The sequence below is a fragment of the Mus musculus genome, chromosome 5, assembly GCF_000001635.26.
Source record: "Mus musculus strain C57BL/6J chromosome 5, GRCm38.p6 C57BL/6J".
Taxonomy (NCBI): Eukaryota; Metazoa; Chordata; class Mammalia; order Rodentia; family Muridae; genus Mus; species Mus musculus.
Window position 1 is genome coordinate 146,371,472 of NC_000071.6, and position 142,550 is coordinate 146,514,021.

Sequence of the window (142,550 nt, forward strand, 5' to 3'; positions counted from 1 at the left end):
AAACCCACCCCCGGAGCAACATACTTCCTCTAGCAAGGCCACACCCACTCAAACAAGGCCACACCTGCTAATAGTGCCACTCCCTGTGACCAAGCATTCAAACACAGGAGTCTATGGGGCCATTGCTATTCAAACCACCACAGTGCCCTTTTGGAACATGCAGAAATCATGTCTTCACACAAGGGGCCTACAGTACTAACAGAGCAAAGGCCTTAGACACATGGGCTGATGCACATAAAGTAATAAGAGAATATTAGAATCTGGCTGCCAGGGTAGGGCTTTGGGACACTGTGTCCTAGCAATGTTCTCCATGAAAAGACAGAGATGAGGCAATACTCTTTAGTGTATGTCAGAGCGCTAGGACTTGGGGGTGATGTGGGTGGGGTGGGAGTGTTAATTCTCTGATTCTGAACCCAGGGTCTTTGCGCATCCTGAAGCATCCATTATTCCTAATTTGCTTGGGCGCTGGCAGCTTCCTCTGCACGTATTGAGGGGAGTCAAATACAGATTCCTGGCTGCTTGATAAGGTGGAAAGCAGATCCCTAAACAGGGAGGTTTGAGGGTTTAAGTGGGCAAAGGTTTTAGGAGTGAAAACTGTATGGTATGTTGATTATAGAAGGCTTTTAGTCTTCATGGTAATGGCTGAAATGTAATAGGGATAATCTGTCTTAATGACTTCGTGTAGTCTGACGAGGGAAAAAAAAACCACATTACTTGGTTGACTGTAGAGATGAGTTAGGGAGAATAACAATAATCCCTGATGAAATTCCAAACCTGAATTCTACGGAGACGAAGGGTGGATTAACGGAAAAATGGGGCAACGAGTAAGAAGGATCGCAACTGCGGTCTCTCTGACGTGCCAAGGATGTGAAGATTATATGGCTCAAGTCTGCCTCTCAGAAGTCTGGAATTTCAGAAAGATTGCGTAGGGTTTTTTTTTTTTTTTTTTTTTTTTTTTGACAGTGTCCCCAGCCCTGGCTGCGCTTGACCTCCTCTGTCTTCCCTGAGTCACTGAGGGAAGCTGCTGTTAGCTCAGCTTCTCTGCAGTCGTGGATAGATGGTTAGCCGTAGCTGTATTTAGCTCAACAAGGACTGATCACTAAGCTCTCAGCAGCTGATATCGACACAGAGATTCTTCCTCCAAAAAAAAAAAAAAAAAAAAAAAAAAGGTGTTAAAGACTGTGATTTTTGCATTTCAGTAGACAGATAGGAGATAGGTGGATGGACAGATAGGTGGATGGACAGATGGATGATTGGCAGGTCAGTGGGTGATCTTTTGCATCTAAGCATGTCGCATGTCTGTATGTAACGGTCCACGTCCTAGAGAGGAATGGGAGGAATGTGTAAGGATCCTAAGCTGGGTTTGAGAATGAAGGCAGCTAGGATATTTTGCCAGTCTCAGCAGGGTGTTGTGTTGTGGTAGACGCCTTTAATCCCATCGTGTGGGAGCTAGAAGCAGGTGGATCTCTGTGTTTTAGGCCAGCCTAGTCTACCTAGTGACTTCCAAGCTAGCTGAAAGAAAACCGTACCAGTTGGCATATAAATAATACGCTTACATCTTTCCCAATTCTTGATGTAAAACTGATTTGAGACAAGGTCTCATTACACAAGAGTTGCAGGACAGCAGGGGGCTACATGGTGAGACCTTGTCTCAAATGGGTTTTACATGGAGAGCTGGGAAAGGCGTTCGAGGGTGTCGATGATAAGCCAGGAGGTAGTCTGTGGGCCCATGCCTGTCACAGAGAACAGGAATCCACAAGAACACACCAATTCCTTATCTGGCATTAGAGTCCAGTCTCGTCAAAACTATCAAAATGTAACTAAGAATAGAGCCGCGGCTAATTAGTTTGAAGTTGTCAAAGCGATGTCACAACACAAGATGTTTTCACACCATCTAGAGAAGAATCAACAAGACGAGTCCAGCATTGCGGTGCCTGTATGCTGCTCCAAGAACAGGAGTATCCCTAGTGTCTCCGGTAAAGCCTGCTACCATGGAGACTGAAGGACCACCCGCGGTCAGAGGAACTGATGCACACGGCCTCTTAGCTGTCAGAGGAAAACCCAGACTGTGGACTGGAGCCTCCCATAACACTGTAGGTCCAACACACGCTGAGCCTAGGCTTCTTATCTGGTTTCATTTCTCTGGGGCTGTGTGTACCTCTCACCCAGCCCATGTCAAGCAGTATGAGCTAGATGTTTTCCTAGATGTTTGACTGAAAGAGACCGCGGACCCCGAGCTCATGCACGAGCTGAGAAGATCTGTGTCTCGGGACCGGGGATGCTGGGTCAGCGGCAAAGGATGGTGTAGTGTTGCTTCTGCGTCCAGTCGCTTTTCCCTCTGTCCCTATGCTTCCCACCCCCCCCCCCACCTTGATTAATAATTATGGCAATACCAGTTTAAGGTTCCTTTTTTTTATTAGGGATCCTAATGACAACAGAAAGCAATTTCACTTGGTGTGGCATTCTACAGAGTGTCTCCCAGCTTGCCTCTCAAAAATGCATACTGAATACAGTTAGTGTTTCATAGAAACCAACAAACTTGATAATCTCACAGGGGGGTGGGAGGCTAGTGGACCTGTCACAAGGATTACAAAATTGACTAAAACAGCCCTTCCTTGGCAGCTGGGACCTGTTACCTCAAGCAAGTCACTTAATTTCCATACATCGTAGGTACCTGATCAGATGGTGCATATCTTCTTTTCAAGGGTTTCTCTACGGAAAAATAAAATTTAACAAACATTCAAAATCTGTGAGAAATATTTGTTTTGCAAGCAAAGTTGTTACATGATAACTCATGTATATGGGCTTAGGTGGTTAAATAGTTAGCCCCCCTCCCCCAGGCCTAATGTCAAGGGGATCTGATAATGAAGGCAACTTATTCACGTATCATCTGTCTGGGATTTATTTTTTTTCCACCTAAGGCCTGGGCAGCCTCTATCTCCCTGCCTCACTGCAGCAATCCTCCATGACTGCCACAGGTAATCTTGCACAGGATGCTCTGGAAGAGTGCGTGGGGATATTTATTTTAGAAGCAAACTGGGTATAGTAATAACACAACCAATAAAATGAAGACTCTATAGTTGAATAGCCAAATTTAGGGCCATCAGAGGGCCATTGTCTTCTGCTATACCAGCCTGCAGGGTATATTTTAAAAATAGAATTCTTTATTGGAAACTATAGGCATATCCCGTGACCTATTTTTTATTTGTTTAAAATATGTACAGTGAGCCCTATGTTGCACTACAAATGTGGATTTAGTCATTTGCAGGGCACCCCTTTGTTTGCTCAGTAGAACACCGACTGGAAACACATTTTCTCCAGGTAATTTTTTATGGGGAGGGTCAAATTTTCAACACTATAGTAATATGCACCTGGAATGATTCATTTGTAAATAAAAAGGTTAATTGGGATGACAGTATTGAATGCTTAAGTCCATGATGGCTTGATCTTATTGCTTTGAGCTTGTGGTGTGGCAGAACTTAATGGTGGGAGCTAAAAAGAGCCAGGGAAAGGGCAGGGTTCCACAACTACCTTTGAGGAAGTGGCATGACCCCAATAACCTAAAAGCCTCTCATTAGGCTCCACCTCATCTTGCGTGTGCCCAACTGGCCAGGAAGAACGACGCTGCAACAGGATCCTTCTGCACACGTTTATTGAGAGAGCTTGATTGCAGAGGCGAAGTGACCCCAAGCCCAGAACTGGTGCTGCTTATATAGGCCTAGGAGAGGCGTGTCTCACACCCGGATTGGTTGTGCTTGGGTTATGCTTACCACATCATTTGCATGCCTACATCTGATTGGTTAACTTCTCTCTCATCTGATTGGTTAACTTGTCTCTCATCTGATTGGTTAACTTGTCTCTCATCTGATTGGTTAATTTTGGTTAATTCTCAAAGCCTCATCTTGGCAAAAGAATCTTTACTGCCTATGTATGTGTGGTGGCCAGCAGTAGCCAACTGCCACTCTGCAACTGCCACTCTGTAACTGCCACTCTGCAACTGCCACTCTGTAACTGCCACTCTGCAACGGCTTCCCACAACCTCACATGACTCTTCCATTCCATCTTTAATCATTGGATATTTGGGGGTAAGGGGAACATTCAAGATCCTAACTGCATCAGTTATGAAGGGAATTGATCCTACCAGTCACAAAACAGGAAGAGGAGGGGATGATAAGAAAGACATTATCAGTGTTTATTGGTCACCGCATAGCACCTTCTTAAATTTTGTTTTATGTGTATGGACCTGAGTGTATGTATGTGCACCCAGAGGCTAGAAGAAGGCATTGGATCTACTGGAATGGGAGGTGTGACCCATCATGTGGGTTCTGGGAACAAAACTGGCTGCTTCTGCCAGGGCACCAAGTGTTCTTACTGCTGAGCCATCTCTCCAACCTCTGCCTAGCTACTTATATATAGGGACTTGGAAACACCAAGTCACTTTCCCAAATAAACAGTGGATTTGGAATTTAATCCACATGTGCTTGTATGGTAGTTTGCATAGGTATGCCTCTCATAGACTCATGTATTTGACTGCTTGGCCCATGGGGAGTGGCACTATTAGGAGTGGTGGCCTTGCTGGAGTGAATATGGTCCTGTTGGAGGTAGTGTGTCACCATGGAGGTGGGTTTTGAGGTCTCAATTGCTCAAGCCAGGACTATTGGGGCATTCATTTACTTTGGAGGCCCTAAGATCAAGATGTAGAACTCTCAACCTCTTCTCCAGCACCGTGTCTGCCTGTAAACTGCCATGATGATAATGGACTAAACCTCTGAAATTGTAAGCTGGCCCCAATTATAAGAGTCGCCGTGGTCATGTTGTCTCTTCACAGCAACAAACCCCTAAGGCAGCTGGATTCAAGAGGTCATGTTCTTTGCATCCCATCCTCTGCTCCTGAAGGTTCTAGAATCCAGAAGAGCTAGCTGACCAAGGAGTTGTATCTAACTGTATCCTGTGCTTACCTTGTGTCTAATTGCATCCTGCGTTTACCTTGGGGTACTTGCTGTTTTAGCAACCAGATGACTTTAAATCCTGATTTTTTTCCATGTCTCTTCCCTCAGCAAATTCTGTGCTACGTATCTGCCTCATGAGTGTAAGAAGGAACTGTGTTATGGCCGACAGGACTGAGTAGTGTAGGGACAGGTAACATGCATTTCCAGACCAAATGGAGCATCATGTTCTGCCAGCCAATAGTCACATGGGATACCAGCATCTTCCTGGGAAAAAATGTAATTTATTTATTTGAATTGTATGTGTATGGGTGTTTTGCTTGCATGTATATCTGTGCATCAGGTGTATGCAGTACCCAGAGAGACCAGTAGAGGGCACCAGATCCCTACCTGGAGTTAGAGATGGCTGCGTGCCACCATGTGAGTGCTGGGAATTGAACCCAGCTAGGTCTTCTGGAAAAGCTCAGTGCTCTTAACTGCTGAGCCATCTCTACAGCGTCCTCCCGGAATATGGAAGTCTATTCTCCACATGTACACCATGGCTGTCTGCAAGTCTGCTGCCTTGGAGGCCTCGAATCTATTCACTCCTCTCTCCTCTCCAGTGTCCTCCTTCCCCTCCCTTCAGCCCCCTTCCTCCCCAGTACTCACTTGCGCGCACGCGCGCGCGCACACACACACACACACACACACACACACAGACACACACATACACACACACACACATATATATATGTATATATATGTATATATGCTTCACACATAAGAAGACACATGAGCTATTTCTTTCCTCTTCTCACTAGGCTCTCTTATCATTTAGTCCCCTTTCTTCCCTCAAAGAGTCTGCATTATACATTCATTTTATATGTGTTTGTGTGCCTCTTTTCATATTTCAAAATCCATATTTTACACATGAAAGTAAACATGATATTTATCAATCTGTGTCTGGCTCACTTCAGTAGCATGAAAAAATGTCTCCAACTCCATCTGGTTTTGTGTAGGTGACATATCATTCATCTTTTATTTCATGTGCACGTATGTGCATGTGTATGTGTGTGTGTGCATATGTGTGTGTGCATGTGTGTATGCATGTGTGTGTGTGCATGTATGCATGTGTGTGTAAGTATGTGTGTGTGTGTGCATATGTGTGTGCATGTATGCGTGTGTGTGTGTGTGTGTGTGTGTGTGTGTGCGCTTGCATGTGCGCGCCACATGTTTGCATATAGAGGTCAATCTTGAATTCTATTCCCCAGGACCCACTCACCTTTTATTGTTTTATGAAACACAGTATCTTCCTGGGATCTGGGATTTCCAATTAGTCCAGCCTAGTAGGTCAATGAGTCCCAGTGACTCACCTGCCCCTGCCTCTCCGTGTTGGGATTACAAGTGTGTGATGTCACACCTGGCTACTTTTATCCACATGGATGCTGGGTATCAGATTCAGGTCCTCATGCCTATAGATCAGCAATCTGCCAGTTGAACCATCTCCCCAGGCCCCAGTTTCACGCCTCTTTATGAACCCACTAAGTTCTATCTCGATTGCCTGGACATTAGTTATTGTTAGAATATCATGAATATTCATTGAACAACCACAAGCTAGCTGCTTAGCATGTGATTGCAGTTGAACATTCAGGATGAATAAGAAATGTTCTCCTCCAAGGAGAAATTTCCAATGTTATAGGGAACAACATTAAAAAAAAAAAAAAAAAGGCCCTAATGTTAATGCCATGGAAAGCCCAGAGGAATGGCAGATGTAGTCAGGGTCAACTCCCCAGGAACACTTCAAGGAAAAGTGATTTTTTTTTTTTGAGCTACACAGAGATGGTCGAGCCCTCCCAGATAAAGATGGGCAGCGGGGATATTCAGATTGAAAATGTTGAGCATTTGTGAGGAGAGCAGAATTCACCTTGCAGGAGTGGGAACTTCCACCAAGGACTTTTGAACAGGAGACAGATGTGACACTCCTGTCCTCCTGTGTGAAGACAGGCCAAAGGAGTATGAAGGAAAGGCAAATAGGTCAGAGGAATTGGTTATGCTGACCTCAGCTTGAGTAGTGGAAAACCCTGAGAGGTGTGTGTAAGCATGTGTTTTTTACAACCTACTTTAATAAGGGTTCAACCTCCCCTCTAGCCCACCACCCACCAGAGGCAGAGGTAGTGGAAAATGAAAGGTTATTAGGATATGGAGGAAGTGGACCTGTTTAGAAAGTATTCTGGGCAATTCTAATCTTTGTTCTTCTCAGTCCAGTCCACTAGCAAACACCAAACAGTAATCAGCAGCTGCAGACCAGTCCACTTAGCAGACACCACACTCGAACCCCTGCAAGGCTCGCCAATCAGCCTGAGTCCAAGGAAGCAGCAAGAAAGCTGCAGGAATTTCTTGAGTTCTTTGATGAGTTTCTCTCTTTGTAGTCACCACAAGCCAAGCTCAGCAACACAATGAAAGACGAACCGATACGTGCCTGTCATTAGGTTAGTGAAGACTAAAGAGACAGAGCAACCTGAACCAATTCTCAAGCTCCCACTGTACCTGGGTTCCCGTTTATATCCTTTCTAAACATCATGTGTCCTTTCACATGTTTGCTCTAGCAAAACATCCTTTCACCTGTGGGTATTTTCGTCTTCTCTAACATTGCTTCCCTCGTGATAAGATTATCAATATGTTGCCTCGCTGCTGTGAAGATTTAAAAAATGGATCTTTACATAACTGGAGATTATATCCCTATGAGAAATATAGATACAGATTTAGATGACCCTTGGGCCAGGGTACGTATAGATACAATTTTCTTAATTTTAAAAATGATTTGCTTTTTACTTTTGCATATGAATGTCTGCGTAAACATACTTGCAGAAAGGAGGAGAGGGCACCATTTGTCCTGGAACTGCTATGTTTGGTGCTGGGAATTAAATCTGGGTCCTCTGCAAGACCAGCAAATGTGTTTAATTGATGAGCCACCTCTCACTCCCAATGATGATGATGATGATTTTGAGATTGGGCCTCACTATGTTGGCTGACCTGGGCTGTGTACGGACACCATATTGGACAGATTGCCTTGAACTCATAGTGATCTACCTGCCTCTGACCCCCAGGTCCCCCCCCCTTTTTTTTTTTTTTTTTTTTTTTTTTTTTTGGTTTTTTGAGACAGGGTTTCTCTGTATAGCTCTGGCTGTCCTGGAACTCACTTCATAGACCAGGCTGGCCTCGAACTCAGAAATTCGCCTGCCTCTGCCTCCCAAGTGCTGGGATTAAAGGTGTGCGCCACCACCGCCAGGCCCCTTTTTAAATTTTTTTTTTCTTAATTTTAAGGAAGGAATGGTGAGTAGGTGAAGATTTATTCATGGAACTAAATTAATTCTACAGCACCAAAGGATCTGTAGTCATGATTTCACTTCATTCTGAGAGCAAATACAAGTGAATGTGTCAAAAGCACTGACAATTAGTATGTCTTTATAATTTGATTTCTTACATATTTTAATTATATCCTCTTAATTAGTGGCATCTCTTTGTTCTTCAGCTTTCCCCAAAGTGAGACTGAATTCAGCTCCTGATGCAAAACAGCGTGTAATTTGTACGAAAGATGACATGCTACTAAGTTCAGGAGAATGACAATTGTTTTTCTACTAACAAGTAGCAATGACAAAAGGGAACCTAAACCAATTACTGAGCAAATATCTAATTTATAAAGTGTCTCAAAAAAAGCCCCGGACCCACTGTCAGACTGCAAGTGAGGACAGCTCTAAAACTTCCCTGGGAACCCACCCGAGAGTGTGGTCAGCCAAGGAGCAACGATGGAGTGTCCCAAGAGGGTTAAGACACGTCACTGTGAGATCTTAATAGGATTATGACAGAAAGCTGCTCAGTTATCACAGTAATGCCGGACAGCTTACTGTCCATGGAGGGCAGCGGGCTCCAGCCCGGCCACACCTTTAACTGCTCACTCAAGATTTCATGGGACACTAACAGCCATTCACATCACCAGAATTCTCTAGACACTCCAACACGTTGGAAGCTCCATATGTCCTTTCTTATATGTTAGGAAATGAAGGAGGAAGTTCTGGATTTTAGATTATGTTGAAGTATTTAGAGCTGTGGTTTGGATTTTAAATGTCTCCCCAAAGCCCACATGTGAAGGAGCTGTTGGAAGGCTGTGGGCCCTTTAAGAATTGAGACCTGGCTTTGGATCCCTGTCCTCTGACTGGGCTGCCTAGGCCTGCTGCAACTTGGTATGCTAACTAAGGTTGGTGGATATCCATGGGAAGCCTCTGGGTTTTTGAGGAGAAAGGAAGGAGGGGTGGGTGGAGACAGGGATGGGGTGGTGAGAGGGAGGGACTGGGAGGGGAAGCTATAATTGGGATGTGAACTAAATAAATAACTCAATTAACAATAATTTTTAAAAAGAGCTGGGATCTTGTGTGAGGAGGTGGGTTACTGGGGACATACCTTTGAACAGAACGGGATAGTGGGGTCTCCACCTCTTCTGTTTCTTTTCTGCCCACTATAAAGCAATCTGTGTGGTTCCTATCATGATGTTCTGTCTCACCATGAGTGCTAAGCCACAGAGCTAAGCAAACACAGGTTTCAGGTTCTGAAACAATAGTCAAAATATAGCCTTCCATTTTTTTACAGTTAATTTTCCCAGGTAATTTTATTTTCTTCTGTGACAGAAAGCCAACACACTTAGGGTCAAATGTCTTGGTGTTTGCAATTCTTTTTCGATTAGCTTAGTTAAATAACCTATGTGTCAGAAGGAAGAGAGGGGGTAGAGAGGAGAGAGGGGGAAGGGGATTGGAAGGGGGAGGGAGGGAGGGAGGGAGGGAGGGAGGGAGGGAGAGGGGGAGGGGGAAGGGGAGAGGAAGAGGGAGAGAATGGGGATGGAATGGAGGGAGAGCAAGGTGTGGGGGAAGAGGTGGGGGAAGGAGGGGGAGAGAGGTGGGGGAAGGAGTGTGTGGGCTAAGGGACTAAGTAAGGCACTTACAGGGGGACAAGCCGTATGTGGCATAAGGCAGTATGTGGACAGCAGACAGGGACAGAATAAAATGGGCCTTCACTTTATAAGTCCTTGAATTTTCCTTTACATTTGGGAAATTTTTCAATATAAAGCTGTATAAGAACTTAATTATCGTGTGTAGAAGGACTCTAAAGAGTTACCAGTAACGCAAGGGGAATGTAATTTGTGACTTCAACAAGGCAAAAGATGACCTTTTAAAAAGATGAAATGTCGTCTCCATTGTCTTCACTACCATGTCTACGAGTTTGCCATTGTCAGTGATGAACTCATTTTTAAAAGGACGTCTGGATTTACAAAATAACAGAGGCAGGTGCAGATTTCCAGGCACTCATGCTCTCCTTCCAGTTTCTAGGGATAAATGTGTTAGTGAGGCGTGAGGCTACCATTTGCACGCGCACGGTGATGTGTTTTTATTAAAGAGACCCCACAGTTTACACTAGAACTCTTCATTCTCTGGATTTGGACAAATGTGGGCCATATACACACACACCATACATGCCATACACGCCATACATGCCATGCATGTGCGCGTACACACACACACACACACACACACACACACACACACACACACACAGTAATGTCTTCTCCACAGTAACTTCATTGTCCTAAAAGTTTGCCCTCCACCTATCCAATCTTTGCTTTTCTCCTTCCCTGACCCCTGACGACCACTGATATTATGCTTTCCATATTTTTTACTTTTCCAGAATATCACATTTTCAGGATCGTGTAACACATAGCTTTTCCCGATTGTCTTCTTTTACTCAGCTATGAGTGGTTCTCCCATCTTTTTGTGGCCCCATTGTTCATTTCTTCTTCTTGCACTATATGGATACATCACCCACTACTTACTGAGGACATCTTAGTTTCTTCTAGTGTTTGGTGATTATAGGCAAACATTGAAGCAGAAGTTTTAAGATAAAAAATTATTTATTTTTATTTTATGTGTATTTGTGTGTGCCTGAGTATGTGTGTGTGTGTGTGTGTGTGTGTGTGTGTGTGCGCACATACACCATGTACATGCAGTTCCCATAGATGCCAGCAGATGGCGTCTGGTCTCCTAGAACTGGAGTTCAGATGGTTGTGAACTGCCTTCTAAGGGTGCCGGAAACTAAACCCCTGTCTTCTGCAAGAGCAGCAAGTGCTTTTAACCACTGAGCCATCTCTCCAGTCCAAGGTGTAAGCTTTTGTATGCACAAAAGTTTTCAACTCCATTGGATACATTTCTAAAACTGTGTTTGCTGGGCCCTATGAAAAAAAATGAGTCTTTTTTTTTTTTTTGGTATGAAACTGCCAAATTGTCCTCCAGAGTAGGTGTACCCTTTTGCATCCTCAGCAGCAGTGCACAAGCAGTCCCGTGGACCTGCATCCTTGCCAGCGGCTGGCATTGCTGCATTTTTTGGATTCCAGCCTACCCAGTATATATGCTATGCTATTTAGGTTTTGTTTTAATTTATAACTCCCTATTGGTATATGCGGTGGTACATATGCCTATTCAGTTCTTGTATTTGTTTTTCCACGTTCATTTTGACAAAGGATCTGCTCATTTTTAAAACTGTATGTGTCATTTTCTTCCTGAGATTCCAGTAGCTTCTTATGAGTGAGTCAAATGGGAGACTCAGCCAATGAATTTATTCATTTAGCAACTTTGACAGGTACTGGCCATACATAGGCTCTGCACATTTGTTCCCTCTTATTAACATAAACTGAATGTCTTTCTGTCTTAAAATACATAATACTTTTTGGCTCCTTTGAAGTCACTTGACATGGGTCTGACTAGCAAACAGAAGGTGCTCACTGGGGCTTCACAGAGTGTTAAAAGGGTGTGGAAATTGCTGGTCTTTTGTCCATTGTCTATCTACTGTTTTCCTGAATGGGATGCAATGTCTAGAGGAGCCATCTTGTAAAGATGATTGATGGTAAGCGTCACATGATAAGGGATATATTACCGTGACTCTAAAAAGTCTGCGACATGTGACAACATGGTGATGTTGTTGCGGAAGCCCGTGTGTTTGCTCCAGACTTTTTGTGTAGATATGTAGTGCATCTGAAGCAATTCCAGTGTGTTGAGGACACAATGCTAACTGTGGTGGTTTGAATATGCTTGGCCATGGGAAATGGCACTGTTAGGAGGTGTGGCCTTGTTAGAGGAGGTGCATCTCCTCGCTGTGGGGGTGGGTTTGAGGTCCTATGCTTAAGCTCCACCCAGGGCTGAAGAGAGCTCCTCCTGGCTGCCTGCAGAAGACAGAGTCTCATCCTGGCTGCCTTCAGATCAAGATGTAGAACTCTCAGCTTCCTTTCTAGCACCACGTCTGCCGGGATGCTGCCATGCTTCCTGCCATGATGATAACGGACTAGACCTCTGACACAGCCATCCAGCCCCAGTTAAACATTTGCTTTTATAAGAGTTGCCTTGGTCGTGGCGTCTCTTCACAGCGATGACACCCTAACAAAGACACCAACAGTAAGTTATATGTACTACATACTCTGTTTGACACAGTACAAGGTATCTCACTGGACATAAGCAGAGAATAAACTGAGTTTGTCAGGGAACTGGGATCTAAAAGGAAGTGACCCGATGCAGCAAGTGTCAACACTCCAGAGCCGCACCATTAAGGGTCACGGCATGTTCAGAGTTAAGTAAGTCTAGAGGCAGCTCAGGTAAGGCAAGGGGGACTGAAGTGAGAGGACTCAGTAAATGTGACTAGCAACCACAAGAAAGGCAGTCTGGATACTCCTGTATCTTCAGATTTTTGTGTCCTCCATCAATGACCTGAATGTACGTAAATACGTATGGTAGCTGCTTCCCTGGGTAAGAGCAGACGAAAAGGAGGAGAGGCAGTTGTAATTTGAATGTCAAGTTGTCTTTGGGCTGGGCATAAATATATCCCCGTGTCAGTGTTTATAATACTGGAGAGCTGACGTCTTGTTTACCTGTATATTCCAAATTGCTATGATATGGAAAGCGAGGATAGAGCTCTAAAAATCCCTTGAAAGCAGTGCAGATTTTGTGAACGGTGCGTGTTTTTTTCTGCTATCTTTGTGTCAGTGTGAACTCTGCTAAAATGTCTACCAACTGTTAGGCATTTACTACTGGCTTGTTTATCACGTCTTAAAGACCACCCGAATCAGTTTTCTTGAGCTTTTTAAATATAGCTTTCTATTTTGTGATTCGATTTGTAAATAAAGACAGAGGACATGTGTAACATTCGTGTTTTGATGCAGTAAAGCTCATTTCCTTTGGAACTTAGGAGAACACGCTATCTTCTCCCCCCCCCCCCCCGCAACCCCCACTTTCTCCTGGTCTTGTTTATTTTTGCCTCAGTTATCCCGCACTACCGGAGACCAGGATAAGTTGGTGGTTCAAGACTACCCTATTTAATAGGCTGTGTGTCTCGTAGGTGGGGAGAATAGGATTTGGAGACGGTGAAGACCAAGGGAAGAGGAATCTGAACATGAAAAAGATGGAGGGTTTTTGAACCTCCAGGGGTTAATGCCAACTGATGACAGGGCTATAATCCTATCAGGCTTGGGTGAATCCCCAGCCCTGCACCGTGTCCGAGGACATACAGGTAGGTAGACAGCCCTGTGTTACCAGGGGCCTCAAGATCCAGGTGAAGGGTAAGCTACAGGTGGGGATCCGAGGGGTCTGCAGATAGAGGAGGTACCCAGGCCCCTTGGTTACCCACCTTGGAGGAGGAGGCCTGAGGATGCGCCGCCTTCTCCGCAACGCCCCGCCCCCGCAGCGCCTACGCTGCCCTCTCCCGTTGGCTCTCCATTGGCCGCAGAGCTCGCCAATCCAGCCCCCTGGCCGTGAAGGGGGCGTGGCCGCGCGGTGCCGGGCCGGGGGCCGCGTCTGTCGCCGCTGCGCGCTGCGGTGCGGGCGGCAGGACGATGAAGCCGGGAGCGCGGCGCGGTGAGTGCGGCTGTGGTCCTTCCCAGGCTCCGGGCCGACCTCCGGGGGACGCGGGGCGGGATTCCGGGGGTGCCGCGCTCGGGCTGCCGACCTGCCCTGGTCCCTCCCGGCCGCAGGTGGCGCCGCATCCTCCTTGCGCATCCTTCATCCCGATTGCTCCCGTCCCGCGTGCGGCCTGGCCTGCGCTGGGGTCCTGCGGGCCGCGTGCACCGAGGCTCCGGCTGCTCCCGGCCTGGTCCATGGCGCAGCCTCCCGGACAGCTCATCTTTCCCCCCTCTGGCTTTGGTACTTCCCAGCAAATGCCGGTTTTCCCTCTTGGTTTGGCCTCTCTGCAGTGGAGAGCAGAGTTCTTAATTATTGAGAAACTATGGGATAGGCCTGGGGTTAAAGGTAGCCGGTCATCTTCTTGGCTGATGTTTAGAGGAATAGGAATTTTTAAAAATCATTTAGGGACTGGTTTTGATATGGTGATTATCTCCTAGCAGTAATTTTTTTTTTTTTTGAGTTTTCAAAAGCCGAAGGTTAGAAAGGGTCCTTTTTATTTCGCATCGAAGCTCTTAAATTCAAATGCCTAATGGGGTATGACATTTTGACTTTTAAGATTCTGAACGCACGTTTTTGTAAGGGAGGGAGGCCGACTATTTGAAATGTTTTCCATTTTGAAAGTTTGGCTTGTCTAAAACTGCGAAAATACCTGCGACTCTACAGCAAACCGAGTTCAGAGTACTTGACTTGTTTCGCTGTCTCGTCTAGGGCAAATTCTCCTGGGCACGGACTGTTTTTGTGTATGCTTTACCAAACTTTCCTATTCAAGCAGCGAGACAATGCAGGCAGTGGCTCTTTTCAGTCCGTCCTTTCATCTGCTTGAGAGGTTAAACCGGAGCGAGCTGGTTTGACCTTTCCCAAAGGCAGTTAAAGATCATGTCTTCTCTGCTTCCTTCTCCCAGGGTTCGGATAGCTGTCTTGTAGCGCTCAGTTTCCTGAATTTAAAAGCTCCGCTGAGTTGATTTTAAGAAAGTTGTGCTGTTTTAGATGTTCAAAGCTCACTGGATTGCAAAGGCGACTTACCGCTTGGACCCGTATACCAAACAGAACCTTGCTCTAGATCTGCCTGTAAATGTTACATCTGCACAGTGACACTGCTTTCTTGCATTGCTGGATCTGTTTGCTTATATTTTATAGTCTTATTGCCATTGATGGATGCTAGTAATTTCAAAAATTGAAAATAAAGCTGGAACACACTTTGCTAGGTGATTGTGCCAGTTGACCTCCCACCCCTATCCATCATCAGTGTGTCTGTGTAGACATATTTTAGAGTTTTCACAGACACTTCTATGTTGACAAGCCACAAGCATTTTTTTTAATTATTTATTTATTTTTTTTGGCTATTAAGATGCTTGGATGAAAACTTCATGAAATATGAAAAAAAAAAAACTTGTCTGTACTGTGTTCTACTGGCTTTCTGATTCCAGAAATTTCCTTTGAAGAATGTAGGTTGTGGTTTTCCCTTGGGACTGTCTCTAAATTGCTGTGCAGGCTTCAAATTGCTCACCTTCTCAGTTTTTAAAAAGTTAATTAACTTATTTTAAGCGCTTCTTCAAATTCAGTTTTTGTGTGTCCAGGGCACATGTGTGTGTCTATGTGTGCATGTGGGTCCTCTGTTGATCTATGACTTTCTCAGGTCTCAAGCTTCATCCCACTAAACTCGCTGGTGGTCGTCAGCTCCAGCACCACATGCATACAGTGCCCATGGAGGCCAGAAGAGGGCACCAGATCCTCTGGGACTGGAGTTACAGATGGTTTTGAGCCCACAAGTGGGTGCTGGGAACTGAACCTGACACTCAGGAAGAGCAGCAAGTGCTCTTATCCACTGAGCCATCTCTCCAGCCCCCAGATTTTCTTTTAAAGTGGCTTTTTCTTGTTTAAAAAGTACTAGGTAAGTTCCTACTCCGTACAAAACACTACCTATGCACTGGGATGGCAGAAGTGAGAGATAGGAGACTTTAAGACTTCCATAATCTATGCTCACAGACATTGGGGTGTGGTCAGGATTCTGATAGGCAACCTTCATAAATGACCTAATTGTGTTCATTTTCTTCTCTTTAACCTTCAAGGATACTTTAGAGTTTGTCATACATGGTCAGAATATGCTGGCAAGCAGGGCAGATCTCTCTTGCCTGCCAGTGAGCTTACTGTGTACATATTGGTTACAGTTTCTATCCTGCAGGGACCATAAGACTTCAGAGGAGGACCACCAACTAGAACTAAGGGGCTGTTCTGAGATGAGAGAAGCCCCCAGAGTCAGTGAATGAAAAGTGTCAGCTGGTTCTAGTCTCAGCGGAGGGAGAACTGGATGAAGAGCTGGGAAGGGCAGTGCCCTAAAACTCCAGATGGGTGCTCTGATACAAGAGAATTGTTTTTCTTCCTTTTTCAAGACATGGAGTTTTTAGGACAGGGTAGTCCTTATCAGGATGGGTTCCAGGTTGGGCTAGTCTGTCTCTGGGCTCCTCTCTGAGTTATGTCTTTGTGCTCTCTCAAGGCTAGCTCTGTTTGAGTCAGAGCCCATCTTCCTTGGTTGGAGATGTCCCTAGACAGAATGCCGCTTTGCTCACATTTCAATCACTCCATCATTTTCTCTGGACCTGACCTGCGCACACACTCTTGGAGGGTAGCCTCTTTTCTCTTCTTTCCTTCCCTTCCCTTCCCTTCCCTTCCCTTCCCTTCCCTTCCCTTCCCTTCCCTTCCCTTCCCTTTTCTTTCTTTCTTTCTTTCTTTCTTTCTTTCTTTCTTTCTTTCTTTCTTTCTATCTTTTTAGTCTACTGGGGATTCTTTTAAATTATTTTACTATTAATCTTATTTAATATTTTTATTTTATTGAATTTTCATTTAATTTTAATTTTAGATGCTCCAAATATCCCAGGGTACATTCTCATCTTTCAGGTTGGGCTTCTGTTCTCGGATCAGTTTTCAGCTTTGTGCCTTACCTTTACTGGGTGGTACAAACAATTAAATCTAGGGCCCTGTCTGTGCTAGGTATGCCTTCCACCACTGAGTCTTCTTAACCTAACCAGGCTGCTCAAGTAAAACCTAGGATCCTCTCGTCTCTTCAATGGCTGGGATTATAGGCCTACATCACCAGGCCTAGTGACCCATTTTATACTTCTTTGAAGTTTTTCTTGGGGTGTGTTCTTAGGGTCCCCTCTACCACCAGCCCAGTAGAGAAGTGATGTTGAAATTGGTCTAAAGTCTCTTCTGTCATATTACATATTTAAATATAAATATATATGTGAGCAAATATGTATGTGTGTGTGTATATATATACATATATATATATATTTACCATTTAATTTTGTTTTTCCTCCCTTTTCAGTGTGCTAATCATTTTTAATTTGTTACTGTAAAAATGCCTGAGCTAAGCAGCTTATAAAGTGAAAAAAAGCTTATTTTATTTTGATTCACTGTTTTCAGTCTGTGACCAGTGTCTCTCTCCTCCCCCCTGCCTTTTGCCCTCTGCCAAAGTTGTCACATCATGATAGGAGTGACCTGTTGCTTCAAGGCCAGAGAAAGTGTAGGAAGAAGAGACCAGGGTCCTACCATACCACACCTCCAATGTTTGGAGAAATTTTCCACCAGGCCCCAACCTCTTCATCTTTTCCTCCCTGTCACACCTCTCTGGCATCAAAACTTTAACACTAGACTTTGGAGTGTTTGAATCTCATCTATAGCAGCAGTCAGTCCTTGCCTGTTTGAACCCGTGTTTTAGGTACCGTCGTCATTACCTGATGGCTTATTTAGATCAAGCATCTATAGATTAACCTTGTCTGGAGTGCTCGATCAAGCATCTATAGATTAACCTTGTCTGGAGTGCTCAGGATCAGAGGTGCTTTGGATGCTGGAAGCATGGGCTACCATGGGCATGGGACCCAAGTACCAACCCAGAATCCATGAATGTTGCATAAATATCATATGCATTGCCTCAGGTTAATCTTACATAATGCTTATAATAATTTTTTTGCATGAAACTAAGTTTCATGGTGGGGAATTTTCTGTCATATGTCAGAGCTTACACAGTTTTGATTTTTGAATGTTTTATTTTGTTATGTGTGTGGTTGGCTGTTTCTGTGGGTCTGTTTGTGTGTATGTGTGTGACTTGGTGTGTGCATGTGTGTGTGTGGTCAGAGGTCAAATGTCAGAAGTCTGTCCTTTCCTCCAGTATGGAGTCAGATGGGAAGACCTTTCATCCCCCAAGCTTTCTTGTTAGCCCAGAGTTTTGGTCTTTAAATTAGACGTTACTCTGGTTAGTGTATGCCAGCTTGACCCAGGTGTCACTTGGGAAAAGAGAACCTTAGTTGGAGAATTACCTCCATCAGATTGGCCTATGGGAGTGTCTCTGGGACATTTTTTCTTGATAAATGATTGATGGGGGAGGACCAAACCCACTGTGGGTGCTTTACCCATGGGCTTGTGGTCCTGGGTTCTATAAGAAAACAAGATAGCAAGCCATGGGGAGCAAGCCAGTGAGCAGTGTTCCTCTGTGGTCTCTGCCTGTGTGCATGCCTCAGGTTCCTGCCCTGACTTCCCGCCACAATAGGCTGTGATCAGGTTCATAAGGCAAACAAACTCCCTTCTCCCCGAGTTGCTTTGGCTGATGGTGCTTGTCACAGCAATGGAAAGCAAACTAGGACAGCAGTGTTCAGCCCACTAGGAGAAACTGATAAATCATGACTATTTATAGATTGTATTTCTCATTTATTTATTTTTTAGTTGTTTGAAATCTGCTGTTACATGAGTTTTAGTCAAAAGAGCAGGCTCTGAGTTGTAGCTCTGGCTCTGGCCCTGTACGTGATGGAGATTTATAATAGTCTCAATTGTCCCAAAGAAGAGATTACAAAGACACATCCTACCTTACGAGTTAATATAAATGAGTTGCTCAGGGGTGGTGCATACCTTTAATTCCAGCACTCAGGAGGGAGAGGCAGGCAGATCTCGGAGTTTGAGGCAAACCTGGTCTACAGAGTGAGTTCTGGAACAGCCCCAGCTATACAAAGAAACCGTGTCTCAGAGAGAGAGAGAGACAGAGAGAGAGAGAGAGAGAGAGAGAGAGAGAGAGAGAGAGAGAGAGAGAGAATGAGAATGAGAATAGAGAGATTATATATGAGATATGAGACCACTTGGACAGAAAAAGCTCTCAGGCAAGTTGTCTGTTATACCTAAAAGACTTGTTAATTAACTATCCCTTTAATAAGAGATGCCCTTAAGATGTTTTCATTATTATATTTACTCTCTGTCACTCTCTGTGTGTCTGTGCATGTGTGTGTAGATCAGAGGACAACTTACAGGAGTTCTTTCCACCGTGTGGGTCCTGGGATTGAAAGCAGTTTGTCAGGCTTGGTAGTACAACTAAGGCCTTTACCTACTGCCCCTGCAGTGCCGACTTTTATACCCAGAAGCCCTTTCCTACTGCAGTTGTTTAAAGATCCCCACTGCTAAGCCCTCCTGTTTTTCTGAACTAGAACTCACAATGTTTCTTTTTCCCCCTCTTTATATACCGTTTCCTTCTGCTTCTCTGACCTTTATTTAAAAAAAAATACAAACAACAAACGAACAAAAAATCCAAAACAACATCAACAACAAACCTGGCACTCTCTCTAACCCAGTTCTCATAAGACTGACTTCCAGCCTCCTCCTGTGTTGTTGTTAAATTCTCTCATCTCTGACACTGAGACACTGCATAAGGGACCCTGAGTTCCCCACGGCCGTGGAGGTCTGGACATGGCTGCTGGGGTTTCCAAGTTTTGTGTCTCTGAACAGGGAAGGGAACCGGGCAGAGGTGTGTGTCTGATAGTAATAAAGCTAGAGACGTCTTAGGAAAGGAGGCAGTAGGATGCAGGTGGTGCTGTCGCACTTGGTGGCTTTATGGCTGCTTTGTGGAGCCCATGTCATGCATGCAGAGCCTGTTCCTGGCATTGCTGGGTCAAGTGTCTATCTAATTCTTTGCCAGCGCATTTTTCTTGAATGTTAATTTTGCAGTCTTTGTGTGAGGCAGGGACTTCACTCTTGGCCCTACCTTTCTGCCTCAATAGCACCACCAACTAGAGGTGGCAGCTCCCCCCACCCCCAGCCCCCAGTTCCCTATCGCTGGGCATCTGGTGTTAATTATACAGTGCAACATCGTTTCTCTGGACTTCACTCCAGTTGAACCATTCTTTGAAGTATTCTGATTACTAAAATACTACTTTTGTTTCAAAGTTGAAATTGCCGTTTATAGCAATTTCAAGGTGTGTCAGTGATAATGATAAATCTATACTTGAGCTGTACTTAAAATTTTTATGACTTCTCTGCCGTCTGCGTCTTATATAAGCTTAATAAAAACATGTCCAATTTTGACATGTCCAGTTCTTTTGATAATTCCTCAAAACAAAGCAAACACATACACACAATGAACAATGAAAGCTTTCCATGCCCTATGAGGCAAGAATAAAACGTGGAAGGATTGGATAGGGCTCACACATTGTCATAGTTAGCTTCAGCTCTCAACTTCACACAACCCAGCAGGGAAAACCTCAGCCGAGGAATCATCAGATTGGGGCCATTTTTTTTTTTTTTTTTTTTGATTACTAATTGACATAGGAGGGCCCAGCCCACTGTGGGCGGTGCCATCCTTTGACAGGAGGGCCTCAACTGTGTAAGAAAGGTAGCTGAACACGAGTCTGGGAGCAAACCTGAGAGCAGCGTAGCGTTCTAATTTGGTTTTTGCTTTAGTTCCTGCCTCCCTCAAAGATAGACGGTAACTTGTAAGTCAAATGAACTTGTTCCTCACCAAGTTGCTTTTGGTCGTGCATTTGTCCCAGCAGCAGAAACCTCCCTTTAGGACAGGCAGTATGTGTTAAGGACAGCCAGGTGGCTGCCACACTCTGTCTATTTATTGCTAACTTTGTTCCTCCAGTAGGCATTCATAAGTTTATGGTTTTACTCTTTGGCTCTTTGGTGTCTAACGATCGTTGTCAGACTTCATTCAGACAAACCGTCTTACTCTGTTTTAATATACTCAGAATGTGCTCTCTCTTTGGACAGGGAACTTAGGTCTGCTTGCAGGCAAGTGTAAGTTACAAGTTGTGTTTAAGTGGGTTGTCTGAGATGCTTTTGGTTTTATCGGCTGCAACCGGTGGAGGCTTCTCGCTTGTCTTCCTTTAAATGAAGAGCTGAGTTAGCTAATAGGAAGTACCCATAACAATAAAGAGCTAAAATGTGAACTCTGAGAATCATTACTCTTTGGGGACTGAGAGTGAAGCACTAAGACCTGTCCCTCTGGTACCGTTAAGTCTCCATGGTCAGTATTTTAGATGGTAGAGCTAACAGCTTCAGTAACTGCAGGATATCAGTGACTTGGTGGGAGAAATCTGTGTGTGGAGGCTTGTGTGGCCGGCACTGCTGGCATCTCTAGTGGACTTCTGTGTGGATACCCTGGTAGTCGGCCTCTTTACACCTTACATCCAGCTCTCCCCAGGAACCAGGATCCTGGGTGGTTTAGCTGGTGGCTGGGGAAAGTGAGAGCCTACAGAGAGCTTTAAGAGCATAGCACATAGCACCTCTCACATTGACATTGCTGGCCGTGCTGGCATGCGGCTTCATTCAGCCTGCAGCAGGCGAGAAGATGCAGTATAGCTAGGAACCCCCAGCGAGGAGGCAGCATCACCAGCTGTTGCCAGGGGCTGACTGAGAGTGGCAGTTTGCATCCTGGTGACTTTAGTGAAGGAGACAAGCTCAGCTTTATGCTGTAGCTTGCATTGTTTGTAAAGATCATACCAGTTTCCTTAAAAAAAAATCCTTGATTTCACATTGCATACCCTTCAAGCTGCCTCAAGTATGTGTGCAAGAAGTTTATAGGACTTGCGTTACTGTTTCTCAGCTTCAGGGCAGGGGCACATGACTTCGAGCCGTTCATTAAAGGCAGCTTTAGAGACCAAGGAGCGATGTGTCATTCATTCTGAGCGTGCCTTTCACTGTGTATTACAGCAGAGGTTGGAGTATCCATTATTATTTTTTGGTTGTTTTATATCAACTTGACAAAAGCTAAAGTTATGTGGAAAGAGGGAATGCCAACTGAAAACTCACCTCTTCTAGGTTGTGGGGCATTTTCTTGATGAATGACTGACACGGGAGGCCCAGTCTACTATGGGAGGGGCCACCCCTGAGCGGGTGGTCCTGGGCGCTACAGGAAAGCAGGCTGAGCAAGCCATGGGAGCAAGCCAGTAAGCAGTGTTCCTCTAAGGCTCCTGCCTCAGTTCCTGCCTCCAGGTTTCTACCCTGACTTCCTCCATGGTGGGCTGTGGTAGAGAGTGTAAGGGGATTAAAAGAAACCACTTCCTCTCCACGTTGCTTTTGGTTGGAATGTTTCATTACAGCAACAAAAAGCAAATCAGGAGAGTTGGCGAGCTGCATCCTGGGCGCCAAACCCGAACTGCTAAGAAGGTGTGGTGTTGGTGCGCGGACAGACATTATCTGTTCGTGTCAGCGTGGCGTGGGGCTGCCTTAGGACAGCTAGGTAGAAATCAGTGGTGGCAAAGTGGAATGTTCACTGTCTGGTGCTTTACAGCCAAACCGCTTGTACCGTGACCCCCAATTTCAGAGGACTAGCTCTGTACCATTCTTAGGAATCTGCGCTCTCTCACTGGGGAGGGAGATAGTAGGCAACCTGTAGATTTTGGATAGTAGGGATGCAGTGAGAAGAAAGTGAGAAAAGGGCATCAGATCTCATTACGGATGGTTGTGAGCCACCATGTGACTGCTGGGATTTGAACTCTGGACCTTCAGAAGAGCAGTCGGTGCTCTTAACCACTGAGCCATCTCTCCAGCCCGTGGCTCCTGGTTTTCATGCAGTGGTAGTCCTCTGTGAGGCCAAGGGGTGAATGAAAGGGAAGTAGGGAGAGCCAGCCAACCACTTAAGGGAAAGAGCTAAGATAAATGTGGACTAGAACTGTTCCGGAGATGCCTGGAGGTAAGTGTGCCCAATGGTGTGAATTAATTGCAACTGCAGGGAGGGTGGTCCAGGACCCAGTGAGCGGAAGTGGGAGGTTTTTGTTTTTGTTTGTTTGTTTTAACAAGGTTTTGAGCAGGGAAGGAATTGGTGTCCTTTGTGATAGACTCCTGCAATTCAGGGGACAGATTGTAGGGGGAGAATAGAGGCAGGTGCTTGCATGCCAGGAATCACTAGGTGCTGCGGCTGTCTGGATGACTTTCCTTGATCTGATGGTGTGATAGCAACGTGCTGCCCTAGGTGGAGAAGCAAAATGGCCGTAGAGGGTGCCAGTCAAGGATACTTCTGTACCCACAGCCTGCAGTTCTTAGAAGGACTGGTTGTGTACAAGTGTTTCTCCCGACTGTGAAAACAGGCTGGCTTTTGAGAGGTTCTGCCAGACCACAGGTGGTTTGGTTTTTAGATCAGTGTCTGTGTCAGTGGTGGCTGTTGGGACCATGTGCGGGAGCGAGTCTGAGCCCTGTCTCAGCCCAGTAGGATGACGATGCCCTGGATCCTGAACCAGGGAGTGACATTTGCTTTCCCTGCAAAGAACGGGGGCCAAGATAATTTTGACTTGGGAAAAACAGTATCCCAGAGCTATAAAAATTCAGTAATTTGTTGAGAGCATATTGTGGAGAACTGCTATTTTCATATGTTCCCAGCAGTATGAATTAGTTGCAAAATGCACCTCTGTGTAATTAAACAAATTGCCATGCTCCCTGGAGTTATGGATATGACCCAATTAAACTTGGGAAGATGCCTAAAGAAATTATTTCTTTTCCCAGGTAGGTGACATTAAGCCATTTGGATAATGATTAGTTGGAAAAAAATGTGAATTTCAAAATAATTGTGGAAGAGATTTTTTACTTTCTATTTTCCTGTATCAGGGTATCTATATCATTAGAAACATTTTTTTTAAAAAAAGTTTTTATAGTTTAGGTTTAAAATGAAATGAAGAAACTAAACCCACAGATTGTAGGATTTTTTTTTTTTAATAAATACATTCTCTACAATGGCTGGAATTACGTTTAGTAAGAGTTTGAATGCCACAATTAATATATTTCTCTGACACGTCCAGATGTTGCTCGGATTGGCTGTGAATACACAGGAACAGTCACACAAGCTCCCAGCTCGTTGGGACAACAGAAAATCTCAACAGATGCTGGGAGATTCAAATAAAACAGAAGGCTGTTCTTTAAATTAAACAAAAATCAGTAGCCAACTGTATCCAGAAAATTATTCCCTAAGTAACCCATGGTCAGAGAAAATATTATGATAGGAATTACCAAGTTTTAGAAATAGTTTGATTAGATTTAATATAAAAATACTATATGTAAGGAATTGGAGTGCAGCTAAAACTGTACCCAGAGGAACATTCTTAGCCATAAACACCTACATTAGGAAAGAGGAAACCCCAGAAAATGCTTAGTGCTCTGAGCACTCATTTAGGGCATTAAGTGTTAGCTATTGAGCATACTCTTGTGTGAGCGAGCATGTGTGCTTCCTTTCATTTGGTCTCATGTTTGACTAAAGTCACATCAAGAAGGAATCCATCTATTTATATTTACTCAAAAGACTTAATTTCAATTTATTTAAAACTATGTGGGTGGGTGGGGTGGGTATGTACATATGGATGCAGGTTCCTGTGGAGGCCAGAAGAGGGCACCAAATCCTCTGGTGTGGGAGTTATAGGGGGGTATGAATGAGCTACCCAATGTGAGTGCTGGGAATGGAACACAGGTCCCCGGAAGAGCAGTATACACTCTTAACTGCTGAGCTAATCTCTCCAGCCTCCTCAAGAAATTTTACTTTTGTTGTGATTGGGGTGGGGGGTGTTGAATTCTATCAAAAGCTTCTTCTCTGGAGGTAACCACATAGTTCTTCTTATTTGACTTACTAGTTTGGCAATTATCTTGCTACAGTTGACAGTAGTGAAACATTGTTACACTCCTGGTATGAGCCCTTGCTGTGGTGGTGTTGCTGTTTGTCATATTTTCTTTTTTACACATTACTTGGTTTATAGGTATGAATGAACTTGTCATTCATTGGAAGCATGCCTTTCAGTCTGTAAGTAGTTAGTATCTATTTGTCTTGATTTTTATTTTATCTGATGTTATTAAAACATATTTCCATTTGCCTAATAAATTTTTGCCCACTCTTTAACCTTTTTTTTTGAGTATGCATTTGAATTTCCTATCAATGCACTAATTATTCTGCATCTTAAACATGACTCCTATAGTCAAAATAATTAAGCTTTGCGCTAAATAATTTGAAAATAACTTTTCATTCAATAGGCTAGTTAGGATCATTTACATTAATTGCTGTTAACTGTGTTTGTTATCAATTCTGTCACTGTTATAATTATGTGTATATTTTATTTCACTTTATTTACACAGTCATTCATTGTTAGGCTTGTTTCATTGATCGAAGTCTTTTGATATTGTTGTAATGATTACCTTTGAAATTAAAACCCCAGAAGCACCTTAGCGCCCTGCTCATTTTAACCTGCCCATTTAGAATAGCATCCCCTTGTTTTTACCTATTACCTGCATGGTAACAGTGACCTTACTGTGTTCTCCTCTCTTGACACCACTTTCCTCTCAATATCTTGGTTGTGTTCTCCATAGTTAGGGCATAGGAGGTTTACCTGTGGCATATATGTATCTGTGAGTGTGTGTGTGAGTGAGTATGTTTGAGTGTGTGTGTATGAGTGTGTGTGTATGTTGTCTGTGTGTGTGAGTGTGTGTGTGTGTGTGTGTGTGTGTGTGAGTGTGTGTGTGTAATGGGTGTTTGCATGCACATATATATGTGCATTACCTGCATTCAGTACCAGTAGAGGCCATAAAAGGGCATCGGGTCCCCTGGTGCTGGAATATGGAGAGTTATGGGCTGCTATGTGGGTGCTGGGAACCCAGCCTAGGTTCTCTGGAAGAGCAGCCAGTACCTTTAACTACTGAGCCATCTCTTCAGCTTCCTGTTGTTTTTCTATCCAGGACCCCAATATTTTTTTTCATTCTTCAACTCTGTACACAAAACGCTGACTCCTTTGTTCTTTCAGTCTGGTTGCTCTGGCAACTCCTCAGCTAGAAGCCTTCCGGCTCTGATGCGTCTGTCGAACATAAGGAGCCACTTCTTGCTGGCGTATCTAGGATGGTATTAGTTGTGTACCATTTGGGGATAACTGAGAACATATTATTGAAATAATTGCTTGTGTCTGTGGTCCAAGTGATGAACCTGGGCTTTGAAGCATGGTTTGGACCCCAGGAGGGGTAGTGTGTAAGCAAGTCCCTGCTTGTTCACATGTACGTGTCTATATTTAAACAGCCGTGGTACTTGAAGGGAGCTCAGCTGGCTATCTTTAGTTTTGTTTATTTTTCTTAAATTTGTTTTGAAAAATGATTTTCTACTTCCGAGTTGCTTTGTTAAGGCTGACTCCAGCCTTCCTTCATTCTCCACCCTTTCGTCTCTCTCTCCGTGGGCCCTGAGGACGTTTCCTGTTTTCTGCAAGTGTAGCTTACTAGATTTGGATTTGATAGCTTACCAGGGTACATTTTGAAGTTGTTTGCTCTTAGCGTTCCCGTTTGGCTCTTTAAACAGTCGTTTCATGTCCTTCGTTTTCAGAAAGTTGCATTCAAGTATCATAAAGATTTTGATGTTTTGAACTTTTTACTTCTAAGCTTTACATATGTGTATCTTGAAAGTACGGTATTTCCAGTCACACCTAACATTTGACTCTTTGCCCGTGCCTTAGCTTTTGCTCTCGGACTCGTCACAGCTCATTATCTCATTTAAACAGAACTCCCTTCTTTCCTTCTTTCTTTCCTAAAAATATCTCCTCAATGATTATTATTAAATAATGATTATTCATTAAATTGTCATTTGACTCTCTTTGATGCCTGCGGGCCTCGAAGTTAATATTTGGTTTACTATAATTTTTATTTACTTAATTTATTGATTCAAAGCATTCTGTTTTCCCTCCCTCCTCTCTCTGTGTTAGTCAGGGTTTCCATTGCACCATGACCAGAAAGCAAGTTGGAGAGGAAAGGGTTTGTGTGGCTTACACTTCCACAGCACTGTTCATCATCGAAGGAAGTCAGGACAGGAACTCAAACAGGACAGGAACCTGGAGGCAGGAGCTGATGCAGAGGCCATGGAGTGGTGCTGCTTAATGGTTTGTTCCGCATAGCTTGGTTGGCCTGCTTTCTTAAAGAACCCAGGGCCACCAGCCCAGGGGAGGCACCACCCACAATGGACTGGGCCCTCCCGAAATCACTGTTGGGTCTGAGAACTTGGGAATAATCCATGATGAAAACCAAGTTCAAGCCAACAAAAGTTTCTTTATTCAGAAAGCTGATGTATCAGTGAGATGGCTGGGTTCTGGATCTAAGCTGCGTGAGCCAGGGTGGGCTGGGGGCAGGACAGAGCAACCTTTTAAAGCAAAACCTGACAACTTAGGAGGGGTAGAGGCAACGGTGGAGCAACCCGGCTACATGCAGACCTTGTATGTTTGCAGCCATTCTCCAACCTGGCTCCTTTAGTGGGTTGTTGTCTGCCAAGTACTTCGGATGGCTTTCCTGATAACTTGGCCTGGATTGAGATCAGCCAATCAGAGCCTCTTTAGCAGCTGCTGGGTTTCAGTCCTGACTGGGTGCTGACCAACAAAGCATAGGGTAAGATATTGTGCTCTAAGTTCATAAGGGGCACCTGGGACCAGAAGCCATTTTTGGTAATTCAACTGTTTCTTAAAATTTAGCATATGACAAAAATGGGGACTATATACAAGAGGGTCCCTGTAGCCAAGGAAGCCCCCAACATTATCAATTAAGAACATGCCTGTAGGTTTGCCCACAGCCTGATCTTATGACGGCATTTTCTCAGTTGAGGTTCTGTCATCTCAAATGACTGTAGCTATGTCACGCTGACGTAACATTATCCAGTGCACTTCTGTTATTTGCACGGTTGAGGTTTAGTACCATAAGTTGGTCCTGAAACATGAATTTAAAAGGTACTGCTTCCTGTGGGATGACCTACCTTTGGAGTCTCCAAACCCCTAACTTCAGGGATCTAGGCTCTTCGAATTGGGATGCACTCTGGAGTGCTGAATGGGTTCTCAAGTTTTGGGAGGATAACAAGGTGATTCCAGTGTGCAGACAGGTTTGGGAACTTGACTGTTCTGGCTTCAAGTCATGTGGAGCTGTGTGCTGCTAATGTTAACCATATCGTGTGTGTGTGTGTGTGTGTGTGTGTGCGCGTGCGTGCGTGTGTGTGTGCGTGTGCGTGCGTGTGCGTGTGCGTGTGCGTGTGTGTATGTGTGTGGATAGGCCAGAGGACAATTTAAGGAGTTGGTTTTCCCCTTTCACTGTGGGACCTGGATCCAGGAATTGAACTCAGGCTGACAGGCTTATGCACCAAACACTTTCCCAAGCCATTCTGCTGCCCCCTCAACTCCTGTTTTAAACTTTTTATTTCAAGGTCTCATTAAATTTCCCAGGCTGGCCTTGAACTCGGGACTCTCCTTTCTCAGTCTCTCAAGCCAGCATTTCTGGCCCATATCACCAGGCATAGATTATTACAATTAATTTTAAAAATAACTTTTTATTTTGAAACACTGATAGGCTCATAGCAACTTCCAGAAGGGTGCCAAACAGTTCTGTGTGCTCTCAGCCCAATGTCACATTTGTTGGGATTTGTACAGTATCAAAATGAGGAGATTAACAGGGCTGGAGGGGGCTCAGTGGTTAAGAGCAGTGGGTTCCATTCCCAGTGCCCTCATGGCAGTCTAAAACTCAGTCTGTAAACTCATTCCCAGGGGATCTGGCCTCCCTGGGCACTGCATGCATGTGTTGTTTGTGACGGGGCATTTTCCTGAAGTGGATATAGGTGAAAGCATGTTTTGTTGAAGTGGGCACGTGAGGAAATGTTTTGTTGAAGCGGGCGACACAGATGAAAGGGTGTTCCGCTAAAGCAAGCACTCGAAAGGACGTGTGATGAAAGCCGTATGTATTGGTTCACCTTACATCGTGTTGTTGAACCTGGCTTATGGTGACTTTATCGGAGGAAACACACCAAACCCCTCTTGGTGGTGTTTTGCCGGTTTCTTGCCACTTTTGTGAACTCTCGCTGATTGGCAGAGTGATGTCAGCTGATGTAGACTTCCATGGAGTTTTGTTAAAACAGACTCATGTCCTGAGGCAAGAGACATGGTAAGGTAAGACCCTAGGAGGACACATGATTTTTGGAGGGATATAGATAGGACATAACAGATCGTGAGAGGTTTATTTGCATAGCTAGCTTTGTAAGGAACTCTTGGTTTCACATCTTCACTCATCTTCACTTCTTTGAAAGGCATGGAAGAGAACTTCTCCTGGCCCCTGCTGGTCCTGGTCACTCCTGTTGACTCCTGTCAATCTGGTGGAGGCCTGGCTGTTTCTGCTGGGTTATTCCATCGCTGTTGATTTGTGTTTGCTATCCTGACACTACTGAACTAGTCTGCTGGCATATTCAGGAAGTATTTGCAGATAGGTTGAGCTGCCACTGCTGGTGGGTGGTGGGCTACAGGGGAGGTTAAAGCATTTGAGAACCATCATTAAAAATAGGATTTGCAAAGATTAAAGTTACAGAGAACAGAAAACATTTTCTGTCATATATTAAGACATCATAGAACATGACAACGAAAGGCGCTGTGTTAGCCAGAGCAAAGAAAGCTATGGTGAAACCGAAAGGCAGTGAGAAGGAAAGGGGTGGGGGAAGTGGATCTGTTTAGAAAGGTTCTTTGGAGCAACTCCTGTCTGTGTTGTCTGGAAATCAGCAGTTCAGTTCACAGGCTAGCAGGCAGTGGCAGCTCGATCCACTCACAAACACCTCATGGATACACCAGCAGTCCAGCTCAGTAGAGTCGGGTTAGCAACAGTGGTGATAGGACCTAGCAGAGACAGCCAGGCCTCAGCCTTGGCTCCAGTCAGCAGGAGGGACCCAGAGGGACAGCAGAAGTTTTCAGGTCTGTCTCTCCCACATGTGTTACCAGCAAACCAGGCTCTGTCTCCATCACTCCGTGGAGTCCTATTTATACCCTCCAAACATCACGTGTCCTCCACGTGCCTTACCTTAGCATGCACATCCAATCAGTCCAAGTCCACAGAAGAAACTGCAACACATCACCAGAAGTTTTTTGGAGCGTTTCTCTATGGAGTCCCGACAAATGCAGCTCAACTACACACTGTAAGGTGGACCAATACCTGTGTGTTGTTATCACAGTATCCTCCATCACGTGTCCTTCCACATGCTCGCTTTAGCAGAGCATCCTCTCTCCTGTGTCTGCTTCAGCTAAGTCCCCTTAGCCTTTCACACCTGTGTACACTTTAAGGAAACGTTCCTTCACGTGTTTGCCCCAGCAAAACACCATCCAACCGACTTCCAAAGACCCTTCAGTTTCCACTTAATTTCTCCATTCTCTTATAGATTTTTTTTTTTTTTTTGTTTTTCTGTAATGATCTTAAAGTTATCCTATCTAGTCAGAGACACTAAGAGAAACATTCTCTTTGCTGTAAATTCTTAGGCCCTGTCTAGATTCTAGGTCTGGAAACTGGGTTTTAAACCTAAATGTGACATTGGCTCTGTAAATAAACAACAAACAAAAAACCCTATTTAAATTCATGCTTTTTTTTTTTTTTTGGTCTGTATTTTCACCATGGTTATTGTAAAAGTTCTCAAAAACCATGAGCACTACAGCGGTAGTCTTCCTTGCAACATTGCCGACAACTTAGGCTCTTTCCTGTTGTAAAACTGTGAATAATAAAAGGACATTATGTCATCAATCCAATTAAAGACCGAATGAAAGTGTTTGTAGTGCTGAAAGAGACTTCTCTATCAAGGGAGAGGCTTCAGAAATGGTTCTGGCAAGATCATCTCTTTCCAGCTTTTCCTCTAAAGCAGTTGTTGTTTTGAGAGGAAACATATTGTCGAGATTTTCAGAGTTCTTCAGAATTGGGGTGAGGGAGGCCTTCCTAACTGAAGTATGTAACATGACTGGGCATCTGCAGTAGACGGAAGGGCTTGGATCCTTTTTGTGCAGTAGTTGGCATCCATGGTTGGAATAAGCTCCTGCCTCCTCCTGAGAGCTGCCAACTGAACGAACGAACGAACGAACGAACGGACGGAACGGTTGCTTTACTGAGGACAATCAAGGCTGTAGTTGTTTGCAAAAGCCAAACTGTAGACCTTGAAGGGCAGATCAAATCAGGGCCTCATGGGATACTGTGAAAGATCTGAAAACAATGGAGCAAATGAGGAGAGAAAATTGACCTTCATCTGCTGCTGGTGAATGGCTGCGTCTGTCAATTGAAATGACCTTTTAAAACAATGACGGGTTTTTTTTTTGTTTGTTTGTTTTTTGTTTTTTTGTCTCTTTTAGAAAATTGTTTTGAGGATTTCTTAAAATTGCCACAGGACTTAAAATTTTTTTCTTAAAGTTTAAACATAATTTATTTTCCATTCATAATAATATTTCAAGGTTGTTTGCTCACACTAGACAACCCATTGAAGAATTATACGTAGTGTTCACAAATGAGAATAAATGTGATAATCAGATGGATTGATATACATGATTATTATTAGAGTGTAGGGAGTTTAAAAAATATATAATATGTTGATATATGTGCCACAACTCTCTTTCTGTCTCTGTCTCTCTCTGTCTCTCTCTCTTTCTATATATGTATGTATATGTATATAAAAACAAAAACTAGCCCTGAAGAGTAAGTGTGAAAAATTGAAGGCAAGGTCAGTTTAGTGACCCCTCAAGTGTTTATTTGCCTAAGTAGGAGTGAGCTGCTGAAGGAGGGGCTCTTGATGCTATTGTATGTTTTTATTGATCAGAGCATGTGTTACAGCAAAATAAAGCCAAATTTGCCCATTGTATTGTACTGTGTGCCTCTGGCTTCCATTTCCTTATATTGCATGAGGCTGGACTATTTCTTGGAATATCTTGGATTATTTGGAATATCTATTTTCCAAATAATCAGTTGGTGTATATTTAATTTAATTAATTAGTTATTGAGACAGGGTCTCATTTAGAAGTCCTGACTGGAATCCACAGAGGTTTGCCTCTTGAATGTTGGGATTAAAGGTATATACCACCATGTGCAACAGGTATTGACTTTTTCTCTTCTCTTTTCTTTTCTCTTTTCTTTTCTTCTTTCTTCCTTTCTTCCCTTTTCTTTCTTTCTTTCTTTCTTTCTTTCTTTCTTTCTCTCTCTCTTTCTTTCTTCCCTTTTCTTTCTTTTTTTCTTTCTTTCTTTCTCTCTCTCTCTCTCTCTCTTTCTTTCCTCTTTCTTTCTTTCTTTCTTTCTTTCGTTCGTTTGTTCGTTCGTTAGTTTAGATAGTGTGTCTTGTAGTCCAGGTTGCCCTGAAACTGCTAGCTTCCTGCTCCTCCCGCCCCACGGAGTGCCGGACTTGTGGGCACAACAGACATAGCCTGTTAGGTAGACGGTTACTTGGTTTCTTTTTGCTTTGTGACTAGATGGGTGAGCTATACTGATTCAGGTTTGGAAAAGCAGCATGGATATAGCTTATTTGTTCTGCTGGGGTCTTCAGTGCTAATCATGGTTAATCTCAGGATTGACAACTCCCAGCTTTGAAACAAGGGAGGGCAAACCAGAGCCCCTCTCCTGCTCAGTGACATACTTCCTCCAGCAAGGCCACTCTTTTAAACCTCCCCAAAGAGTACCACCAGCTGGGAACCAGGAGCTGATGGGGGGCATTCTTATTTAAACCACCACGTGGTGGTCCCTGACCTGGTGTTCTGTTGGGAAATGTCTTGATTGATAAGTGTCAAATTTCACCACAAATAGCACTCAGAAGAAAGGGACCACTGTGCGCTGCAGAAAGTGACTTGTATGGACAATCTCCTACTATGGTGGAAAGATCTGGCTTGCTGTGGCATCTACAGCAGATGCATTTGTGAGATGTCTTGCTCTTTGGGGTGTTGCTGAATGGTAAGAATAAAGAGGATTACCTTAATGATTCGTTAGACTGGCTTGTCAGTGTATGCTTGTCAGTGTATGCTCAGTAGAGTGTGGCTTTCCCTCTGCATATGTCTGAGCAGCCACTGTAGGATCTGCAGAGACAAACCTGCAGAGATGAGGGCTAGTTTTGCTCTTTTAAGGCAGGTCTCTAGGTTCCTAGAAAATAGAATGAAATGCCAGATATGTTTTCCACTTTTATTTTTAAGCAACTAGTTAGTGAGCACTGGAGACATGTGACTGAGCAACATATTAACAAGTTCCCGCCCCATCCCACCCTGCTCAGCAGTCAGAGGGGGAAGTCTCATGGGAGAACCAGGCAGAGGAGGCACTGCAGAGAGGAAGCTCACAGGTGGCAACAGAGGAAGAGGGACATTCTCCTGAGACAGTTTTCATTGCGGTGTGTGTGTGTGTGGGGGGTGTGGAAGTGGGGACGGGGTGGGGTGGGGATGGGGTGGGGGGGTGTCAGAGCAGGTAGTGTTTAAGCAGTGCCATGAAGGAAGTGGGATGCGGGTTAGGGAAGAACATTCCAGGGGAGACTGCATTGAAATCTGAGTCCTATGGGCTGGAGAGATGGCTCAGAGGTTAAGAGCACTGACTGCTCTTCCAAAGGTCCTGAGTTCAAATCTCAGCAACCACATGTTGCTCTCTTCCCTCCTGGGTGTCTGGAGCCCTTTGCCCCTCCCTCGCCTGTCTTCTTTATACATTCATGGTTCTGCACCTGACACTGTCGTTCACTATTGATGACATTCATCTCAGATTCCATTCTGCACGCCCAGCCCACCATGAATCCTTCACTGAGCCTTTGGTGATGGTCGTGCAGAGCGTGGCCCAGATGCCTTGACTGACTGTCCCTATCCGAGATTCCGCTACCATGGAGACCCCTGGGGAGGAGCTGTCTAGCAGTGTTCATTGAACTGGTGACGGGAACTCGCGGTGCTCTGAGATCCTGACTTGCCTGTGGCTTCCTTCCTCGGCAGATGCCCAGGGTTTTCATTTGTACTGTGGGTCTGCTCAGTTTTGGTTGACCAGAAAATGTCTTATTTTGCCTTCTTCTAAACAACAACAACAACAACACTTTTATTTTACAATAATTATATTCTCACAGAAAATTGCCCCCTCCTCGTATTTATACTCTTCCATCTAGTTTTTGCCAAGGCTCTCCAAGGATGACATCCTTCATAATTTGTATAATATATTAGCTGCTGAGCCATCTCTCCAGTCTCAAATATGTTTCATGTTCTCTTTAACATGAAACAAAACACCCTTCAGGTCTCTTGAGGTGGTTATATCCATTTTGTGTGTGTGTATATATATATATATATATATATATATATATATATAATTGCTGGCTAGTATGTATTTCATTATATGGCCTGTCTAACTGTTCATCCAAATAGCCTTTTGGTATTAGCAGTAAAGCTGAAACCAACCTTCACATAAGGTTTTTGTGTAATTACAAATATTTGTTTCCCTGGGATGAACACCCTTGGGCATGATCGCTAAGCCTGTGAGCAGTAAGTAGATATTTGGTTTTGTGTGACCTGACTGAATTATTTCCTAGGCTGACTGTGCTGTTTCCACTCACGCCAGAAGAGTGAGTAGTCCATTGTTTTTGGATTCTCATCAGCACGTATTGTTGTCAATGTTTTATTGCAAATGTTCCATCGTATGTATAATGTTAATCTCATTTTGGTTTTTGCACTTTCCTGTGGCTAGTCATGGTCACTGTCATTAAAGCTGTTCATTTGCCATCCACATATATATATATATATATATATATATATATTCTTTAGTGAAATGTTTTTTTACATTTTGTTAGTCTTATGATTGGCTTGTTTTCACTCAGTTTTTTTTTTTCAGTTTTGTTTGTTTTTATTTTAAATGTGTGGGTATTTTTGTTTGCATGTGGTATGTATGTGCATCATGTGCATGCAGTACACACAGTGGCCAGAAGAGGGTGCTGGATCCTGTGGAACTGGAGTTGTACATTGTTAAGTGGATGCTGGAAATTGAACCTCTTAACATCAGAACCCCTATATTTCACTTAGTTTTGAGAGTTTTTTATGTAAATTTATTTGAAATCTAAGTACTCCAAACATCTGTCTGTTGTCTGACTGAGGTAACGGAATGAAGAAAGTACAGACACACAGACACACAGATACACAGATATACCTCCAGAAAAGCTTGGCTCCCATGGACTGTGCTAACTCTCATGGAGCCTCGATGCTACTGAGTGGAGTTAGCCTGCTGCCATAGGATTCACCCCCCCTCACATCCACTCAGGACTCACCCCTCCTCATATCCACTCAGGACTCACCCCTCCTCACATCTGCTCAGAACTCACCTTTCCTCATATCCACTCAGGACTCATCCCTCCCCCATCCACTCAGGACTCACCCCTCCTCACATCCACTCAGAACTCACCCCTCCTCATATCCACTCAGGACTCACCCCTCCTTACATCCACTCAGGACTCACCCCTCCCCCATCCACTCAGGACTCACCCCTCCTCACATCCACTCAGAACTCACCCCTCCTCATATCCGCTCAGGACTCACCCCCCTTACATCCACTCAGGACTCATCCCTCCCCCATCCACTCAGGACTCACCCCTCCTCACATCCACTCAGGACTCACCCCTCTTCACATCCACTCAGAACTCACCCCTCCTCACATCCACTCAGGACTCACCCCTCTTCACATTCACTCAGAACTCACCCTTCCTCATATCCGCTCAGGACTCACCCCTCCTTACATCCACTCAGGACTCACCCCTCCCCCATCCACTCAGGACTCACCCCTCCTCATATCCACTCAGGACTCACCCCTCTTCACATTCACTCAGAACTCACCCTTCCTCATATCCGCTCAGGACTCACCCCTCCTTACATCCACTCAGGACTCACCCCTCCCCCATCCACTCAGGACTCACCCCTCCTCATATCCACTCAGGACTCACCCCTCTTCACATTCACTCAGAACTCACCCCTCCTCATATCCGCTCAGGACTCACCCCTCTTCACATTCACTCAGAACTCACCCCTCTTCACATCCACTCAGGACTCACCCCTCCTCACATCCACTCAGGACTCACCCCTCTTCACATTTACTCAGAACTCACCCTTCCTCATATCCGCTCAGGACTCACCCCTCCTTACATCCACTCAGGACTCACCCCTCCCCCATCCACTCAGGACTCATCCCTCCTCATATCCACTCAGGACTCACCCCTCTTCACATTCACTCAGAACTCACCCCTCCTCATATCCGCTCAGGACTCACCCCTCCTTACATCCACTCAGGACTCACCCCTCTTCACATTCACTCAGAACTCACCCCTCTTCACATCCACTCAGGACTCACCCCTCCTCACATCCACTCAGGACTCACCCCTCCTCACAGTCCACTCAGGACTCATTCTTTGCCATTCACGTTCATTCATGTTCTTACCAGATCTTTTATGGCATCTTTCAGGGCTTCCCTTACTGGCTTCCCTCCTGGACAGGCCTGTCCTCCTTTGTCACACTGCTGTGGGGTCTCTCAGGAGGGATGGCCTGTAGCAGCGCTAGTTAGAATCATTTCACTTCTGCTCTCTCAGATTCTGGGATCTGATGGTTTTGCTTTTAGCAGACTTTAAGATCAGAGTCCAAGCAGGACCTGGGAGCTCTCTGTGGGAGGCCAGCTTGTGTACAGTGCTCTCTCTTTGTTTCACAGGTGTTAGCGGGACTTTGTTGTTGGTTTTGACTCTGCCCTCATGGGGGATTACTCTGTCTTACTCTTCTTTAGAGCACTAGTTCTCACCTTGTCATGACCTCTTTGGGGAGGGCTGTGTGTGACAAATGACCCTTTCACAGGAATGGAGTATCAGATATCCTATACATCAGATATTTTACATGACAATCCATAAGAGCAAAATAACAGTTATGAAGTAGCAACAACATAATTTTACGGTTGGAGGTCACTCCAACAGGAGGAACTACTTACTGGAAAGGGCTGTAGCCTTGGGCAGACTGAGAACCACTGCATTAGAGGGACTGTGCTCCACTCGCCAACCCCGCTCCCAACGCTGGCCCCTTGTGCAGTGAGAGGTTCACCGGCGTGGGAGGGGGATCTCCCAGCTCTCCTCCACGTCGCCTTGTGCCCTCCCGTGTGTACTTGGTAGCAGGTCGGGAGGAGCTGGCTGGAGGATGCAGACTTGTTCACCGTTGGTCCTGCTCCTCACGTCTGCTCACATGTGGTTTATAAAGGTAAACAGTTACCTGGCCCCTTCTCTCCCCCAGCTGTAGCAGGCTGCCATGCTGAGCACAGGGGTGGATGCCAGCTTTTCCAGGGAAGCCTTCTTGGCACCTTGCCTTTCCTTCATTGAGGTTTTTTAGTGTTCTGAACTTGTTTTAAGTCCCAGGGCATCCCGTGTCTGTATGCCGTTACTGCCACCCCACACGGTTTGATTTGATCTTAGACACACTCCGTCTAGAGCCGCCATCTGTGAATGAAATGGGCAGCTCACACATGCGCTTTGGCCCCTGGAAGCTTTGTGGTAGGATTCAGTAGGCATCTCTGGAGGTTTTCATTCGTTAATCCGCTGTCTTCTTTGGGCTGTGAAGATGGAGAGGGGTGGAGAGGTGGAGAAGGCCATAGCGGCTTCCTGGGCTTCAGTGGCTTGCCTGGGCACTGCACAGAGTCTTGAGGTGTTTGTTTTTGGTAGTGCAGTGGCAGCTTTCTGTTTCCAGAGATGTCGTTAGAGTGAGACGATTTCATCCTAAATGAAAAGCTAACGGCTGCTTTCTAGAAGCACGCGTGCTCCAGGTTTGGCTCTTACTTCCGTTTGTACCATGCATAGAAATAAAAGAGGACCTGGCAGCGGACGTCTAGTACTTTGGTCCATTGCCACAGGTCCATTGTTGTTTGGATTGGGATGGAGACGGGGGTGTGCCACCTGCACAAAAGTGTGGGGTGATAGCACCTCCTCTCCACCCAGAGCATCCAGCTGAGGCAGCTGAGCTTTCCTGCTTCCTTCTCCATCAGCTGACAGCTCCACACCGTGCTGCCTGCAGCAGAGGAGAGATAGCTGCGTCCATGAAATGTACCAGCCACTCTCCTGTGTTCTTTGCCTGTGATAGCCCATCCTCTCTATCTCACACTCTGAAAGGAGGTATGGTGGGCCATGTTTTTACACAGGGGTACTTGAGGACCTGACAGTAGTACCTTCACCTGTGTCTAGAGCTGTGGGTGGTTGATCCATGTGTGGAGGTCAGGTCTCTGCAGACCACACCACCCCATTTCCTCACCTTTACCATGTAGGCTTGGGATTCACAGGAAATGTGTCTGGCAGAATCATATTGGATGCTGTAATGAAGTAAGTACTTCCAGCTACCTGGTCAGAGATGGGATTTAATGTCAGAGATACTTCCGCTGTATGTGTGAGTCATTGTGCAGGCGATCTCATTGGCGTGATGGGAGTACCAGGCCACAGCAACAAGGAAGTAAGAGCTTCTGGTGGCAAATAGATCTAGAGAATGCAGTCTGTCCTGGTGGGGAGGCATGGCGGCAGGAGCTGCTCACAGTGTGTCCACACTCAGGGAGCAGGAGGGGTGGCACTGGGGCTTGGCTCACTCTCTCCTCTATTCATTCTGTGGGATGGGGCCACCCACATTCAGGTGGATCTTTACACCTCAATTAACCTAATCTAGAAATTTCCTCACAGGTGTGCTCAGAGGCCTAGGTGATCTGAGAGTGTTAACCATTACAAGTTCATCTCCATGTCAATTTGACAGCAACATACATCACTGTTAAACCACAACTCTCTTCCCATGGGCTTGTCGTCATCTCCTGATTTATAATGCGAAGTGCATGCAATCCAAAGTCCCCGTGATTTTTAACAGTGCCATTCAGAAGATAAGTGCAGAGTGTCCCAGAGGTAAGGTGTCCCTTACCTGTGCGTCCCCACAACATCGGGAAAGCGAAATGCTTCCAACACGCAGTGGTGTAACGGAAACATCTCCATTTCCAAAGATAATCAGACCAAAGCAAGACTGAACCCAGCAGGGAAAACAGCTCTGGAAGCTGTGTGTCTGGCATCTGTGTCTTGTGAGGGCCGCTAAGGGCTTAGGTATCTGCCTGCAGCACACATAGCCTATTTCTTGGGCTAGCTCCACTTCAGGTCTTCAGCCTTCCTCAGGAGACGTCTGGTGGGTCTAGCATCTCTGATATCCCGAGATCTCCACTACAACCCAGACTGAACTCACCTTCATAGCTTTATGTAGTGGCCTCTCAGAACCTTCTTATAGCAACCCTGACCCTGCCACACAGGGCCTAGCCTCAGTGTCCTTGTGGAACCTCCGCACCAGACTTCATGCCTCCTGCCTTACTCTTGCTGCATGCTGCATATTTTATGTCTGCATCGCCAGATCGCCATTGCCAAGTTCTGCTAATTTGGGATGAACCCCAATTCCCTTGGACCACAGTTACATCAACTCCTACAGCTGACCCTGGAAAAACATTTCCCTAGGTGATTGTTTTCAAGCAGGGAACTCCTTGGGTGGCCCTGTCCTTTCAGATGAATTTGCATATTCAGTAGGTGGAACCTTCAGTGGCTAAGGTCTTGCTTTTTGTGCAGAAACCCAGTGCAGAGCCTGTGGTTTCTCTTTTATGACATCGCTCTCATTAGCAATCACAGCTGCCTGCACACCGCTCAGGCTCCTCTCCCTGGACAGACCGCACATCTTCTGTATGTTTTCGGTTCACTTTCACTCTGGCTCACTGTAGACCTGGATGATGACAGTGAGCAGTAACTGTGACACAGCCCAAATGCCATCCCATGTTAAAACAAATTAGACCATTACATTTGAATTCCGCATCGACGTTGTTTGCCAGAATATAGCATGAGTGTCCTAGGGGAGTTCCCCTGTCGAGTCTCGTTCTTCCAAACCTCACGAGCCAGGTTCTCACCATCCACATATATCTCAGCATTCTGGTCCCCTGAGTTCCCTCCCACCAGAATAGTCCAGGAACTTCTGTTTATAACATCAGAGGTTCTCTAGCCTGAAGTTCCAGATTCTTCCATGTTCCTCTAGCAAACCAGTTCCAAAGGCTCGTGAACCGCAGCAAAGGCACCAGGAGTAGGTAGCAGTTCTCTGTGTTAGCTGCTTTCCTGTTGCTGTGGCCAGAGGCTTGGGAGAGTGGGTGGAGCTGTGTGCTAAAGCAGTCTGGCTCGTTTGAACAACTTCTGTCAGGTCGAACTTCATTATGATAGCCGTGATATACTTTTTTCCTCAGGGAATTTAAACACAGAATCTTTGTATCAGATTTAGTGTTACAACTAGGGGTAAGATAGCCTGGTTCTAGAAGAGTAGGAATTGTCAAGGAAATAATGGAAAAATAAGTGTCCTTATTATGCTCCTCAGACTTCTCTGCTTTCATTCAATACTGGTGCAGGCTTCATAAGTCTTTTGGCTCATTTATTTATGTAATACTTCTTACTATTTTCCTTGGTCAAAACTTAAGAGTCCACGTAGAGGCTGCACCCATAGAGACTGAAGGGAGGGAGGGTCAGACAGTGAGGTTGGGGCTCATAATGCAAGATGAGGATTCTGGCACCTGTGGAGTATTGATTGAGGAGTGAAGTTTCATTGCATTTATTTGTTCAGCATGCACCGTGAAGGCAGAGTCATAGAAGGCAGTTTTTAAGCCAGCATTTCTCTCTCTTTAGCCTGGACTCTAAATTGTTGAATATATCAAAGCAGTTTGTGGGTGTGGAGAAATGGCGCAGTGGCTGAGACCATCGAGTGTGCTTCTACAGGGTCAGAATTTGCATCTCAGCACCCATGTCTGGAGGTACACAGTTGCCTGTAGCTCCTCCTCCAAGGGATCCGGTGCCCACTTCTGCTCTCCACAGGTCCATACACATATGGCAGATGTTTACATAGCTGCACACACACTTATACATAATGTTTTAAAAAATAATTCTGACTTTGCTGGCCTCCGTGTTGTGGATGAAGTGAGATGGTTTATGTGAAAGTCTCTTGTCAGTGATCTCCAGACTCAGATGTGAGGTGTTATTAATAAAAATGACTTGCCATTTGCAGTGGGGAGTCTGATGGATTGCGGCTTTCTTTTAATTCATTCATCATGTTAATGAGTTGTAATCAATCAGAAACGCCTAATAAAGGTTAGAAACAGAGGGGGCACGCCAGTAAACTTCTGTCATTGTGCTTTGTTTGTTCTGAGACAGGCCTCACCGTGCTTTCCAGGCTGCCCTAGAACTCGCAGAGATTCCCCTGCCTCTGCCTCCCATGTGGGAGGATTAAAGAAGTGTGTTCGCCTGGCTAGGAGACCGTTTTTAAGTACAATGTATTGCAGAGATGTCGGCAATAGCTACATAATTGGTTTAAACATTCGTGGTTTTTTGTGTCTGAGGTGATTTTTACTTTGGCTAATGAAAAGGAAGCGCACTGGAAGGCTACACTGAGGAAGACCGAACGAGTGAGCGAGCAGGGAAAGTCAGGGTGAGCGAGATGGTGTGATGTGCCTCACTCTGCAGGCTGTAGCGGCTATTTTTAGCATCTCTTTGAATCACAGATGAGCTCTCATTTGAAGATTGAACTATTAAAGCAGAGAAAAATACAAACCAGTTAGGCAAGGATGCGTTCTGCTCAGCTCAGATCTGTTTCAGGCTTTCCTGTGAACAGGGGCACTTCCTGTAGCCACTGGTTTGCAGTCTCTGAAGGAGCAAGGGCATTCGGAAGGGTGCCAGAAGATCAGCCAAGGACACGCTGCTCCACTTTTTCAAAGGAGACTTTTACAAACTCTGGAGTTGGGGGGGTTGCTTAATGAGGAGGCTGTATTGCATCTCTGCTGCTGGACAAAGGAGTCAATCAGGCATCCCCACCGTGGCCTCACTGTGCCTCTCCTGTCCTCTGGACCCCATCTTGTCTCTTGCCCCCACCCTGTCTGCTGCTCTTATCCTCAGTTCTCGGGCTGCCTGTGAGTATGGCTCAAGAACTCTGTTTACCGAAGCCAGCCGCTGCCAGTCCACACTGTGCTATTCAGTGGTCGTGTTCAGCAGCCTTGCCACGTGCTTCTAGTCTTCGACCTCTCCTCGAGTAGGAAGCCTTATTTTATCCTGAACAAATTATTCTTATTTTTATCGTTCGATGCTCATTCCAGAGAGGTTCCTTACCTGTGGATGGCCTGGAAACAACTGCTCCGCTGGCTCCTTACCTGTGGGTGGCCTGGAAACAACTGCTCCGCTGGCTCACAGTTTCAGCCTAAGCCCACTCTGGAAAGTGGCGATCACAGAGCCAATTGGAGGTCATTGAGTCCAGGTCAAGTCCAGCTCTCTCTTGCTCAAATAGGTCCGAAAGTAGCATCCCCCCACCCCCCAACACACCTCAGGCACTTGAGAAAGGTCACTTATCTGTCACGTGATTGGATATTGTGTATGTACCAAGTGTTAGGGAGACAACAGTGAAGAGACAAGGGGGGGGGGGAGTAGAGTTAGTATGCAAAGTCTGAGAACTTCAGTGCTGTGTCTGTCCACCAAGGGAGATAACATAACAGGGAAACACTGGCCTGGCCTGTGTAGTTAAGCATTACAATTGGGCAATCTGCTGTCCTTTGAAAACAAAGTACATTTGCTATGAGTATCTGACCATCTTCAACCTCTACATTTTCCCTTCTCTAGTGATCCAGTTATTTTGGTCTGCTAATGAAGGGCTCAGCACTTTGAAAGCCAGATCTAAGCTGGAACTTTCCAGAAGCCATGTCAATTCTTAGGGTTTTTGTGAGTGCTTACATGGTTTTTGCTCTGGGATAACAGTGATTGGAAGCTGCTGTGAACTCCTTTCTGGGTGGTACCCAGGCTTAGGATCCAGGGGCAATGGTCCAGCTCTGTACTCTTCAGTCTGGGGGGGGGGGGTGCCTGTAGGGCAGACTGTGGCAGTGTTTGGTGCCCAGTTGTGTGCTGAGGCTAGCTCTTCCTATCATTTAGTGATTCTCCCATTCTCATCCTTGTCTCATGAGAGACTTAGGTCTGAATGAACCCGTGATCTCTTAATGAGCAAGCAGAGAAGCCCACTTGAGACTGAAGCTGGCTCAGTGGTCTCCTGTGCAGTGGTCTCCTGTGCAGTGGTCTCCTGTGCAGTGGTCTCCTGTGCAGTGGTCTCCTGTGCAGTGGTCTCCTGTGCAGTGGTCTCCTGTGCAGTGGGCACAGAGAAAGGAGATGCGTGTTACAGGGGGTCGGAGCAGGGCTCTTCATTAAGTGTCACTGATAAGAAAGGGGCAGGAAATGCAAGCCCCAGCCTGCTAGCCCTGGGGGATGTGTGCTGATGAGCAGTACCTGAAGGCCCCCTTGAGCAGGCATCCTGTGTGGGAGGCATTAGATGCTGCGCCCAGGACCTGGATATCACTGTTCAGAGGGCTTCGGGGTTGTGGAGCAGGGCCTCATTTATGCTGACAGTGTCAAGGAAGTGGATACTTACTGAGGAGACAGACTGGTGGTGTAGACCTGCAGGGTGTGTGCCTTCCCTGTAGACCTTGTGTGGTGGGTGTGGCTTTAGGGAAGGCATCTCTCCTATGGCTAGAGAGCACTAGGCACCTTTAGGCCTGTGCCAGACCTCGATTGCAGAGCCTGGTGTCAGCTAGAACAGGAAGGACTTATTTGATGTTTCAAGGATACAGGCTTCCCCCAGGTACCAAGAAGCCTTATTCCTGACAGCAGTGTTCAGTGCCTGGGGTTACAAATCAAGAACTCTTTCTGCCTCCTAGTGCTCTTGTAGAAGTGGAGAGAAGTTAGAGGAGCCGAGCCTTCACTAAGTAGGATGTGTGTCTCTGGAGATCCTCAACACCCGACACAGATGATGCCAAGTGTGAGTGGCCCTGGCGACGCTTCTGCACTGTGTGTAATGTGCCAGGGGCGACACATCGACACTGCACGTAATGTGCCAGGAGCAAGCTTGGTAGCGAGGCGTCCAGATGATGTGGAGCTGTTATCTAAGAGCACATTCACTCTGGCTCTGCATCCCGAAGGGCAGCTCTCAGTGTGGCTCCCTGCAGCTGCTGCCAGGTTGCCCTCAGCAGCCTGCATGCATCCCTCCAATGCTCAGTTTCCCAGCTTGTAATGCAGAGTCTTTCTAACACGCAGTGGAGGCCTGGAGCCAAGGGGTGGAATTCAACCACATGTAGTTTCAAGATGGCTTTTATTTGTGATTCTGTAACCAGGCAACGACTTGTATAAAGACGAAGTAAATGTTCTCATGTGCTGATAAGCCTGGATTCACAGGCAGAGATATGGAATGAAGAAGGGATCGGTTCTTTTGGAGTCACTGTCATCTATGGTACCACACCAGCCCAGTCAACTGGAGCTCTTCTGATTGGCTGCTTAGTGTTCTGATTTGCTCTTTTTTCCCCCTTTGGAAATTGGGTCATTGCAGGGTTCAGTTTGATGGAGTGGCACCTTGAGTGAATGACAGCATTTTTGTTAGATGTGACCTACAGAGGACTACTGTAGTCCAGTGCAGAACAACAACAGCCTGCCAGTCTTCCTTTCAGTATTTCCGACCAGGCACCATTAGCTTGGACAAACTTAGGTTCCAGTCCTGAGGTTCTGCGAAGTCACACAATGCCAGGAATTGATTTTCCTTCCTTCATGTTGTACCAGACTGATAGCCACTCCAATGTCCGGTTTCCAGGGAATCCTACATCCCCTGCTAACCTCCAGGGCACCAGGCATAGTCGTGGTGTACACACACATATGGAGGCAACACTCTCACACACATAGAATAAAGTAACTGTAAAAAGGATTTTTAGAAGTGCTAATCCTAGCTGAAATTGTGATATGCACTCTATTTAATGGGTGCCATTGGGTTACTCTCCTGCCTCTGCTGCTTCCATCTCCTGCATCACCTGCTTTATCCTTGTCTGTGTGTCCCCTGCCAGCTCCGTAAGGATGTGTACAGGCAGGGGCCTTTGCTGCTACTCAACAGTGTCTCCCTCACTGTTTCCTAACAGTTCTGTTGTTGTCTGATGTATTGAGTCATGGGATCAGATGAACACGTTCTGCTGTAAGAGATACAGGTGTGAAGTGCAGTGGGAGCTGAGGCCCCGAGACCTCAGGGAAAACACAAAGGCTGCTACCGGTGCCAGACCTCGGGCTTCGAAATCCCACTCCCTCCGCATATCCGCCTCCCTGCCTTCCTCTCCTCCCTCCTTCTGTGCTTCCTTTCTCTTTCTTGTGCTGAGCTATATCCCCAACCCCCTGAATGTCATGCTTCATGGTTTATGAACTGACCTTTCCTGGTGCTAATAGTGGCCGCACGTCAGGGCTGAGCCGAGTGTTGCGAGCAGAATTGCAGTTGTGAGTGGTTAAGATGTGATGGCCTGATCCTGTAGATGGAAACGGGGCCTCGTGAAGGGTGTGGAACAAGGAAATGAGTCGAGCAAGCATCCGCCCGCACCTGCAGGTACCACATGTGAGCTTTGCAGCTTCTGATTCCCAGGAAGCTAGAATTGGGAGGCTTAAGAGCCATGGCGAGGACCGAAATAGTAAACAGGTTTAATGCAGTCAGATTAGGGGGGCACAGGCCGATTAACAGGGAGCAGTTCAGGCACAGTCTGTTTTCATATCCCAGAACTTGTTTCATATTGACTTTAAATGTCATGAATAAGCGAGATTGACAGGAAACACTTTTATTATCATTGACTTTGTAAGATGCCTGTAGGAAAGGCCTCTCAGCCTGGTGCAGGGTGCTGAGAAATGCAAACTGGAGGTGATTTGTACTGCTGTTGACATAAATGCTCTAAAATGCCTTTAAAGTCACCCGAAGAACTCATCTTCATTATCATAAGAAACACCCGTTCTCTGCACTCTGTTCTTGAGTCTAGAAATAGACTTGGAAGCAATAGGAACAAACCTAGGAGGTTATTTATCCTAAGGTGTGGCTCCCTGTGGATTGATTCATGATGTGCTATAAGGGGTTTTTCTCTGGTAGCAACATTTTAACCGTTACTTGGAGACGCCTGAGAGCATTTTGATGCTGCCACGGTGAGGCTGTTACGATAACCCAAATGGCCAAGGGTGAATACATCTCTGGTGGGATTTTAGAAAGGGGTGTGGCTCCAGAAGGACCACCCCTTTAATTATGGATTTGTTTGTTTTTGGGGTAAGCTGTTGGGGTTTGGCCTTTTGCTATGTATTGTAATGTTAAATATGGCCCCCAAGTCCTGGTTCCCCCAGTGACAAGAGAGTCTGCATGCACACGAAGTGATGCTATGTGACTTTGCTCTTTAGTTTAAAACTAGTGGTTGAATAAGGATGCTTACAGCCTGTGGCTGGGCAGAAGAGAGGGAGGTTGGGTTTTGGTGCCTGGGCTTGGGGTCTGAGGAGGGTCCAAGAAGAGAGAGAAGAATGTGGAGAGAGAAAATGCCATGGGGTAGGTGAGTCATGAAAACATGGCCAGGAGGGCAGGCCATTGGGAGTTAAGAGCTGCCCAGATGGACCATGCCCAGTTATAACTTGGCATATTAGATAGAGGGTAGATATCTGCCCAGCTCCGGTGCATTAAAGACTTATTACAAATATAAAAGTTGTCTGTCTTTTATCTGGGAATTGAATGATTAAATTCGGGGTAGTAACCCTCGACTGAGAGTAAATAATTACTACAACAGTCAGCGAGTACTTGAGTGTCTGTATGCTACTCTTCATAGGATTTCTTCCTTAGATTCTCCATAATGGGATCTTCAGTTCACCTCTCTGAGCCAGAACCTGTACAATGGCACTGCTTGGCACAGTGGCCAGGCGATTCATGGCATTGCTTATATTAACACTGATTAAAATTAAATAAAACATTATGTCTCTTCTTCATACTGGCTGGCATTTTGCCACCCAGGCTGGCGCTCTGGGAAGCTGGAGGCCATCCAATTGAGCAATATTCTCTGGAGCGTTTCCCTCACGACAAGGAACTCAGGTGGACAGGCTGACTGACTCCACGGTGCGGGAGTTATCTCAGCCTTCTCTTCCACTTCTGACCCTGCCCCACATCTCTCAGCTTTATTCTGTTTAAACGGCTTCCTCTTCTGGCTTATGACTGTATCACCAGTCATCTGAATTATGACTCAAAGTCAGTATCTAAACCCATAACCCATCCACCGTGTCCCTTCAGATGGCAGGCCCATGCTGTATGCTGGTTTACACCATTGTCACCTCCATAAAGTCCTGGTTACCTGGAACCTCACGTGCTTCTTCTGGTGCACTTAGAAATGTATGCATGTAGGCAAAATGTCATACACGTAAAATGAAGAAAGAATTTCTCAGAGGCACAAGGTTCCTACAGAAGTCAGAGAGGGCATCGGATCCTCTGGAACTGGAGTTACAGATGTTCTAAGCACCATGTGGGGACTGGGACTCAAACCCAGGTCTTCTGGAAGAGTGACCAGTGTTATTAACCGCTGAGCCATCTTGCCAGCCCCAGGATTTGACCTCTTGGTGGCTGTGCAGTGTTTCACATGTGATCGGCTGTACAGTGTTTCACATGTGATCGGCTGTGCAGTGTTTCACATGTGATCGGCTGTGCAGTGTTTCACATGTGATCGGCTGTGCAGTGTTTCACATGTGATCGGCTATGCAGTGTTTCACATGTGATAGGCTATGCAGTGTTTCACATGTGATCGTCTAGGCCACTCACACAGTGAGCTAATTCTCAAAGCCCTTTCTGCTTTCTGACCTGTATTGGAGACATTGGGAGCTTTTCAGGGAAGAAAACTGTGATTGTTTGTATCTGAAGAGACACGATCTAGTTAGTAACAGAGGTGCTCTATCTGGGGCTTGTTTGTCTGCTGTGGTCCGGGACAAGTTGCTTTCTCACCCTCCAGTTCTTCCCTGCTGTGGAGAGTCTGCTGGCTTTGAAGACTGAGTTAGGTCCATGTGCAGTGTTGGTTGTAGAATTGATCCTGACTGCAGCATTTGCCAGATGGTAGCTAACAGTAAAAGCCATGGTTCTGTAGAGCCTCACAGACTGCAGGTTTCCTAGGGGTAACTGACACTGGAGTATACTGGACACTTCCCTTGCTCCAGGCACAGTCAGTTAGCTGTGCACCTCTCTAGGGGAGCCACATCTCTGCTGATGTGATGAAGTGCCATGGCTACAACAAGTGGTAGGAGAAAGTGTTGGAATATATATATATATATATGTTATTTCATTGGGTTCTTATACCTCTACCTCCCTTCCAACCCCTTTCAGCCTCCCAACTCTAGGGAGGAGAGAAAGAAGGTTAGCGGAGGAGAGGTATAGATCTCTCTCCGCCAGCAAAATAGACTGCTTCCTGCTGATTACGGGGACTGGGTGCCTTGGGGAAGTCCTATCTTCCTTGTTAGGATATCTTCAGGTTCTTCTTCTTGTCCAACCACAACACCATCACCATGGTGGTGGTGTTTCTTCTTCTTCTTCCTCCTCTTTTCCCTCTTCTTCCTCCTTCCTTCTCTACCCCCTCTTTCTTATTCTTATCCCTCCCAGGGCTCTGGCATTATTCCCTCTTCAAAGCTCTCAGAATTAAACTCTGCAGCTGGCAAAAATCACTTCCTTCCTAGAGCGCGAGGCAATCATAGGTAACGGCTGTGGACAAACAGCAGCAGCCCTGTATCCCACACCCAGGATCAAATAAAAACGTGTTCACATAACTGGTTTTTGTTTTTTGTTTTTAAGAAGCCAAAGTTCTCACTACAAAGATTTCTTTGGTGCTATTCCAGAGGCAGATTCCCTTTGGGTGGAGAAGGCATGTATGATGCAGGTGCAGGAAGCCAAGAGATCATATCTCAACCCTCCATGGGAAGCAAGGAGTTTTGTGATGTGCTCCTACAGCAAGGTTCCACTTCCTAGAGGTACCATATCCTCCCCAAACAGTGCCACCTGCTGGGCACCAAGTGGCACTGCTCATTCAGATCTTTTAAAAATATGCAGTCAGACCGGCTGGACTAGTGCAGGTGAAATGAGGCCTAGACAATCTAAACCAGAGGAGAGGTTTCTGTATTTGTAAATAAGCTGATATACACAGATTACTTCTATTTATGCATGTGTGTTTGTGTGTGAGTTAGAGGAGTTTGTGAGCTGCCTGTCCTGGCTGATGGGAACTGAACTCAGGCACTCTGCAGGAGCAGTAGGCAAGCATTCCTTACCTCCGAGCCACCCCCGGCACCCCCCGAATTTCTTTTGTACTCTTTTTAAATTTTTTTATTAGATATTTTCTTTATTTACATTTCAAATGTTATCCCCTTTCTTAGTTTCCCCTCCAGAAATCCCCTATCCCCTCCCCCCTTCCCCTGCTCCCCAACCCACCCATTCCCACTTCCTGGCCCTGGCATTCCCCTATACTGGGGCATAGAACCTTCACAGGACCAAGGTCCTCTCCTCCCATTGATGACCAGCTAGGCCATCCTCTGCTACATATGCAGCTAGAGCCATGAGTCCCACCATGTGTTTCTGCCAGTGCCTGACAAATACAGAAGTGGATGCTCACAATCATCCATTGGACGAAGCACAAAGTCCCCAATTAAGGAGCTAGAGAAAGTACCCAAGGAGCTGAAGGGGTTTGCAGCCCCATAGGAGGAACAACAATATGAACCAACCAGTACCCCCAGAGCTCCCTGGGACTAAACCACCAATCAGAGAAAACACATGGTGGGACTCTTTTTTGATCTTTAACATCCATAGCAAACTACGGAGCTGACTTTTAAAGATGTCTTTAAAATGATGGTGGCTGTCTTCGCTGCGTTGATTCTCAAAGTCACTTGAACTGGTGTAGCTCAGGCGTGTTCAGATAATTGTTTGAAAGACTTGGCGTTGCCTTTCTTTGTTTGAGAACCTGCAGCCCTGTGCCTGGACTGCCTTTCCCAGGTTTAACCTCTGCTGCTGGTGACGTTGAGAAGTGGTTTGACAGAGCCTGTCTGTGCTAAGCTGCTTTGTCCTCCATGTCTTGAACTCAGCTGATTTTTGCAACAATGTCCCCTGTGTGTTTCTCATCCCAATTCCTGAGCAGTCATTCCTTGACAGTTTTATCTGTTTGGTCTAACAGAATAGCTTGTCTTTATCTCCATTTTTCTCACTATCAAACATGTTAACAAGATTCTAATTAAATACAAATATTGTTAGGAAAAATGAACAGTCCTTGTGTGAATGATCGATATTATTGGACTGCTTGTGAGAGGTAGCAACAGTGCCTGCAGGCATGTCTTACTGTTGGGTGAACAAATCAAACTACTTAGTTGAAGGTACTTAGAATACAACTATTTTTCTAACTTTCAGCTCTTATGAACTATGAGTCCCTGAAGTTATTTCTAGAGTTTATTCAATAGTGGGGAGCTGGACTGTATAAAGTTCTAAGTACTGCATTAGATCTTAAGCTAATTAAAAAAAAATAAAAGAATAGATCTGGGATTAGGGCTCCCTCAGTGAAATTGTTGAGTTGTAAAATTTGAAGTTTGGGCTTAGGTGAAGACGGCTTGAGAACATTTCGGCTACTGTTATGTAATTCCTTTCTTTATTTTCCATTTAGCTCTGATCCCGCTTGCTGTTCCTACTGACACCTGAGCCGCGGTGGCGATGCTGCTGAGGCCCTTCCAGCCCACGAGTCAACCTACTTGGTAGGAGTGTCTTTTAGCCTCAAGGCTCCTCAAGTGCAGGAAGAGAGTGATCTAGAAATGTAATTGAAAATAGAATAGCATGAAAGATATTAATGTCTTTGAATATTTATTCTCAGTGTATTTTAATATATTGATAATAATTAAAGGTCTGTGAGTTTAACCAGTGTTTTAGGATATAGAAGAGAAAAAACTGTGGCTTGATATATTCATTTTATTTTTGTATGAAGCACAATGACTCTCTAGCTTATGTCTTTTTAAACAGTTCTGTTCTTCTCCTCTCATGAGATTTTTTTTTAAAAATAAGATTTTATTTTATGTGTATGAGTGTTGGCCTGCATTGTGCATATGAATACTATGAGGTCAGAAGAGGGCGTCAGATCTCCTGGCCAATGGTTGTGAGCTGTCATGTGGGTGCTGGGAATTGAACTCAGATCCCCTGCAAGAGCAGCCAGTGCTCTTAACTGCAGAGATTCAGTACTGCCCCCACCCCTATAATGAAACTACATGGTTCTCAAGTGTTGTGTCCGGCCAGCAGATCACAACCTGGGTTCTAGCCTGGAAAGGCATTTTGGAAACCTGGAAGAGAAGAGGGGCTAGGTGGTGAGATAAAGAAATGCAACTAAGACAGGTATTCTGATCAAAGCTCCATTTTACTGTTCTGCACGCAGTTATGAAGCAGGGGAAGGGGCCCGATTCCCACCAATTAGTCTTGGGGTCCAATAGCAGGGTGACCACGTGCACGGCTCCAAACAGCAAAGCGACAGGTTCCAGCAGTGGGCATGGCAGACCGATTGAGCGGGAAGCTCCACCCCTGAGCAAGCAGGTTTCAGGCTGGGGGAGGGGAGACTACACTCAAGCATTACTTTTGTATGTGACAGTGTTGTGTCACAGTGTCAAAAGGTTGGGCATGCTGCAGGAATTTTTCTTCCACTTCTTCTGTGCCCACTCCTTGTCAGGCAGTCCCAGCTAGCAGACCATCCATCCTGTATCTAAATAAATCAAAGGATCGTCTGCTGATTGCAAACCTCCCCAGCGATGGAAGGAAACATTCTGGCTGTGTACCGAGTCAGTCAGACCCTGAGGCCTCCTGGTAACCGTCATCCCCTGCACTTGATTTCATTGGTGCAGAAGGGAAACATGTGGAGCTAAGCACCACGTACTTTAGAAGCCCAGGAGCTGGGTGGTGCTTAGAGATCAGCGTGATCTGCAGTACTAACAGAATAGGCCACACAGTGTTCTGAACTCCTGGGGTCATTTATCTAGGATGCATCTAGCGCTGCTCATTATTTCATCCAGTGATAGAGTCTCAGAAAAACAGGAATGTAAGGAACACTTTCAGAAACAGGAATCCAAAAGTCCTTTCAAACTTGCTAAAGATGTCTGCAAAAGCCCTAATACTGGAACCGTTAGTAACAGAGTCAGTGTTAGGAACGAGGCAGGGGCAGCCACTGTGGGCTGGAGATCCTGTGAGCACAAGGCAGTGGGAATGGAATTCAGAATACCCAGGAAAGGAAGATGAAAGAAGAGAAATTAACCCTACAGTCTCTAAAGTAGTGGAAAGAATGAGAAACAAGAATAAACACACACACACACACACACACACACACACACGCACACGCATGTGTATATATATGTCTTTAACATATTCTGCAGAAAGAGATGTATAGAAAAAAAGACAAAATGGCTGGGTGTTAATATGCCACAGTGGTTTTTAAAGTCCCTGGAGATTTCTGTCCTTTCCCCACAGACTGATGCTTGCCCCCTTCTATAGCTAAAGAATACTTTGAGGCTTCAGGCTGCCACCATTTCTGACTGTAGACTCAATCACAGAAGCACACAGCCTGTGACTTCCAAGCTCTCTAGAGTTCTGAAACAAGCAGGGCCTAACAGCTCTGGGAGGGGCCTGCAGTGTGTCTCCATCCCTTCCCCGTGTCCCCGTGTGTGTGTGTGTGTGTGTGTGTGTGTGATTGTTACCCGCCCTTCCCCACTAACATCTGTGACTGATGAACTCTGAACACCTGCTGCTAAAGATGGACCATAGCAATTCACTTCTAACAAGACGACTGGGGATGCGAATGCATGCTGAATGCCAGTAGACATTGTCTGCTAAGTGTGCATATGTGAGTGTGTGTGTGCATGTGTCCTGTGTGTGCTTGTGTTGTACACTCATTTGTGTGCCCATGTGTATGTGTGTATGTGCATGTGTGTATGTGCATGTGTGTATGCATGTGTGTGCATGTGCACATTTAAGTGCATGCATCCACATTTGTGCATGTGTCCTGTGTGTGCTTCTGTTGTATACTCATGTGTGTGCCCATGTGTATGTGCGTGTGTGTGTGTGTGCATACTTGTATGGCATGCATCATTTGATCACATTGTATATCACTATCATTCACATATTATGTCCATTGATTTCTCCTTAGTGATTTCCAAAGTTTACTCATTTTTTTATGAAGGCGCTCAATATGGAGAGGAAATATGAGTTTTGGTCCTGACTGTTTAGAATAGTCATGTGACCTGTCCAGGGTCTCTGCATGATTTCTAGAATTATTCCTAAGTCATTTGAAATAAAACAGTTCTGCAGCCTCAGTAGGATGTTTAGATGGTTTAAAAAGCGTATGTCAGTGTGCTTTCCCACCTGAATGCTCTGTATGGCAGAGTGGAACAGTACATGAGTTCATAACCCGTCCTGGATGCAGAATAGACAAGTTTAAATGCCATCACTCAGCTGCTCTTCCTTTGCTTAAATTGAGCTGGAGTCTTGAAAACGCAAAGTCTGTCTTGTTTAGTGTTCCAGCCTTGAGCTTCACGTGTCAGTGGCTCTCGGCTCTCAGCCTTAGCAGTCTGAGCTCCTAGCAGATGTCAGCAGCTAGTGTTGACAGCTGCTCTTGGCCGCCCTCTCAACACAGCTCTGTCTGCTTGGCATTTTCAAAGCCAGTAGCTCCCAGTGTTACCAGCTCTCAATGAAAGGAAGTCAGCCCACCCAGACCCTGATGTAAACTTGAACAGATGATAAAGCCGTCAGAACATGGTTATCCTGGGGTTTACACAAGCTGCTGTGCTTGGAACAGAGGTCTGAAACTGGCCCCATGAGGATGAATGGATGCTGCTTATGTAGACGTAAGGGGTGGGCTGGTGCACAACAGTCTGTGGCTCGCTGACTGTAGGCGTCCTGTATCACCATGCCAGCCTGTACAAGTGCATTGTGCTTACCTGTCCTGGCTGTCATAGAGGGGGGGATGCTGGACACAGACCCCAGTTAGGGAGTCTGACATGGCTGTAGTGTGGATGCAGACACATGGAGTGCTGGACCTCTGTGTCCGGGGCACTTAACAGACGCCACTTCAGGAAGGGCCCAAGGGAAAGCATCAGGAATGAGCAGCTTTATGTTAGCCTGACCTAGGCTGGAGTCAGTTTGGAAGAGGGAACCTCAGCTGACAGAATGCCCTCGTCACACTGGCCTGTGGCAAGCCTGTGGGGATTTTTCTTGATTGATGATTGATGTGGAAGGACCCAGCTCACTGCGGATGATGCTGGCACTGGGCAGTCATCCTGTGTTGTATAAGAAAGCTGGCTGAGCAAGTCAAAAGGAGCAAGCTGGTAAGCAGTAATCAAGACCACCCTGGTGATTGCCATAACAACTTCAGAAGGCATGGTGACTCTTCTGCTGTCAGAATGATATCCTAGATTGATCCTCAAGGCGGCCACATGTACGTCCCCGGTGGAATCCTTAGCCCCTGTAGAAGCAGTGACAGGTGTTATTGTGACAACTGAGATGCAGAAGTCCAGAATTGAGAGCCAGGGCTCCCAGCAGCCATGCCTGATCTAGGCAGATTTGTGCTCCTGTTGACCATCTGGGCCCTTTAGGATGGCATTAGTGGCTGCACTGAGAAGCCCATCATTTCTGGCTGCAGGTGGAGGGGTGGGAGGTGCAGGCTTGGCTGTCAGTTTGCTGGCCTCCTAAGACCATATTTGATTGGTGTTTGCTGGTTTGATTTTGAGAGATGGGACTATTTTCTGCTCCCTGGCTTGGATGTCATTCGTGTTGCTTGGATAGGACCTTCTTCCACCTCCTGTTACATCTATTTAGCATGCCTGCTGACCAGCACAGCCCTTGGCAGGGTTTTAGTGGGTAATTTCTTTAGTTAACCTGATAGCTTTTAATCTATTGCTCTTTAAATGGAGGTTGTTTGTCATTTGTAGCTCAGCAATATTATTCAGATATTTGAAGCGTGGGTCTTTTTTTTTTTTTAATTTCTCCTTAGCAATTCAATGTGCATTCTAGTTTCTTGACAGATACTGGATGTATTTGTATTACAAGGAGCCATACTGGATCCTGGCCCACAGAGACCTATGATTATTCCCCTGGCCTGAGCAAGCTTAGACTGAGGCATGAATATCTGCATGTATACAGTTTGAGCCGAAAGCTAATCATATGTGTGGAACATACAAAAAGACTGAGACAGGAATCCCAGGCTCATGCATCCTGCCAGCCACAAGGGAGTGTGAGGAGGTGAGGGTCCAGACAGCTCATCCATCAGTGATCTGAAATCTCTGATAGAAATGGAACAGCAAGCATGTAAACCAATGTATTTCTTTTATATGCTGGAGTTCACCATTCATGGTAAATGAGAGTTAAATTGAGAGGGACTCTAAAGAAGAGAGGGGAGGAGAGAAAATGAAAGCACAAGGATGCCTCTAATTCTCCAGCCGACAGACCACAGCTCAGACAGCAGAGGTAACCATTTAGCACAGTGCTGTGCAGCATTGTGGCTGCAGAGGACCACGAGACTAAGGGGAATTCAGTAAGCCAACTCCTTCCTTTGACTGTGGGGAGGCAGAGATAGCAATGATGCTGTCTCCTGGGAGGGTAGCCGGAGGCACAGAGGTGGAGACCTGGGGCACAGTAACAACCTGGCAGGTCGATCCAGTCCTGTCCCTGGGATCCAGTCCTGGCCCCAGAGAAATGAAGAGCTCCCCCAAGGGGCTCCAGTGAGCATCATGTCACTGTGTGTGGGCACAAGAGCAATGCTGATGGGACTGCTTGTCTTCAGAGGTGAATTACAAGCTCATGTAACTAGAAAGCCAACATCTGCAGCATGGGTAACTTAGTTCAGTGTGTATAATGCCGTCTGGGCCACCCAATTTAGCTCTGCCACATGCCACACTCTTAATTGCCTGGCATGCAGCAATCAGACTAAAGGTCACCAGCACATGAGGAATAGAAGAGACAGACTCCTTAGCCCTGCCAGGTTTTACAAATGGATGGAGCCTATAGGTCTCTTATGTAAAGCATCGCATTGTCTATAAATAGGGACGTCTTAGTTCTTCCAGTCCTGTTTTTAACCCTTCATTTCCCTTTCTTGCTTGACAGCCATAGCAAAGGCTTTAAATGTAGTGTTGGATAAGAGGGAGAGAATGGGCGCACTGTCTTCTTCCTGATCGTAATGGGAAGACTTTGATGTTGTCTCCGTTTGGTCCAATGCTGCTCAAGGGTTTTCAGGTGTGGCCTTATTTTCTTAAGCTATGGTCCCTGTATTCTTTGTTTCTTCAAGGGTTTTTATCAGGAAGAAACTCTCGCCACAAAAACACAAGTATCACCTCACAAGGGAAAAAAGGTAGTTTATTCTAGAGGGAAACGTGAGTGAGCGTGGCCAGGGAACACAGATTCAGGTTATCATAAATAGCATGTTCCAACATGGCAAACGTAACAGAACAAAGACAGTCATAAATCAAAACTCTTTTCAAACACGGCATGGGAACTGGTAGAACAGTGGGCTATGGCAGAGCTGGGACCCCTCCGCTCTGACTTCAGATGCCAGTTGGCTGCATTTAGTTTCTGGTTGATGAAATCTACAAGTCTTACTTGGTCTTTGGCCAGCTTGATCCTATGGCTACACTCATGCATAACAGTCAGCATTGAAAAAATAACTTTATTAGAAGGTAATATTGCTAAGATTAATATTACTTTACCTTCTAGGAATAGACCAAACAAAATACTAAATATTGACATCTTTTAAAGTCTAATTTAAAAAGGATTTAAGAAACATAAGAAAAGAGAAATGGGTAGGTATTTGGGTGCTCTGTTGCTAATGTTGTTGAAGATGAGTATCATCCAGTGTTTTCCAGTCCATGTGATATGTTCTGAGGTAAAGTTGATGTGTGTTTGAGAGAGCAGGCTGAAAGCTTGTCTACTGAGGTTTTAGAGTGGGAGTAAGCAGGGAGCACCAGGATGGAACCTTCTCTTGTCACAGCGTGGAGTCTTTGATGCGATTTCCCACTCCTCCCCACACCCCCAGAGGATGAAATCATCTGGTTTTCCTTATCCTTCTGGGAAGACTCGAACGGAGTCTGGATTTTTATCATATTTAACAGTCTCACACTTCCTCTCCCATAAAGAGGATCAGATGGGACATTGTGTAGGAATCCACTGAAGTGCTGCTGCATTCAGACTGAGACTTTTATCAACTTTGTATTCAGTGTCTCTTTCTTCACAGGATCTAGCCGTGTGTGTGTGTGTGTGTGTGTGTGTGTGTCTGTCTGTCTGTCTGTCTGTCCGTGTTAATTTGTAGACACTCACATGTCTTTATTGTGACCTCCTTAAGATACACTGGCATTTGCTTATCTGGTTAACTGTACCCATTTCAGACTCTGACTACTTCTCTCTGCATGGACAGTAGGCAAGCTGGGTGCTGCTCTTAGCAGCTGCAGCAGGTGCTGCGTTTTCCTGTCTCCCTGCATGGTTCCCGCTGCAGCTGAGTTCAGTTTCTCGGTGACCACTAACGCCAGGCTGGGACCTCCCATCCTTCAGCTGGCTGGGTTGGTCTGCAGCTCCGTCTGGCCTTGCTGCTCATGAGATTCCTTTGTGCTCTCAGGTTCTGCTCAGGCTTGATCACAGATTTCTTCTGCCATCCCTAGCTCATGCACAGCTATTGACTCAAATTGATAACTCAGCTGACAGAACTCTGCTTATTCTGGGAATCCCTTGGCGTTGTATGGTCTCTGCCAAGACCTGGCAACACGGCAAAAGGCAAAGCTTTGTTCCTAAGGCCTTCTCTGAAGTGATGGCAGAGTCCCTGGACATGCACTTGGGCCTGCTGGGGTTCCACCTTTCTACCATGGACACTGCTAAGGCCTCTGGGGTCTGCTAGGCCATACAGACTAAGCAGATGAACTTCATATCCCATAGCCTATGCAAACCAGAGAACTGTGATTTCAACCCAGTGTGAGGGTCGTCTTGTGCCTCCCTGCCCCAAGCCTAACCTAACAGTTACTGACTGTCCCTCCTTGTGTTGAGGGCTGAAAAATGCAACAGTTTGCCTTTCATCTAGGAGGGGCTATCCCAACACAGCCTCTACTGCCAGATCCTGCCCAACGTCAGCATTCTAAGGTTCTCTGTAGGATTTATCTGTCACCCTTTGGGGACACAGACATTCAGCATATAACCCACCATGCATTCTTTCTGACCGATCAGCATGTTGCCCATTGATGTCTTTGTTACTGGACCCAGCCCTTCTGAGGCTGGGTTTTGCCCCTGCCTGTCCCTAGTCAGAGGAAGAATATATACTACAGTACCTGCTGGAGATATTTGGACTCAACACCATCTTGCGCACCTACCATATATGTCCCCTCTGAGTCTTTAGGATGCCAGCTTTCTTGACTGGGGCCCAGACCAGCATGCTGTACCCGTCTTGGCTGGTGGTGGGCCTTGTCCCACAGCTTCCTACTGTGTCTGTGCACAGGTCCTGAGAGGATCGCTCTGTTCTCACCAGCAAGGTTTTGTGGGTCTCCTCCTTGCCCATTTCCTGCTCATTTATAGCTTTCTGTCCCGTGCTGACTTTACGTGGAGGATTAGAACAGCTTAGCCATCACTGCGCAGTTGTTTTGTGGATGGTTCCCCCTCTAAATTTTTCAGATGTCTGGACTGTTCCTTGCCACATCCCTCCACCAGGACATTTTCCAGGTCACCCAGTGGAATCTTCAGTAACTGAATCATGTCACATGGCAGGGACTTCATGTCACCTGTCAGCTACAGTGTCATTTCCTGGGATTCGGGCAAGTCCTCAATCCTCACCTGCCCACCACAGGCTCTCTTTGACCATCCTTGGGGTCTCTTTTGTTTTAGTCCAAGAAACAGAGGCCAAGATAGGGGTCACAGGCCAAGATGTCCCCTCTATGAAGGGAGGTGAGTTTGGAGGAGAGGAAGCCAGAACCACCAGCAGAGCACAGGCTAGTCTTGCAGGGATGAAGGGTACAACTGAGGGTCAGCATCCTTTCTGGTCGGCCATTATGGCATCGCAGTACAGCAGAGATGCCAGCGAGACCTCGGCTTTTCCCTGCCTCTGCCAGTTACTCTGGTGTTGTGTTGTAGTTTGTCACTGCAAACTTTGTCCATCTGTCTCCTGCAGTGAGAGTGGTCTGTCTCTACCATTAAAGAGTGCAGTCACTCCAAGCTGGGCATCGTGGTCCTGGGATTCCTAGATCAGGATCTTGGCCTGATTTCTACAGGGTCTGATGTAACCACAGGCTTTACTACCTGCGCCCCAGTTCCTGAAATAAGGACTCCAAGATGTAGTTAATTATGAATAAATGCTTAGGCCACAGTGTGGTTGGTTACCTCTCCCCAGTATCAAAAGTCTGTCTCCATCACCATTGGGGCAAGTCTTCTCCTGCTTGAATCTATCCCAGAATCCTTTCTCCCTGCTGGAACTCCTGCCTCCTACCTCCTGCCCCAGCTAATAGGCCAACAGCTTTTTTATTGACAGGCGATGCTTTCACACAGATCACAGGAGACTATCCCTACAGTCTGAGATCTAGTTCATGGTTCTGGGAACTAGACTGTCTCTTGCTAAGTTGAGATCATTTCTCAGAAAAGTGGGACAAACTAATCCTACCTCTAACACAGATTCCTTTGGAAGCCCTTGGAAACCCATAATCGTTTTGCTGGCAACCTTTGCTTCACACTTAGCAGGTAGACAGATGTGAAACCATGGCTTGGTACATCCTGGTTTTGCTTTTGTTTTCCATGAAGAAACGCTAAGCGCTTCCATGGGCAACAGTCGGATTAATGGATTATGTTGTCTGTTATTGTAAAGCATTCTCAGGGGTAAGGAACCACCCAACGTTTGTTTCCCTTTCTTGTTCTTGTGCTTCAGTTAATTCAAAACTGAACAAGTAGTGTCAGATAAAATAAAGGCAACCTGGGAAAAGTGCACACATACTTCAGACTGGCCCAGAAAGTCACAGAAACCACTGCTTACAGCAGAACTGAAAAGCCATTTTGCTAACACTGCGGGTAGGGAAGTCAGCCTATCTGTGTTGTCATGGAGAGAGGCGCAATGGTAAGAAATGAAGGTAAGAAACCAGGCAACGTTGACATTCTAGAGCAGCAGCAGCAGGCAGAGGAGGCAAATGGTGACACATGTGCAGGTTGCTGGATAACTGGCAGAATCAGGTTGTATTGAGGCCATTCATGCCTCAAAGTGAGCAGAATTCATAGACTTGGCTCTCCTCAGAGCAAAGATAGCTCCGGCCTCCTGTAAGTCTCAGATATTCCCACAGGTTGCAGGAATGAAGCTTAAGGGGGAAGAAGAAGCGTGAAGTGGCTGTGACTTAGAACAGTGTGGTGAGGTGTGGGGACCACTGGGAATGAGACAGTTAGTGTTGCAAAGATGGTTTCCAACAGGACAGGGTCGGCCATAACATATGGGAAGCACCCGGTCATTAGGAGGTGAGGGTGGAGGGCACCCTGAACAGGACCTTCGTCATAGTTTCTGTGGAAAGTCACTGAAGTACGGAAGGCTCAGAATTGCCTACTTTGAATAATTCTGTGGTCTCTGGAGGCATGGGAGCTGTTCCTTAGCTGTCTTGACTGATGGCCCAGGATGGACTAAGGGAGGTGGACAGGGTCCAAGGCAGGGACCCAGCAGATGAGGTAGTGGGTGTGAGGTTCTGGTTTGGCAGGGCTACACATAAGAGCTCATGCCTGGCTCAGTTGTTTATTGATTCTAGTGATTGGCAGCTCTCAGAGGGGCGGGCCCTCCACAGCCAGGACAAGGCCAACATTTTACTAGGGCCATAAGGCACTAAGCTTTTCTCATTTGTGCCCTAAAAACATCTTGTTAGTCTTAAGGTCAGCCTTTATGGCAATCTCCCAAGCATACGGTGACCTCCCCTATCAGTTAGGCCAGCAGCCCGCTAGCATTGAGAAAGAGTTGCTTTGCACACAGAACTAACTGCCTTTGATAGGGTGGGATGGGAAGGCACAGCACACAGCCGGGGGCAGGTGTGCGTGCGGAAACACTGTGTTTTGTGGGAATCAGCCTGAGCCAGCTGCCTGACTGGCTGGGTCGCCAGGCTTGTGCATTTTACACCCTGTCCCACCCGGGGTGGGGGGGGGGTGGCGAATAGCTCTGGAGAAGGTGGAACTCAGTTCTTTAACTCATTTTAGATAAGCTGTAGACTTGAGGCACTCACCAGTAAGACGTGTGTGATGAGAGTCCTGTGTATTTGAACAGTTGTAGGTCCAAATAGATGTGGGTGATGGCTTTCTGTCTGGAAGGTTCTGTACTAATCGAATTTCTGGGCAAAAGTTAAAGGTTTGACATTGAATTCTGACGTGGAAGATAGTTTTATGTACAATTCTTAGCTGTCACACTGTGTGGGGGATAAGGTACTTAGAAGGCGGTGCATGCTTAGCTAGTCTCACAAGCAGCCTTGGGAGCGGCGCTTCAGACTCCTGTCCAATGTCTGCTGCATTATCTCTGCTGATGAGTGTTACTGTAGGGTGAACTGGCTGTCATTTTAGTAGGGAGACACTCCCCTCCCCAGGGTCAGTGTTTATAGATCCCCCCCCCCCCAATATATTCCCAGGGAGGAGTGTTCCAGTCTCTGGAAGGGAGTTTCTAGAACAATAGTGTTCCAGTCAGTGAAGATGGCTGCTCTGAGGCTCCTCTGCATTTCTCAGCCTTGTCCTTGCTGTGGCCAGCATCATGCTGAGTGCGGTGGAGGAAGGAATCCCAGCACAGGAAGAAGGAGTTTTAAAGGCCATTCTCCTTATTTTCTTGTGTTCCATTCCCATTTCCCTCCTTCCTGGTGCCTCTGACTCTCGATCATATGTTTTGGAGTTCAGGTGAATTTACTTCATGTTTGTAGTCTAGGCACGGCCTTTTCTGCCCAGTGTGGCGGTGTTGCATCTGTAGTCTCGTGACCACTTCCGTCTCTTGCTCTTAGTTCTGTATCTGTCAGCTTTTCTTCAGATTTATCTTGGGGTTCAGTGGTTCCATCCCATGGTTGGTCAGCCTGTTGCATTGGGCCTCTGGTAAAGCATCATGGGTCATGCAGACAAAAATGGGAAGAGCTGCTCACACCATTACTAAGAACCAAAATGGGGAAGCCACCAAAGTCTGCCAGCCTCCTTTGATGGTACTCCTGCAGTGATCCGAGTCCCGGACCCCAACTCTAGAAGTTTCTACTCTCCCCTCAAGACATTGCTCAGAGACCAGGACTGTTATTCTCAGGTCTCTGAAGGTCATCGGAAACCCAAAAGTTGGTGTGTATATCTCTGTGTGTGTTCATGTGTGTAGTTCTTTTCAAAGCAGCATTCTTTATAATTGACTCAAAGTTAAAATGGCTCAAAGGCATTCAACTGTAGAATGGGTAAGTCAGTTGTGGCACTGGCATGATTGGTGTATAACAAGAAATATTCTATAGCAAAGAACTAAGTATTATGTAGTGTATTTTTATGAACATACACAAATATTTCTGGATGCTCCATAGAAAAATTAAAATCCATAAAAACGAATGCTATGGCATCCTTTTAATTTTAAAAAAGATGTTTTTAATTAAAATAGAATTATATAATTTCCCCTTTCCTTCCTCCATCCCTTTCCAGCTAGCCTCCCTAAAACTACTCCCATTCCCCCAGCTCTCAAGTTGATAGCCTCCTTTTATTTGATTTATATATATAGGCGTTTGCATGTATATGCAAGTACATATACATATGCATGCATACTGAGTCCCTTTTCATTGGTAGTATGTATATGATTTAGAGGCTGACTTCTCTGCATTGGACAGCCAATAAGGGGGCTTATCCCTGGGAGAGGCTATTTCTTGTCCCAGAAGTAAAAAGTTGCCTATAGTCTTTGTCTAGACTGGGGCCTGCAAAACTGCCCACCCTCTCTGTGATGCCATGGCCGTTGGTATTGCTGTTGCTCCAGCTTTGTTAATGCAGCCATTTCCAGAAGAGCCTGTTTCACAGTAGACTTCCTGGTGTGCTGCCTCTTACGGTCTTTCTGATCTTTCTTCCTCAATGTTCCCTGAACCATGGATTCAGGACTTCTGTGTATCCACTGGTCTAGCCTGGGTGGTTGTAGATTCTTTTCTAAGTTTCTAGTACCAGTTTCAATTTCCTTCCTGTTTGTTATAAAGAATGAAAGCCAACATACACCGACTTTGATAAATAGTACAAACCTTATATTGAAACAAAACCCACAAGATTTGGTATGACTCCAGTTATACCAAAGTCAGTCAAAAACTAAACCGTATGATTAGAGGCTTCATGCATAGGTGGTAAAGTCTATAGAACTTACAGGCGACACCTGCCAGACCCTTGGTCACAGGGAGTGAGAAAGGAGCTGTCACCAGAAAGACATTTTGAGACATTCTTGGATGCTTGCAGCCCCTGCCTCCCCATCAGTGATAATTACTTAAGCACTTTGAAGCATCTTTATACATTTGTGAGAGATGTATAATGCATTTGTGTATATTTTGCTATAACTAATAACTATGGGGCACTCGTTTTTTCTGGGTTTTTTTGTTTTTTGTTTTTTGAGACAGGGTCTCACCGTGTAGTCTTGGCTGACCCAGAACTCACTGTGTAGACCAGGCTGTCCTCGAACTCATATTCACCTGCTTCTGCCTCTTGAGTACTGGGATTAACGGTATGTGCAAACCATCATGCCCTGCTTTAATTTAGTTTTTTTTTCTGGACCTTTTCTTTTTCTGTCTGCTGTCGTTTCAGTGGAGAGAGAGGGCAGGATTCACCTGTTCAGTCTCTCACATGTACCTAGAACTTGCGAGTATTCTTCCCTTACGGGGAATTCTACGTATATCTGAAATCTGTGTAGTTTTAAGGTAATTGAAGATGTATCACCTTCTAGCCAACCCTTTCACACAGGAATAAAAGGCTAATTGAAATTCCTGATCAACTGTCTGTTTCCAAGAAAATTAAAACTCTAGATTTGTTTAAACGAGACCATGACCACATATATACATATATATGTTTGTAAATAAAAACATGTATATCTTTTTAATTTTAGATTGTCAGCCATGCCTTTAGTGAAGAGAAACATCGAACCCCGGCACCTGTGCCGGGGCGCCCTGCCGGAAGGAGTCACCAGTGAGCTGGAATGCGTGACCAACAGCACGCTCGCTGCAATCATCCGCCAGCTGAGCAGTCTGAGTAAGTCCCCTCGGCATCCCTGGCTACCGCTGGTATCTTACAGACTTTACGGTACCCAGTGGATTTGACTTGTGAGTGGCAACTGTGAGGAAAAGCGTCTTCCTCCATACGCCACGGCCAATGACTGTGTCAGCCCTGGGCTGCTGGTACCTGACTCTGCATTCACAGTTGTCACCATGAAAATACGAGCCTGCACATTGCTAGAGAGGACCAGATGTGTAGACTTCACAACATGTCCATTTTTAATGCCTTTTAAAATTAAGTTGATTGTGGATTTAATTTTTTCTTAGCAAAATTGTCTCATTAAATTTGACAGGACCAAGGGTCTTTTCTTTTTTTAACTAGTTAGGTTGAAAAGTAGTTAGCGTCTACAGTGTACCTAGTATACAGTTGATGTTCAACAAATATTGGCCTAATGTCAAGTAGGAAATAACAACAGGTAAGCTGATTATTGCATACATATTATATATGTTATACATATATGTCGTTGACTAACAGCAGCTACAGCCATAAGGAAGAAAAGACTCCATTATTTTGTCAATAAAGGTTAATATTAAATACCCAAGGGATGTTCTTTTTAGGATTTAGAGAAGCACGAAAAGCCTTTTTTGAAATTGTATTTTTTCCCACTTTGACTTTTCCATCCTGACCCTGTTTTCTCACTTTGCCTCCATTCCTTTTAGTGGCGACAGATTATCTCACTTAACATTGTACAAACTGGTAATAGCTGGAAACTCTCTGTGAAATTCTATATTCAGGTAGTCTAAAACACAGAAGGTAGATGTATATAGGAGTGAGAGTGTGTGTGCCTATCAGTGTGTGTGAAAGTGTGTGTGTATGAGTGTGTGTTCATGAGTGAGTATGTGAGTGGATGAGAGAGAGAGCATGTATGAGTGTGTGTATGTGTGTTAGTGTGTGTGTAAGTATGTGTTTATGAGTGAGTGAGTATGGATGTGTGTGTGAGTGAGTGAGTGAGTGAGACTCAAGAGCTTTTATGTATTTATTTTTGAAAAGAACCACTGCAAGTACCTATTTCTTTAAAAGGATTGTGTTTGATACTGATATCTTTTAAGGAGGTTTATAAATTTTGACTAAGGAAACTGTCACCTGGAGATGAATCACCATGCATTTTGGAATGGATTTCCCTTGAAAGCTAAACTAATTACAGCTGATTTTGGGTTAGTTGTTGTTCAGAGAATATATAAATTTATATAATTACAGAAAAAATTCTTTTCACGTTATTGATAGATGTACAGGTTTCTCTTTGCTTTTATGGTTTTTTGCAAGTTCTCTTTCTTGCTAGTAGCTAAAATATTTGTTGACATAAACTATGAGTAATGCAAACTGACTTAAACTTAAAATTTAATAATCAGGCTACTCGTTGAACTGTGGTACTTAGCAGACTGCTATATTAATCAGGTTTATTCCGCCTCTCGGGACATAGTCCCTTGTAACTGGCTTCCCGCCTGTTTCGCTGCAGAAGCTCCTGCGATAGCCATGCTCCTGCGAGCCCCTCCATGTGTAGCCGTGCCCTTGTGCTTGAAACCTGTATGCGTGGTAGTTACACAGAAGGGAACATTCATAAAGCACCTGACCTTTGCAGAAAGATATTTCCTGGGCCCGGGAGTTCACGGGTCATGGGATTTCTTTAAATGTGGAAGAGAACAGTGGACCATTGGTGTGGGAGTGTATTCTATTGGGATGGCTTAGTGGCTACTCTTGCTTTGGAAGGTAGAGAGCAGGCAGGCCTTAGAACCTAAAGACGGAGGAGTGGATTCTCCTTAGAGCTCCCAAAGGAGCATAGCCTTGCTAATATCTGACTTTAATACAGCACAGACCAAGTTCATTCTCGATGTCTTATTCCAGGTATAAGATGAGAACTGGAGTTTAAGCCACCGTTGGGATATCATGCACACATACAATAGAAAGCCCAACTGTCACTCTGGGGTGGATATGTTGTATTGCATATGATCATTCTTGCGCACACTTGACTGGCCAGGAAGAACAACGCTGCAACAGGATCCTTCTGCACTCGTTTATTGGGAAAGCTTGATTGTAGAGGTGAAAAGACCCCGAGCCCAGAACTGGTGCTGCTTTTATAGGCCTAGGAGGGGCGTGTCTCACACCTGGATTGGTTATGCACTAAGCCTCATTTGCATGTTCCTCATCTGATTGGCTACTCTCTCTCAGTACCTTACAGAACCTCATTATCATACCTCATTTGCATGTCTCACATCTGATTGGTTATACTCTCAGTACCTTACAGAACCTCATTATCATGCCTGGGCCAGGCAGTGTCTTTGCAAAAAACTTTACTGCATATGTACACATTGGTTGTTTGTCCAATCTTATGCGTGGTGGCCAGCAGTAGTCAGTGCCACTCAGCAACGGCACATGTGGCTTCCCACAGATCATACAGAAACTTGATGTCCCTGAGCATCTGATCCTCTGTGGCCTCAGGCTGGACCAGTGGTGGGATTCCCTCCATGGCTTACAAAACTACTTTTCTTTCAGACTATCAAACAAGATTCCATCATGGAATGGAATATGGACCGGAGATGCCAGCCCCCCACTGCAGACCTGTGTGTTTTTGCATTTAAAAGATAATCTAGGCCAGTCAGTTTATTTTAGGAAGTTGACCAAATGCACAGAATGAATTATGGGACCTGGGTATAAGGATCCGCACTGACTGCGTTGGAAACCCAAGTTGTAGAAGAGGCAGATCTGAGAAGAAAGCAGCAGTCAGTGGAGTCTCTTCATAGTTCCAAATCCCCAAACAGCACTGCCATCAGGGGACCAAGTGAGCAAACACTTGAGCCTGTGGGGGACATTCCTCACTCCAGCCACCACACTTGCAATACATTTCAACATGGTCCTCCACCGTGAATGTACCCGCCATTACACTTCAGCCTTTGTGAGTCTTTCCATGCAGCGTTTACTTGTGACTGAGTTCTAACTGTGTTTGTGATGAGTTTCCTGTTCACCTCAAGTACTCACAGTGGCTTTCGGACTGTGAGGTGCAAGGCTGTAGGCCAAGTTGAATGGAGCAGCCTGATTTCAGTGATGGCTTCCCGTGGGGGTGGGGTGAGGGGAAGAGGCAGGGAGGGGGCTGATTTCAGCCTTGCTGAGTCCATCCTCAAACTGTGCTGGCCCTCTGTCTTTCTACAGAGGAGTGGCCTGCTGAGAAAAAGTGGGTTGACTGGTACCAGACTCAGAGTTGACAGGTGTGGTTTGGGTGGGGAGGAGGTCAGCGTGTGGAGTACTTGCCTTCGTCACAATGGGATCAGTCCCCGTTCCACCACACCAGGGCGCACAGAGTGGAGAGCGCTGGAATCTCAGCCCCCGGGAAGTAGAGGCAGGAGGATGAGGAGTGCAGAGTCATCTGTGTGCACACAGTGTGTGCGTTCCAGGCCAGCCTGACTACAGGAGGATTCGTGGATTTTTCTTTCCCCGTTCATAATCATCAGATGGTGTTATTGCTTGTTTTGTTTTGGTGTTGAGGCCCTGGCCCAAGTCCTCATGCTTGGCCAAGTATCATACCATTTACGATAAACCCAAAGCAGAATCTTTTTAACAACGTTCTTAGGGTCCCTAATCTTTATTCAATCAATCCCGATGAGAAAGGATGGCTTAACCTTCTTTACTTTCTGTCCAAACCCCATCCTCCCACCCACCATCAAATCCATTCCCTCTGTCCCCCACCCACCATCAAATATATCTAATCCCTCTGCCTCCCACCCACCCTCAGAGACTCACCTTCAGGTGTGGGTCCAGATGGGTGCTGTGCAGCTGTGAAGAGATGCTGCCTGGCTGACAGGCGGCTGTGGTCAGGAGAAAGCTTTCAGAGGGAGCTTCAGGATTTGCCTTGACCCACAGTTGTTATCCCTCTCCTGAGCACAGCAGCTTGCCTGGAGACCCAGCTGTTTTCTTGTGGTTCTAGACAGAGGGACCGGAAATCCCCGAGGAACTAGCAATTGAGACTGGCGCTCACTTCATCTGATTCTCCTGTTAATTGGAAGCTCGGGGTGATGAGCACGGAAGCACTGTTTACAGCCTGAAGACATTCTGGTCCTGTATGTGGACCAGCATGTGGAGCTCTGCTTATGGAACAGTACGTGCAGCTTTGTGTGCTGCCTGCCTTTGGGGTGCTTGGCACACTCCTTTTACAGCCTAATTGAACACAGGTTTTGAGGCAAGGGAGTTTTGCAGCATTGTATTTCAGTGGGGTTTTAAGGAATCCTTTTCAACAAGACAATATTGGCTGCTGCTGCTAAGGTTAGTGACAATTATAGCCACAAAAGAGGAAACTTGTAACTTGGAGAGTGTTCGTGAGAAAGACAAAGGCCCGCAAGCCTTCAGAGTCTATCCAGGAACATTTACAAAGTATGTACTACGCAGTTTCGGATTGGTTTTGAATATGAACTTCTAGTGAGGGAGATCAGAGTAGTGGGTGAGGGAGAAAAGCCCCCGCTGGTACAGCTGTGGCTAACACTGCAAAACGTGGTGTCCAGCTGAGGAGCACTGAGGGGTTTCCTTCAGATAATGACAGTCACTCTGCACACCAATTAACATGAATCTGAGGATACTTCTCCCTTCTCCTTGATTAATAGTCCCAAGCTCTTGCACCTCTCAGCCGGCTGCTCAATTAAAACTACAGTATCTTTCAATCAAATCCTTGCTGGTATTAGAGTGAAATAATAGTTTTTATAAACTATAACTTTGTTAGGGTTGGAAACTTCTAAGAAAGATGCTTTTTAAAGAATAAAAAGATGAGCCACCAAATAGAAGGAACATGTTTTGTGCACATTTTTGCACATTTCATAAAAGACTTAAATTTTTTTTAATCAGTATTAAGTAAGGAGGAACTAACTTTGAAGAGAACAAATACTGGGCTGAGAAATGGCTTAGCCAGAAGAGCGTTGGCTGCTTTTGGAGAGGACGTGGGTTCAGTTCCCAGAACCACATGGCAGCCCCCAACCATCTGTCATTTTCAGAGGAATCCGATGCCCTCTTCTGGTCTCTTTAGGTACTGCAGACACGTGGTACACATAGATTCCTGCAAGCAAAACACTCCTACACATAAATAAAAATAAATCTCTTTAAAAAGGTGAATGAATCCCAATACACCTTGACCATTAAGAGTGAGATAACAAAGAAGTGTATAAGAAGATGCTCAGCACCAGGAGAGTATGATTTTAATATCGTTTTCCTTTTAAAGGAAGAGCAGCATCAGGAATCTGTGCCAATGATGCCAGTAGTCCTTTTAACGCACTGTGACTGTCATTTTCTTCTGTTCTTGTGATAACAAATGTCCCCCTTATTTCCTTTAGAATGCTCGTTCTCTTTCTCTCTCTCTCCTCTCACTCTCTCCTTCACACACACACGTTATACTCATATTGATTATATGTAAAATGTATAGCACGAAGCTACACAAAGTACGCAATATGCATCACTTAATCAATTCAATAAAATTACTGGGGACATTGCTTTGTATACATGTTTATAAGAATGGTGTGTCAGTATACAAATAGCTGTGAAGGCCGTCCTCACTATAAACAGCTCTGTGGGTTCATTTAAGGGACTTTTAATAGCTGAGGGTTAGTATATCCATCCAACTTATTTAACCATTTTTTTCACAGTTGGAACGCATGAGACTCCTTTCTGGGGGACGCTAGTGCATAACGTATCTTTGGGTGCTCTGGAAAAAACCATTCTGCCATCTTAATGACCATCAACGTACTCATAATGAGAGACAGTCTCTGCAGATGGCTTAGAACTCTGAGTTCATCCATGTGAAATCTCTCTCCTTTCCCTAGTTATTCCAGTCCTCTTAAAAGAGATTACCAAGATACATAAACTGATGAGGCAAAAATACACATTTAAGGTTAACGACACAGACTTAAGGAAAATCATGGGTAGAAAATGTATCCTGCAATTGCAATGCATAAGAAAGCTCGTTTGGTTAATATCAGATGGGAGACAAGGAAAGTGAAGAGTGTCTTATACAGATAAGAGAGCTAAGAACATAGCCCAGTCTTAGACTTGACCATGTAGGGAAACACTGCACGGTACGGGTATAAACAAGAACTTTCCAATCAGGACCCAAGCAGGGCGGGGAATCTTAGCGAAAACTAACAAACAGGATCATATCATGTAATTAAAACACTCCACCACAGCAAAGGATCCATCCCATCAGCAGATCAAACACCCTGAAGAGTGAGAGAGACCCCGGCAGCTACTCTTCAGACAGGGGTTCGCATCTTGATTGCGTAGAGAAATGTAAACATGCACAAGAAAATAAAACTCCAGCCAGTGATGGGTTGAACGGACACTACTCAAAAGAAGCAACACAAATGGCTGGTAACATCGGAAAAGTGCTCAGCAGCCTTAGCCAAGGAGAGCGCGCACATTAGGGCAACCGTGAGTTTCCATCTGACCCCGGTGAGAACGGCAATCACCTAGAAAACAAGCGATGGTAAAGATGGTGTGGGCAAAAACAACGTTTATTTCGCTGCTGATGAGAAGAAAACTGGTGCGGCCATTATGGAAACCAACATGGAAGTTTCTCGAAACTACACAATCCAAGTACAATCCCCTGGGTGTATTCTCTACAGACTTCAAGCCCTGCCACCAAGACGCTTTGATGTCTGTGTTTGCTACTGTTCCCAGAACTGGAGTTACAGGGGGTTGTGAGCTGCCTAACATGGGTGCAGCGACTCAAACCTGGGTCTTCCCTGCAAGAGCATTCACATAACACCAGCAGGGAATCAGGATCCGTCAGGATGTCCATGGGTGGTATGGATAACGAGACCCTGTACACCCACACAAGGAGCTTTAATTAGCTGTGAAGACAGATTATGAAATTTGCAGGAGAGAGAGTGTACATGGAGATGGTTGTATTCAGTATGTACCTAGGATCAGAAGGACGAAGATGGTGTCTTCTCCCTCACATGCAGATCAAGATTTTAATTTTTATGTGTGTTTGCCCATACAGGTGTGGACATAGGTCATGAAACCGTGAGAAGTGTTAAAATGAGGTCCAGTAGCAGTGCATGTGAGAATGGGTGGGGCATGGGGAGGGCAGACAGCATATGTCTTATTTGAAGATGCTATCATGAGACCTAATCCTTTGTAGAGTAATTAATATATATGTGTATGTATAAAACATTTATGTAAACACACATGCATATACATAATATATGTTACAGAGACAGAAAAGTAAGTTATCAATATCAACTGTCTTAGGGTTTCCATTACTGGGAAGAGATACAAAAAGCAAAGGTAACTCATATAAAAGAAATTTAGCTGGGACTGGCTTACAGATTCAGAGGTTTAGTCTATTATCATCACAGCAGGAGGCATATCAGCATGCAGGCTGAGTTCTGCATCTTGATCTGAAGGCAACCAGAGGAGACCAGTATCCTGAGGCCACTAGGAGGAAGCTGTCTTTCACACTTAGTGGAGCCTGAGCATAGTAGGCCTCCAAAGCCCACCCCCCAGTGACACACTTCCTCCAAGAAGGCCACACCTCCTCACAGTGCTCCTCCCCATGGCCCAAGCACATGAACCGCCAGATAAGGACAGTACAGTTCACGTGTTACAGATGTATGTGCCTGTGACAGGAGTGCTCCAAAGCACAGGAAGGAAACATAAACAGAAGGAGGCAGCAGGAGAGATGGCTCAGTGATTAAGGCTTCTTGCTGCTCTTGCAGAGGACCCAAGTTTAGTTCTTAGCATCCACTGGGCAGCTCACAGCCATCTGTACTCCAGCTCTGGGGAATCTGATGTCCTTGTCCGGCCTCTGTGGACCCTATGCCCATGTGTGCATAGCCATATGCAGACGCACACATATACACATAATTAAAAAGAAAACCAGAATATTTTAAAAATGAACTAAGCAAAACTAACAGGAGACATATACAAATTACATATAACAGTTGGGGGTATGATTTTTAAAAGCCCTAATTATTGAAAGAAAATGTAGACAAGATAATTTGTCGTAACACGAAATCTTTGAATGATACAACTCATCAGTTTGGCTTAATTGCTCTTTGTGTAGTAAATTCCCACGTTAAGGAATAAACAGTTTTGAAACGTAAGAAGATGTAGCAGCCAGAAGTGCTCCATGCCAAACCCGAGGACCTGAGTTTGATAACTGGAAACTCTCAGTGGGAGGAGAGAACTGACTCCTGCAAGTTGCCCTGTGACCTTGCTATGTGCAGGATGGCGTGCATCCACATGCAGACATGTACATATATGCAGGCATGCGTGCATGTGTCCACACACATACACACACACACTTTAAAACATTTTTAAATGTGTTTTTATGTATATAAATAATTTTGCTGCATTTATTTCTGTGGACTTCATATGTGCAGCATCCATGGAGGCCAGCAGAGAGCGTCAGATTCCCCCTGGAAATGGACTTACAGATGGTTGTGAGTTACCATGTGGGTGCTGGGAATTGAACCCAGGTCCTTTGGAAGACCAGCCAGTGCTCTATCCACTGGACCATCTCTCTAGACCACATAATTAAAAAAAAAAAAAAAGAATATACATTTTTTAAAAGAATTTTCCCAGGGAGCATCTACCAGATGGAGCATCTGCTATTATATAGAACATAAATCTAAAGAGATTAATAGAGAGAGCATGATGATAATGAGATGCTAATTATCTTTAAGATAATTTTTGAATATTGAGGATTCAAGCCATTTTATTTTATTTTTTAGAGTATTGTTGGTCAAAGAAAAACTTAAAATGGGAATTAGAGACACTGCAGACTGAAGATAAACATAAACACTGTTGGGGGGGGGTTACACATGGAAACCCATGGCAAATCGCTCAGCCACGCTGCCCTAACTTCCTCATTAGTTAGTCTTCGTGGTTTTAGACTGGCCGCATCATATCTTCTCTCCCCACCTCACATGTACACTCATGACTATGATGTTTATTTCATTTATAAAAGAGAACTGTGTTCACCTCTGAGTAAGTTAACCCAGTGTTAGCATCTGCACCCTCTTCCTGTCTGCCCCTCTTCACTGTGGCTGGGCTGGTCACTCGTGTGGAATCCATTTCTGCCACCCCATCCTGCGGCTCCTATTCAGTTCTCTCTCAGTTCTGCATCCTGCTCCCACCAGATACAGCCTAGTGAGGATGCTCCAGCATCCGTTGACCATCCTCTCCAGTTACCGATTCTCTTCACAGCAAGGATCCCTCAAGAACCCCTCAGCCTGTGCAGCCCCCACTCCCCCCACTCCCCTGCTGTCTCCTGTCCACCCACACTGATGAAACTGCATCCGCATTGCAGTGACATCCAAGGGCTCATGCCCCAGTCTCACTCACATTACATCTTCTGTTATTGGTGTTTGGTCCATCAATAGCTGCCTGTCTGGAGAGCCTTTATATACCACCTCACTTTGTGGGGACAAATGCTCTAGGCACTGGCCATTAGGATTTTTAATTTTCTTTTAAAATTTTGCCTCTTCCATATATTTGGCAAGCTAATCTGATGATCTTTTTGCGGTGACTTCAAAGTTTATATCTACAGTTCTGACCTCTCCCCTAGATTTCAAATTTCTTTATACAGCTGCTCACTTGATACCTCAAGGGCATATCAGACTTAATATGCCTGAAACACAATGTATAATTTCTTTTCTTTTTTTTAATGTATAATTTCTTTCTGTTTCTTTCATCTCTTGTACCCAAATGTCCACTCCATAGCAAATGAGTTTAGCCGCCTTAAGAATACTTAATTTTCATGCCCTCTCACTTCCCAGTGGAGAAAAATATTCCCATCCTGATCATCATCACCCCTCCCCTCTGGGCAGGAGCCTCCCGTTGTCGCTCCTTGCTGCCATCCTCCCCACCCTGGAAAGTGGACATGTATTTGTGTGATCCATCATCTGGGCCCAATGACCCTGGTGTCCTGTGAACACTTAACCAAGTGCATTGCTGTCTTCTGATGGACAGTTCTTCCTCTGATAGAACCCTCTTTGCTTCTGTTGGTATAGTATATCCAAGCCATGTGGTGCACAGGCATATACCAGCAGGCACAAAGCCCATACACATAAAGTAATAACAATAAATTCCCATCTGTCATGTAAGGGTAAAAGGCCCTTCCCTTCATTGTCTATTCTTCGGCACTTCAGAGGCATATTTCTCCATTGGGTGCGAGTGGAAATGGGGTCACATGGTCCTGATGAATCCAGAAGTAGAAGCTTTGTCAGGAGCAAGTACATTGCAACTCCCTCAACATGGTCATTAACTCGAGAAGGAGTTATTTTAGTTTAACTGTTAATAGACTTACCATATTGATGAGTAGAATTCAGCATTTCACATCATTTTGCAAAACTAAAGACTAAAATGGTAACACATTACACATACTCAACCAGAAAGCATCGCTCCTTCCATAAACTTCCTTCTAGCCACTTACTCATTTCTGCAGCTGGAAGACTATTAATCATAGAAGTCTTCAATTTCTCTTTCCCTTTATTAAGTCGAGAGCTTCTGGGTGGAAAGAGCGTCAGATGAATGCTCTCCATCTCCTGAGTATTCTTGCGAGGGGCTACACATTAGTATTTTCTGCTTGTATAGCATCTAGCATCTAGTGACCATCTTTCTCTCTGGAGTCACCATGCTTAAAAGAATGCTGTGACTTCTGCATGAGTCTGAGGTGTACACATTTATCCTCGTGATACACATGGTCCCTAAGGATGACTTTTATAGAAAAAGGGGAAGAGGAGTTCTTGAAGCTTCCTTGGTGTGCATGCATGTGTGTGTGTGTGTGTGTGTGTGTGTGTGTGTGTGTGTGTGTGTATGAGCACGTGTGCATGTGTCTTAGTAGACCAAGGTGTTTCAGACAGGGTGTGATCAATGTTCTTCTTTTAGATTCCTAGTGCCTGTTAAAGATTTTGAGGCTCCCCCAAAGGAGTAGAAACATGGAATCCTCTTAGCTAATGTTTTCCACAAGTCTGTGCTTAGCAGCATCTGCTTCCTCATTAACGGGAACACTGGTCCAATCTGTGTCTGTTTTTCTTCAGTAGCCATTGAGAACCAGCTCTGTGCATGTAGTGAAGAGATTAAAGGTTTAGTTCACATGCTCAGAAAGTCAGTGAGATAAAAACCAGATTAGCTTTGTGTGAGTCAGGAGTAGGATAAGCTTAAGGTATCTCATGGGAGCAGAGTATAGGTGTCTTGCTGGAATATTCACCCGGTGCCTTGGAGGGCCTGGTTTTAGGTTAACTAGCTCGTGATTTGGTTCATGTGTTTTAATTCCTTAATTCCAAACCCCTCTAAACTCCCAGTGACAGTCCTAAGGGCAGTTCACTCATGGCAACTGTTGACATTGGTCAGTAAGGTGGCTGTGGTGGCCACAGCCTGGGTGGCTGCACAGCATCCTCTGGGCAGCCTAGGTGTGTTTGTGGGGAAGATCACAGTGAGTCAGGAGCTGGGGAATCCATGGGAACAGCTCCACTCCACAGTGAGGAAGCACAGCCCATCTTCTTAACTACTGCCATCTACCCTCAGACACAGGTCCTGCCAACCTGGCTCCTCAGGCTTCCCACATTGCTAGTTTTAACTGTGACAAAATATGCATAGCATAAAATTGACCCTTGTTAGTGTGTTTAGGTACGGAGCTCAGTGTGTTGACGATGCTCACGGTTGCCCATGACGTGCACAGAGCCTTCCTGCTCACAGAACTGAATCTCTTCCTATTAACCCCCCATACCCTCCTCCTTCCCCAGGTCCATGGTGACCACTGTTCTGTGTTCTGAATTTGTCCTGTAATGCCTGTGAATGAAGTCACATGGTATTGTTTTCTGTGATCGTCTTATTTCATTGGAATAGTGTCCTTAGGCTCATCCATGTTGTAGCATGTGCCAGAATTCACTGCCTTTTGAAGGCTATATTCAATTTCATTATCCCTTTTTCTGTTGGAAAAGTGACTTGCTTTTACCTATAAGCCATATTGAATAATGCTTCTGTGAGCGTGCATGTGCAAATACCTATTTCTGTTTTTTAAAATGTATTTATTTTATGTCCATGACTGTTTTGTGTGCATGTGTGCATGTGTGTGTTTCCCACAGAGGCCAGAAAAGGGTATCTGATTCCTTGGAAGTGAAGTTAGAGATGGTGGGAACTGCCATGTGCGTGCTGGGAACTGAACCTGGGTCTTCAGCAAGAGAAAAAAGTGCTGTTGATCATCTCCAGTACATTAAAACTGTATTTGACCGAAAAGCAGCTGCTTTTCTGGACTAGGCTCAGAGGTGAAGTGATTGCATCCTGTGGTAATCCTGTGTTGCACACTGTGAGGACGGTCACACTGTTGTCTGTGACCAAGGAGGTTCTATAAGCACCAGAAACAAACTAACAGGTACTGCATAAGTGCATTTCTGAATGGTCAGGAGTTTAGTGTCATCAGAAGGCATCAAGCAGAACATAGGATGCGCAGTTCTGCTCACGTGATGAGGGCTTCTATTTAAAGGCCAAAGTAACCTCTTGAATTTCATTGAGCAATAAGAGGAAAGCTTTAGAGCCATCTTGGTTCCAGGACTCCTCCGAAAGTAGTCTGCACAAGTGAGAGTGTGCACTACAAAAGCTAACAGCTTCTGGGACAGGCAGGAGCCACAGAGCTTCTGAGGAAGCCCCCTTTTCGGGCTCCAGACATTCAGCCACCTTCCCGGCCAGAGGACAGGTGTCCGCCCGGCCCAAGAGGGCTTTGCCTCAGCATTGGCAGAAGACATCTTGGTTCCGAGACTCTGCCAAAAGTAGTCTGCACAGGTGAGAGTGTGGACTACCGAAGTTAACAGCTTCTGAGACAGGCCAAAGCAACACAGCTTCTGGGAAATGTCCTGTTTTGGGCCTTCATCTTCAGCCAGGAGGGAGGTCTGAACTCCAGATATCTGTGCATCTTCCCTGTAAGAGGAGAGCTTGCCTGCAGAGAGTGCTCTGACCATTGAAACTCAGAGGAGAGAGCTAGTCTCCCAGGTCTACTGATAGAGGCTAACAGAATCACCAGAGGAACAATCTCTAAACAGAGACAACTATAACAACTAACTCCAGAGATTACCAGATGGCGAAAGGTAAACGTAAGAATCTTACTAACAGAAACCAAGACCATTCACCATCGTCAGAACCCAGCACTCCCACAGTCCAGGGCACCCCAACACACCCGAAAAGCTAGACCCGGATTTAAAAGCATATCTCATGATGATGGTAGAGGACATCAAGAAGGACTTTAATAACTCACTTAAAGAAATACAGGAGAACACTGCTAAACAGGTAGAAGGCCTTAAAGAGGAAGCACAAAAATCCCTTAAAGAATCGCAGGGAAATACAACCAAACAGGTGATGAAATTGAATAAAACCATCCAAGACCTAAAAAGGGAAATAGACACAATAAAGAAAACCCAAAGCGAGGCAAAGCTGGAGATAGAAACCCTAGGAAAGAAATCTGGAACCACAGATGTGAGCATCAGCAACAGAATACAAGAGATGGAAGAGAGAATCTCAGGTGCAGATTCCATAGAGAACATCGACACAACAATCAAAGAAAATGGAAAATTAAAAAAAATCCTAACTCAAAACATCCAGGAAATCCAGGACACAATGAGAAGAAAAACCTACGGATAATAGGAGTAGATGAGAATGAAGATTTTCAACTCAAAGGGCCAGCAAATATCTTCAACAAAATTATAGCAGAAAACTTCCCAAACCTAAAGAAAGAGATGCCCATGAACATACAAGAAGCCTACAGAACTCCAAATAGACTGGACCAGAAAAGAAATTCCTCCTGACACACATAATAATCAGAACAACAAATGCACTAAAAAAAAAGATAGAATATTAAAAGCAGTAAGGGAAAAAGGTCAAGTAACATATAAAGGCAGGCCTATCAGAATTACACCAGATTTTTCACCATAGACTATGATCCTCCAAGAGGAGCTATCAATTCTGAATATCTATGCTCCAAATACAAGGGCAGCCATATTCATTAAAGACACTTTAGTAAAGCTCAAAGCATACATTGCACCTCACACAATAATAGTGGGAGACTTCAACACACCACTTTCACCAATGGACAGATCATGGAAACAGAAACTAAACAGGGACACAGTGAAACTAGCAGAAGTTATGAAACAAATGGATCTAACAGATATCTACAGAACATTTTATCCTAAAACAAAAGGATATACCTTCTTCTCAGCACCTCAAGGTACCTTCTCCAAAATTGACCACATAATTGGTCACAAAACAAGCCTCAACATATACAAAAATATTGAAATTGTCCCATGCATCCTATCAGATCACCATGGACTAAAGCTGATCTTCAATAACAAAATAAACAATAGAAAGCCAACATTCATGTGGAAACTGAACAACACTCTTCTCAATGATACCTTGGTCAAGGAAGGAATAAAGAAAGAAATTAAGGAATTTTTAGAGTTTAATGAAAATGAAGCCACAACATACCCAAACTTATGGAACACAATGAAAGCATTCCTAAGAGGAAAACTCAGCTCTGAGTGCCTCCAAAAAGAAACTAGAGAGAGCACACATTAGCAGCTTGACAACACACCTAAAAGCTCTAGAACAAAAGGAAGCAAATTCACCCAAGAGGAGTAGACGGCAGGAAATAATCAAACTCAGGGGCGAAATTAACCAGGTGGAAACAAGAAGAACTATTCAAAGAATCAACCAAACGAGGAGCTGGTTCTTTGAGAAAATCAACAACATAGATAAACCCTTATCCAGACTCACTAGAGGGCACAGGGAAAGCATCCTAATTAAAAGCACCTGGAAAAATGTTCAACATCCGTAATCATCAGGGAAATGCAAATCAAAACAACCCTGAGATTCCACCTCACACCAGTCAGAATGGCTAAGATCAAAAATTCAGGTGATAGCAGATGCTGGCGAAGATGTGGAGAAAGAGGAACACTCCTCCATTGTTGGTGGGATTGCAAGCTTGTACAACCACTCTGGAAATCAGTCTGGCGGTTCCTCAGAAAATTGGACATAGTACTACCGGAGGATCCCGCAATACCTCTCCTGGGCATATATCCAGAAGATGTTCCAACCAGTAAGAAGGACACATGCACCACTATGTTCATAGCAGCCTTATTTATAATAGCCAGAAGCTGGAAAGAACCCAGATGCCCCTCAACAGAGGAATGGATACAGAAAATGTGGTACATTTACACAATGGAGTACTACTCAGCTATTAAAAAGAATGAATTTATGAAATTCCTAGGCAAATGGATGGACCTGGAGGGCATCATCCTGAGTGAGGTAACACAATCACAAAGGAACTCACACAATATGTACTCACTGATAAGTGGATATTAGCCCAGAAACTTAGGATACCCAAGATATAAGATACAATTTGCTAAATGCGTGAAACTCAAGAAGAACGAAGACCAAAGTGTGGACACTTTGCCCCTTCTTAGAATTGGGAACAAAACACCCATGGAAGGAGTTACAGAGACAAAGTTTGGAGCTGTGACGAAAGGATGAACCATCTAGAGACTGCCATACCCGGGGATCCATCCCATAATCAGCTTCCAAACGCTGATACCATTGCATATACTAGCAAGATTTTGCTGAAAGGACCCTAATATTGCTGTCCTTTGTGAGGCTATGCTGGGGCCTAGCAAACACAGAAGTGGATGCTCACAGTCAGCTATTGGATGGATCACAGGGCCCCCAATGGAGGAGCTAGAGAAAGTACCCAAGGAGCTAAAGGGATCTGCAATCCTATAGGTGGAACAACTATATGAACTAACCAGTACCCCCTGGAGCTCGTGTCTCTAGCTGCATATGTATCAAAAGATGGCCTAGTCGGCCATCACTGGAAAGAGAGGCCCATTGGTCGTGCAAACTTTATATGCCTCAGTACAGGGGAACGCCAGGGCCAAGAAGTGGGAGTGGGGGGGTGGGGGGGTGGGGGGGAGCGTGTGGGGGACTTTTGGGATAGCATTGGAAATGTAAATGAAATAAATAACCCCCCAAAAAATAAATAATAAAAAAAAGTTTTCCCCCCTGTGGCGCATATATATATATATATACATATATATGCATACATATATATGTATATGTATGTGTGTGTGTGTATATATATATGTATATATATATGTATATATATAAAGAGGAAAGCTTTAATAGTTCTGTTTCATGTAAAATGAGAACTTATGTTTTTTTTTTAAAGTTTTGTTTAGCAGTAACATCTTGACTGACAGCTCAGGCAGCAAGAAGGGCCCTGCTAGTTTGGAATGGTTTACTTTTCTAAAGGCCTTGGACCTTGACACTGGCTGGACCAGCCCTGCGCGGTGGCAGTGACAGTGACAGTGAAGAGCATGCATCAGTAATTCCTCAGCAGGTGTCTTTCTCCCTCTCTCCTCTAGGTAAACATGCAGAAGACATATTTGGTGAGTTATTTAATGAGGCTAACAACTTCTACATCAGAGCAAATTCCCTTCAAGACAGAATCGATCGGCTTGCTGTCAAAGTCACCCAGCTGGACTCCACGGTGGAGGAGGGTAAGTAACAGCATGACAGCTGAGAGTGGCACGCCATGCGGGCTGGACAGCGGTAATTAACTCCAGCACAGCCTCTGCTTTCCCCTTCAGTAGCACACTGCCATTTGTCTCCTCTCTTCCTGGGAGAACGGGAAGGGAGCGCCCCACAATACTAGGTTAATTAGTGATAAAAAAAAAAAAAGACATCCTGTCTCCGTCATAGTCATGCTATTGTTTTAAAAAGTTGCAGATATTACAACAAATATGCTGAGGGCAGCCTCATTTTAATCCAGATCTTAAGTTTCATTTAAGGATTTAAAATTAAAATAAAATTTGAATAGCTACTTGGTCTGTTCAGGTAAGGGATTCTTGGTATCTTTCAAAAAAGATTTCTTTTTTTAGTCACGTGTCTCTCTGAAGGAATCTGTGTCCCTTCTCTGAGTTGTCATACAGCATATGTGAGCTACAGGCTTGGTGGTCCAGTGGGCAGGGCAAGCAGGACCAGCCTGGACACCTAGAAGAGTTATCAAGGTCAGATGAGTTACATACAATGTAAAAGTTGTGAGAAACGAAGAAGGTTCACCCTCCTCTGCTCAGCCAGGTGCTCACTTAGCTCAACTTCGTTTTCCTGGATCAAGGTGCTTACTTTGTGGGTCATAGGTCAAAAGGCATAGAGGCCTCTCCTTGTGCATCGTTGTGATGGATGCTTAGTGGGATGCTCACATTTGCATACTTTTTCGTGCAGGCATCTTACTTCACCTGGCACTAATGGTTTCTCCCAAGAAATACAGATCTGTTTGCTTGCCTGCCATCCTCAGGGGCTGTATTCTGTGTGGTGTCTGAGAGGCGCTGTTTAAACAGCAACAAAATGGTGCCCTGGTCCAGTGAAATCATTCTCTTGTTACAAAAGAAGACAAAGCTGTGATTTGACTTCATGTCATAGATAAAATGTATCTTTTAGAGGGAGGAAGGGCATTCTGTTTAAGCAAGACTTTAAAGAACAACAGAAACCATTATTTCAGGGGCTAGAGAGATGACTCAGTGGTTAAGAGCCCTGGCTGCTCTCGCAAAGGCCCCACGTTCAGTTCCCAGTACCTACATCTGGTGGCTCACAATTGCTTGAGTCCTACGGCATCCTGTGCCCTCTTATGGCCTCTGCCAGTGTTGTGCACATATACACACTCGGGCACAAACCCAAAAAGAGATCTCGGTTTTAAAAAGCCAGTGTTGAGTCATTCTGGAAGATGTTTAGAATTCTGAGTCAAAGATGCTTCTTTTTAAACAGAGAATATCTTGTATGTAACTCAACCTGGGGACTTGTTTCTCAATAGTCTCACTACAGGATATCAACATGAAGAAAGCATTCAAAAGCTCTACCATCCAAGACCAGCAGGTGGTCTCCAAGAACAGCATTCCCAACCCTGTTGCTGACATTTATAATCAGAGTGACAAACCCCCGCCGCTGAGCATTCTGACACCGTACAGGTACGACTCCACGCCCCCTTCCCCACTTCCACACAGCCTTTCCAGTGGAGGACCAGGGATGCTTCCAGAGGCTAAAATGTGCAGCTGTGCTGGGTGGGATCACCTCAGAGGGCTCCTATGGGTTGAAAAAGAACACTCTGAAAACAGTAACTGCTGTATCATACCCAGTGAAATGTTGGCTGTGGAACTGCTGGCGTTCCTAAAAGGAGAGGTGTGAGTTCTGATTTTCACACTCAGATGGGGCCGTCTTCAGCAGAAGTGGTACTTCACAGCAGCATACCAGGTGTGGGTGTGCCATTCCTTATGTTGAAGTTAGCTGGAAAGAAATGGCATGGTTCATTTATAACATGGTAAAATCCTCGCCCCGGCCCTCAGCAGCGCACAAACATCTGCTGTTCTGTTGTTGCTATGCTGGTTGCATGTGTCAGGGACAGACTCCCAGGGAAAAGACAAAACCCAACAGGGCAACGTTCACAGGGAGAGGCCACCTGCACACACACACTCTTACTAAGCTTCGCACGTGTTTCCCACAACCATGGCATCTTCTTCTCACAACTCCCGTCACCATCTTTGGTTCTCTTTCTCGTTCTTTCTGTCTCCTTGTCCTCCATGGTGGGCCTTGCCCCTCCACCCATCTTTTCTCCCCTCTGTGGATCTCACCATGGTGATAGGCAAATGCGCTGACTTCGCAGAGACAGTGCTGCAGCCAAGTGTCTGTGACGGTCTCTGGCGACTGTGTCCTTTGTATGTGGGCCCAGGCTCTTCATCTGCTTTGTGGTCTTTTCCAAGGACGCACAGAAGAGGTTTAGAGGCAACCTCCATGAGAGACGGTCAGGACTGTCACCTTCTCTTTCTGCTGGACAGAGAGATTCCCTCAGACAAATAAATGGGCATGCATGCATAATCAAAATGATATGGAAACTGATGGGAGCCAGCAATGTAACGTTCCTCAGCTCCTGTGGGCCCAGTGGGCTTTCCTAGAGCTTAGAGTGCACATACTACAACTGCGATGGGCATGAATAGAAACCTGTCTCCTGACCACTCTTTATTTGTTCCTTTATTTGAGAAATAAATTTTCTCCTGTCTGTGTATATTTAACTGGCCTTGCCTCTCCTGTGTGCGTCTATAGCTCAGTGGAATAGTGCTATAACGAATAACTCTCCTGATTTAATTTTAGTGCAGTATTTACATCGTGACTATTCCAAGCATTACTGAAAAAAATTAATTTCTTCCATTTATTTTCTGAGAGCAGTGGAAAGCATTTTTAAGAGGTTCCATTTTCATTTTTGATTCTGTGTCTTTCTGTATGTAGTGCACATGGCTATGATGCACCCAGAGGCTGGAGTTACAGGCAGCTGTGGGCCAGCTGCTGTGAGTGCTGGGACCTGAACTCAGATCCTCTGAAGGATAAGTTAGCTGCTTAACTGCTGAGCTATCTCTCCAGGCACTCGAGCGTCGCTGCTGATTCTTGTTACAGCCCTGAGTTCATAGTGGCTGCGATATTCCTGGTTAAATGTTAAGGGAGTGATTTACATAATGATTTGAAATATTATGTAGACTATAGTGACCATAGCAGTACTTGCAATTGACATGGCCACAGGAGATAAAGTTTCTTGAGAAAATACATTGTGTTTCTGTCACGTGTACCCCCATGATCATTTTGCTTTCTGATACCGAAAGGTGTTGTGTAAACCTGAATTGACAAAAGGGGACAGAGTACTTACTAGTTTTTGATCATGACTGCAGTGAAGTTCCAGTAGAATCAGTGTACTCATAGCTTACTGTTAGAATAAACCGAATAGTTCCTTAAATGCATAAGTGACTGAAATTGGGTATTTGTGAGGGAGGGGTATTGTCACGTAGGATTTACACCCAGTGGGTTCTGTTTTTAAGATTGTAGAGTTGTTTGCTTTTGTGTATGTGTCCATGTTTTTCCAAATGAGGAAGCTCAGGGTCTAATACATAAGGTGATTAGCATGCTGCGTGTGGGTGTCAGGATCCAAAGGGTTAAAGTTACCTCCAGACGAAGATGGCTGATGGTTCTTTCCCTGGCTTTGAATGCTTTGGTTCACAGAGATGACAAGAAGGATGGGCTGAAGTTCTACACGGATCCCTCTTACTTCTTTGACCTCTGGAAAGAAAAGATGCTGCAGGACACAGAAGACAAGAGGAAAGAGAAACGACGTCAGAAGGTGCGTAAGGACTTCAGAAGGGCATGATGACGTCAGCGGGAGGCACCCATCACTGTGCTCACAGGCCCTCTGCTCACATAGTCAGGGTGTTATGTTTAGTGCTTAGGTTTTCTCGGGGTGTCCTCCTTTCGCATGACAAGCTTGACACTTTAACCCAGCAATGGTCTGTTTGAAGTAGATCTGAGCAGATTTGTTCTCCAGCACTTGTATGCCTCTAACGAAGGAAGTGGTGAGTGCTGAAGCTCAGTTTCTGGCTGTGTTTGATGCCTCCGAGCTTCATGCAGTGAGTGTTCCTGTCAGACATCAGCCTGCTTTGTCTCGTTTACATTCATCTGTTAGGTGTGATGTCACTGTGGCTGAGAACTTACTGAGGCGCTTGTGGGAGACTGGGAATCGAGTGGTCTGGACTTTGAGAGATCTTTACTAGGAGTGAGCCCCCTTAGAGGACGGTGGAGGTAGAGGCAAACAAGAAGAATGCTGTCAGGAATTTTAGAAAGAGCTGTCCTACATATCATCTTGGAAGGATAAACTGATTTGTTGGGTTAAGTGACTTACACTTTGGAAATTGCCCCTTTAGTGCTGAGAATTTATATGTACCCCATGGAGAGGAGTGATTCTCCAGAGGAAATACTTACTGATCTTTTTATACATATACTGTGTTCAAAAATCAACCACCTAGACCAGGCTTTTAATCCCAACACAGGGAGGCAGAAGCAGGCAGGTCTCTGTGAGTCCAAGACCAGCCTGTTCTATGTAATAGATTCTGGGCCAACCAGGGCTACATAGTGAGACCCTGTATCAAAAGAGAAAGCACCAACCACAAACCAGAATAACAAAACAGACCACGGTAGAATAATACCAACAAAAACAACTACTCAGCTTAGCTTGACAAATACTAGGTTACACTGGAAGAAGTACTTAGCACTGGGTGGGCAGTCTTGAGGTTGGGAGTATTTGGATGTCTTGAGCTGAAGATGACTAAGAACTCAAGGTTTAGAAAGACAACCAAAGGATGGGCCCGGGGTAGCTCAGCTGAGAGTCCTGAGAGTCTGAGCAGGCCTTGGCTTCACGTCTCAGCACAGACAAATGACGAGAGAGAAGGGGTAGGAGGAGGAGGGCGCCCAGAGTCAGGAAGAGGGATTTTGAGAGGTGTGTCAGATGACACTCTCTGCGTGCACTCACACCAGGGAAGGATTTAGATGGGGACCTGGGAAGAACTGCTGAGTTTTACAAAGAACTCAAGCAAAGAAGTCATGGAAGAAAAATGCATTAAAAGCCATCTTTGTCTAAAGTGCCATCCCTTTCGTTGTAAAGGAGAAACCCAGGATTTTTGGGAGGGCCCTCCATGGATATTTCCTGTCCTTTCTAAAAGCCTTCCCTTCTCATATCCATCTCAGAAGGGTTTCCCTTTTCGAAAACTGATTGGTTGGTTGATTGATTGATTGATTGATTGATTGATTGTGTGTAGGCATTTTGCCTGGTGCATGTTGTGTACTATTGGAGTGCCTGGTACCTGTGTGCAGAGGCCAGATAGGGAGTCAGATCCTCTGGACTGGAGTTACAGATGGTTGTGAGCCACCATGTAGGTGCTGGAAACGGAACCCAGGTCCTCTGGAAGAGTAGTCAGTGCTCTAACCACTGAGCCATCTCTCCAGTCCTGGACTATAGCCTGCTGAAAGAAAATTGTTCTAGCTGTTGTTGCTGGTATGTCATTATTGTACTCATACTGGCTTCATAAGGATATTGGTGTGTGTGTGTGTGTGTGTGTGTGTGTGTGTGTGTGTGTGTGTGTGTGATAAATAAAATCTAGAATCCTTAATGAGGGAATACATGTGATATTTGTCTTTTGGAGACATAGTTCATGTAATATCAGGATATCCAGTTGATCCATTTTCCCTTACTCTCTGTAGCTGAATTCAGTTCGATGTGTGTGAATCCAACGTTTTCTGTATCCTCTCCTGTTGACAGTCACCAATTAGCTGTCATGAGCAACACAACAGTAAAGCTTGGGGAGAAACTATCTCTGTGGCAAGATGACTTAGAGTCTGTCCTCTGGGCAGTCCCAGCAGTGCAAAGCTGACCTGTTTTTGATTTCAGGGGACCTCTATGTTGCTTTCCTAGATGTGGGACTCATTTATTTGTGTGCCCAGCAGTGGCTCCCTTTTCTCTATATCCTCATAGGCTGTGGTTTTCTTAGTGAGCACTGTCCTAAGTTGAGATGGACTCTGAGTATAGCTTCCATCCTAGGGAGGCACTTGTAAGGCTCCTTCCTGGGCAGCCTGTGGATTGGCATGTCCTGAGGGCTGGTGCCCTGGAGTATTTTTCCACTTGTCATGTGGTGCCTTACGCCCTGTGGGTATATGTCTTGCCATCCCCACACCCCTTGGATGAAACCAACATGATCATGGGCGAATGTTCTTTTTCATACATTCTTGAGTTCCATTTGCAAGCCTCATGCTGAGAATGTTTGTCTCTGATTAGACAATTGGCCTATGATTCTCCTTTCTGTTACTGTTCTCTCTCTCTCCTGGTTTTGGATCTGGGCCATGCTAACTCTGTGTGGAGCGTTTGGTGGTATTTCTTCCTTGCTAGTCTATGAAGTAGTATGAAAAGCATCTGTGTTAAGTCTGTAACTGTCTCCCAGCTGGCACTTGGAGCTTTCCAGAGACTTCTGCCATTATTATTATTATTATTATTATTATTATTATTATTACTACTACTACTACTACTACTACTACTACTACTACTACTGCTACTGCAGTTTTGCCTTTTTATAGAGGTTTAAGTAGTTTATATCCTCTTTGCTTAATTCCAATAGGTCATAGATACCTAGAAATGCATCCATTACTTTCAAATTACCAACTTATTATAAAGCAGGTCTTAGGTCCCAGTGAGCTTCCAGCTTTTGCTGTTGGCTGTGGCTATATCTCCCACCTCATCTCTAGTTCTGTTAATGTGCGTCTTACTTGGATGCTTTGAGCTGTTTTGACTTTTAATCTTATTTACCTTTTCAAATAGCCAATTCTTCCATTGATTTTTTTTTTTTTAATTTCACTTCTTTCTTACATGACATCTCTTACTTCTCTTCCCCTGCTGATTTGGGGTTTTCTTGTTCTTATTTGTCCAAGGCTCTAAAGGGACATTTTTACCTTTTTAACTTGAAAGCTCTCATGTCTAAGATGTGGGCACTCAGAGCTGTAGACTGCTTTCATTACACCATGGATCCCTTCGGTTTGTGTTCTTCACTGCGGAAGGATCCTCCTTCAGTGATAACTAGTAGTTTGGCTAGATGTAGTCACCTGCATCAGCAGAATAAGGATATATATGAAGTGGGGGTCGACGGGATAGCCTTCAAGAGCAGAGAGTCTTTTCTTGGAAGAGGTATGGAGAGGCACCCTAGGGTAGGGCACTGTGTTGCATAGTCTGGGGACTCTAATGCAAGCCCATGTCCCTGAGATATGTTCTATTCCCTTTAGTATTTCAAGATACCGGCTATGTGAGTGTCTCCATCTTATATGCATGTTACTGGCTAGAAGTGAAAGCTAAACTGTTGGGAGCAAATAGCACACCTATCTGGACTATGTCAGTGTGTGCCTCCCGAGCAGGAAGAGTGATAGGCATTAAGTGCCTTCAACAGTGTGCTTTAATTAGGATGCAGATTGCCTCCCCTTCAAAACCTCTCTCCCCCTTTTCTTTTGGGTTTTTAAAATACACACACAATATATCCTGGTTGTAGTGCCACCAAGTGGCTTTGACTGTGACGGAGACCCACCCTCTCTGTGCGGACCTAGCACTGCTTAGCAGCCTTGTGAACATCTTCTCTGACCTTTAGGCCATGTGCTATGGCATGCACACACGTGTGTGGAAGCACTTTACATATGTAAAACCATACCGACATGATTTGTGCACACAAAAATTATTAAGGATGTGGGATTTTTTTCTTAATAGCATACAGTATTCTGAAATACAGATGCTCCATAAACTACCTTTGCTGTGTTGAGGAATGGATGTTGATTGTAAGTTGCACTCCTGAAATCCCAGAGTTGTTTTCCTACAACAGTAGAGGTGAGTCTTCAGGATGCATTTCTGGAAGGTGAATTGCTGTTAATGAGGAGATTTGGACGGCCCCGTCGTACGGCCCTTGCCCCTTGAAAGGCTGAAGACTCAGTTCATACCGCCAGGCATTTTATGTCCTTACTCTTAAAGCTCTCCAGAGCCTCTAAACACCTCTGAAAACAATCCAGTCCAGCCACCTCTTTCTCACTGTCTTAAACTGTAGGCAAGGTGACACTTGGTATACATATAGACAGATGCACATATTTAGATAGATGAAATGTATACACATACAGTATGCATGTTTAATGTAAAACTGGATATATGCTATATCACAGTTTAAAACATATTTGTATTTTACCACATTCTATAGAGACTTGTTCATGCTGGCTGTCAGACTTCCCCTTTCAGGAAGTAAGCTCAATGAGGATAGAAACTGTGTGTGTGTGTGTGTGTGTGTGTGTGTGTGTGTGTGTGTGTGTCTTGGCCATTTGCATCATCAGAGCCTGAGTGCTGGGCATGGTCCCTGGGCCATGTTTGTGCTTGGGGCTTTGACCACTCAGCCAGCATTTACTGAGTGTGTGCTTCATGTGAAGGTAAAAGAGGAGGCGAGGCCCATAAGGAGAGTAGGAGGGAAAAGCACACAACCTTTGTCATGGAAGATCGTAAGTGCTGGTGCAAGAAAAGGGTCAAATATGTAAATGCCCATAGAGGGTCTCCCCTTGGAAGAGGGGCTTGCATCCAACCACTGAGAGAATGGAATACGCCTTGGCTAACAGACAGGACTGTGTAAGAATGGCTTTGTGTCTAAGCAGGTAAGTTTATCTGTGCATGCGCTCATGCGTCACACACATGTACATGCACGCACATATAGGGGCTCAAAAGTATGTCAGTGTGGGAAATAATTTTTATGAATGGTATTACCAGATACTTCACATGAACAATGCAGATCTAGGCACAGGCATGTTAAACAGGCTGTAACCCCAGCAGGCGAGAGTGCTGACCCAAAGGTAAAGGTAAGCAACTATGGGGGAGCCTGTTGTATCTGTAGAGACCCACTGTATTCATGATGGACCTGGTGAGCCCCGAGGCATGTGCTGTTAGAATTCCCTACTGTTGGATGGAATTAGGATGTGAACACCTCTTGCGTGTGCACCAGGCTTGTTTTCTGTGCATTGTAACTGCATCTAACCTGCTGTTTTCCTTTCCCTTCTGTCTTGGCATGCTTGCTCTCTTTTCTTGGACATCAGGAACAAAAGCGTGTAGATGGCACCACCCGAGAGGTGAAAAAGGTTAGAAAAGCCAGAAACAGGCGCCAGGAGTGGAATATGATGGCGTATGACAAGGAGCTTAGGCCCGACAACAGGTTGTCTCAGAGTGTGCACCACGGAGCATCCTCCGAGGGATCTCTGTCCCCAGATACTAGGTGTGTGCATGTCATGGACCCTTCTCCCCATGTTTGAGTCCCTGTATTTTGGGTTTCTGTGTGCCCTACTGTGTCCTTAAAATTGACATCTGTATTTTGCTTTTAAAATACTGCCTTAGGCATGCTATTTGAATGTGGGTCACTTTGCAAGCCTTTAAAGCTTTCTCTTGGGTTCTCTTGGGTTAATCTGGAAGGTGGGGCTTAATGTGGATTCTCAACTTGGGTGACTGGCAGTGACTCGGGTTTTGCTTAGTCATCAGGTACTGCTTTAATGTAAAATGTTGAATTTCCTTTGTTCTTTGTCAGTAGGACCCAGGAAGACCTTCATTTGAAGAAGGCGCAGACAAAAAGGAGGGCTTGCTATCTCTTTCCAAACCACTCAACTTACACACTCTTATTTCAGGAGGACTTCCTGCCTGCTGAGTTTCCTTTAAAAAGTTGGCAGCAGTTAAGTAAAAATGGTTTTTTGCAGGAGCCAACAGAGAGGTCACGAGGACACACTTGTCACACAGAGAGACTCGCTTGATGACCGGCTGGCTGTTTTAACTTTTGGTTTTATTTCTTGCTTCTGTTTTATCGAATCATGTTCCGTTTGTATGAACTTCCAGGGCTTCTGCATTTGCAAGTTAGAATTCAAGCCGGGCACATAGCTCAGTTGGAAGAGTGGTTTCCTGGCATGTGTGAAGCCCTGGGGGTGAACCCTGGTTTCATAAAGCGGGCGTGCTGGCACAAGCCTGTAACCTGACACCCAGAGGTGGAGGCAGGATGACCAGAAATTCAGGGTTATCCTGGGCTACATATTTGAGGCCAACCTGGGATACCTGAGACTCTTTTAAAAGTAACAACAACATACAAAGGTACAAACTAACCAAAACATCAAGAGTTTATCCAAGAAAATGTCAAAAATAACATGAAATCAGGTATGTACTTCATATTTGATTTCTTTCATATTTGTTTTTTCTTCTTTTCACCTTTATTGCCTTGGAGTTTAGCACCATCTCTACCCACCCAAAAGAATAGGTGGGTGTGTAGGGGACAAGCTTAGGGACTGCAGGAATTCTGATCCTGCTTCCTGCCCGGGCCTATGAGCTCTGAAAAGGCGTGCCCCAGGTCATCTTTCTGTACACCTGTAAGCTTAGGTGTTGGGAGAACTCTGGGAGCTCTGAGCTCTAGCCTCATGCTTGGCCTTTAGTGTCAGCTTATTGATACTACGGTTCTGCTCCTGCCGTGAAGGGTGCGGGAACCCCAGAGTCCCCATGGTGTCTATTTCTTGTTTTGACAAGTAACTTGGTTGGGTTTTAATTCTGTCACACAAAGCACACACATTGTTTTCAGTCTGTATATGGTCTGATTTAATCACGTGCAGACGGGGAAGGGGGATTTTTCCTTATACCCTCAGTTGAATGCTGTTCCCTAGAGTCTGAGATTGGCCCGTGCCTGCATTTGATCCTCTGCTTCTGTGTTCACATTGCCTAGGCACAGTTTCATTCTCTTAGGTGGCTCCTCTGTCACAGTGGCTTGTGTCCCATGCCCTCTGCTGTGACTCACTGTTGCAGACCTGACTTTAGCAAACATCACAGTTCATCACTGGACTTGGACCGAACCCCTTCAATTAAGCTGGCATGTTTTATTGAAACTGCAGCCTTTTCTCTCTTTAAAGATGAGTATTTTCCTTTTAATTATTTGTATGTATGTGGATGTGATACTCTGTGTGAGTAAAGCGCCTGTGGAGGCCAGAATGGAGCGGCAGATCCCCTGGGCTTGGAGTTACAGAGGGGTGTTAACTGCTATGCGGGTGTGGGAATCAAGCCAGGGTCCTCTGCAAGAGCAGCCAGTGAGCTTAGCTGCTGAGCCTTTCCTCCAGCCTTAGCTTGTTCTTACTATGAAATTAAATCTACTTACATCTGGATATCACAGAAAGAAATTAAAAATGAATACCCATCCTGACATCATCCAGAGAAGCCAGTTAGCTTTTCCTCTCTCTGTCTTTAGTCTTTGACTGTGCCTGAGTGGGATTTTTATCTTTACAGAATTGGAATCACGCACAACATTTCTCTTTTACTTTGTTTGTTTGTTTTACTTCTATTATTGTTGTTGTTTGGATTTTATTTATTTATTGACCTAGGGTCTCACTATGTACGTAGCCCTGGGTTCCCTGGAATTCTCTATGTAGACCTTAAACACACAGAGATCCACGGACCTCAGCCTCCCAAGTACTGAGATTCAAGGCACACATCACCATGCCTGGCTCTTTGACATCTTAAATATATTTTATTTTAAATATTATTTGGTAAAAGCATGATTTTTAGAGGTGTATTCTTCCTCTCACCTATGAGCATTAAAGATACTAAGGAAAGTTTAACCTTAAGTTTCATGGGCTGTGTATAAGGCAGTCCTTTTGTGTAAGGCAGTCCTACTGTGTATAAGGCAGTCCTACTGTGTCTTAAAGGCAGTCCTACTGTGTATAAGGCAGTCCTACTGTGTATAAGGCAGTCCTATTGTGTATAAGGCAGTCCTACTGTGTATAAGACAGTCCTACTGTGTATTAAAGGCAGTCCTACTGTGTATAAGGCAGTGGTACTGTGTATAAGGCAGTCCTACTGTGTATAAGGCAGTGGTACTGTGTATAAGGCAGTCCTACTGTGTATAAGGCAGTCCTACTGTGTATAAGGCAGTGGTACTGTGTATAAGGCAGTGGTACTGTGTATAAGGCAGTGGTACTGTGTATAAGGCAGTCCTACTGTGTATAAGGCAGTGGTACTGTGTATAAGGCAGTCCTACTGTGTATAAGGCAGTCCTACTGTGTATAAGGCAGTCCTACTGTGTATTAAAGGCAGTCCTACTGTGTATAAGGCAGTCCTACTGTGTATAAGGCAGTGGTACTGTGTATAAGGCAGTCCTACTGTGTATAAGGCAGTGATACTGTGTATAAGGCAGTGGTACTGTGTATAAGGCAGTCCTACTGTGTATAAGGCAGTGGTACTGTGTATAAGGCAGTCCTACTGTGTATAAGGCAGTCCTACTGTGTATAAGGCAGTCCTACTGTGTATTAAAGGCAGTCCTACTGTGTATAAGGCAGTCCTACTGTGTATAGGGCAGTGGTACTGTGTATAAGGCAGTCCTACTGTGTATAGGGCAGTCCTACTGTGTATAGGGCAGTCCTACTGTGTATAAGGCAGTCCTACGGTGTATAAGGCAGTGGTACTGTGTATAAGGCAGTCCTACTGTGTATAAGGCAGTGGTACTGTGTATAAGGCAGTCCTACTGTGTATAAGGCAGTTCTATTGTGTATAAGGCAGTCCTATAAACAGAGTGTTTTAGCTCAGCTCAGGAAAATGAACCTCTTTAAGTTGTGTCCCCTCCTGACAGATTGCTAGGCATGGCTTGCTTCTAACTATGAGTTCTGGATGAGCAGCCGATGGAATGTTCTCTGTAATCAGAAATCAGTATGTCTCCATGTGTACTGGCTGGTTTTGTGTCAACTTGACACAGCTGGAGTTATCACAGAGAAAGGAGCTTCAGTTGAGGAAATGCCTCCATGAGATCCAACTGTAAGGCATTTTCTCAATTAGTGATCAAGGGGGAAAGGCTCCTTGTGGGTGGGACCATCTCTGGGCTGATAGTCTTGGTTCTATAAGACAGCAGGCTGAGCAAGCCAGATGAGGCAAGCCAGTAAAGAACATCCCTCCATGGCCTCTGCATCGGCTCCTGCTTTCTGACCTGCTTGAGTTCCAGTCCTGACTTCCTTGGTGATGAACAGCAGTATGGAAGTGTAAGCCGAATAAACCCTTTCCTCCCCAACTTGCTTCTTGGTCATGATGTTTGTGCAGGAATAGAAACCCTGACTAAGACACCATGTCCTTACTTTCTCCAATTCTGGGGCCCGCTTCTCTAAACATCTCTGGGAATTGATAAGATTCTCAAGTTAAGTGAATAGCCTCCTTCCTGCTTCCATTACCTTAACCCACTGGTTCTCTGCTGCAACAATGTAGACTGACCATCACAGAACCCCAGGGTCATGCCACTCAGTGGCCTGCCTTGTGGCAACTTCTACCTGCTCACTCAGCCTTCTCGTGCCCCTGCAACTGCCTGACAGCGCCCTGTTCCCTGTCCTTCACCTGATCAGCTCCTGCTGCTTCTCCTGTTGTCACTCTTCATCAGAGTCCTGTCCCCATCAATCCTGTGTCTGTCTCCATGTGGCCAATCACCTGCTTTTTCTTGGCTTCTTTTCTCAAAGCTATGTTCCAAGGATGGCATTCTCGTTTGTACCACGGAATGTGCTCCATCCTATCGTGTGTCGCACTGGAGACACTCCATTCTGGGCTGGGTGACATGTCAGTAATGTAGTCACCTAGGTAGGCTGTCTGTATCATCAATGACCCCATAGATTTAATCTGTTTCTATTTTTGAAATGTACTGAACCCAAATACATGTCAGACATTTTTCTACCACTAAAATATGGTAACCCTGCTGCTAGCTCTTGGAAAAGTGACTAAGACATCTTCATATACAGTTGTGATATAGACCACAGCTCACAAACAGGGGAGACAAATAAGTTACTATTATGCTGAAGTTAGGGGACAGAAGGGACGAGCAGACCCTCTGGCTGGGGAAAGCTGCCCACAGAAGTCCCAAAGTCGGGCATGAGTTTGCGTCTTCCTTTCTGTCCTTGCCACGTCCCCAGTGTGTGCTTACCTGTTTCCCTTCAGAGAGAGAAACTCAAGCTGAACCCTAGCAGGAACCAGCAAGTGTATGTGAGAAAAGTCAGGACGAGAAGAGAAGAGTGGGAGAGGAGGAAAATGGGCATTGAATTCATGAGTGACGCAAAGAGGCTGGATCAGGCAGGGAGCGCCAAGGAAGACGACACCAGGCCAAGAGGGTGCGTCATTCTGCTTTTTTGGATCCGCAGCCCCAGATGAAGCCCTGCTTCAGCATCATGGGGGGATGTGCAGCCCCCAATGACTGTCCTGTAAAATGGGTGCCTCTTACTAACTTGGCTTGCTGCTGCTACCTAACGCCAGCTGTTACCCTCCCCGCAGGCTCTGCAGGATGCCGGCCATCACCTCTTTTCCAAAGTGCTCACTAACTCAGGATCTCCATTCCCTCTAGAGCTCTGTTGTGCCAATGGGCTCACAGCCTGGGAAGCCAGTCAGTGCTGATTTTCCTTCTTCGGGTTCTATACATTTCTGCCATTTATGAAAATGCAGCTCACAGTGCATTCTGGATCCTTCTTTGTCTTCTTGCTGTTAACATGTATCCAGTTCACCTGCTGTTTCACACTGCCAAATTATATGTTGTGGTATTTTATTGCCTCTGAAGTTTCTCCATCAATCTGAGATATTGTTTCTAAATGAATGGGATTTGTCATATAGAATTTCATAAAGAACTACATGAAGTGCTGTGGCGATGTCTCTGCTGGTTCCCACTTACTGGTCTGACTTCTCAAAGCTTCTGATCTGCATCCATGTAACACTGGGCTTGCTATTAAAATCATTGTGTTGTTGCTTGGAAGCTCTTGGGGGCTGGACTTAGCTGAACGTAAAAGAAATAAGTGTCTCTGCTCAGGTACTGACCATGCTATTTCTCGATATGCAGCTACCTCTTAGGGGACATTTGTAAAACTTCAATTTCTCTCACCCCCATCCCTCCAAACTCAGGTCTCACACATCCGATGTCACCGATTATTCTTATCCTGCTACTCCCAACCATGCTTTGCAAGCACAGCCGGCGACACCCTCCTACACAGCTGGCGATGCACCACTGCATGGGACCACAAACCAAGGCGCTGAGCACGAGTACCGACCGTCGTCTGCCTCGGCAAGGCACATGGCCCTGAACAGACCTCAGCAGCCACCGCCACCGCCTCCTCCCCAGGCGCCGGAGGGGTCCCAGGCCTCTACGTCAGTGGCTCCAGCCGACTATGGGTAAACTACTATTCCTTTCACGTTCGCTTTTGCTGATGAATTTTATCACATAGAATATAGTCAAGAATGATTGGGCATAGTGTCAGTGTCGACAGAGGGTGTCAAATCAACTAGGTGCAGAATCCAGCCACTGACAATTTCCTTTTGTAGTCACATCCTGGGTGGACAGTGTGCTTGTGTCTGTCCCCTGTTCATACAGACTCTAAGCCAAGGCACCCATAAAGGGAAACTTGAGAACTTGTCCACAACCTCGAGTTTCAACCAGAAAACGTAATTCACGCCTCAGCATTCACCCTGTGATCCCTTCTCGGCCTCCTGGCTCCTGGAACGTTCTGTCCTGTCTGTGCCTCTTGTTCTCTGATTTGTGGATTGAACGCCTTCACTGTGTCCAGATCACGTGATAGTTCATTTGAGACCCTCTCTTTTATTTTGGCAGATTGTTTTTGGCTCTCTTAGATTTAGTCTTTAAAATGCTCCCTGGGGTCTACACCCAGGAAAGTTTAATATAGCAATATGTCTTCTCCATCAAAGGGAAACCTGTTCTTTCTGATTGTGCCCGCAGCCTGAAAGAGGAGACCATGTGGTCTGGGTGTCCCCAGCCCTTTGCCCTTGGCTAAGCTGGGATTCCCAGGGTATGTTTTGAGGCTGCTATGTCAGGCACACAGAGGGTCCGAGGCTTGGAAACTGTTAACCTGTCTCTTGGAGTGTTTGATATGCCTCCGGGTACCTTAACCCTGACGATCCAGTTGGGATAGGGCCAGAGAAGGGAGCATCACCCCAGCCTCTGTCTCCTTGGCCTCAGAACCCCTGTGAGACAAGGTTCTGAGTAGCACAGCTCTGAGAGGCCTGGAATGGAAAGGACACTAACCTTGTGCTGCCATCCGTGGATCTTACCCACCCGCAGAATTCCCCATGCACTTCAAAAAATGGTCATTTTAGGTACACATCAGTGGGTTTTTAACTGTCATGATGAAAAGCATACAACTGGGAGAACCTGACCCTCAGAGTGGACGCTCACACCCCGCAGTGACTCCGGTCCAGGTGGCAGCCCCATGCTGTGTCTGAGCCATCTCTCTGTATGCTCTATTAGAACTCGGGAGACATGCCCCTCCCTGCTTACCTGGGTGACTGTGTTTTATTTATTCCTTAGGATGCTTCCAGCACAGATAATTGAATACTACAGCCCCTCAGGACCGCCACCACCTCCCCCTCCACCCATGATTCCCTCAGCACAAACTGCCTTCGTCAGCCCTCTCCAGATGCCCACACAGCCCCCGTTCCCTGCCTCAGCCGTCTCCACATACCCCACTCCTCCTCACCAGCCCTCCACTGGGCTCCTGGCCACAGCACCACCACCCCCAGGTCCCCCACCTCCTCCACCTGGTCCTCCTGGCCCCTCCTCCCTATCATCGTCCCCAATGCATGGTCCCCCTGTGGCTGAGGCAAAGCGCCCAGAGCCTGCACAGCCACCCATAAGTGATGCGAGAAGTGACCTCTTGGCTGCCATCCGGATGGGTAAGTATGCATGCAGGTTCACAGTCTGCATTCAGAAGAGACTGGCTTGTGGCTCAGCCAGCCACGCTGATTTCAAAAGATGACGATACAGTCCGTCATTTGTTACCTTCTTATTATGTTGGAATTCTTCTATGGGTAGCATAGAAACACAGTATAATAAAAGTTAAACCTTGGGGAAAGCCTTACTTGACAAGAAGCCAGAAGCTAGGCATCAAGGGATAGATTCATTAATAGGAACTTTCTCCACTTTGAACCTCAAGAATGAGATGGAAGTGAGTGACTGCCCAGCAATGGTTTTGTTTTCAACAAAGCTAAGATTACACTGGACTTGTCACAGACACAGCATGGAGTGCCAAGCCAGTGGCTTCTGGAATTTATTCAGTAGTCCACAGATTGTGCCAGGCAACACTCTTGCCCTTACTGCTGAGCCCTGACACAGGCGAGGTGGCATGAGCAACTTGTAGACCTTGAGCCTGTGGACTGCCCCGGAGCCTCCCTGGGAGACCCCCAGGCAGCACCAACAGGCTGCGGAATATTCCTTATACCCTAAGGAACTCTACAGCCTCTTGGTCAATGTTTGCCTGTCTGGGGTGGAAGTAACTGGAGGAGGTTGCTCGTCAGCAACCCTGGAACTCCACTCTGGTAACATCCTTGACAGAGCTATGATGCAGCTCAGGCCTCTGCCTCTGCCTGAACTCATTGAATCAGGCCTGTGCATACATAACTCAAACACACACACACACACACACACACACACACACACACACACACACACACACACACGCACCTGCTGCTAAAGACCCTGGAATTTCCAAGTATCTTGAACATCATTGAAAGACTTTGTTTTGTTAAGAGATGAAGTCTGAAAGCCAGTGGGAGGTCAGCTCTCCCCTCTTAGGCTGAGAGTCTTAGACATGGTTTTGTCCACCCTCGGACAGTCCAGTGAGCACATAACCAGAGACTACCATGCCCCAGAAGACCATGTCTGTTCTCTACAGGAGCAAAGCCTGTCAGTATCGAGCTCAAAGACCTCTCTAGATTAGAATTTAACAGAATGGAGACAAATGAGCCAGGAAAAATGTCCCCACTAGGTTGGCTGAGTGGCACCATTTAAAAAAGGTTTATAGGGAAAATAGAAACAATGTTTTTCTTCAGAAAATAACACATTAAGTAGTTATGTATTTTAGTAATACAGGACCTGTATCTCTAGTAACTCCTGAACCATCCAGAGAAAAGTGTGTGCATGTATGTGTGAGCCTGTGTGAATGCCTGGTGTGCGTGTGCGTGTGCGTGTGTGAGACAGATTGGGAAAGCTTGTTCCAACATTGTCAGGGTAAGTAATATGGGAATATTTTCTCCTGATTTTGTACCTAGACCATACATCTGAAATTCTGTCAAAGGGCAATGCTAAGTGCTTCATGTTAAGCCACCGGCCTGTTGTGTTACCAAGCAGTAGCACAGACGGTTGTATTTTGTGTCCATTTCTAGCCATAGCCTGAGTTTATATGTTTTCTCTGCCCTCCCTCCAATGTTCAGGGTCTTGTCTTTATAAACTCGTCTAGATAGGGCAACCTGTTTGGTGTCCTTCCCTGGGAGCCAGGAGACTGATCCCCCCACCCCACCCCGTCTCCTGTTTGCAGGAATCCAACTGAAAAAGGTGCAGGAGCAACGCGAGCAGGAAGCCAAGCGGGAGCCTGTCGGGAATGACGTGGCCACCATCTTGTCTAGACGCATTGCTGTGGAGTACAGCGACTCAGACGACGACTCTGAGTTTGATGAGAATGACTGGTCTGACTGAGGCACAAGGGCCAGGCGACCAGTGGACAGCCAGGGCCCCATATGCAAGTGTGTTAGGAGCTCCTGTGCTCTCTGCACCCTCACAGTGGTATTTCCCTGTAGCTTTAGTCCCTTTTGTATTAACAGTGTGATTTGCTTCTGCACATCCTTCTGGATTTGTTGAGTATTTACTGTGTAATACTTAAGTGCCACAGAACACAGCACACCGTGCTGCACACCAGGAAACTCGCAGTATTAGTGCATCACCCTGGAACAGCATCTTGCTTCCCTCTCAGCCGTGAGAGTCCCCTCTCCTGTCCATCCTGATTTGGTGGGCTTGCCACGTATCTGCGCAGCTGCCCCACGTCAGCTCTCTGCAAGATCACTGGCTGTGTGTCTCAGTGATGTCTTCCAACCAGTGGGTGATACGTTTTCCTGTTTCTTCCCTTTGCAAATTGAATTCCAGGTAGATATGGTTGTAGAGGGGAAAGTTTAACAAATCAGAATGAAATGTTTGTCTGTTTGCACACTGGGCCTGGTGGCCTCCAAGGAAATGTGTACGATCGTTTGCTTTCTCTATCTTGGCGCTTGCAACCGAGAGCGGCCATTTTTATGAGGGGAGCCCTGTGGGTACTCATGTGGAAAGTGCCCACTGACTTTGGCAGATGGAGTTCACTTTCATGGCTAGCCCTGATAGCGTTGGGCACCAGTTAGCCAGGCCATGTTCAAGCTGCCTAGAGTCTGCAGAGCTTGCATGGCAGAGCGGCCGCATCTGGTTCCCTCCTACTCCACCCAGTGGAAAAGAGACCTCCACGTTTTATTTTCTGGGATCCCTGCTCCTCTGTTCACCAGGGAGTGAGCACAGGTCAGCACCTCACCCCCCTTGCTCTGAATCATGGAAGCTTGGCTTTAGCTGAGAGATGCCACCAGCTGTTCACAACCCATGGTGCTGTGGCTAGATTCCTGCTCAGTCTCTCAAACAGGGCCACACCCCTCCTGAAGCACAGCTCTCTTCTCTCCTGTTGTCGGCACATTTTCAATTTTAAAAAGTACCTCACAAGATAAACTTGATTCAGCCAGTTGCCCGGGCAGAGACCTGACTTCCCCTCTCCTGCCCTGATCCTTTTTACCAAATGGCGATTCCATAGTCCTGGCTGAGGCAGGGGCTCAAAGTCCAGTGTCTGCTTTGCAATTCTGGAAGGACAGCTGCTTATTTAAATAAGTCTGTGATATCCGCAGGCTTGGGTTACAGGGAGGACCTTGCAGAGGGACCAGGACACTGCCTTCCCTTAGGTGCATTATTTACGTGGCCTGCAGCTCTTAATATCTCTCACTGTTTATGAAAAGAAAGATTCAGATCCGGGGTGACATTGTGTCAGTTGACAGGGAATGCCTGTGGGATAATTAAAAATGGTTTTTGCTCATGAGTTTGGGATGTCACCCAGCCGCCCACATCGCCTGCTATGTGTGTGGACGCCTGTCCGCTTGGCCAGCTATCCTGTAACACCTGCCAGTAGTAGGTTTTCCTCATGTCACTATGACAGTGAAAGCCCATGTGCAAGCCCCTCCCTACGCCCTGCTTTGGCGTGTGTCTGAGTGCTCTGTGCTGCGCCATGGCCATCCTGGAGCCTGCGCACACGTGGCCGCTGCTGTGACTCGCTGTCCTTGGTAATTGGTGAGAGGCTTTTTCTTTCTTTCTCAGTTCTGCTTTTCCACACTGAGACCCACCATGTTGACATCATCCTCGCGACGTTGACATTTGAGCCTTTTGTTCTGTCTCCCATGTGCCCTGTAGAACCCAGCACTCATGTTTGGCAAAACTTTTTTTGGTAAGGTCCTTATGCTCTCAGGGTGGAGGGAAGACATTAAAGCTACGCAGCCATTGTCAGGATTTTTTCTACTGATGTCACATCAGAATATAACTAGTGGCTCCTTACTCACAAATGTTCACGAGCTTCTCCGTTGTCACTTGTCCTGTAGTTTTGCCAACAAGTTAATTTTAGTTTGATTTTATAGCTAGAGAGAAAGCTTTTGCCCGTTGCATTCTGTAACCTTCAAAAGAATGAGAAACGACTAAAATCCAATTCAGATTATTTTTAGAGATTCTTTTTGGCAAATTTGATTTAGTCTAAAATTTAAATTCAAGTTGCTTGAATACTTTACAAAACGAGAACAAAGTAAAAAGTTTAGATTTTTGATTTCCACTTTTTTTTTAAAAAGTACTAAAACAAATGGAGAGCAGACATAGTAGCATATTTGACTTCTACACATTTCATGCTTATACTTAATCTACAGATCGCAAGGTTGTTTTATATTATCCCCTTATAGTGTTCCATGTGTATTGTAGCTGAGTTTCAGATACGGTATTTTCTCATAGTGTAAACTCAGGCAGATGAATAGCTGGAGAGTGGGTGGATGGATGGGTGAGTATATGGGTAGATAAATGGATGAGTGGATGGGTGGGTTAGGTGGGTAAGTAGCTAGGTGGATGGGTGGGTGGATACATGGATGAGTGGATGGGTGGATTGGTGGGTGAGTGGATAGGTGAATGGATGATAGGTGGTGGATGGTTGAGTGGGTGGATTCATGATGGATGGATGGATGGATGGATGGATGGATGGATGGATGAGTGGATGGATAATAGGTTGATGGGTGGATAGGTAGATGAGTGAATAGATAGATATAGATCAGTGGGAGGATTGGAAAGTAGGTGAATGAATGGATGGCAGATAGATGGATCAATTACAGATGGATGGATGCATGGAATAGATAGGTGGATGGGTGGTGGCTAGAAGGTGCCTGAGTCTGCACATCACTGCACTGAGAAGGCAAATGAGTACATTATACTATTAGCACCAAACCCCAAGCTTCAGTATTTAGATTTTATTTACTAAGATGCTATTAGAAGTTGGATGTTTTCATCCCAGTACATTTTTAACACATCAAATCATTTATGAGCATAGGATGATGAGGGTGTGAAAGCTTTGTAATATTTTCAGCAGAAATGCGTGATACATTTGAATCCATTGAGGTCTGGAGGGAGGGTATCAGCCAGAGTAGCAAGGCGGTTTTGTTTATTTGTTTGTTTTTTTGTTTGTTTGTTTTATGAAGGAGAGTATCTGTTATCTTGCAGTATTATCAATGCAGTTGTAAATTGAATCTAAAGTGGTATTTAAAACTGTCAAACAATTTTTAATCTGTTTGTATATCTTATTATAGATCACAAGTAACATCTAAATAAAATTACACGTGTAACCCTACATGGTTCTGCTTATTTATAACTGTTGTGCCTGACAGTGTTTATGAACCCCAAAAGACCACCTGATGTAATTATACTAGGGTCTCTATTACAAACTCAAGTTTGGGCCTACTCATTGCTGACCCATAGGGTGGTTTGGTGAAGCAGCCCAGAATCCTCATTGGGACAGGGTTTTATAGGAAAATGGGAGCAAGTGAGGGAGTTTCCAGCCGGGAAAGCATCTATTAGAATGGCTATTGTAAGCCTACAATTGAAAGAACAAACAGCAGACTCACAAAAGGGAAAGCCCACCAACTTTCTTGTACATGATAGAGGTCAACATTCTGTTTTGTTAAAGCCTAAAGATAAATTCTCTTAAAAAACCCTAGGTCCAAGGGAAAACAGGAATTAAACAATACTCGTAGATTGCTCAAAGAGCCATAGACTTGGAAGTAGGCAGAGTAACTCACTCATTATCCACCCAACAGCCACAAATCCCTACACACTCTTGAGTGCTGTTCCTCCTGAGTGCCAGTGGGTTACAGTGCTAGAGTTAAAAGATACTTTATCACCTTACCCTCGGCACCCAAGAGCCAAGACCTAAGTAAGTCCAGAACCAACATCATAACCTGACTCTTCAACAGCTCATGATTGACCTCCTGGTAACAGCACAAACCAAACATAAATGCCTGGTAAGAACCCAAGACCTCTTAGAGGCCCTAAAAATATTAGATTATCAAGCCTCTGCTAAGAAGGCCCTACTCTACCAACCTCAGGTGACCTCCCTAGATCCGGGAGATACATATTAAGAAAAGGTCAGAGATGGCTCTCTGAGGCCAGAAAGAAATTTCCATCCTAGCTTTGGGGTTGCCAGATGTGACTAAGCCCTTCCATCTCTTTAGGGACGAAAGATCCGGGCCCTGGTCCAGTCAGTGGTCCACCTGTCAAAGAAACTAGACCCAGTTGCCGGAAGCCCACTGCCCCCAGCCTCCTGTCATTTGTGCATTATTGCAGGACTAGCTCTCCTGGTTAAAGATGCTGACCAATTGTCCCTGAGCCAAAGCCTGACCATCACCAATGCCAGAATGACTATCAGCATCTCCTCCTAAATCCCTCTAAGATAACCTTTCAGTCCCAGCTGCCCTAAGGCCAGCTACCCTGCTGCCTGACCCAGACCTTGATGGGCCTCTACATGACTGCTCAGACATTTTGGCCCACATCATGGGTCCAGACCAGATCTTCAAGATACCGGTACCCTTGATGGATGCAGGGGTAACATGGCTCACCAATGACAAAATAGCTTCGTTCAGGATGGACAGAAGTATTCTGGGGCTGCCATGGTCTCAAACACCGAGATCATATGGGCAGAGCTACTCTTGGCAACGTCACTAATATCTCTAACCAAGGTGTTAGAGCTAAAACAAAACAAGAAACACAGATGGCTAATAAATGTCTTCAATAACACTCATGTCCATGGGGCTACTTACACACGGGGGGGCTGGGGGGCAGGGAAGGTGCCTTCTGACAGCAGGGGGAAAAAAACACTCAAAAAAAAATTCCTCTCCCTACTGAGGGTTCTATGGGGGGAGGGTGGCCAAAAGAGCTGGCCATCATTCACCGCTCGGGACACCAGAAAGGGAAAGACCCAGTTTCAGAAGACAATAATGCAACAGATGAAGCAGCCCGACACACTGCCCAAAAATCAGACCTCACTTGCCCCTGACTTCTCTGGATCTGGAAGGTTCTACGCTTCCTGACCACCCTAAATGTTCAAAAGGTGACATGACCTGGACTAAGAATTTGCCCAGGTCCCAGTGTTATGACAGATGGTAGAAAACAGCAGATTACAAACTCATTGTGCCTGGAAAACTAAGACTACATACTTCAGAGGATCCACTCACTGTTCCTCCCACGAGGGCATCCGAAGAATGCAGGATTTGATACAACATACTAATATTAGTATTAGAAATGCCAACTCAGAGATAGCTGAGATTGTCAAGAACTGCAAAGCCTGCCAACTTAAAAAAAAAACTGATATGTTCAGAGGCACAAAGCCTAGAGCCTACTGGGAGACAGACTTCAGAGATAAAAACCAAAAAAAATTGAAATATAAATATTTACTGATGTCTAAATGACAAACGGCCAAAGTATAGGTTTCCTCAGATAATGGGGTCACACAATGGACCAACTTTTGTGTCCCAAGGTAAGTCAGAGACGAACCAATATTCAGAGAATTGATTAGAAACGTGTGTGTGTGTGTGTGTGTGTGTGTGTGTGTGTGTGTGTGTGTGTGTGTGTGTGTCTCAGAGTTCAGGACAGGTAGGATAAATAAACAAAACCCTAAAAGAGGCCTTAAATAAATTGATCTGAGAGACTAGCAAAGACTAAGCAGCTCTCCTTCTTTGCTCTTGACTGGGTATGAAAGTCCCCTTAACCTGTTGGGATTCACCCCTTTAAAATTATGTTTAATACACCACTCCCCATTGTTCTTAACATACTGGCAGAGGTCATCACTGAGTTCAAAGGTCTCCAATTACTAAACAATCTCAAAGGTGTCCAATGGACTCATAAACATGTTTGGCCTAAATTTTGTGTTCTCTATAAAACAGGTCCCCCTCCAGCCATGGATCATTAGAGACTGGTTAAAAAGGTTCCTATGTTATTTTAACCACACACACCACCCTGAAGATGGATGAGATTATAACAGACTCACCAGATACCTGCTTGCAGTTGAAGATGACCCTGACTAACAGGAAAAAACAGCCTCAGAACTCAACCCTATCTCCCACTGACGAGGCCATTACACAGTCCCAGGAACACCAAATTAGGGTCTCTTTATTACAAATTCAAGTTTGGCCCTACTGACTGCTGACCCATAGTACTGTTTGGTGAAGCAGCCCAGAACCCTCATTGGGACAGGGTTTTATAGGAAAGTGGGAGCAAGTGAGGGGTGTCCAGCTAGGCAAGCATTTATTAGAATGTCTATTATAAGCCTACAGGATAGCGCTCTGAAGTAAGACCATGAACTATCACAAATGGTCTGAAAGTACATCTGAAACATTCAAACTAATCTTTGACTGTTGCTAGGAAGTAGCTAGGGAGTAGCTCTGGGGTATGGGCCAAGGACAAGCCACAGGGTCCTTCCTGGTACTTGGGTATAGCTTAGGTTCAGCTGTAGGTCAAGTTCTCAGGCTTTTTATTTTGAGATGGAGTCTGGTCTCAAGATGGAGTAGGTTTGGCCTTTCATAACAAGGAGAGAAGCTGGGACCCAGAGGATCTTTAGTTGGAGTTTCCTTAGGAGAAAGTGGAAGATCCCACCATGGTATACCTATGTGTGCGTTCACCTCCGGTAACACTATCAGGAGGTTTCCCAGGTCTAGGGCACGTGTGATCATATACACAGGATGACATACTAGGAAGCCCATGCTAGAATGATCTGCAGGTCAGGATAGTGAGAAGATCTGGAGGAGCTAGAGAAAATACCCAAGGAACTAAAGGGATCTGCAAACCTATAGGTGGAACAACATTATGAACTAACCAGTACCCGGGAGCTCTGGACTCTAGCTGCATATGTATCAAAAGATGGCCTAGTCAGCCATCACTGAAAAGAGAGGCCCATTGGACTTTCAAACTTTATATGCCCCACTACAGGGGAATGCCAGGGCCAAAAAGTGGGAGTGGGTTGGTAGGGGGGGAGGGTATGGGGGACTTTTGGGATAGCATTGGAAATGTAAATGAGGAAAATACCTAATTAAAAAATATCTTTTCTGAAAGAAAAAAAAACTCATATGTTCTCCAGACAAAGTACTTCAGGCTCTATTAGAATAACCAGAGTAGGCTTGACAAAACCATTTCTTCTAGAACTTTCTACTGCCTATGACCAGGTGCATGGTGCTTCCCTTATGTTGAGGCTGTTGGGCTTTTGTTAGTGTCCCCCTACATCAATGCCTTCTAAGGCCAGGCTCTTAGAGGCCTTCTGTGGGGTCTCCACCACCCTGCTGTGGGGAAGCCAGACCACAGCTGTCCCAATGGCCAGACAGCATAGCATCCCTTGACATGCCTGAGTTAGGAAGACGTTGAGCCCTTGAAACCTCATATGGTGGGTAGCCCCTCTCTGTCCTGGGATAGAATTTCAACAATCTCCAATGAGCTGTCACTGATATTGCACAGTTGTAGCTAGATTTACTAGAGGTGGCTAATATTTAATGGTTTTGATATAATAATTTAATTAAGGGATCAGAAATTAATGATACTACCAGGTTGTGTCCTACAAAATACCTAGAAACTTCCTACTGGGAAGGCTGGACACCATTGTGCTTTACAATGGGTTACTCTGACCAGCAAAAAAGCAAAATGTTCCTGAGTGATGGCTCAGCTGTTAGGGACACTGGCTGCTCTTGCAGAGAACCTGGGTTCATTTCCCTGCACCCACAAGGTGGCTCACAACCATGCAGAACCAGGGGACAGAAGATCCAGTGCACTCTTCTGGCTTCCGTGCACACAGCACACATGCCCCAGTACAGGGGAATACCAGGGCCAAAAAGGGGGAGTGGGTGGGCAGGGGAGTGGGGGTGGGTGGATATGAGGGACTTTTGGTATAGCATTGGAAATGTAAATGAGTTAAATACCTAATAAAAAATGGAAAAAAAATTAATTAATTTTACACTAGCCCTATCTCCCACTTCTATTCTATTTATGTTGTTAGATGTGGACATGGGCATCTTAGTTCAATTAGCTGTACAAAGAAAGACTGGGGAAATATAACTGACCTGGAAAATGTGAAGACACTGCACCCCTTCTGTCAGATACCAGGAAAGAGAAGCGAACACACCTGAAACAATTGGAATCCCTTCTGGAATTTTCTGCAGACAGAGGGCTGAGGATGAAGCCTGGCACTGGCAGTAGGAGAAACTTGGCTCCCACAAAAGCCTCACAGAGTTCTGATCACTGCTCAGATCACCTCACACAATGCACAGGTGCAGAGGCTGGGTTGCTCAGTGTGAGCCCAACATCCCATCAATCAGACAGCTTAGTTTTGCACACTTCTTGCTTTCTATTGCAAAGGAACACTCATTCGAGGACCCTAAGTTGGGGTGGGGTGGCTTTGCACCCCATTATTTGTTCCTCTTTCCAGTGTCCTGACTTGAATTATATCTTTTTTCTCTGTTACTTTTTGTTTGTTTGTTTGTTTTAGCTGGATCTTGAGAGAGCCTTTCCCTTATGTAGCCTGACTTTCCCAGATTTCATTGTGTAAAACTCACAGGTATCCAACTGTGTCATCTTCCTGAGTCCTGGGCAAGAGGCACTCATCACAGTACCCAGGCTTTCTCTACTTCTCCCTTCTGTCTAACAGGTCCATGGGAAATGGGTGGCCAAAATCTGTGTTGTCTGGCTGCCAGGACTCCGGCTATGACACTAATAATCCTTAAAGGCTTGCTTGCCTATATACCCTCAGGTGGATATCAGAGGGACTGGTGCTGAACTTTCAGAAGCTGGGGTGTCAGACACAAGCATATTTGGCTGGTGGCGACCTGTATCAGAGCAGCCCCTACACTGTCCCTGCGATGCTCACCCAGGCTCCCCTGGGTAAAGAGGAGGAGCCAGACAAGATGGAGCTGCTGTCACAGTCCCACACTGTGTAAGTGAACATGGTCTCTATGTCAAAACAGTTTGGAAAGGGGTGACATCCAGGCCCACCCAGAATATACAAGGGACTTGGGTGTCCTTGTACATGGGACAAACCTTTTCCTAGCATTTCTAGGTAAAGCTAAAGCTGTCTGGAAATGAGCCTCTGAAGAACTCCCATTAATTACACTCTACAGCCTCTGCCCCAGAAAAGGACTCTGTCAGTTGGTTTGGCTGACTTGGCCCATGCTTCTGCAGGAGGTGGGATGGGGCACCTTTCACAGATGGTGGCCCCTTGCTCTGAAGAGAATCACAAAACTGGAAAGCTAAACTATCTGGTGGTTTTTTCACAGCCTATCAAGGGGACCCGGGATAGAAATGAAGCTCCTGCCCCCAATTCTGCTCTGTTGAGATAACTGCAGTAGCCACCCCCACTCCCATCTCTATCTGAAATGTCACTGAGATGCCAGCACACAGGTCCAGGAGGTTCTCCTTGTGCTCAATGGACAACCACCGCCCTCTAGTGGCTACACGATGCAGCATCATCTCCTAGGGAAGAGGTTCAGGGGCACCCAACCTGCTATGTCAATTAACCTGTTGTTAAAGGTACATATTCCTCCTCACGTTATCCCTGGGAGAGAATTTGTGCAGTTTCTCTTCAGCACAATTTAGCAAACCTCAGTTGATAAAAATGTTCTCCAGAGAAAGGAATTCAGGTTCTATTAGTATAACCAGAGTAGGCTTGACCAGATCATTTCTTCTAGAACTTTCTGCTATCTATGAGCAGGTGCATGGTGCTTCCCTTATGTTGAGGCTGTTGGTCTTTTGTTAGTGTCCCGCCTCATCAATGGCTTCTAAGGCCAGGCTCTTAGAGGCCTTCAGTAGGTCTCCACCACCCTGCTGTGGGGAAGCCAGACCAAAGCTGTCCCAGTGGCCAGAGAGCAGAGCATCCCCTGACAGGCCCGAATTAGGAAGACTTTGGGCCCTTGACACCTCATATGGTGGGTAGCCCCTCTGTGTCCTGGGATAGAGTTCCACCAATCTCCATTGAACTGTCATGGAAATTGCACAGTTGTAGCTCGAATGGGTGTGGCTATTACCCTAGGTGGCTAACATTTAATGGTTTTTATATAATACTTAATTAAGGGATCAGAAATTAATGATACTCACTACCAGGTTGTGTCCTACAACCCAGCTGGAAACTTTCTACTGGGAAGCACTGGACACCATTGTGCTTTACAAGGGGCTGCTCTGACCAACAAAAAGCCAAAATGGACCTGAGTGATGGCTCAGCTGTTTAGGGCACTGGCTGCTCTGGCAGAGGACCTGGGTTCATTTCCCTGCACCCACAAGGTGGCTCACAACCATGCAGAACCAGGGGACAGGAGATCCAGTGCACTGTTCTCGCTTCCGGGCACACAGCACACATGCAGTCGTAGAAACACATGCACTCATCCACGTAAAAGGATAAGACTTTTTCAAAGAAACAAAACATTTTCAACTATGTAAAAGTTCATGTGTATGGTAATGTGGGACAGGAGGCCATTGTCATATAAATACTTATTTGCATTTGGCAGGCCTCCCATCCATCCTTCTACCCCCATTGAACTCCATTGATCCTGTGTCCTTCCCAAGAGAGATTCATGCTGTATACCCATATGAGTTTTTTGATATTTCTTAAAATCTAGGAACTACAAGCACCTCTCTTTTTTCCTTCCTCCTTCATCTGTTTTTGCATGGACAGATTATGTTTCCCACTTTTCTTCAACAATAAAAATTGACCTATGAATTTATTTTATAGTACTCATTAAAGAAGTAGGATATGGAAACTTTTCCAAAGTCTTAATGTTTGTGCATAGTTTTTCCTCAGGGTAGGGAATGCTATAGTGAGCAGCATGGGACACTCTGCAAACCAGAACCCAGTCAGCCATCGTCTGGGGAACACAGAAGAAGCACACTGAGGCCGGTGGAAGCCCAAATGGGAAAACACTAGAACACATGGAAAAGCAGAGGAGCCCTGCCCACTCCCCTAAGAGAAAGGCACAATTAAAGGTGACCACATACACTTTGCTAAAGTTTGTTATACCCACACTCACCTCCATAATAACCATAATGCTCACCTAGGAGGGGCCTCTCTACACTGACATGCTCCTGGCCATGTGTAAATGCATGCTCTCTGTGACCCCGGGCCTGGGCTTGTGTGTATGTGTGTTTGGGTGTGTGTGTATGCATATGCTTTTGTGTACATGTGTGTGAATGGCACAAGTGCCTATGTTTGCCTTTTCCTCAGGCAACTCTATCAGGAGGTTTGCCAGGTCTAGGGCACCTGTGATCATATACATAGGATGACATACTAGAAAACCCATGCTAGAATGATCTGCAGGGAGCAGGTCAGGACAGAGAGAAGACCCTAAGAGGAAACTGCTTCTTCCTGGGATGCTTGTGGTACAGAGGGGATGGTTTGGAAACTTCTGCCCACTTTCTCACAACTGAGGGTCTCCCTGAAGCCAGGCTTCCCAGTGTAGAGGCCTGAGCTTATGGATGCCACTGTGTCCCATTGTGCACATGGAAGAGAGAGGGACAGCAAGGGTCAGTACTGGTAACCACTAGATAGAGCATATGAGGAGGGGCTCAGGCTGGAGGACCTCAGGAAGTGACCTTACTTGCTTAACATTCCAGATGGAACTCAGGTTATGGAATGCTGGTTACCAGGTAACCAGAGGCCAGCAGTAGCCTTACCTGACTTACTTGTCTGGAAGTCCTAGAGGGAACAAGATGTTCTCCTGTTTCCAGGGTTCCAGAGGCTCCGGCCACAAAAAAGCCAAGAGCGGTTTCCTTGTTCGCTTTTGGAGACGTTTGATTCGCCCTCTGACACACTTCAGGCATGCTTCCCACAGCGAGCCCAAGGTAACACAGGCCAGCCTTAGCAAGAAAGTTATTTTTAGTCTCAGTGCTCCCCCGAGGTCCCTGCCTGGGTGTGTGCTCCTGTGAGACACTGAGGAGCATTCTTGATGATTGCTGATCACTCTATGGTAATGGGTTGCTGATGTCTCTCAGAGTTTCCACATTTAGCTCCTCCTGCCTTCCTAGGTCTGTTCTCAAAATGAACAGGAGCCAGACTGTATGCCCAGGCGCCCCCGATTCAACTATAACAGCCCAGAATATGTGGTACAAATGATCCACTACATTCCAGCTGCTGTTCAGCATAATGACCATGTCTGTATCCGCATTTTTCTTGCCATGTACCCATCGTACGCTAGCACTTGGAAGGTGCTGGACCTGCTGATGACAACGTGAGTGGCTGCATCCAACATAGGTGTTAGGAGAGTTCTGCTCTTTTCCAGGACTCTGTGCTCCCATAGAACAAGGGTGATTGGACCCTGGCAGTGTTGGTCTTGGGTCTAAACCTGCAAAGTGACATGGCCTCATCCAGGGTTGGGATACTCTAGTTTGAGTCTTTCACTGTCCCCAGGGAGTGTCCAACACCACCTTTCTTGTGCCTTGGAAAGAGCTCTCTTCCCATTTGTATCAAAGGTTCTAGGCCCTATCTGACCTATATGGGATTAATGGAACTGGACAAAGGTCCTGGGGTGGGGGTGGGGCACACGAAGCCAGGAAGCAACCAAAAGCCCTGGCAGGGAACATTTAGGCTTCTACCCTTTGTGTGAAGATCTTTGAAGACTGGTGACTCCAGCATGGAAGTTAGAACTGTGCAGAGAGACCACAGCATCTGTGTTCCTCTCTGCAGTCTTCAGACTCAAGTAGCTCTCTGTAGATCTATTAGTAGGTAGGGGAGACATGGCCTTAGGGTGACACCCTCATGGACTTTCACAGGTATGCATTCTTCCTGCCTGACCGTATAAAGGACCAAGAAACTAAGAGGTGAGTGGGCTTCAGGTGAACGAGAGGTGAGAGCCCAGGGGTGTAATGTGGTGGGTGGGGTCAGACGGAGGTAAGAGCCCATCTGTAGAGTTGGAAGAAGATAAAGGTAAGGGTCAATTTGTGTGGTAGGGGAAATAGGGAAGTGAGGGCCCATCTGTGGAGTCAGGGGTTGGGGGAAGAGGGAGTTAATGGCCTATCTGTACAGTGGGGTAGGGCGATTGCTGTGGACTAAGCACTTGTCAGGTGCCCTCCTTTGGGGATTCCCATTAGAGGGATGGTAGCTGAGATTTCACCTGCAGGTGGAGAAAATTGGAGGTCTCCAATGGGCTCCTTGGCTCTGAGGAGCAGAGGGAAGGATGGAAGCAAAAGGGCACTGGGAGAATCTATTCCCACTACAGTCCAGTTACCCCATCTGTCCTGCAAGGGCCAGAAAGTGTCTGGAGTCCTCTGCACACAGCCACACACTCTTGACCACTATGCTCATCTGCACACAGGCTGGCAGGCATTACCTCGTCTGATGGGCAGCCAATGCTCCTCTTGAGAAGCAAGGCCAGGGTTCTGATTCAACTTCCCTCCAACCTTCTCTTCCTCCAGAGCCATATTCAGGTTTCTATTCCACTGGTTTAAGAAATTCCCCAAGGATTTTTATGAGTCCCCAGACCTGGCTGTTGTGAGGCAGTTCATTGACTATGTGAGGCATAATGTGCCTTCCGCAGACGAAGATACCCAAGCCAGGGAGCTGCTCTCTGTGCTGGAGGAGCAGGAGGCCATTGGGCTAAACCCTGAGGAAGGTGAGGAGGTCTGGGGTGGGGTGTCTGGCAAGGTAGGAGGGGGTTTCTGTGATGGATTCCAGCAGGGTATTCTCCAGAGCTTTGGCCTGAGGCCAGGGCTGGACAGCAGTCAGGGAAGATGATCCACTGTGAGGAGAGGATTGGGGATCTTCTGTCATGAAAAGGCCTTGTGTGGCCATCAAGGGCATCTTGGGGAAGATCACCCCATCCTAGGCTGTCTCCACTAAAAGCATGTCTTCTTCTACTTTTAGATTTTGCCACAGCTCCAGAGCCCTCAGAGCAGGATGCCTCTGGGAGGCAGGAGACTCTGGCTCCGAGGCCAGCTTCTGAGACAGAGCCACAGGGAGACAAGCAACCCCGAGAGGATCCTGAGCTTGTGAAAGGAGCAGTTCTGGATCCCTCTGAACCAAAAGCCACGATAGAGCTGCCTCCGTCTTTACATCAAGCTGTGCCCACATCAGATGGTACACTCTCACCTGTAGATGTTACTGCAGATGAGGCGACAGGTGTGGCTGCAGATGAGGCTGCAGATGTTGCTGCAGATGTTTCACCTGCCAGGCAGTTATTTGTGTCTTACACTGTGCAGTTAGGTACACCAGATTTTGTCATCCCTCTGCCTGAGGTTGACATATAGTTAGGAGAATGGTCTGCAGAGTTCTACCCAGCTGAGGTTCCCCACCTAATCTTATCTCATATTTTTAGAGAAAATAACTTATAGCTTTTTTGGATTCTTGGTTTATCATAATGTTGTTTTCACTGTTGTGTTTTTAATGTATGTTTGGATATTAATAAAAATAATTATTTGTTCTTCTTAAAAGACATCATTATTTTCTCCAGTGGTACAATCTACTTATGTTTTACCTGTGGACTGCATCAAAGATTGTAGTCAAAGTGGATGATCCCAGAAATGGGACCCTCACAGGAAGCAGGGAAAGCAAGCAGCTGGTGTGGCAGAAAGTGGGCAAATACCTGCAGCAGTGAACAATATAAACTATGTGACTAAACTGTGTGACTGTGGCGTGGCATTCCTGGGCTCAGCAGTGCCCCTAACAATTAGGGACACAGAGCCCCATATTGGGGCTCCTGGACAGAGGTCTCTACTCTCTGGGCTTCTCTTCTGTCACACTGACAGGGGAAGCATGGAGACAAGGATAAGGTCAGCCTAACTGTAATGGTGCTCACCATTCTCTCCATCCCTTCGTACAAAGCTGTGCGTACACACTGCACCTTGTTTAATCAGGTGGTTATCACAAAGAATTGCCAGGCTCCCCCACAATTCTAGGGGTGATCAAAAACTGACAAGGCTGAGTCCATGGAAATTTTACACATTTCATCTGTGGGTTTCATGTAGTCTCACTGTTCACTATGTCTAGGGAATCCTTCATTAGACAAACCCAGAAGTCATCACCAAAAACTGCTCACTCAATCTGCATCCTGGGCATGTGAGATGCCATCTACTGTTTAGAGGACACTGAGTGGTGTATTTGACCCTTCCATGGAGTAGGGCTGCTCACATGAGCTCTAATGATGAAGGACCCACACACACCACATCACTGTCTACTTAGATATTTGGATCAGGAAAATTTTATATATTCCAGTCTAGTCCTTGTCTCAGCAAGAATCTAGCTGTACATTTCTTCTAGTCCCGAGCTGGGGTCTCCAGTGGCTCTGAGGACTGGAGACCCAGGACTGCAGTTTAGAGTCAGGCTTCCTGGGTGAACAATGGATGCCTGTCTAGCACAGAGAGCTGAGAAGTAGCTGTAGCTAGAAGTGATAGTGGCAGGTGGTCTAGCTGTCATCACAGGAAGAAAGGTGACCTAGGTCATTATCAATGTATGTAGAGAATCTCAGGGAATATTATTAGAGCCAGCAAGCAAATCCAACAAAGGAAACACTCCTTCACATGAATTTGAAGTGAACTTGCCACTAAGTGCCACAGTGGCCATGCACAGGAAGGCCGGCAGGTGAGAGTGTTGTGCATAAAAATCAGCAGGCATGGCCATCTGCACAGGCATATACTCTATTATGGCCTTCTCTTCTGCTTTCCACAGTGTTTGATGTCCTCGCCAGAAATATTTAAAACCATGTGAAAAATGGGTATGTCATACAACAGATATTATAGCATGGAGGTTAAAAAAAAAAAGACAAGGAAAGTCCACAGGTGCAGACCCGTTAGGGTCACAGATTAAAGCACAATACCATTTCATATTGGTGGCATAGGAATCAGCTGCACCTTCCAGGTAATTACTGTGGATGGCAGGGAATTCTTATGTGAGTGTCCCTATGCATGTCTGAGGGATACACCAAACCCCACATTTCACAATATGGAGGTGGATGTCAGTATGGCACCTGCTGAAAAAGTGTAGGGACCTGAGTTCAGATCCCCAGCATCCACATTAAACAATGGTATATTCTGGCATAGGATACCCTATGTGCTGGGGTTCTCTTTGCTTTCATTTTGGGAACATGGGAAGAAGGAACATGACTTGAGAAAATGTCTCCATCACATTGGCCTGTAAGCAACTCTGTGAAGCATTCTATTCATTAATGCTCTATGTGGGAAGGTCCAGGATACTGTGGGCAGTGTCACCCATGGACTGGTGGTTTGGAGTGGTCTGAGAAAGTTTGAGCAGGCCAGTAAGCAGCATTGTCCCATGGCCTTTGCTTCAGTTCCTGCCTTTGGTTTCTGCCTGAGTTTCTGCCTTGCCTTCCCTGATGATGGACAGTAACCTGTCAGATGAGACCAATGCTGGCTTTTCCAGATTGTTTTTGGTCAGTGTTCTAAGACAGCAATAGAAAAGAAAACTAAAACGCCCTAGGATCAGTCAGGTCCACCTCGCTCAGTGCTCAGCCAGTTTTATACATTGGTGAGCAGAGGACTCAGCATAGCTCAGAGGAAGCTAAGAGTAGGGTGGCTGAGGGAGAATCCTAATGTCAATTTCCTGCTTCCACCCACGTGGATATGGGCATGAACACAAAGGCACATGCATAACCATGCATACACATAAACCACATGTACACACATACACTTACATAAATCACATGTACTCACAAACACACACATAAACACAAACACACAAACTGTTTTAGGGGTTACTGCTCCAAACACATACAATGACCAAGGCAACATTGATCTGGAGCTGGCTCAAAATTTCAGAGGTTCCTCCATTATAATCAGGGCAGGAGCATGACAGCATCCAGGCAAGCATTGTGCAGGAGGAGCTGAGAATTCTACCTCTTCATCTGAAGGATGCTAGCAGAATACTCTCTTCCAGGGAGCTAGGATGAGGCACTTAAAACCCACATGCACAGTAGCATACCTACTCCAAAAAGGGCACACCTTCTAATAGTGCCACTCCCTGGGCCAAGCATATGCAAGGCATCATACACTCACACTCACACTCACACTCACACTCACACACACACACACACACACACTGTCAAAAGCATAAACATTTATTGAAGAGGTCTATTATGGTGTTCACAGGCCGTGGTCCAGCTAGCCTAACAATGGCTGTCTTTTTATGGACAGACCAAGGATTTGGTGGCTGCATAGTCCAAAAGACTGTTTGTTTCAGTCATCGCTATTTAGTGCTGAAGTGTGAGGCAATTCCTAGAGTTGCTGGTCCTCAGTCTCCATTGAAATCCCAAAGCAGCGTCTAAGACCAAAGAGGTTGTTGGGGACTACAGATGGTAAAGAAACGCAGCTGCCGGATTAATTTTTTTTACCTAGGTTTATATTAAAATTAATTAATTTTACACTAGCCCTATCTCCCACTTCTATTCCATTTACGTTGTTAGATGTGGACATGGGCATCTTCATTCAATTAGCTGTACAAAGAAAGACTGGGGAAATATAACTGACCTGGAAAATGTGAAGACACTGCACCCCTTCTGTCAGATACCAGGAAAGAGAAGCGAACACACCAGAAACAATTGCAATCCCTTCTGGAATTTTCTGCAGACAGAGGGCTGAGGATGAAGCCTGGCACTGGCAGTAGAAGAAACTTGGCTCCCACAAAAGCCTCACAGAGTTCTGGTCGCTGGTCAGATCACCTCACACAATTCACAGGTGCAGAGCCTGGGTCGCTCAGTGTGAGCCCAACCTCCCATCAGTCAGGACTGCTTAGTTTTGCACACTTCTTGCTTTCTATTGCAAAGGAACCCTCAGTCAAGGACCCTAAGTTGGGGTGGGGTGACTTTGGACCCCGTTATTTGTTCCTCTTTCCAGTGTGATGACTTGAATTTTATCTCCTTTCTCTGTTACTTTTTGTTTGTGTGTTTGTTTTGTTTGGTTTGATCTTGAGAGGGCCTTTTCCTTATGTAGCCTGACTTTCCCAGATTTCATTGTGTAAAACTCACAGGCATCCAACTGTGTCAGCTTCCTAAGCCCTGGGCAAGAGGCACTCATCACAGTATCCAGGCTTTCTCTACTTCTCCCTTCTGTCTAACAGGTGCATGGGAAATGGGTGGCCAAAATCTGTGTTGTCTGGCTGACAGGACTCAGGCTATGACACTAACAACCCTTAAAGGCTTGCTTGCCTGTATCCCTCAGGTGGATATCAGAGGGACTGAAGCTGAACTTTGAGGAGCTGGGGTGTCAGGACACAAGCATATTTGGCTGGTGGCATCCTGGTTCAGAGCAGCCCCTACACTGTCCCTGCGATGCTCACCCAGGCTCCCCTGGGCAAAGAGGAGGAGCCAGACAAGATGGAGCTGCTGTCACAGTCCCACACTGTGTAAGTGAACATGGTCTCTATGTCAACACAGTTTGGAAAGTGGTGACATCCAGGGCCACCCAGAATATACAAGGGACTTGGGTGTCCTTGTACATGGGACAAACCTTTTCCTAGCATTTCTAAGTAAAGCTAAAGCTGTCTGGAAATGAGCCTCTGAAGAACTCCCATTAATTACACTCTACAGCCTCTGATTCAGAAAAGGACTCTGTCAGTTGGTTTGGCCGAATTGGCCCATGCTTCTGCAGGAGGTGGGATGGGGCACCTTTCACAGATGGTGGCCCCTTGCTCTGAAGAGAATCACAAAACTGGAAAGCTAAACTATCTGGTGGTTTTTTCACAGCCTATCAAGGGGACCCGGGATAGGAATGAAGCTCCTGCCCCCAATTCTGCTCTGTTGAGATCACTGCAGTAGCCACCCCCACTCCCATCTCTATCTGAAATGTCACTGAGATGCCAGCACACAGGTCCAGGAGGTTCTCCTTGTGCTCAATGGACAACCACCGCCCTCTAGTGGCTACACGATGCAGCATCATCTCCTCTGGAAGAGGTTCAGGGGCACCCAACCTGCTTATGTCAATTAACCTGTTGTTAAAGGTACATATTCCTCCTCAGGTTATCCCTGGGAGAGAATTTGTGCAATTTCTCGGGAGCATAATTTAGCAAATCTCAGTTGATAAAAATGTTCTCCAGAGAAAGCACTTCAGGTTCTATTAGTATAACCAGAGTAGGCTTGACAAGACCATTTCTTCTAGAACTTTCTGCTGTCTATGAGCAGGTGCATGGTGCTTCCCTTATGTTGAGGCTGTTGGTCTTTTGTTAGTGTCCCGCTACATCAATGCCTTCTAAGGCCAGGCTCTTAGAGGCCTTCAGTAGGTCTCCACCACCCTGCTGTGGGGAAGCCAGACCAAAGCTGTCCCAGTGGCCAGACAGCAGAGCATCCCTTGGCAGGCCGGAATTAGAAAGACTTTGGGCCCTTGAGACCTTATATGGTGATAGCCCCTCTGTGTCCTGGGATAGAGTTCCACCAATCTCCATTGAACTGTCATGGAACTTGCACAGTTGTAGCTCGAATGGGTGTGGCTATTACCCTAGGTGGCTAACATTTAATGGTTTTGATATAATAATTTAATTGAGGGATCAGAAATTAATGATACTCACTACCAGGTTTTGTCCTACAACCCAGCTGGAAACTTTCTACTGGGAAGCACTGGACACCATTGTGCTTTACAATGGGCTGCTCTGACCAACAAAGAGCCAAAATGGATCTGAGTGATGGCTCAGCTGTTAAGGGCACTGGCTGCTCTGGCAGAGGACCTGGGTTCATTTCCCTGTACCCACAAGGTGGCTCACAACCATGCAGAACCAGGGGACAGGAGATCCAGTGCACTCTTCTGGCTTCCATGCACACAGCACACATGCAGTCGTAGAAACACATGCACTCATCCACGTAAAATGATAAGACTTTTTCAAAGAAACAAAACATTTTCAACTATGTAAAAGTTCATGTGTATGGTAATGTGGGACAGGAGGCCATTGTCATATAAATACATATTTGCACTCGGCATGCCTCCCATCCATCTTTCTACCCCCATGGAACTCCATTGATCCTGTGTCCTTCCCAAGAGAGATTCATGCTGTGTATACCCATATGAGTTTTTTGATATTTCTTAAAATCTAGGAACCACAAGCACCTCTCTTTTTTCCTTCCCCCTTCATCTGTTTTTGCATGCACAGATTATGTTTCCCACTTTTCTTCAACAATAAAAATTGACCTATGAATTTATTTTATAGTACTCATTTAGAAGTAGGATATGGAAACTTTTCCAAAGTCTTAATGTTTGTGCATAGTTTTCCTGAGGGTAGGGAATGCTATGGTGAACAGCATGGGACACTCTGCAAACCAGAACCCAGTCAGCCATCGTCTGGGGAACACAGAAGAAGCACATTGAGGCCGGTTGAAGCCCAAATGGGAAAACACTAGAACACATGGAAAAGCAGAGGAGCCCTGCCCACTCTCCTAAGAGAAAGGCACAATTAAAGGTGACCACATACACTTTGCTAAAGTTTGTTATACCCACACTCACCTCCATAATAACCATAATGCTCACCTAGGAGGGGCCTTTCTACACTGACATGCTCCTGGCCATGTGTAAATGCATGCTCTCTGTGACCCCGGGCCTGGGCTTGTGTGTATGTGTGTTTGGGTGTGTATGTATGCATATGCTTTTGTGTACATGTGTGTGAATGGCACAAGTGCCTATGTTTTCCTTTTCCTCAGGCAACTCTATCAGGAGGTTTGCCAGGTCTAGGGCACGTGTGATCATATACAAAGGACGACATACTAGGAAACCCATGCTAGAATGATCTGCAGGGAGCAGGTCAGGACATAGATAAGACCCTAAGAGGAAACTGCTTCTTCCTGGGATGCTTGTGGTACAGAGGGGAGGGTTTGGAAGCTTCTGCCTGCTTTCTCACAACTGAGGGTCGCCTTGAAGCCAGGCTTCCCAGGACAGTGTAGAGGCCGGAGCTTATGGGTGCCACTGTGTCCCATTGTACACATGGAAGAGAGAGGGACAGCAAGGGTCAGTACTGGTAACCATTAGAGAGAGCATATGAGGAGGGGCTCTGCCTGGAGAACTCAGGAAGTGACATTACTTACTTAACAGTCCAGATGGAACTCAGAATGCTGGTTACCAGGTAACCAGAGGCCAGCAGTAGCCTTACCTGACTTACTTGTCTGGAAGTCCTAGAGGGAACAAGATGTTCTCCTGTTTCCAGGGTTCCAGAGGCTCCGGCCACAAAAAAGCCAAGAGCGGTTTCCTTGTTCGCTTTTGGAGACGTTTGATTCGCCCTCTGACACACTTCAGGCATGCTTCCCACAGTGAGCCCAAGGTAACACAGGCCAGCCTTAGCAAGAAAGTTGTTGTTAGTCCCCGTGCTCCCCCGAGGTCCCTGCCTGGGTGTGTGCTCCTGTGAGACACTGAGGAGCATTCTTGATGCTTACTGATCACTCCATGGTAATGGGTAGCTGATGTCTCTCAGAGTTTCCTCACTTAGACCCTCCTGCCTTCCTAGGTCTGTTCTCAAAATGAACAGGAGCCAGACTCTCTGCCCAAGCGCCCCCAGTTCAACTATGACAGCCAAGAATACGTGGTACAAATGATCCACTACATTCCAGCTGCTATTCAGAAACGTGACCACATCTGTATCACCATATTTCTTGGCGTCTACCGAACGTATGCCAGCACTTGGGAGGTGCTGGACCTGCTGATGAGAACGTGAGTGGCTGCATCCAACATAGGAGTTAGGAGAGTTCTGCTCTTCTCAGGGACTCTGTGCTCCCATAGAACAATGGCGATTGCACCCTGGCAGTGTTGGTCTTGGGTCTAAACCTGCAAAGTGGCATGGCCTCATTCAGGGTTGGGAGACTCTAGTTTGTGTCTTTCACTGGCCCCAGGGAGTGTGAAACACCACCCTTTTTGATTTGGAAAGAGCTCTTTACCCATTTGTATAAAAGGTTCTAGGCCCCATCTGACCTATATGGGATTAATGGAACCAAACAAGGGTCCTGGGGTGGGAAGGCCCAGGAAGCCGGATATCAACCAAAAGCCCTGGCAGGGAACATCTAGGCTTCTACCCTTTGTGTGAAGATCTTTGAAGACCCGTTGACTTCAGCACAGAAATCAGAACTGTGCAGAGAGACCCCAGCATCTGTGTTTCCTCTCTGCAGTCTTCAGACTCAAGTAGCTCACTGTAGATCTATTAGTAGGTTGGGGACACAAGTCTTTAGGGTGACACCCTCATGGAATGCCACAGGTATGCATCCTTCCGGCCTGACTGTATAAAGGACCAGCAAACTAAGAGGTGAGTGGGCTTCAGGTGAAAGAGAGGTAAGAGCCCATGGGTGCAATGTGGTGGTGGGTGGGGTCAGACAGAGATAAGAGCCCATCTGTAGAGTTGGAATAAGCTGGAGGTAAGGGTCAACTTGTGTGGTAAGATGAGGTTGGGAAAGAGGGAGGTAAGGGCCCATCTGTGGAGTTTGGGTTGGAGGGAGGTAAAGACCTATCTTTAGAGTGGTGTAGTGGGCAAGTGGGAGGTAGTGGCCTATCTGTACAGGGAGTGGGGTAGGGCGATTGCTGTGGACTAAGCACTTGTCAGGTGCGCTCCTTTGGGGATTCCCATTAGAGGGATGGTAGCTGAGATTTCACCTGCAGGTGGAGAAAATTGGAGGTCTCCAATGGGCTACTTGGCTCTGAGGAGCAGAGGGAAGGATGGAAGCTGAAGGGCCCTGAGAGAATATATCCCTACTACAGTCCAGTTACCCCATCTGTCCTGCAAGGGACAGAAAGTGTCTGGAGTCCTCTGCACACAGCCACACACTCTTGACCACTATGCTCATCTGCACACAGGCTGGCAGGCATTACCTCATCTGATGGGGCCCAAGGCTCCTCTTGAGAAGCAAGGCCAGGCTTCTGACTCAACTTCCCTCCAACCTTCTCTTCCCCCAGAGCCATATTCAGGTTTCTGTTCGGCTGGTTTAAGAAATACCCCCAGGATTTTTATGAGTCCCCAGACCTGGCTGTTGTGAGGCAGTTCATTGACTATGTGAAGCGCAATGTGCCTTCCTCAGATGTAGATAGAGCCAGGGAGCTGCTCTCCGTGCTGGAAGATCAGGAGGCAATAGAGCTACAGATTGAGCAAGGTGAGGAGGTCTGGGGTGGGGGGCCTGGCAAGGTAGGAGGGGGTTTCGGTGATGGATTCCAGCAGGGTATTCTCCAGAGCTTTGGCCTGAGGCCAGGGCTGGACAGCAGTCAGGGAAGATGATCCACTGTGAGGAGAGGATTGGGGATCTTCTGTCATGAAAAGGCCTTGTGTGGCCATCAAGGGCATCTTGGGGGAGATCACCCCATCCTAGGCTGTCTCCACTAAAAGCATGTCTTCTTCTACTTTTAGATTTTGCCACAGCTCCAGAGCCCTCAGAGCAGGATGCCTCTGGGAGGCAGGAGACTCTGGCTCCGAGGCCAGCTTCTGAGACAGAGCCACAGGGAGACAAGCAACACCGAGAGGATGCTGAGCTTGTGAAAGGAGCAGTTCTGGATCCCTTTAAACCAAAAGCCACAATAGAGCTGCATCCGACTTTACATCAAGCTGTGCCCACATCAGATGGTTCACTCTCACCTGTAGATGTTACTGCAGATGAGGCGACAGGTGTGGCTGCAGATGTTGCTGCAGATGTTTCACCTGCCAGGCAATTATTTGTGTCTTACACTGTGCAGTTAGGTACACCAGATTTCATTTTCCCTCTGCCTGAGGTTGACATATAGTTAGGAGAATGGTCTGCAGAGTTCTACCCAGCTGAGGTTCCCCACCTAAGCTTATCTCATGTTTTTAGAGACAATATCTTATAGCTTTGTTGGATTCTTTGTTTTTCATATTGTTGTTTTCATTTTTGTGTTTTTATTTGTGTTTGAATATTAATAAAAATAATTATTTGTTCTTCTTAAAAGATATCGTTATTTTCTCCAGTGGTACAATCTACTTTTGTTTTACCCATGGACTGCACCAAAGATTTGAGCCAAACAGGTTGATCCTAGAAATGGGACCCTCACAGGAAGCAGGGAAAGCAAGCAGCTGGTGTGGCAGAAAGTGGGCAAATACCTGCAGTGGTGAAGAATATGAACTATGTTACTAAACTGTGTTTCTGTGGCGTGGCATTCATGGGCTCAGCAGTGCCCCTAACAATTAGGGACACAGAGCCCCATATCGGGGCTCCTGGACAGAGGTCTCTACTCTCTGGGCTTCTCTTCTGTCACACTGACAGGGGAAGCATGCAGACAAGGATAAAGTCAGCCTAAGTGTAATGGTGCTCACCATTGTCTCCATCCCTGGGTCCAAAGCTGTGCGTACACACTGCACCTTGTTTAAACAGGTGGTTATCACAAAGAATTGCCAGGCTCCCCCACAATTCTAGGGGTGATCAAAAACTGACAAGGCTGAGTCCATGGAAATTTTACACATTTCATCTGTGGGTTTCATGTAGTCTCACTGTTCACTATGTCTAGGGAATCCTTCATTAGACAAACCCAGAAGTCATCACCAAAAACTGCTCACTCAATCTGCATCCTGGGCATGTGAGATGCCATCTACTGTTTAGAGGACACTGAGTGGTGTATTTGACCCTTCCATGGAGTAGGGCTGCTCACATGAGCTCTGATGATGAAGGACCCATACATACCACATCACTGTCTACTTAGATATTTGGCTCAGGAAAATTTTATATATTCCACTCTAGTCCTTTTCTCAGCAAGAATCTAGCTGTACATTTCTTCTAGTCCCAGAGTTGGGATTTCTAGTGGCTCTGAGTACTGGAGACCCAGGACTGCAGGTTGGAGTTGGGCTTCCTGGGTGAACAATGGATGCCTCTCTAGCATAGAGAGCTGAAAAAGAGCTGTACCTAGAAGTGATGGTGGCAGGTGGTCTATTTGTCATCATCACACGAGGAAAGGTGACCTAGGCCATTACCAATGTGTGTAGAGAATCCCAGGGAATATTATTAGAGCCAGCAAGCAAATCCAACTACCCCGCAAAGGAAACACTCCTACAGATGAATTTGAAATGAACTTGCCACTAAGTTCCACAGTGGCCATGCACAGGCAGGCCATCAGGTGAGAGTGTTGTGCATAAAAATCAGCAGGCATGGCCATCTGCACAGGCATAGACTCTGTTATGGCCTTCTCTTCTGCTTTCCACAGTGTTTGATGTCCTCGCCAGAAATATTTTAAAACGTGTGAAAAATGGGTATGTCATACAACAGATATTATAGCATGGAGGTTTAAAAAAAAAAAAGACAAGGAAAGTCGACAGGTGCAGACCCGTTAGGGTCACAGATTAAAGCACAATACCATTTCCTATTGGTGGCATAGGAATCAGCTGCATCTTCCATGTAACTACTGTGGATGGCAGGGAATTCTTATGTGAGTGTCCCTATGCAAGTCTGAGGGATACACCTAACGCCACATATCAGAATATGTCAATATAGCACCCGCTGAAAAAGTGTAGGGACCTATATTCAGATCCCCAGCATCACATAAACAATGGTATAATCTGGCATAGGATACCCTATGTGCTGGGGTTCTGTTTGCTTTCAACTTGATACAAGGTGGGGGAAGCTGGGAAGAAGGAACATGACTTGAGAAAATGTCTCCATCACATTGACCTGTAAGCAACTCTGTGAAGCATTCTATTCATTAATGCTCTATGTGGGAAGGTCCAGGCTACTGAGGGCAGTGCCACCCATGGACTGGTGGTTTGGAGTGGTCTGAGAAAGTTTGAGAAAACTTTAAGCAGCATTGTCCCATGGCCTTTGCTTCAGTTCCTGCCTTTGGTTTCTTAAAACCCACACTCACAGTAGCACACATACTCCAGCAAGGGCACACTTTCTAATAGTGCCACTCCCTGGGCCAAGCATATGCAAGCCATCACTCTCTCTGTCTCTCTGTCTCTCTGTCTGTCTGTTTCTCTCTCTCTCTCTCTCTCTCTCTCTCTCTCTCACACACACACACACACACACACACACACACACATCCACACACACATAACTTGATCATGGCCAATTTTGAGTCACACCTCAAGTACCTCTTACCTGCTGTGGTTAACTGTCAGGAAGGAAGAAGTGTTGATGGATCTGAAAGCAGAGCATAGAAGTGTACACAGAAAATAATCCTGGAATGCAGTGTTCACAGAGTCTCACTATGGAGTTCGGGCTGGCTTGGAGATCACACTGCAGCTTCTCAGCTTGTGCTGCCTTTGATCCATAGATCCTTCCATTTAAATCCCTTAAATCCGTGGAGTTCAACCTGTGGCTCAAATGTGGTTTTGTATATATACACATTATGATTAATAAGAATAGCAATATTAGAGTTATAAGATGTCAATGAAAACAATATATGGCTAGGGTCACCACAACAGCAAGAACCTTATTGAAGAGTCACAACACCTGGAAGGTCGAAACCAAGGCCCTCATTGGTGGGATTACAGGTGTGTACTGTGATACCGGGAAAAACAAACTTGTTTATCCTTCTGGCAGGGTGCTCTCCAGCACATGAGCTGCAGATATATTTGTGGACACCTGGGTTAAAAGACTAGACAGAGAACATGGGCCCTACACAGAAAGGGAGAACATAAGGAAGGGGTTAATGAGAGAGTTGGGCCCAGCACCAGGCTCTGGGAAGACTTTGCAGTGAAAATGGCGACATTAAGTGGGTTGCTGACACATGTACAAGATCTTTCTCATCTGCCTCTTGAGATCTCTTAATAATACAGATACCGCTGAACTTAGAACTGGAACAAGATTCGTTCTTCCCACTGTTCCCACGGTTATGGAAGTAGTTCAACCACTGGTGGGAAGGTGACCCGGACCTGGCTAGCTGCCTGCCAGGTAAAGAACACCATGGTTGCTGTTCTTCTGAGTCTGTATCTAGGCTGTGATGGGCTGTTTAGTGATGTGTCTGCCCTCAAGGTCTCCCTGGCAAGTGACTCTTCTCCTATAATCCTATAACTAATGTCACAAACTCGTTGGTTCATCCCATGGGGCTATGCTGTGTGTGTGATGGTTTGCATCAGAAATGTTGCCCTTTGAGGTTTTGTGTTTGAAGATCAGGTCCCCAGTCTACAAGATGGATAGCACAGAGGAGCTCATTGGAATGGTAGAATCCGTTTACAGGATACTTTTTGACAATGAAAAAGAAAGAGAGAGAGAGAGAAAGAGAGAGAGAGATAGAGAGAGATAACTGTGCTGTGTAAGGGATATATGTTGAGGAGCACAAATGCACAGCAGCAAGAGTGGAACCCAACGTCACAGACGTCTTTGTGTAAATATCCCATCTGTGTCAGTCCATGGCTATGTTACCTAGGAAGGCCTTCTCCAGATCGCTGGAAAGTGCAATGTGCAGGGTGGAGACAGTGTACAGAGCGATTCTGTTCTTTCCTTACAAGGTTTTAGTAAATCGGTCCTAGGCAATTTTTTTTTTAATTGCTGTGAAGAAACACCATGATCAGGGCAATTTATAAAAGAAAGCATTTAGGTGGGGGCTGCTTACAGTTTAATGGGGTGAATCCTCGACCACAATGTTGGGCAGCAGGTAGGCAGGCATGGTGCAGGATCAGGGGGTGAAAGCTACATCTGATCCATAAGGAGATGTCAGGGAGGGAGAGAGTTTGATGTTCCTAGCATGGACCTGTGAGACCTCAAAGTTTACTCTCATTGACACCCTTGCTCCAACAAAGAGACATCTCTTAATCCTTTCCAAAACCGTTTCACCAACCAGGGACCAAGTCATAGGAGCCTATGGGGGCCATCATCACTCAAACCACCACACTAACTGAACTCTAAAAAAATATTGTGAAACATGCAGATGGGCTGGAGAGATGGCTTGATGATTAAAAACACTGGCAGTTCTTGTGGAGGACCTTGCTTTCATAATTAGCATCCACACTATGGCTTATAACCACCTGTTAATTCTAATTGCACAGGGGAACTGATGCCCTCTTCTGGCCCCTTTGGACACTGCCTGCACTTATTGCATAGACATATATGTAGACAATGACCCCTGTCTTCCTCAGGCCTCTATAAGAAACAGAACTACTAGAGTGGAAAACACACCACACACACACTCACACGCACATGCACAGGCACACGCACACACACACACACACACACACACACACACACACTGTCAAAAGCATAAACATTTATTGAAGAGGTCTATTATGGTGGTTCACAGGCTGTGTTCCAGCTAGCCTAACAATGGCTGTCTTTTTATGGACAGACCAAGGATTTGGTGGCTGCATAGTCCAAAAGACTGTTTGTTCCAGTCATCGCTATTTAGTGCTGAAGTGTGAGGCAATTCCTACAGAGTTGCTGGTCCTCAGTCTCCATTGAAATCCCAAAGCAGCGTCTAAGACCAAAGAGGTTGTTGGGGACTACAGATGGTAAAGAAACGCAGCTACCTGATTAATTTTTTTACCTAGGTTTATATTAAAATTAATTAATTTTACACTAGCCCTATCTCCCACTTCTATTCCATTTACGTTGTTAGATGTGGACATGGGCATCTTAGTTCAATTAGCTGTACAAAGAAAGACTGGGGAAATATAACTGACCTGGAAAATGTGAAGACACTGCACCCCTTCTGTCAGATACCAGGAAAGAGAAGCGAACACACCAGAAACAATTGCAATCCCTTCTGGAATTTTCTGCAGACAGAGGGCTGAGGATGAAGCCTGGCACTGGCAGTAGGAGAAACTTGGCTCCCACAAAAGCCTCACAGAGTTCTGGTCGCTGGTCAGATCACCTCACACAATTCACAGGTGCAGAGGCTGGGTCGCTCAGTGTGAGCCCAACCTCCCATCAGTCAGGACTGCTTAGTTTTGCACACTTCTTGCTTTCTATTGCAAAGGAACCCTCAGTCAAGGACCCTAAGTTGGGGTGGGGTGACTTTGGACCCCGTTATTTGTTCCTCTTTCCAGTGTGATGACTTGAATTTTATCTCCTTTCTCTGTTACTTTTTGTTTGTGTGTTTGTTTTGTTTGGTTTGATCTTGAGAGGGTCTTTTCCTTATGTAGCCTGACTTTCCCAGATTTCATTGTGTAAAACTCACAGGCATCCAACTGTGTCAGCTTCCTGAGTCCTGGGCAAAAGGCACTCATCACAGTACCCAGGCTTTCACTACTTATCCCTTCTGTCTAACAGGTGCATGGGAAATGGGTGGCCAAAATCTGTGTTGTCTGGCTGCCAGGACTCAGGCTATGACACTAACAACCCTTAAAGGCTTGCTTGCCTATATACCCTCAGGTGGATATCAGAGGGACTGGAGCTGAACTTTGAGGAGCTGGGGTGTCAGGACACAAGCATATTTGGCTGGTGGCATCCTGGTTCAGAGCAGCCCCTACACTGTCCCTGAGATGCTCACCCAGGCTCCCCTGGGCAAAGAGGAGGAGCCAGACAAGATGGAGCTGCTGTCACAGTCCCACACTGTGTAAGTGAACATGGTCTCTATGTCAACACAGTTTGGAAAGTGGTGACATCCAGGGCCACCCAGAATATACAAGGGACTTGGGTGTCCTTGTACATGGGACAATCCTTTTCCTAGCATTTCTAAGTAAAGCTAAAGCTGTCTGGAAATGAGCCTCTGAAGAACTCCCATTAATTACACTCTACAGCCTCTGATTCAGAAAAGGACTCTGTCAGTTGGTTTGGCCGAATTGGCCCATGCTTCTGCAGGAGGTGGGATGGGGCACCTTTCACAGATGGTGGCCCCTTGCTCTGAAGAGAATCAGATAACTGGAAAGCTAAACTATCTGGTGGTTTTTTCACAGCCTTTCAAGGGGACCCGGGATAGGAATGAAGCTCCTGCCCCCAATTCTGCTCTGTTGAGATCACTGCAGTAGCCACCCCCACTCCCATCTCTATCTGAAATGTCACTGAGATGCCAGCACACAGGTCCAGGAGGTTCTCCTTGTGCTCAATGGACAACCACCGCCCTCTAGTGGCTACACGATGCAGCATCATCTCCTTGGGAAGAGGTTCAGGGGCACCCAACCTGCTTATGTCAATTAACCTGTTGTTAAAGGTACATATTCCTCCTCACGTTATCCCTGGGAGAGAATTTGTGCAGTTTCTCGGGAGCACAATTTAGCAAATCTCAGTTGATAAAAATGTTCTCCAGAGAAAGCACTTCAGGTTCTATTAGTATAACCAGAGTAGGCTCGACAAGACCATTTCTTCTAGAACTTTCTGCTGTCTATGAGCAGGTGCATGGTGCTTCCCTTATGTTGAGGCTGTTGGTCTTTTGTTAGTGTCCCGCTACATTAATGCCTTCTAAGGCCAGGCTCTTAGAGGCCTTCAGTAGGTCTCCACCACCCTGCTGTGGGGAAGCCAGACCAAAGCTGTCCCAGTGGCCAGACAGCAGAGCATCCCTTGGCAGGCCGGAATTAGAAAGACTTTGGGCCCTTGAGACCTTATATGGTGATAGCCCCTCTGTGTCCTGGGATGGAGTTCCACCAATCTCCATTGAACTGTCATGGAACTTGCACAGTTGTAGCTCGAATGGGTGTGGCTATTACCCTAGGTGGCTAACATTTAATGGTTTTGATATAATAATTTAATTGAGGGATCAGAAATTAATGATACTCACTACCAGGTTTTGTCCTACAACCCAGCTGGAAACTTTCTACTGGGAAGCACTGGACACCATTGTGCTTTACAATGGGCTGCTCTGACCAACAAAGAGCCAAAATGGATCTGAGTGATGGCTCAGCTGTTAAGGGCACTGGCTGCTCTGGCAGAGGACCTGGGTTCATTTCCCTGTACCCACAAGGTGGCTCACAACCATGCAGAACCAGGGGACAGGAGATCCAGTGCACTCTTCTGGCTTCCATGCACACAGCACACATGCAGTCGTAGAAACACATGCACTCATCCACGTAAAATGATAAGACTTTTTCAAAGAAACAAAACATTTTCAACTATGTAAAAGTTCATGTGTATGGTAATGTGGGACAGGAGGCCATTGTCATATAAATACATATTTGCACTCGGCATGCCTCCCATCCATCTTTCTACCCCCATGGAACTCCATTGATCCTGTGTCCTTCCCAAGAGAGATTCATGCTGTGTATACCCATATGAGTTTTTTGATATTTCTTAAAATCTAGGAACCACAAGCACCTCTCTTTTTTCCTTCCCCCTTCATCTGTTTTTGCATGCACAGATTATGTTTCCCACTTTTCTTCAACAATAAAAATTGACCTATGAATTTATTTTATAGTACTCATTTAGAAGTAGGATATGGAAACTTTTCCAAAGTCTTAATGTTTGTGCATAGTTTTTCCTGAGGGTAGGGAATGCTATGGAGAACAGCATGGGACACTCTGCAAACCAGAACCCAGTCAGCCATCGTCTGGGGAACACAGAAGAAGCACATTGAGGCCGGTTGAAGCCCAAATGGGAAAACACTAGAACACATGGAAAAGCAGAGGAGCCCTGCCCACTCTCCTAAGAGAAAGGCACAATTAAAGGTGACCACATACACTTTGCTAAAGTTTGTTATACCCACACTCACCTCCATAATAACCATAATGCTCACCTAGGAGGGGCCTTTCTACACTGACATGCTCCTGGCCATGTGTAAATGCATGCTCTCTGTGACCCCGGGCCTGGGCTTGTGTGTATGTGTGTTTGGGTGTGTATGTATGCATATGCTTTTGTGTACATGTGTGTGAATGGCACAAGTGCCTATGTTTTCCTTTTCCTCAGGCAACTCTATCAGGAGGTTTGCCAGGTCTAGGGCACGTGTGATCATATACAAAGGACGACATACTAGGAAACCCATGCTAGAATGATCTGCAGGGAGCAGGTCAGGACATAGATAAGACCCTAAGAGGAAACTGCTTCTTCCTGGGATGCTTGTGGTACAGAGGGGAGGGTTTGGAAGCTTCTGCCTGCTTTCTCACAACTGAGGGTCGCCTTGAAGCCAGGCTTCCCAGGACAGTGTAGAGGCCGGAGCTTATGGGTGCCACTGTGTCCCATTGTACACATGGAAGAGAGAGGGACAGCAAGGGTCAGTACTGGTAACCATTAGAGAGAGCATATGAGGAGGGGCTCTGCCTGGAGAACTCAGGAAGTGACATTACTTACTTAACAGTCCAGATGGAACTCAGAATGCTGGTTACCAGGTAACCAGAGGCCAGCAGTAGCCTTACCTGACTTACTTGTCTGGAAGTCCTAGAGGGAACAAGATGTTCTCCTGTTTCCAGGGTTCCAGAGGCTCCGGCCACAAAAAAGCCAAGAGCGGTTTCCTTGTTCGCTTTTGGAGACGTTTGATTCGCCCTCTGACACACTTCAGGCATGCTTCCCACAGTGAGCCCAAGGTAACACAGGCCAGCCTTAGCAAGAAAGTTGTTGTTAGTCTCCGTGCTCCCCCGAGGTCCCTGCCTGGGTGTGTGCTCCTGTGAGACACTGAGGAGCATTCTTGATGCTTACTGATCACTCTATGGTAATGGGTAGCTGATGTCTCTCAGAGTTTCCTCACTTAGACCCTCCTGCCTTCCTAGGTCTGTTCTCAAAATGAACAGGAGCCAGACTCTCTGCCCAAGCGCCCCCAGTTCAACTATGACAGCCAAGAATACGTGGTACAAATGATCCACTACATTCCAGCTGCTATTCAGAAACGTGACCACATCTGTATCACCATATTTCTTGGCGTCTACCGAACGTATGCCAGCACTTGGGAGGTGCTGGACCTGCTGATGAGAACGTGAGTGGCTGCATCCAACATAGGAGTTAGGAGAGTTCTGCTCTTCTCAGGGACCCTGTGCTCCCATAGAACAAGGGCGATTGCACCCTGGCAGTGTTGGTCTTGGGTCTAAACCTGCAAAGTGGCATGGCCTCATCCAGGGTTGGGAGACTCTAGTTTGTGTCTTTCACTGGCCCCAGGGAGTGTGAAACACCACCCTTTTTGATTTGGAAAGAGCTCTTTACCCATTTGTATAAAAGGTTCTAGGCCCCATCTGACCTATATGGGATTAATGGAACCAAACAAGGGTCCTGGGGTGGGAAGGCCCAGGAAGCCGGATATCAAACAAAAGCCCTGGCAGGGAACATGTAGGCTTCTACCCTTTGTGTGAAGATCTTTGAAGACCCGTTGACTTCAGCACAGAAATCAGAACTGTGCAGAGAGACCCCCAGCATCTGTGTTTCCTCTCTGCAGTCTTCAGACTCAAGTAGTTCACTGTAGATCTATTAGTAGGTTGGGGACACAAGTCTTTAGGGTGACACCCTCATGGAATGCCACAGGTATGCATCCTTCCGGCCTGACTGTATAAAGGACCAGCAAACTAAGAGGTGAGTGGGCTTCAGGTGAAAGAGAGGTAAGAGCCCATGGGTGCAATGCGGTGGTGGGTGGGGTCAGACAGAGATAAGAGCCCATCTGTAGAGTTGGAATAAGCTGGAGGTAAGGGTCAACTTGTGTGGTAAGATGGGGTTGGGAAAGAGGGAGGTAAGGGCCCATCTGTGGAGTTTGGGTTGGAGGGAGGTAAAGACCTATCTTTAGAGTGGTGTAGTGGGCAAGTGGGAGGTAGTGGCCTATCTGTACAGGGAGTGGGGTAGGGCGATTGCTGTGGACTAAGCACTTGTCAGGTGCCCTCCTTTGGGGATTCCCATTAGAGGGATGGTAGCTGAGATTTCCCCTGCAGGTGGAGAAATTTGGAGGTCTCCATTGGGCTCCTTGGCTCTGAGGAGCAGAGGGAAGGATTGAAGCTGAAGGGCCCTGGGAGAATCCATCCCTACTACAGTCCAGTTACCCCATCTGTCCTGCAAGGGACAGAAAGTGTCTGGAGTCCTCTGCACACATCTACACACTCCTGGCCACTATACTCATCTGCAGACAGGCTGGCAGGCATTACCTCATCTGATGGGGCCCAAGGCTCCTCTTGAGAAGCAAGGCCAGGCTTCTGACTCAACTTCCCTCCAACCTTCTCTTCCCCCAGAGCCATATTCAGGTTTCTGTTCGGCTGGTTTAAGAAATACCCCCAGGATTTTTATGAGTCCCCAGACCTGGCTGTTGTGAGGCAGTTCATTGACTATGTGAAGCGCAATGTGCCTTCCTCAGATGTAGATAGAGCCAGGGAGCTGCTCTCCGTGCTGGAAGATCAGGAGGCAATAGAGCTACAGATTGAGCAAGGTGAGGAGGTCTGGGGTGGGGGGCCTGGCAAGGTAGGAGGGGGTTTCGGTGATGGATTCCAGCAGGGTATTCTCCAGAGCTTTGGCCTGAGGCCAGGGCTGGACAGCAGTCAGGGAAGATGATCCACTGTGAGGAGAGGACTGGGGATCTTCTGTCATGAAAAGGCCTTGTGTGGCCATCAAGGGCATCTTGGGGGAGATCACCCCATCCTAGGCTGTCTCCACTAAAAGCATGTCTTCTTCTACTTTTAGATTTTGCCACAGCTCCAGAGCCCTCAGAGCAGGATGCCTCTGGGAGGCAGGAGAGTCTGGCTCCGAGGCCAGCTTCTGAGACAGAGCCACAGGGAGACAAGCAACACCGAGAGGATGCTGAGCTTGTGAAAGGAGCAGTTCTGGATCCCTTTAAACCAAAAGCCACAATAGAGCTGCATCCGACTTTACATCAAGCTGTGCCCGCATCAGATGGTTCACTCTCACCTGTAGATGTTACTGCAGATGAGGCGACAGGTGTGGCTGCAGATGAGGCTGCAGATGTTGCTGCAGATGTTTCACTTGCCAGGCAATTATTCGTGTCTTACACTGTGCAGTTAGGTACACCAGATTTCGTCATCCCTCTGCCTGAGGTTGACATATAGTTAGGAGAATGGTCTGCAGAGTTCTACCCAGCTGAGGTTCCCCACCTAAGCTTATCTCATATTTTTAGAGAAAATAACTTATAGCTTTTTTGGATTCTTGCTTTATCATAATGTTGTTTTCACTGTTGTGTTTTTAATATATGTTTGGATATTAATAAAAATAATTATTTGTTCTTCTTAAAAGACATCGTTATTTTCTCCAGTGATACAATCTACTTATGTTTTACCTGTGGACTGCATCAAAGATTGTAGTCAAACTGGTTGATACCAGAAATGGGACCCTCACAGGAAGCAGGGAAAGCAAGCAGCTGGTGTGGCAGAAAGTGGGCAAATACCTGCAGCGGTGAACAATATAAATTATGACTAAACTGTGTGACTGTGGCGTGGCATTCCTGGGCTCAGCAGTGCCCCTAACAATTAGGGACACAGAGCCCCATATCGGGGCTCCTGGACAGAGGTCTCTACTCTCTGGGCATCTCTTCTGTCACACTGACAGGGGAAGCATGCAGTCAAGGATAACATCAGCCTAACTGTAATGGTGCTCACCATTGTCTCCATCCCTGGGTGCAAAGCTGTGCGAACACACTGCACCTTGTTTAAACAGGTGGTTATCACAAAGAATTGTGAGGGTCCTCCACATTCTAGGGGTGATCAAAAAATGACAAGGCTGAGTCCATGGAAATTTTACACATTTCATCTTTGGGGAGTGGGTTTCATGTAGTCTCACTGTTCACTATGTCTAGGGAATCCTTCATTTGACAAACCCAGATGTCATCACCAAAAACTGCTCACTCAATCTGCATCCTGGGCATGTGAGATGCCTTCTACTGTTTAAAGGACACTGAGGGGTTTATTTGACCCTTCCATGGAGTAGGGCTGCTCACATGAGCTCTGATGATGAAGGACCCACACATACCACATCACTGTCTACTTAGATATTTGGCTCGGGAAAATTTTATATATTCCAGTCTAGTCCTTTTCTCAGCAAGAATCTAGCTGTACATTTCTTCTAGTCCCAGAGTTAGGATTTCTAGTGGCTCTGAGTACTGGAGACCCAGGGCTGCAGGTTGGAGTCAGGCTTCCTGGGTGAGCAATGGATGCCTCTCTAGCATAGAGAGCTGAGAAAGAGCTGTAGCTAGAAATGATAGTGGCAGGTGGTCTAGCTGTCATCATCACACGAGGAAAGGTGACCTAGGCCATTATCAATGTGTGTAGAGAATCTCAGGGAATATTATTAGAGCCAGCAAGCAAATCCAACTACCCCGTTCCTACAGATTAATTTGAAATGAACTTGCCACTAAGTTCCACAGTGGCCATGCATAGGCAGGCTGGGAGGTGAGAGTGTTGTGCATGAAAATCAGCAGGCATGGTCATCTGCACAGGCATATACTCTATTATGGCCTTCTCTTCTGCTTTCCACAGTGTTTGATGTCCTCGCCAGAAATATTTTAAAACGTGTGAAAAATGGGTATGTCATACAACAGATATTATAGCATGGAGGTTTAAAAAAAAAAAAGACAAGGAAAGTCGACAGGTGCAGACCCGTTAGGGTCACAGATTAAAGCACAATACCATTTCATATTGGTGGCATAGGAATCAGCTGCACCTTCCATGTAATTACTATGGATGGCAGGGAATTCTTATATGAGGGTCCCTATGCAAGTCTGAGGGATGCACCAAACCCCACATTTCACAATATGGAGGTGGATGTCAATATGGCACCTGTTGAAAAAGTGTAGGGACCTGAGTTCAGATCCCCAGCATCCACATAAACAATGGTATAGTCTGGCATAGGATACCCTATGTGCTGGGGTTCTGTTTGCTTTCAACTTGATACAAGGTGAGGGAAGCTGGGAAGAAGGAACATGACTTGAGAAAATGTCTCCATCACATTGGCTTGTAAGCAACTCTGTGAAGCCTTCTATTCATTAATGCTCTATGTGGGAAGGTCCAGGCTACTGAAGGCAGTGTCACCCATGGACTGTTGGTTTGGAGTGGTCTGAGAAAGTTTGAGCAAGCTTTAAGCAACATGGTTCCATGGCCTTTGCTTCAGTTCCTGCTTTTGGTTTCTGCCCGAGTTTCTGCCTTGCTTTCCCTATGATGGACAGTAACCTGTCAGATGAGACCAATGTTGACTTTTCCAGAGTGTTTTTGATCAGTGTTCTAAGACAGCAATAGAAAAGAAGACTAAAACGCCCTCGGATCAGTCAGGTCCCCCTCGCTCAGTGCTCAGCCAGTTTTATACATTGGTGAGCAGAGGACTCAGAGCACATAGCTCAGAGGAAACTAAGAGTAGAGTGTCTGAGGAAGGATCCTAATGTCAAATTCCTGCTTCCACCCAGGTGGATATGGGCATGAACACAAACGCACATGCATAACCATGCACAGACATAAACCACATGTACACACATACACATACATAAATCACATGTACACAAACACACACACACACATAAACACAAACACACAAACTCTTTTAGGGGTTTACTGCTGCAAACAGATACAATGACCAAGGCAACATTTATCTGGAGCTGGCTCAAAATTTCAGAGATTCCTCCATTATAGTCAGGGCAGGAACATGGCAGCATCCAGGCAGGCAATGTGCAAGAGGAGCTGAGAATTCTACCTCTTCATCTGAAGGATGCTAGCAGAATACTCACTTCCAGGGAGCTAGGATGAGGCTCTTAAAGCCCACATGCACAGTAGCACACCTACTCCAAAAAGGGCACACCTTCTAATAGTGCCACTCCCTGGGCCAAGCATATGCAAGCCATCACTCTTTCTCTCTCTCTCTCTTTCTCTCTCTCTCTCTCTCTCCGTCTCTCTCTCTCTCTCTCTCCCTCTCTCTCACACACAAACACACACACACACACACATATACACACACATAACTTGATCATGGCCAATTTGAGTCACACCTCGAGTACCTCTTACCTGCTGTGGTCAACTGTCAGGAAGGAAGAAGTGTTGATGGATCTGAAAGCAGAGCATAGAAGTGTACACAGAAAATAATCCTGGAATGCAGTGTTCACAGAGTCTCACTATGGGGTTCTGGCTGGCTTGGAGCTCACCCTGCAGCTTCTCAGCTTGTGCTGCCCTTGATCTACAGATCCTCCCTTTGTGCTGCCCTTGATCTTCAGATCCTTCCATTTAAATCCCTTCAATCAGTGGGGTTCAACCTGTGGCTCAAATGTGGTTTTGTATATATACACATTATGATTAATAAGAATAGCAATATTAGAGTTTTAAGATGTCAATGAAAACAATATATGGCTAGGGTCACCACAGCATCAAGAACCTTATTGAAGAGTCACAACACCAGGAAGGTCGAGACCAAGGCCCTCATTGGTGGGATTACAGGTGTGTACTGTGATACCGGGAAAAACAAACTTGTTTATCCTTCTGGCAGGGTGCTCTCCAGCACATGAGCTGTTTGGATCATTGAATGACTTGCCCCTGCAGATATATTTTGAGGACACCTGTTTTAAAAGACTAGACAGAGAACATGGGCCCTACACAGAAAGGGAGAACATAAGGAAGGGGTTAATGAGAGAGTTGGGCCCAGCACCAGGCTCTGGGAAGACTTTGCAGTGAAAATGGCGACATTAAGTGGGTTGCTGACACATGTACAAGATCTTTCTCTACTGCCTCCTGAGACCTCTTAATAATACAGATACCGCTGAACTTAGAACTGGAACAAGATTCATTCTTCCCACTGTTCCCACGGTTATGGAAGTAGTTCAACCACTGGTGGGAAGGTGACCCTGACCTGGCTAGCTGCCTGCCAGGTAAAGAACACCATGGTTGCTGTTCTTCTGAGTCTGTATCTAGGCTGTGATGGGCTGTTTAGTGATGTGTCTGCCCTCAAGGTCTCCCTGGCAAGTGACTCTTCTCCTATAATCCTATAACTAATGTCACAAACTCGTTGGTTCATCCCATGGGGCTATGCTGTGTGTGTGATGGTTTGCATCAGAAATGTTGCCCTTTGAGGTTTTGTGTTTGAAGATCAGGTCCCCAGTCTACAAGATGGATAGCACAGAGGAGCTCATTGGAATGGTAGAATTCGTTTACAGGATACTTTTTGACAATGAAAAAGAAAGAGAGAGAGAGAGAAAGAGAGAGAGAGATAGAGAGAGATAACTGTGCTGTGTAAGGGATATATGTTGAGGAGCACAAATGCACAGCAGCAAGAGTGGAACCCAACGTCACAGACGTCTTTGTGTAAATATCCCATCTGTGTCAGTCCATGGCTATGTTACCTAGGAAGGCCTTCTCCAGATCGCTGGAAAGTGCAATGTGCAGGGTGGAGACAGTGTACAGAGCGATTCTGTTCTTTCCTTACAAGGTTTTAGTAAATCGGTCTTAGGCAATTTTTTTTTTTAATTGCTGTGAAGAAACACCATGATCAGGGCAATTTATAAAAGAAAGCATTTAGGTGGGGGCTGCTTACAGTTTAATGGGGTGAATCCTCGACCACAATGTTGGGCAGCAGGTAGGCAGGCATGGTGCAGGATCAGGGGGTGAAAGCTACATCTGATCCATAAGGAGATGTCAGGGAGGGAGAGAGTTTGATGTTCCTAGCATGGACCTGTGAGACCTCAAAGTTTACTCTCATTGACACCCTTGCTCCAACAAAGAGACATCTCTTAATCCTTTCCAAAACCGTTTCACCAACCAGGGACCAAGTCATAGGAGCCTATGGGGGCCATCATCACTCAAACCACCACACTAACTGAACTCTAAAAAAATATTGTGAAACATGCAGATGGGCTGGAGAGATGGCTTGATGATTAAAAACACTGGCAGTTCTTGTGGAGGACCTTGCTTTCATAATTAGCATCCACACTATGGCTTATAACCACCTGTTAATTCTAATTGCACAGGGGAACTGATGCCCTCTTCTGGCCCCTTTGGACACTGCCTGCACTTATTGCATAGACATATATGTAGACAATGACCCCTGTCTTCCTCAGGCCTCTATAAGAAACAGAACTACTAGAGTGGAAAACACACCACACACACACTCACACGCACATGCACAGGCACACGCACACGCACACACACACACACACACACACACACTGTCAAAAGCATAAACATTTATTGAAGAGGTCTATTATGGTGGTTCACAGGCTGTGTTCCAGCTAGCCTAACAATGGCTGTCTTTTTATGGACAGACCAAGGATTTGGTGGCTGCATAGTCCAAAAGACTGTTTGTTCCAGTCATCGCTATTTAGTGCTGAAGTGTGAGGCAATTCCTACAGAGTTGCTGGTCCTCAGTCTCCATTGAAATCCCAAAGCAGCGTCTAAGACCAAAGAGGTTGTTGGGGACTACAGATGGTAAAGAAACGCAGCTACCTGATTAATTTTTTTACCTAGGTTTATATTAAAATTAATTAATTTTACACTAGCCCTATCTCCCACTTCTATTCCATTTACGTTGTTAGATGTGGACATGGGCATCTTAGTTCAATTAGCTGTACAAAGAAAGACTGGGGAAATATAACTGACCTGGAAAATGTGAAGACACTGCACCCCTTCTGTCAGATACCAGGAAAGAGAAGCGAACACACCAGAAACAATTGCAATCCCTTCTGGAATTTTCTGCAGACAGAGGGCTGAGGATGAAGCCTGGCACTGGCAGTAGGAGAAACTTGGCTACCACAAAAGCCTCACAGAGTTCTGGTCGCTGGTCAGATCACCTCACACAATTCACAGGTGCAGAGGCTGGGTCGCTCAGTGTGAGCCCAACCTCCCATCAGTCAGGACTGCTTAGTTTTGCACACTTCTTGCTTTCTATTGCAAAGGAACCCTCAGTCAAGGACCCTAAGTTGGGGTGGGGTGACTTTGGACCCCGTTATTTGTTCCTCTTTCCAGTGTGATGACTTGAATTTTATCTCCTTTCTCTGTTACTTTTTGTTTCTGTGTTTGTTTTGTTTGGTTTGATCTTGAGAGGGTCTTTTCCTTATGTAGCCTGACTTTCCCAGATTTCATTGTGTAAAACTCACAGGCATCCAACTGTGTCAGCTTCCTGAGTCCTGGGCAAAAGGCACTCATCACAGTATCCAGGCTTTCACTACTTATCCCTTCTGTCTAACAGGTGCATGGGAAATGGGTGGCCAAAATCTGTGTTGTCTGGCTGCCAGGACTCAGGCTATGACACTAACAACCCTTAAAGGCTTGCTTGCCTATATACCCTCAGGTGGATATCAGAGGGACTGGAGCTGAACTTTGAGGAGCTGGGGTGTCAGGACACAAGCATATTTGGCTGGTGGCATCCTGGTTCAGAGCAGCCCCTACACTGTCCCTGAGATGCTCACCCAGGCTCCCCTGGGCAAAGAGGAGGAGCCAGACAAGATGGAGCTGCTGTCACAGTCCCACACTGTGTAAGTGAACATGGTCTCTATGTCAACACAGTTTGGAAAGTGGTGACATCCAGGGCCACCCAGAATATACAAGGGACTTGGGTGTCCTTGTACATGGGACAATCCTTTTCCTAGCATTTCTAAGTAAAGCTAAAGCTGTCTGGAAATGAGCCTCTGAAGAACTCCCATTAATTACACTCTACAGCCTCTGATTCAGAAAAGGACTCTGTCAGTTGGTTTGGCCGAATTGGCCCATGCTTCTGCAGGAGGTGGGATGGGGCACCTTTCACAGATGGTGGCCCCTTGCTCTAAAGAGAATCAGATAACTGGAAAGCTAAACTATCTGGTGGTTTTTTCACAGCCTTTCAAGGGGACCCGGGATAGGAATGAAGCTCCTGCCCCCAATTCTGCTCTGTTGAGATCACTGCAGTAGCCACCCCCACTCCCATCTCTATCTGAAATGTCACTGAGATGCCAGCACACAGGTCCAGGAGGTTCTCCTTGTGCTCAATGGACAACCACCGCCCTCTAGTGGCTACACGATGCAGCATCATCTCCTTGGGAAGAGGTTCAGGGGCACCCAACCTGCTTATGTCAATTAACCTGTTGTTAAAGGTACATATTCCTCCTCACGTTATCCCTGGGAGAGAATTTGTGCAGTTTCTCGGGAGCACAATTTAGCAAATCTCAGTTGATAAAAATGTTCTCCAGAGAAAGCACTTCAGGTTCTATTAGTATAACCAGAGTAGGCTCGACAAGACCATTTCTTCTAGAACTTTCTGCTGTCTATGAGCAGGTGCATGGTGCTTCCCTTATGTTGAGGCTGTTGGTCTTTTGTTAGTGTCCCGCTACATTAATGCCTTCTAAGGCCAGGCTCTTAGAGGCCTTCAGTAGGTCTCCACCACCCTGCTGTGGGGAAGCCAGACCAAAGCTGTCCCAGTGGCCAGACAGCAGAGCATCCCTTGGCAGGCCAGAATTAGAAAGACTTTGGGCCCTTGAGACCTTATATGGTGATAGCCCCTCTGTGTCCTGGGATAGAGTTCCACCAATCTCCATTGAACTGTCATGGAAATTGCACAGTTGTAGCTCGAATGGGTGTGGCTATTACCCTAGGTGGCTAACATTTAATGGTTTTGATATAATAATTTAATTGAGGGATCAGAAATTAATGATACTCACTACCAGGTTTTGTCCTACAACCCAGCTGGAAACTTTCTACTGGGAAGCACTGGACACCATTGTGCTTTACAATGGGCTGCTCTGACCAACAAAGAGCCAAAATGGATCTGAGTGATGGCTCAGCTGTTAAGGGCACTGGCTGCTCTGGCAGAGGACCTGGGTTCATTTCCCTGTACCCACAAGGTGGCTCACAACCATGCAGAACCAGGGGACAGGAGATCCAGTGCACTCTTCTGGCTTCCATGCACACAGCACACATGCAGTCGTAGAAACACATGCACTCATCCACGTAAAATGATAAGACTTTTTCAAAGAAACAAAACATTTTCAACTATGTAAAAGTTCATGTGTATGGTAATGTGGGACAGGAGGCCATTGTCATATAAATACATATTTGCACTCGGCAGGCCTCCCATCCATCTTTCTACCCCCATGGAACTCCATTGATCCTGTGTCCTTCCCAAGAGAGATTCATGCTGTGTATACCCATATGAGTTTTTTGATATTTCTTAAAATCTAGGAACCACAAGCACCTCTCTTTTTTCCTTCCCCCTTCATCTGTTTTTGCATGCACAGATTATGTTTCCCACTTTTCTTCAACAATAAAAATTGACCTATGAATTTATTTTATAGTACTCATTTAGAAGTAGGATATGGAAACTTTTCCAAAGTCTTAATGTTTGTGCATAGTTTTCCTGAGGGTAGGGAATGCTATGGTGAACAGCATGGGACACTCTGCAAACCAGAACCCAGTCAGCCATCGTCTGGGGAACACAGAAGAAGCACATTGAGGCCGGTTGAAGCCCAAATGGGAAAACACTAGAACACATGGAAAAGCAGAGGAGCCCTGCCCACTCCCCTAAGAGAAAGGCACAATTAAAGGTGACCACATACACTTTGCTAAAGTTTCTTATACCCACACTCACCTCCATAATAACCATAATGCTCACCTAGGAGGGGCCTTTCTACACTGACATGCTCCTGGCCATGTGTAAATGCATGCTCTCTGTGACCCCGGGCCTGGGCTTGTGTGTATGTGTGTTTGGGTGTGTATGTATGCATATGCTTTTGTGTACATGTGTGTGAATGGCACAAGTGCCTATGTTTTCCTTTTCCTCAGGCAACTCTATCAGGAGGTTTGCCAGGTCTAGGGCACGTGTGATCATATACAAAGGACGACATACTAGGAAACCCATGCTAGAATGATCTGCAGGGAGCAGGTCAGGACATAGATAAGACCCTAAGAGGAAACTGCTTCTTCCTGGGATGCTTGTGGTACAGAGGGGAGGGTTTGGAAGCTTCTGCCTGCTTTCTCACAACTGAGGGTCGCCTTGAAGCCAGGCTTCCCAGGACAGTGTAGAGGCCGGAGCTTATGGGTGCCACTGTGTCCCATTGTACACATGGAAGAGAGAGGGACAGCAAGGGTCAGTACTGGTAACCATTAGAGAGAGCATATGAGGAGGGGCTCTGCCT

The 142,550-nt window shown here is 45.8% G+C and overlaps 4 protein-coding genes across 11 annotated transcripts; all 4 read left to right on the forward strand.

Annotated features, from left to right (window-relative positions):
* Nucleotides 1–13,534: 13,534 nt before the first annotated feature.
* Nucleotides 13,535–102,144, forward strand: Wasf3 (WAS protein family, member 3). Of its 5 annotated transcripts, none has more exons than NM_145155.3 (10): nt 13,535–13,867; nt 50,447–50,534; nt 63,854–63,996; nt 80,400–80,534; nt 81,845–81,998; nt 84,073–84,190; nt 89,494–89,669; nt 95,327–95,593; nt 96,744–97,108; nt 98,749–99,654. In NM_145155.3, the coding sequence occupies exons 3-10, from the start codon at nt 63,864–63,866 to the stop codon at nt 98,904–98,906; spliced, it is 1,506 nt and encodes a 501-aa protein (NP_660137.1). In that variant the 5' UTR covers nt 13,535–13,867; nt 50,447–50,534; nt 63,854–63,863; the 3' UTR covers nt 98,907–99,654. The 5 variants fall into 5 exon arrangements, 4 of the variants coding, with proteins under 4 accessions (NP_660137.1, XP_006504897.1, XP_006504896.1 ...); XM_006504834.3 differs by lacking the exon at nt 89,494–89,669 and adding an exon at nt 94,379–94,548 and having other exon boundaries at nt 13,772–13,867; nt 98,749–102,144; XM_006504833.4 differs by having other exon boundaries at nt 13,865–14,152; nt 98,749–102,144.
* An 8,327-nt stretch (nt 102,145–110,471) lies between these two features.
* On the forward strand, nt 110,472–113,231 carry Gm6408 (predicted gene 6408). Its single transcript, NM_001243104.1, has 5 exons — nt 110,472–110,654; nt 110,838–111,040; nt 111,582–111,629; nt 112,224–112,420; nt 112,672–113,231. The coding sequence occupies exons 1-5, from the start codon at nt 110,523–110,525 to the stop codon at nt 113,052–113,054; spliced, it is 963 nt and encodes a 320-aa protein (NP_001230033.1). The 5' UTR covers nt 110,472–110,522; the 3' UTR covers nt 113,055–113,231.
* A 6,654-nt stretch (nt 113,232–119,885) lies between these two features.
* Nucleotides 119,886–122,665, forward strand: Gm6370 (predicted gene 6370). 3 transcript variants are annotated; one of them, NM_001374731.1, is made up of 5 exons: nt 119,886–120,051; nt 120,235–120,437; nt 120,976–121,023; nt 121,668–121,861; nt 122,113–122,665. In NM_001374731.1, the coding sequence occupies exons 1-5, from the start codon at nt 119,920–119,922 to the stop codon at nt 122,481–122,483; spliced, it is 948 nt and encodes a 315-aa protein (NP_001361660.1). In that variant the 5' UTR covers nt 119,886–119,919; the 3' UTR covers nt 122,484–122,665. The 3 variants fall into 3 exon arrangements, with proteins under 3 accessions (NP_001361660.1, NP_001361661.1, NP_001230039.1); NM_001243110.1 differs by having other exon boundaries at nt 119,892–120,051; nt 122,125–122,661; NM_001374732.1 differs by lacking the exon at nt 120,976–121,023.
* An 8,206-nt stretch (nt 122,666–130,871) lies between these two features.
* On the forward strand, nt 130,872–133,712 carry 4930449I24Rik (RIKEN cDNA 4930449I24 gene). 2 transcript variants are annotated; one of them, XM_006504863.3, is made up of 5 exons: nt 130,872–131,088; nt 131,272–131,474; nt 132,014–132,061; nt 132,706–132,899; nt 133,163–133,636. In XM_006504863.3, the coding sequence occupies exons 1-5, from the start codon at nt 130,957–130,959 to the stop codon at nt 133,531–133,533; spliced, it is 948 nt and encodes a 315-aa protein (XP_006504926.1). In that variant the 5' UTR covers nt 130,872–130,956; the 3' UTR covers nt 133,534–133,636. The 2 variants fall into 2 exon arrangements, with proteins under 2 accessions (XP_006504926.1, NP_080412.1); NM_026136.2 differs by having other exon boundaries at nt 130,928–131,088; nt 133,151–133,712.
* Nucleotides 133,713–142,550: the final 8,838 nt, after the last annotated feature.

Coding starts and splice junctions, on each gene's coding strand:
- Wasf3 (NM_145155.3), top strand. CDS start 63,864: ATGCCTTTAGTGAAGAGAAACATCGAACCCCGGCACCTGTGCCGGGGC. Junction 81,999..84,072: donor AGCATTCTGACACCGTACAG/GTACGACTCCAC, acceptor TTTGGTTCACAG/AGATGACAAGAAGGATGGGC. Junction 97,109..98,748: donor CTTGGCTGCCATCCGGATGG/GTAAGTATGCAT, acceptor TCCTGTTTGCAG/GAATCCAACTGAAAAAGGTG.
- Gm6408 (NM_001243104.1), top strand. CDS start 110,523: ATGTTCTCCTGTTTCCAGGGTTCCAGAGGCTCCGGCCACAAAAAAGCC. Junction 111,041..111,581: donor CTGGACCTGCTGATGACAAC/GTGAGTGGCTGC, acceptor GGACTTTCACAG/GTATGCATTCTTCCTGCCTG. Junction 112,421..112,671: donor TGGGCTAAACCCTGAGGAAG/GTGAGGAGGTCT, acceptor TTCTACTTTTAG/ATTTTGCCACAGCTCCAGAG.
- Gm6370 (NM_001374731.1), top strand. CDS start 119,920: ATGTTCTCCTGTTTCCAGGGTTCCAGAGGCTCCGGCCACAAAAAAGCC. Junction 120,052..120,234: donor CTTCCCACAGTGAGCCCAAG/GTAACACAGGCC, acceptor CTGCCTTCCTAG/GTCTGTTCTCAAAATGAACA. Junction 121,862..122,112: donor AGAGCTACAGATTGAGCAAG/GTGAGGAGGTCT, acceptor TTCTACTTTTAG/ATTTTGCCACAGCTCCAGAG.
- 4930449I24Rik (NM_026136.2), top strand. CDS start 130,957: ATGTTCTCCTGTTTCCAGGGTTCCAGAGGCTCCGGCCACAAAAAAGCC. Junction 131,089..131,271: donor CTTCCCACAGTGAGCCCAAG/GTAACACAGGCC, acceptor CTGCCTTCCTAG/GTCTGTTCTCAAAATGAACA. Junction 132,062..132,705: donor AAGGACCAGCAAACTAAGAG/GTGAGTGGGCTT, acceptor CTCTTCCCCCAG/AGCCATATTCAGGTTTCTGT.